Source organism: Moschus berezovskii, chromosome 4, assembly GCF_049115385.1.
Source record: "Moschus berezovskii isolate FMDL1 chromosome 4, NW_MosBer_1.0, whole genome shotgun sequence".
NCBI classification, from domain to species: domain Eukaryota; kingdom Metazoa; phylum Chordata; class Mammalia; order Artiodactyla; family Moschidae; genus Moschus; species Moschus berezovskii.
Genome location: NC_142463.1, coordinates 106,628,715 through 106,772,893, shown reverse-complemented (window position 1 = coordinate 106,772,893; position 144,179 = coordinate 106,628,715). Strand labels below are relative to the sequence as shown.

Sequence of the window (144,179 nt, the reverse complement as noted above, 5' to 3'; positions counted from 1 at the left end):
ACATACTGCATGCACTGATCATTTTGGTGGAGTGTAAGTCACAGTCTGGGGTTTCCCTGGTGGCTTAGATGGTAAAGAATCTGTCTGCAATGCAGGAGGCTTGGGTTTGATCCCTGGGTCAGGAAAATCCCCTGGAGAAGGGAATGGCAACCTAGTCCAGTATTTTTACCTTGAGAATTCCATGAATAGAGAAGCCTAGCAGGCTACAGTCCATGGGGTCAAAAAGAGTCATACATGACTGAGCGACTAACACTACTACTACTACTGCTAAGCCATAGTCCTCCGTGTTATGAGAGACTTCCGTGTTTTGAGTTATGAGATGACCAGAAAGGACCTTTTAAAATAATACTATATGTAGCTTATTTTTATGTATGGTGTTAAAGAATGTTTTAATTTCATTCTTTTACATGTAGTTGACCAGTTTTCCCATTATATTGTCTTGCCTCCTTTGTCAAAATCCCCAATGGCTCAGTGGTAAAGAATCTGCATGCAATGCAGGAGACTAGCAGGTGATGTGAGATTGATTCCTGGGCCAGGAAGATCCCCTGGAGTAGGAAATGGTAACCCAGTCCAGTATTTTTGCCTGGGAAATACCATGGACAGAGGAGCCTAGTGGGCTACAGTCCATGGGGTCACAAAGAGTCAGACACAACTGAGCAACTCAACAACAATCTTTGTCATAGATTAACTGATCATACATGTGTGGGTTTATTTCTGGGCTTTCTATCCTGTTCCATTAATATATACTTGTTTTCTGTGCTAGTACCATACTGTTTTGATGATTATAGTTTTGTAGTATAGTTTGAAGTCAGGGAGCCTGATTCCTCCAGCTTCATTTCTCTTTCTCAAGATTGCTTTGGCCATGCAGGGTTTTTTGTGCCTCCACACAAATTTTAAGTTTTTTTTGTTCTAGTTCTGTGAAAAACTGGTGATTTGACAGGGATTTCATTGAATCTGTAGATTGCCTTAGGTGGCATAATCATTTTGACAAAATTGAGTCTTCCAATCCAAGAACATGGATTAAACGTCCAAATGTAATATCAAATACTGTAAAACTCCTAGAGGAAAACATAGGAAGAATATTCTTTCACATAAATCATAGCAATGTATTTTTTTGACCCATCTCCTAAAGTAATGGAAACAAAACCAAAAATAAGCAAATGGGACCTAATTAAACTCAAACACTGTTTGCACACCAAAGGAAACCATAAATAAAATAAAAAGACAACACACAGAATGGGAGAAAATATTTACAAACAATGCGACTAACAAGGGATTAATCTCCAAAATTTACAAACAACTCATGCATCTCAATATCAAAACAAACAAACAATCCAATCAAAAAATGGGTGGAAGACCTTTATAGGCATTTCTCCAAAGAACATATACAGATGGCTGAGAGGCACATAAAAAGATGCTCAACAGCAGTAACTATTAGAGAAACTCAAACAAAACTATAATGAGATATCACCTCACACCAGTCAGAATGACTATCATTAAAAAGTCTATAAACAATAAAAACTGGAGAGGATGTGGAGAAAGGGGGATCCTCCTACACTGCTGGCAGGAATGTAAATTGATATAGCCACTATGGAGAATAGTATGGATGTTACTTGAGAAACTAAAAATAAAACTACCATATGATCCAGCAATCCCACTCCTGGGCATATATCCAGAGAAAACTATGGTTTGAAAGGACACATGCACCACAACATTCATTGCAGTGCTATTTAAAATAACCAAGATGTATAAGCAGCTTCAATGTCCATTACCCAATGAATGGATGGATAAAGATGTGGTATATACAATGGACTATTACTCAGCCATAAAAAAGAATGAAATAATGCCATTTGCAGCAACGTGGATGGATTTAGAGATTATCATACTAAGTTAAATAAGCTAAAGAGAGAAAAACAAAATATTATACAATATTACCTATATGTGGAATCTAAAAATATACAGATAAATTTGTTAACAAAACAGAAACAGACTCACAGACTTTAGAAAGCAAACTTGTGGTTACCAAAGGGAAAAAGTAGGGGGAGACAAAAATTGGGAGTTTGAGATTGACTTACCCACACTACTATATTTAAAATAGATAACCAACAAAGACCTACTGTATAGCACAAGGAACTCTACTCAATATACTGCAATAACCAAAATGGGAAAATAATTTGAAAAAAGAATGTATATATGTATACGCATAATTGAATCACTTTGCTGTATACCTGAAACTAACACAACTTTGTAAATCAACTATAATCCAATATAAAATAAAAATAAATAAAAATACTACGTGCAGTCAAAGGGGAGTATACAAGCTGTGGGGGCAATGAGAAAAAGGAAGTAGAACAAGAAAAAGATGAAGACTGAGGCAATGCTGGATTTGACTGGAAATGAATCCAGCCAATAAACAGAGGTCAGCTTCTTCTCCAATAATAAACCATTTGGCACAATTAAAAGGCCACTAACCCAGACTCTTAAACCTATTCTAAGCAACATTTTACAAGTTTTGGGGAGTATATTAAGTGAAAGTGAGACAAGTTCTACTTACTAAATACATAGAGGTACCAGTAGACATTTGTAAATACTCTCTTTGTATTATGAAGCTATTTGGCACAAGGAAGTATAGAATTTGCAAGGCATTTGTTTAAAAATTATTTAGATATATTAAATTTTCTCTTATATTACCTATTTTGTTCATTTTTCCATGATGATAACTGATGAAAATCTTATGATTTCCTAATGACTACAATAAAGTAATTAGGAAAAAGATGAAATGGAGAATCACTCTCTGTTTCCAAACACTTAGATGTGTTTCTGGCTTTACCAACTTTTTCTAGGATTAAAGTTTCAAAGGTTTACTGGTCTTCAATTCTTCATTAGAACATAGACATGAAGTGTAAGTGAAACAGTCTCCCATAGTGAGGCTATTAGAGAAGAAGAAATATAGACAGAATCTGAAATATACAACTGAGATGATCTGCTGAGGGGGTTGGGAGGACAGGACTTAAGGACTCAATAACTTAGATTCCAGTATTCTAGTATTCCAGGTAAACTAGCCCCTTCTAGAAAACAAAGAGCATGGCATCTGGTCCCATCACTTCATGGGAAATAGATGGGAAAACAGTGGAAACAGTGTCAGACTTTATTTTTTTGGGCTCCAAAATAACTGCAGATGCTGATTGAAGCCATGAAATTAAAAGATGATTACTCCTTGGAAGGAAAGTTATGACGAACCTAGATAGCATATTAAAAAGCAGAGACATTACTTTGCCAACCAAGGTCCGTCTAGTCAAGGCTATGGTTTTTCCCGTGGTCATGTATGGATGTGAGAGTTGGACTGTGAAGAAAGCTGATCGCTGAAGAATTGATGCTTTTGAACTGTGGTGCTGGAGAAGACTCTTGAGAGTCCCTTGGACTGCAAGGAGATCCAACCAGTCCATTCTAAAGGAGATCAATCCTGGGTGTTCATTGGAGGGACTGATGCTAAAGCTGAAACTGCAATACTTTGGCCACCTCATGCGACGAGTTGACTTACTGGAAAAGACTCTGATGCTGGGAAGGATTGGGGGTGGGAGGAGAAGGGGACGACAGAGAATGAGATGGCTGGTTGGCATCACCGACTCGATGAACATGATTTTGAGTGAACTCCAGGAGTTGGTGATGGACAGGGAGGCCTGGCGTGCTGTGATTCATGGGGTCGCAAAGAGTCAGACATGACTGAGAGACTGAACTGAACTGAACTGAACTGAATGATCCAGCTTAGAGTCATTACTTAATTCCACTAGGGCTGAGAGTCAAAAAACTGAGTTCCAGTCTACTTCTATTATGCAAGTTAATACAAATCATGCAATATTTGTGTTATTTATTCCATTGTGGATTAAAGAAAGAAAACAATGTATTGAATGCCTACTTACTGTGCTTCAGATACTTTCCCTACAACTACCTTGCAAATTAAAAGTGCACTATACAGACAAAAATGAGGCTTAGAGAAGTTTAAAAAAACTTACTCAAATCCACATAGCTGGTATACAACTAAGCAGCAAAATCAAGACCCCACTCACTCAAAAGCCCAGTGTCCTCCACTGTATCAGGCTACCCAACACAGAATTCTAACACCTAGAGAACATTCATCAAACGTTGCTTTCCCTTACTTTCTTTGCTCTAAAAGTTGGCTCATGTCTCTTAGATAGATAGGTTGATGATAGATAACTAGATTTTTAATATTTGTTCAGTTCAGTTCAGTCGCTCAGTCATGTCCAACTCTTTGCGACCCCATGAATCAGCACGCCAGGCCTCCCTATCCATCACCAACTCCTGGAGTTCACTCAAACTCATGTCCATCGAGTCAGTGATGCCATCCAGCCATCTCATTCTCTGTCGTCCCCTTCTCCTCCCACCACCAATCCCTCCCAGCATCAGAGTCTTTTCCAGTGAGTCAACTCGACGCATGAGGTGGCCAAAGTATTGCAGTTTCAGCTTTAGCATCAGTCCCTCCAATGAACATCCAGGATTGATCTCCTTTAGAATGGACTGGTTGGATCTCCTTGCAGTCCAAGGGACTCTCAAGAATATTCGCCAGCACCACAGTTCAAAAGCATCAATTCTTCGGCAATCAGCTTTCTTCACAGTCCAACTCTCATATCCATGCATGACCACGGGAAAAACCATAGCCTTGACTAGACGGACCTTGGTTGGCAAAGTAATGTCTCTGCTTTTTAATATGCCATCTAGGCTGGTCATAACTTTCCTTCCAAGGAGTAAGCGTCTTTTAATTTCATGGCTGCAATCAGCATCTGCAGTGATTTTGGAGCCCCAAAAAATAAAGTCTGACACTGTTTCCACTGTTTTTCCATTTCCCATGAAGTAATGGGACCAGATGCCATGATCTTCGTTTTCTGAATGTTGAGCTTCAAGCCAACCTTTTCACTCTCCTCTTTCACTTTCATCAAGAGGCTTTTGAGTTCCTCTTCACTTTCTGCCATAAGGGTGGTGTAATCTGCATATCTGAGGTTATTGATATTTCTCCCGCCAATCTTGATTCCAGCTTGTGCTTCTTCCAGCCCAGCGTTCCTCATGATGTACTCTGCATAGAAGTTCAATAAGCAGGATGACAATATACAACCTTGACGTACTCCTTTTCCTATTTGGAACCAGTCTGTTGTTCCATATTAATAGATATTAAAGTCTTTGTCATACCTCACAAAGCACTGTCTTTCCCTTTTGTCGAGAGGGCTTTGATAAGACAGTAATTCAACTCTTCTTCTTCCTCAAATTCTCAAGATGAACTTTGTCAACTCTGATGTTTTTGTTGAATTGCTGGGCTAGCTAGGTTTCTTAAAACCCAATCAACCAATACAGAAACAAAATCACATCTCATTCACACTAATTTATTCCAAGTAGCATTTAAAATACATTTGAGACAGGAAGGAACAAGATGGCGGAAGAATAGGATGGTGAGACCACTCTCTCCCCAACAAATTCATCAAAAGAACATTTGAACACGGAGTAAAGTCCACAAAACAATTTCTGAATGCTGGCAGAGGACAGCAGGCACCCAGAAAAGCAGCCCATTGTCTTTGAAAGGAGGTAGGAAAAAACATAAAACATAAAAAAAGAGACAAAAGAGGTAAGGATGGAGCTCCATCCTGGGAAGGGAGGCTTTCAAAAGAGAGAAGTTTCCAAACACCAGGAAACACTCTCACTGGTGAATCTGTGGCTAGCCTTGGAAGCTCAGAGGGCCACATAACTGGGAGGAAAAAGAAAGAAATAATTAAAACCCACAGATTACCCACCAAACGGTAACTCCCAGTGGAGAAGCAGCACATCCGCCTGCATCCGCAGGGGCTGGGCAGGGAGGAGCCGGCTGAACTGCTTAGAGAGGACTGGGCTTGAATGCCGCGAGGGCAATCTGAGAGAACTGGGGATAGCAAAGCAGACTGGGATAACTTCCACACGAAAAGGCAGAAAGCTCTAACCTAAGACTCCGCCAGCCCCGCTCACAGAGCAAAGGGCTGAGCAGAGCCAGCTGGCTGCAGTCGGCCCATCCCCCATTCCCCACCGAGACTGACAGGGAGGTCAGCCAGAGCCAGAGGGGGCAACCACGGCCCCAGAAAGGCATCCGATACAAACTGCAGGCAGGCTTGTTGCTAATCAAGACTTCTTGGGCTCGGGCTGGTCGATATCTGCCTGAGAAAGTGAGCTGGTTGTACACCCAGAAAACCGAGTGGCAGGGACTGGGGAGGCGATAAGTCGCAGTGACCGCGCTCGCCAAACACCTGGTCACCTGAGATGCTCGGACCAGGGAAGGCACAAAACGCAGGCCCAACCAAGTCTGCGCCTTTGTGGAGTACCCGAGGACCTGAACCTAAGCTGCTCAGACCCGGGAAGTGCATGCAACCCAGCGCCGGCCTCGGACAGTTCCTGGCAGAGCAACCTAGAGCCTGTGCAGTGTAGACTGGGACAGCACACGCGCTGGGAGCGGGGGCAAACCCAGTGTGGCCGAGACACTGCGAGCACTCCCCACAGACCCCAGAGATATTTGTCTGCAGTGTTCCTCCCTTCCCAGAACAGGACTGAACAACTGAGCCTGAAAAAAATTTCCACCCACCCCCTAGTATCAGAGCGGAAATTAGACACTGAAGAGACCACCAAACAGAAGTTAAAACAGAGGGAACCACCTTGGAAATGACAGATAGAGAAGTCTAGAGGCTACTCCAAGAACAAGACCAAAAACCAGAGGCAAGATGCTTAAGCCCAAATCCTGAGAACACCAGAGAACTCCTGAGTTCAGGGAACATTAATTGATAGGAGCTCATCAAACGCCTCCATACATACACTAAAACCAAGCACCACCCAAGGGTCAACAAGTTCCAGAGCAAGACATACCACGCAAATTCTCCAGCAACACAGGAAAATAGCCCTGAGCTTCAATATATAGGCTGCCCAAAGTCACTCCAAACCCACTGACATCTAATAACTCATTACTGGACACTTCACTGCACTCCAGAAAGAAGAAATCCAGCTCCACCCACCAGAACACCAACACAAGCTTCCCTAAACAGGGAACCTTGACAAGTCACCCGTCCAACCCCACACACAGCGAAGAAACTACATAATAAAGAGAACTCCACAAATGGCCAGAAGAGGGAAAGGCCACCCCAAGCAAAGCAATATAAGCAAGATGAAGAGGCAGAGAAATACCCAGCAAGTAAAGGAACAAGATAATTGCCCACCACACAAACAAAAGAGGATGATATAGGGAATCTACCTGATAAAGAATTTCGAATTTTGATAGTGAAAATGATTCAAAATCTTGAAAGCAAAATGGAGTTACAGATAATCTGGAGAAAAGGATTGAGAAGATGGAAGAAAGGTTTAATAAGGACTTAGAGGAAACAAAAAAGAGTCAATATACAATGAATAATGCAATAGATGAGATCAGAAACACTCTGGAGGGAACAAACAGTAGAATAACAGAGGCAGAAGACAGGATAAGTGAGCTAGAAGATAGAATTGTAGAAATAAATGAAACAGAGAGGAAACAAGAAAAACGAATTAAAAGAAATGAGGACAATATTAGAGACCTCTGGGACAATGTTAAATGCCCCAACATTCGAATCATAGGAGTCCCAGAAGAAGAAGACAAAAAGAAAGACCATGAGAGAATACTTGAGGAGATAATAGTTGAAAACTTCCCTAAAATGGGGAAAGAAATAATCACCCAAGTCCAAGAAACCCAGAGAGTCCCCAACAGGATAAACCCAAGGCGAAATACTCCAAGACACATATTAATCAAATTAACAAAGATCAAACACAAAGAACAAATATTAAAAGCAGCAAGGGAAAAGCAGCAAATAACACACAAGGGGATTCCCATAAGGATAACAGCTGATCTTTCAACAGAAACTCTTCAGGCCAGGAGGGAATGGCAAGACATACTTAAAGGGATGAAAGAAAATACCCTACAGCCCAGATTACTGTACCCAGCAAGGATCTCATTCAAATATGAAGGAGAAATCAAAAGCTTTACAGACAAGCAAAAGCTTAGAGAATTCAGCATCACCAAACCAGCTCTCCAACAAATACTAAAGGATCTTCCCTAGACAGGAAACACAGAAAGGGTGTATAAACTCGAACCCAAAGCAATAAAGAAAATGGCAACTGGATCATACTTATCAATAATCACCTTAAACGTAAATGGGTTGAATGCCCCAACCAAAAGACAAAGGCTGGCTGAATGGATACAAAAACAAGACCCCCATATATGTTGTCTACATGAGACCCACCTCAAAACGAGGGACACATACAGACTGTAGGTGAAGGGCTGGAAAAAGATATTCCATGTAAATAGAGACCAAAAGAAAGCAGGAGTAGCAATACTCATATCAGATAAAATAGACTTTAAAACAAAGGCTGTGAAAAGAGACAAAGAAGGAAACTACGTAATGATCAAAGGATCAAACCAAGAAGAAGATATAAAAATTATAAATATTTTGAGATGCGAGAGACGCCTGGCTCCAGCGGCGCAGACACGAGAGACGCCCAGCTCCGGCGGCGCAGACGCGAGAGACGCCCGGCCCCGGCGCAACCGACCACGTGCGGAATCGTGGCTGAGAGGAGCTGCCCCGCGCCCAGGGTTAGGGCGGTGGCCGAGAGGAGCTGTACCACATCCAAGAGGCGGTGGCTGCTTGGGGACCGGAGGGCCGAGAGGAGCTGACCCACATTCAAAGCAGGAGGGGCGGCCTTGAGGAGATACCCCTCGCCCAAGGTAAGGTACAGCGGCTGCACCTTGCTGGAGCAGCTGGGATGAGATATTCCATGACCAAGTGGAATATAAGAATCCAGTGTTCTGGGGAGGAAGGAACAAGATGGCGGAGGGATAAGACAGCGAGACCACTTTCTCCCCCACAAATTCATCAAAAGAACATTTGAACGTGGAGTAAAGTCCACAAAACAACTTCTGAATACTGGCAGAGGACATCAGGCTCCCAGAAAAGCAGCCCATTGTCTTCTAAAGGAGAGAGAAGAAATCCAGCTCCACCCACCAAAACACCGACACATGCTTCCCTAACCAGGGAACCCGGACAAGTCACCCGTTCAACCCCACACACAGCGAAGAAACTACATAATAAAGAGAACTCCACAAACTGCAAGAAGAGGGAAAGGCCACCCCAAGCAAAGCAATATAAGCAAGATGAAGAGGCAGAGAAATACCCAGCAAGTAAAGGAACAAGATAATTGCCCACCAACACAAACAAAAGAAGAAGATATAGGGAATTTACCTGATAAAGAATTTCAAATTTTGATGGTGAAAATGATTCAAAATCTTGAAAGCAAAATGGAGTTACAGATAAATAACCTGGAGAAAAGGATTGAGAAGATGGAAGAAAGATTTAATAAGGACTTAGAAGAAATAAAAAAGAGTCAATATACAATGAATAATGCAATAGATGAGATCAGAAACACTCTGGAGGGAACAAACAGTAGAATAACAGAGGCAGAAGACAGGATAAGTGAACTAGAAGATAGAATGGTAGAAATAAATGAAACAAAGAGGAAACAAGAAAAATGAATTAAAAGAAATGAGGACAATATTAGAGACCTCTGGGACAATGTTAAACTCTCCATCATTCGAATCATAGGAGTCCCAGAAGAAGAAGACAAAATGAAAGACCATGAGAGAATACTTGAGGAGATAATAGTTGAAAACTTCCCTAAAATGGGGAAAGAAATAATCACCCAAGTCCAAGAAACCCAGAGAGTCCCCAACAGGATAAACCCAAGGCGAAATACTCCAAGACACATATTAATCAAATTAACAAAGATCAAACACAAAGAACAAATATTAAAAGCAGCAAGGGAAAAGCAGCAAATAACACATAAGGGGATTCCCATAAGGATAACAGCTGATCTTTCAACAGAAACTCTTCAGGCCAGAAGGGAGTGGCAAGACATACTTAAAGTGATGAAAGAAAATACCCTACAGCCCAAATTACTATACCCAGCAAGGATCTCATTCAAATATGAAGGAGAAATCAAAAGCTTTACAGACAAGCAAAAGCTGAGGGAATTCAGCATCACAAAACCAGCTCTCCAACAAATGCTAAAGGATCTTCTATAGACAGGAAACACAGAAAGAGTGTATAAACTTGAACCCAAAGCAATAAAGAAAATAGCTACGGGATCGTACTTATCAATAATTACCTTAAACATAAATGGGTTGAAATTTTCAAAAAGGCTAGGAAACAATTCTCATAGCCATCAATAGTTCAGTGTTGAGTTCATGAATAGTTTTTAAAGTTTGGAACAAACTGTAGTATTTGCTATTTGAAGTACTATTTCTAATTGGCATATTACGATGTAACATTGGTCTTCATTTCCAACTTAAAACGCCTAAAAATGCCTAACAGGTTTGTAGATTTGTGAATTTTAGTTGAAATGTATTTTACGATGTTACTAAACCTGCAGAAATATTGAAATATTTCAGAGAACTTATTCACTGTACATTTAATTTATTTTATTTATAAAAGTTATGAACTGTAGAAAGTTTTACTTGTTGGGTCAAATGCTTGTTGCATTTGAAGTGCTAGTTACAAGAAAATCAAATACCTTCAATGTATAAATGCTATTAAGTTTTTTAAGGACTCTGGAGTATAAGTAAGTTTGTTTAAAGAAATTTAGTCTGTTCAACTTGAATCAGCTCTGTCAAACATTAATTAAAAGCCTCATTTAAAAAAATAAAATAAAGATTCAGATGCTCAGGGGAAAAAAAATGAAAGTTTTAGACCTGAGGTTTATATTTAAAAATAAAGATGATAATTTTTGCTAAAAAAAAAAAATTATAAATATTTATGCACCCAACAAAGGAGCACCACAATATGTAAGACAATTACTAACAAGTATGAAAGGGGAAATTAACAACAATGCAATAATAGTGGGAAATTTTAATACCCCACTCACATCTATGTATAGATCAACTAAACAGAAAATTAACAAGGAAACACAAACTTTAAATGATACAATAGACCAGTTAGACCTAATAGATATCTATAGGACATTTCACCCCAAAACAATGAATTTCACCTTTTTCTCAAGCGCACACGGAACCTTTTCCAGGATAGATCACATCCTGGGCCATAAATCTAGCCTTGGTAAATTCAAAAAAATTGAAATCATTCCAAGCATCTTTTCTGACCACAATGCAATAAGATTAGATCTCAATTATGGGAGAAAAACTATTAAAAATGCCAACATATGGAGGCTGAACAACACGCTGCTGAATAATGAACAAATCATAAAAGAAATCAAAAGAGAAATCAAAATATGCATAGAAATGAATGAAAATAAAAACATAACAACCCAAAACCTCTGGGACACTGTAAAAGCAGTGCTAAGGGGGAAGTTCATAGCAATACAGGCACACCTCAAGAAACAAGAAAAAAGTCAACTAAATAACCTAACTCTACATCTAAAGAAACTAGAAAAGGAAGAAATGAAGAACCCCAGGGTTAGTAGAAGGAAAGAAATCGTAAAAATTAGGGCAGAGATAAATGCAAAAGAAATAAAAGAGACCATAGCAAAAATCAACAAAGCCAAAAGCTGGTTCTGTGCGAAGGTAAATAAAATTGACAAACCACTAGCCAGACTCATCAAGAAACAAAGGGAGAAGAACCAAATCAATAAAATTAGAAATGAAAAGGGAGAGATCACAACCGACATCACAGAAATACAAAGGATTATTAGAGAATACTATCAGCAATTATATGGCAATAAAATGAATAACCTGGAAGAAAAGGACACATTCCTAGAAAGGTACACCTTTCCAAAACTGAACCAGGAAGAAATAGAAAATCTGAACAGACCCATCACAAGCACAGAACTAGAGGCTGTAATCAGAAATCTTCCAGAAAACAAAAGCCCAGGTCCAGAAGGTTTCGCAGCTGAATTCTACCAAAAATTTAGAGAAGAGCTAATACCTATTCTACTCAAACTCTTCCAGAAAATTGCTGAGGAAGGGAAACTCCCAAACTCATTCTATGAGGCCACCATCACACTAATCCCAAAACCTGGTAAAGATCCCATAAAAAAAGAAAACTACAGGCCAATATCACTGATGAACATAGATGCAAAAACCCTTAACAAAATTCTAGCAATCAGAATCCAACAACACATTAAGAAGATCATACATCATGACCAAGTGGGCTTTATCCCAGGAATGCAAGGATTCTTTAATATGCGCAAATCAATCAACGTAATACACCACATTAACAAACTGAAAAATTAATGTCATATGATTATCTCAATAGATGCAGAGAAAGCCTTCGACAAAATTCAGCATCCATTTATGATAAAAACCCTCCAGAAAGTGGGAATAGAAGGGACATATCTCAACATAATAAAAGCTATATATGACAAACCCACAGCAAACATTATCCTCAATGGTAAAAAACTGAAAGCATTTCCCCTAAAGTCAGGAACAAGACAAGGGTGCCCACTCTCACCACTACTATTCAACATAGTTCTGGAAGTTTTGGCTACAGCAGTCAGAGCAGAAAAGGACATAAAAGGAATACAAATTGGAAAAGAAGATGTAATACTTTCACTGTTCGCTGATGACATGATCCTCTACACAGAAAACCCTAAAGACTCTACCAGAAAACTACTAGAGCTAATCAATGAATACAGTAAAGTTGCAGGATATAAAATCAACACACAGAAATCCCTTGCATTCCTATACACTAATAATGAGAAAATAGAGAAATTAAGGAAACTATTCCATTCACTGTTGCAACGAAAAGAATTAAATACTTAGGAATATATCTACCTAAGGAAAAAAAAGACTTGTACATAGAAAACTATAAGACACTAGTGAAAGTAATCAAAGAGGACGCTCATAGATGGAGAAATATACCGTGTTTATGGATTGGAAGAATAAATATTGTAAAAATGAGTATACTACCCAAAGTAATTTATACATTCAATGCAATCCCTATCAAGCTACCAACGATATTTTTCACAGAACTAGAACAAATAATCTCACAATTTGTATGGAAATACAAAAAACCTCGAATAGCCAAAGCAATCTTGAGGAGAAAAATGGAACTGGGGGAATTAACCTGCCGGACTTCAGGCTCTACTACAAAGCCACAGTCATCAAGACAGTATGGTACTGGCATAAAGACAGAAATATAGATCAATGGAACAAAATAGAAAGCCCAGAGATAAAACCACGCTCTTATGGACACCTTATCTTTGACAAAGGAGGCAAGAATATAAAATGGAGAAAAGACAGTCTCTTTAACAAGTGGTGCTTGGAAAACTGGTCAGCCACTTGTAAAAGAATGAAACTAGAACACTCCCTAACACCATACACAAAAATAAACTCAAAATGGATTAGAGAGCTAAATGTAAGACCAGAAACTATAAAACTCCTAGAGGAGAACATAGGCAAAACACTCTCTGACATAAATCACAGCAGGATCCTCCAAGACCCACCTCCCAGAATATTGGAAATAAAAGCAAAAATAAACAAATGGGACCTAATTAAAATCAAAAGCTTCTGCACAGCAAAGGAAACTATAAGCAAGGTGAAAAGACAGTCTTCAGAATGGGAGAAAATAATAGCAAATGAAGCAACTGATAAAGGATTAATCTCCAAAATATACAAGCAGCTCCTGCAGCTCAATTCCAGAAAAATAAATGACCCAATCAAAAAATGGGCCAAAGAACTAAACAGACATTTCTCCAAAGAAGACATAAAGATGGCTAACAAACACATGAAAAAATGCTCAACATCCCTCATAATCAGAGAAATGCAAATCAAAACCACAATGAGATACCATTTCATACCAGTCAGAATGGCTGCTATCCAAAAGTCCACATGCAATTAATGCTGGAGAGGGTGTGGAGAGAAGGGAATCCTCTTACACTGTTGGTGGGAATGCAAACTAGTACAGCCACTATGGAGAACAGTGTGGAGATTCCTCAAAAAACTGGCAATAGAACTGCCATATGATCCAGCAATCACACTCCTGGGCATACACACTGAGGAAACCAGAATTGAAAGAGACACATGTACTCCAATGTTCATTGCAGCATTGTTTATAATAGCCAGGACATGGAAGCAACCTAGATGTCCATATACAGATGAATGGATAAGAAAGTTTTGGTACATATACACAATGGAGTATTACTCAGCCATTAAAAAGAACACATTTGAACCAGTTCTAATGAAACTAGAGCCTATTATACAGAGTGAAGTAAGCCAGAAAGGAAAACACCAATACAATATACTAATTACATATATATGGAATTTAGAAAGATGCAAACGATAACCCTGTATATGAAATAGCAAAAGAGACACAGATGTATAGAACAGTCTTTGGGATTCTGTGGGAGAGGGTGAGGGTGGGATGGTTTGGGAGAATGGCACTGAAACATGTATATTATCATATGTGAAACAAATCGCCAGTTCAGGGTTGATGCGTGTTACAGGATGCTCGGGGCTGGTATGCGGGGATGACCCAGAGGGAGGATAAGGGGAGGAGGGAGGTGGGAGGGGGTTTCGGGAGGGGGAACTCATGTACACCCGGGGCGGATTCATGTCAATGTATGGTAAAACCAACCAATATAATATTGTAAAATAATTAGCCTCCAATAAAAATAAAATAAAATGCATGAGAAAAAAGATTACATTTGAGAAATTATTTCCAACTGGTACAATTTCAGAGGCTGGACAAGGCTTATGTTGCCTCCCAAAGTGTACCACATAAGCCCTAGATTTGAATATTTGGGGGATAGGGAAATACCCAATAGCATTTGTTTTCCAGTAATAATACTGTCTAGTTCCTATTGTTTTTTTTTCTTCCAAATTCTTGCCTCACTCTTCTATTCTAATAGTTTTCTTGACAAGTTTTGTCAGACTCAGCTAGCCAAGCCTGGAAGAATAAATGTTTTATCTAGCTCCACCTATGTGTGACGAAATACATTTCTACACCTCTCCAACAAGTAATCCAAGAATGTGAGATAGGCTGATGTGCAATCCCTCTCTGATCAGTTCGATGAAACAATCCAGATGATCCAGATAACGTAGGTGTTGTCAATGCAGCATTACCATCATTCATTCACTCATTCTTTCATTGGAGGGAAGTTCATAACTTCTTGGTTGACAGAGGCTATATTTCACACTGAAGTTACAAATATCAGAAAGACACTGTCCCTGTCCTTTAGGAGTTTACATATTCATCAGGGAGACCAACATATGAGAAAGCAACAGATGAATACTGTGGCAAATGCTGTAATAGATATGATGAAGAGACTGTGTTTACAATGAAGTGATTGACTGATTTTAACTCTGATCAAAAGTGAAGAAACAAGAGTCAAAGAAATCTTAAGAGAAGAATTTGCAATAAGTCTCTAGAAGTAGCCAGGAGTCATCCAGGTTCATCTGGGGAGATTATCCCAGGAATATATGTTTTTAGGTCTTAAAATAAGAAAGACCATAATGAGCTAAAGGAATGCAAAAATAATTCAGTATAGGTAAGACACAATCACAGAAAATTAACCATACTGATCACATGGACCACAGCCTTGTATAACTCAATGAAACTATGAGCCGTGCTATGTAGGGCCACCCAAGACGGATGGGTCATGGTGAAGAGTTCTGACAAAATGTGGTCCACTGCAGAACAGAATGGCAAACCACTTCAGTATTCTTGCCTTGAGAACCCCATGAGCAGTATGAGAAGACAAAAAGATAGGACACTGAAAGATGAAATGCTCAGGTTGGTAGGTGCCCAATATGATACTGGAGATCACTGAAGAAATAACTCCAGAAACAATGAAGAGATGGAACCAAAGCGAAAACAATGCCCAATTGTGGATGGGACTGCTGATAGAAGTAAAATCTGATGCTGTAAAGAACAATATTGCATAGGAACCTGGAATATTAGGTCCATGAATGAAGGAAAATTGGAAGTGGTCAAACAGGAGATGGCAAAAGTGAACATCAGCATTTTAGGAATTAGTGAACTGGACTGGAATGGACTGGAATGGGCAAATTTAATCCAGATGACCATTATATCTACTACTGTGGGCAAAAATCCCTTAGAAGAAATGGAGTAGCCCTCACAGTCAACAAGAGTCTGAAATGCACTACTTGGGTGCAATCTCAAAAACAACAGAATGATCTGTGTTCATTTCTAAGTCAAACCATTCAATATCATAGTAATTCAAGTCTATGCCCAAACCACTACTGCCGAAGCTGAAGTTGAACGGTTCTATGAGGATCTATAGGACCTTCTAGAAGTAACACACACACAAAAAAAATGTCCTTTTCATCATAGGGGACTGGAATGCAAAAGTAGGAAGTCAAGAGATACCTGGAGTAAGAGGCAAGTTTGGCCTTGGAGCACAAAATGAAGCAGGTCAAAGGCTAACGGCGTTTTGCCAAGAGAACACACTGGTCATAGCAAGCACCCTCTTCCAACAACACAAGAGAAGACTCTACACATGGACATCACCAGATGGTCAACACTGAAATCAGAATGATTACATTCTTTGCAGCCGAAGATGGAGAAGCTCTATACGTCAGCAAAAACAAGACTGGGAGCTGACTGTGGATCAGATCATGAACACCTTATTGCTAAATTCAGACTTAAATTGAAGAAAGCAGGGAAAACCACTAGATCATTCAGGTATGACCTAAATCAAATCCCTTACTATTATACAGTGGAAGTGACAAATAGATTTAAGGGATTAGATCTGATAGACAGAGTGCCTGAAGAACAATGGACAGAGGTTCATGACATTGTACACAAGGCAGTGATCAAGACTATCTCCAAGAAAAAGAAATGCAAAAAGGCAAAATGGTTGTCGAAGAGGCCTTACAAATAGCTGAGAAAAGAAGAGAAGCTAAAGGCAAAAAAAGAAAAGGAAAGATATACCCATCTGAATACAGAGTTCCAAAGAATAACTAGGAGTGATAAGAAAGCCTTCCTCAGTGATCAATGAAAAGAAATAGAGGAAAACAACAGAATGGGGATGACTAGAGATCTCTTCAAGAAAATTAGAGATATCAAGGGAATATTTCATGCAAAGATGGGCACAATAAGGACAGAAATGTTATGGACCTAACAGAAGCAGAAGATATTCAGAAAAGGTGGCAAGAATACACAGAAGAACTGTACAAAAAAGATCTCAATGACCCAGATAATCATGATGGTGTGATCACTCACCTAGAGTCAGATATCCTGGAGTCTGAAGTCAAGTGAGCCTTAGGAAGCATCACTACAAACAAAACTAGTGGAGGTTATGGAATTTCAGGTGCACTCAATATGCCAGCAAATTTGGAAAACTCAGCAGTGGCCACAGGACTAGTTAAGGTCAGCTTTCACTCCAATCCCAAAGAAAGGCATCGCTAAAGAATGTTCAAACTACTGCACAATTGCACTTATCTCACACAATAGCAAAGTAATGCTCAAAATTCTCCAAGTGAGGCTTCAACAGTACGTGAACCCAGAACTTCCAGCTGTTCAAGCTGGATTTAGAAAAGGCAGAGGAATCAGAGAACAAATTTTCAACATCCATCGGATAATAGAAAAAGCAAGAGAGTCCCAGAAATACATCTACTACTGCTTTATTGATTACGCCAAAGCCTTTGACTGTGTAGATCACAGCAAACTGTGGAAAATTCTTCAAGAGATGGAAATACCAGACTACCTTACCTGCCGCCTGAGAAACCTGTATGTAGGTCAAGAAGCAACAGTTGGAACCGGACATGGAACAACGGACTGGTTCCAAATTGGGAAAGGAGTACATCAAGGCTGTATATTGTTACTGTTTATTTAATTTATATACAGAGTACATCATGAGAAATTCCTGGGTGGATGAAGCACAAGCTGGAATCAAGATTGCCAGGAGAAATATCAATAACCTCAGATATGCAGATAACACCACCCTTATAGCAGAAAGCAAAGAGGAACTGAAAATCTTCTTGATGAAAGCGAAAGAGGGAGTGAAAAAGTTGGCTTAAAGCTCAACTTGCAAACAACTAAGATCATGGCATCCAGTCCCATCATTTCATGACAAATAGATGGGGAAACAATGGAAGCAGTGACAGATTTTGTTTTGGGGGCTCAAAAATCACTGCAGATCATGACTGCAGCCATGAAACTAAAAGACACTTGCTCCTTGGAAGAAAAGCTATGACCAACCTAGATAGCATATTAAAAAGCAGAGACATTACTTTGCCAACAAAAGTCCATCTAGTCAAAACTATGGTTTTTCCAGTAGTCATGTATGGATGTGAGAGTTGGACCATAAAGAAGGCTGAGCATTGAAGAACTGATGCTTTTGAAATGTGGTGTTGAAGATTATTGGGTGTCCCTTGGACTGCAAAGAGATCCAACCAGTCCATCCTAAAGGAAATCAGTCCTTAATATTCATTGGAAGGACTGATGCTAAAGCTGAAGCTCCAATACTTTGGCCACCTGATATGAAGAGCCAACTCATTAGAAAAGACTTTAATACTGGGAAAGATTGAAGATAGGATGAGAAGGGGATAACAGAGGACAAGATGGTTAGAGGTCATCACCAACTCAATGGACATGAGTTTGAGCAAGCTCCGGGAGATGGTGAAGGACAGGGAAGCTTCGCATGGTGCAGTCCATGGGGTCACAAAGAGTCAGACACAACTGAACAACTGAACAGCAACAAATAAACATATAAGCGTACTAGGACAATGAGTCAATCTACTACTGTAAATAAATAAAACTTATGCCAAAATTATCCTTGCCTCTATTCATCATATAAATAAAAATGACTATGCACATCATTATCAGTTCATACAATGCATTCTTTCAACAAAAAAATACCAGAGTAATTGAAAGTGTTTTTTTTTTTAATTTTCATTATGAAATAATCCATGAATATATTTTTCCTTTTAAAATTAGAATATTTGTAGATAAAGCTATAGTCCTTTCTGATTGTCATCCCAAATTCAATCCCTTTCCTCCTACCCAAGAGATAACCACTGGGAAGATGAGCTTTATTTCTTCCAGACACCTTCCATTCCATTCCATTCCGTTCAGTCCCTCAGTAGTGTCTGACTCCTTGCGACCCCATGAATCACACCACGCCAGGCCTCCCTGTCCATCACCAATTCCTGGAGTTCACCCAAACTCATGACCACAGAGGCGGTGATGCCATCCAGCCACTTCATGGGAAATAGATGGGGAAACAGTGGAAACAGTGTCAGACTTTATTTTGGGGGGCTCCAAAATCACTGTGGATGCTGACTGCAGCCATGAAATTAAATTACTCCTTGGAAGGAAGGTTGTGACCAACCTAGATAGCATATTAAAAAGCAGAGACATTACTTTGTCAACAAAAGTCAGTCTAGTCAAGGCTATAGTTTTTCCTGTGGTCATGTATGGATGTGAGAGTTGGACTGTGAAGAAAGCTGATCACCGAAGAATTGATGCTTTTGAACTGTGGTGCTGGAGAAGATTCTTGAGAGTCCCTTGGACTGCAAGGAGATCCAACCAGTCCATTCTAAAGGAGATCAATCCTGGGTGTTCATTGGAAGGACTGATGCTAAAGCTGAAACTCCAATACTTTGGCCAGACACCTTACAGATATTTTTACATACATAAACTGGTACACAGAGAAAATATGCTTATATTCATTTTTATGTAAAAGATGTCATAATGCACTTATTTTTCTCATTACACATCTTCACTGAATAATATTTGGAGATGTTGATTTATATAAATCCAGTTCTTTCTTTTTGCTATAGAATTCTGTGATATAGATATACTGAATTTTATTTAGCCACCCATCTATTGGTTGGTATTTAGGTTGTTTTCAGTTTTTCAGTATTGTAAACAATGCTGCGATTAGTATCTTGCACTTGTCTTCTTGTTCACATATATGTTTCTCTAGGGTGGATACCTAGAATGGAATTACTGGCAGATAGGTTGTGTGCAATTTTAAATTTAACAGATATTCCCAAAGTATCCTCAAAAGTAATTGTATCAAATTACTCTCCCATCATTAGTATATGAAAGTTCGCTTCCCTCAACACTGGGCCAAAAGTTAATATTACCAGCTTTCGAAGTTTTGTTAATCTTACAGGTAAATAATAGCATCTATCATCATTTTGGGCTTTCCTGGTGGCACAGAGGTTAAAGCGTCTGCCTGCAATGAGGGAGACCTGGGTTCGATTTGTATCTTCCTGAATACCAGCAAGTTGTGTTTTCTCTAAATCGTATTGCTTTGTTGAGTTTTCTTTTATTTTTCTTTCTTTTTTTTTTCCTTGCCATTACCATCCAATCTTGAGTATAAATAAGGAAAGCAAGTCATTCGAAACATAGGGTAGTACTGAAAAGCTACTATTCACTTCGTTTGAGCACAGATAAACATTTTTTTAAACTTTTTTTATTTTTGACCCCCTTCATCCATTTCTCCCATCCACATCCCAACTGCCTCCACTTCTGGGAAACACCAATCTGTTATTTGAATCTGTGAGCTTGTTTTGTGCCTGTGTGTATTATTGTTGTTGATGATGATGATGGTTTAGATATGACATGTAAGAGAAATCATCCTGTATTTGTCCACTCCAGTATTCTTGCCTAGAAAATCCCAGGGACAGAGGAGCCTGGGAGGCTACAGTCCATGGGGTCACAAACAGTCAGACATGACTGAGCACACATCTGACATTTCACTTAGCACAATGCCTTCGAAGTCCATCCATATTGTCATAAGTGTCATTTTCTTTTTTTTTTTTTTCCTGAAAATACTACATCGTGTGTGTGTGTGTGTGTATATATATATCACAATTTCTTTATTCATTAATTCATCTGTTTCTAAGGTTGTTTTCATATTGTATTGTGATTAATGCTACTATTACATATATCTTTCCAAGTTAAATGTTTTTGGTTTCTTTCTTCTTCTGGTTTACTCAGAAGTGGAATTGCAGGATCATATGGTAGTACTATTCTTAAGTTTTTAAGAAACTTCCATACTGTTTTCTATAGTAGCTGCACCAATTTATATTCCCAACAACAATAGAAAAGGCTTCCCTTTTCTTCACATCCTTGCCAACAATTGTCATTCCTTGTGTTTTTGAAAATAGCCATTCTACAAGGTGAGGTGACATCTTGTTGTGGTTTTTATTTGCATTTTCCTGATCATTAATAATGTTGAGAATCTCTTCATGTACCTGCATACCTTTTCTGGAAAAATGTTCAGATCTTTTGCCCATCTTTTAACTGGATTCCTTTTTCTGGCTATTGAGTTGTATGAGTTTCTATATATTTTGGAAATTAGCCCCATCTCAGATAAATGATTTGCAATTATTTTCTACCATTCAGTAGGTTGCCTTTTTATTTTGTTCATGGTTTCTTTCACTGTGAAGAATTTTTTAGTTTGATGTAGTCCCACCTATATATTTTTTTGTTCATTTTGCTTTTAATGTAAGAGTCAAAAAACCATTGCCATGATCTGTGCTAAGGATCTTACTGCCTATGTTTTCTTCTAGCAGTTTTATGGTTTCAGTTTTTCTGTTCAAGTTTTTAATTCATTTTGAATTAACTTTTGTGTATTGTGTAAGACAGTGTTCAGGTATCATCCTTCTTGATGGGACTGTTCAGTTTCCCCAAAACACTAAACAAACTGTTCTTTCCTCCTTGTATATTCTTGGCTCCTTTGTCATAAATTAATTGACTGCATATGCCTGGGTTATTTCTGAGCTTTCAGTTCAGTTTCATTGATTTACATGTCTGTTTCTATGCCAATATGAGGCTGTTTTAATTAATAAAGCTTTCCAATATAGTTTGAATCATGGTTATCTCCAGCTTTGCTCTTCTTTCTTAAGATTGCTTTGGCTAATTCAGGGTCCTTTGTGATTTTATACAAATTTTAGGATTGTTTATTTTGTTTCTATGAAAAAATGCTATTGGAATTTTGAAAGGGATTGCACTGAATCTGTAGATTGTTTTAGGTAGTATGAACATTTTAACAATATTAATTCTTCCAATCCATGAGCATGGATTATCTTTCCATTTATTTGTGTCTTCTTTAATTTCTTTCATTAATATCTTGTACTTTTCAATATACAGGCTTTTCTTGGTTAAATTTATTCCTAGATATTTTACTCTTTTTGATGCAATTTCAAATGGGATTTTCTTAATTTCTCTTTCTGATAGTTCATTGTTAATGTATAGAAGTGCAACAGACTTTTGTGGATTGATTTTGTATTCAGTTCAGTTCAGTCTCTCAGTCATTCCAGCTCTGTGACCCCATGAACCACAGCACGCCAGGCCTCCCTGTCCATCACCAACTCCCAGTATCCACCCAAACCCATGTCCACTGAGTCGATGATGCTATCCAACCATCTCATCCTCTGTTGTCCCCTTCTCCTCTTGCCCTCAATCTTTCATAGAATCAGGGTCTTTCCAATGAGTCAGCTCTCCATATCAGGTGGCCAAAGTATTGGAGTTTCAGCTTCAAAATCAGTACTTCCAAAGAACACCCAGGACTGATCTCCTTTAGGATGGACTGGTTGGATCTCCTTGCAGTCCAAGGGACTCTCAAGAGTCTTCTCCAACACCACAGTTCAAAAGCATCAATTCTTCAGCGCTCAGCTTTCTTCACAGTCCAACTCTCACATCCATACATGACCACTGGAAAACCATACGCTTGACTAGACGGACCTTTGTTGACAAAGTAATGTCTCTGCTTTTTAATATGCTGTCTAGGTTGGTCACAACCTTCCTTCCAAGGAGTAAGCATCTTTTAATTTCATGGCTGCAATCACCATCTGCTGTGATTTTGGAGCCCAGAAAAATGAAGTCAGCCACTGTTTCCACCATTTCCCCAACTATCTGCCATGAAGTGATGGGATTCAATGCCATGATCTTAGTTTTCTTAATGTTGAACTTTAAGCCAACTTTTTCACTCTCCTCTTTCACTTTCATCAAGAGGCTCTTTAGTTCTTCTTCACTTTCTGCCATAAGGGTGGTGTCAACTGCATATCTAAGGTTATTGATATTTCTCCCGGCAATCTTGATTCCAGCTTGCGCTTCATCCAGCCCAGCATTTCTCATAATGTACTCTGCATATAAGTTAAATAAGCAGGATGACAATATACAGCCTTGACATACTCCTTTTCCTATTTGGAACCAGTCTGCTGTTGCAGGTCCAGTTCTAACTGTTGCTTTCTTACCTGCATACAGGTTTCTCAAGAGGCAGGTCAGGTGGTCTGGCATTCCCATCTCTTGAAGAATTTTCCACAGTTTGTTATGATCTACACAGTCAAAGGCTTTGGCATAGTCAATAAAGCAGAAATAGATGTTTTTCTGGAACTCTCTTGCTTTTTCGATGATCCATCGGATGTGGGCAATTTGATCTCTGGTTCCTCTGCCTTTTCTAAAACCCGCTTAAACATCTGGAATTTCACGGTTCACGTATTGCTGAAGCCTGGCTTGGAGAATTTTGAGCATTACTTTACTAGCATGTGAGATGAGTGCAACTGTGCAGTAGTTTGAGCATTCTTCGGCATTGCCTTTCTTTGGGATTGGAATGAAAACTGACTTTTTCCAGTCCTGTGGCCACTGCTGAGTTTTCCAAATTTTCTAGCATATTGAGTGCAGCACTTTCACAGCATCATCTGTTAGGATTTGAAATAGCTCAACTGGAATTCCATCACCTCCACTAGCTTTGTTCGTAGTGATGCTTCCTGAGGCCCACTTGACTTCACATTCCAGGATGTCTGGCTTTAGGTGAGTGATCACACCATCGTGGTTATCTGGGTCGTGAAGCTCTTTTTTGTATAGTTCTTCTGTGTATTCTTGCTGCCTCTTCTTGATAAATTCTGCTTCTGTTAGGTCCATACCATTTCTGTCCTTTATTGTATACTGGAACTTTACTGAATAGTTTGTTAATTCTAACAGTTTATTACCATGTATCTGCAAATGATGATAATTTTACTTCCTCTATTCCAATTTGGATGCCTTTTTCTTTCCTAACTTCTCTGCCTAGGACTTCCAGTACTATATTGAATAAAAGTGGCAAGAGTGGGCATCCTTATATTTTTTTTATGATCTTAGAGGAAAAGCTTCCAGCTTTCCACCACTGAGTGAGATGTTAGATATGGGCTTGTCATATGTGTCTTTTATTACATTGAGGGACATTTCCTTTACATCCACTTTGTTTTAAAATCATAATAGCATGTTGAATTTTCTCAAATGCCTTTTCTGCGTATATGGAGATGATCATGTGATTATTATCCCTTATTTTATAATGTGGTTTATCATGTGGTCTAATCTGTGGATGTTGAACCATCCTTGTACACCTTGAAAAAAACCCATTTGATCATGGTGTATGATCCTTTTAACGTACCACTGAATTTGGTTTGCTAATATTTTATTGAGGATTTTTGAATCAATGTGCATCAGGGATCAGTTCAGTTCAGTTCAGTTCAGTCGCTCAGTCGTGTCCGACTCTCCGCGACCCCATGAACCACAGCACGCCAGGCCTCCCTGTCCATCACCAATTCCCAGAGTTCACTCAAACTCATGTCCACAGAGTCGGTGATGCCATCCAGCCATCTCATTCTCTGTCGTCCCCTTCTCCTCCCGCCCCCAACCTTTCCCAGCATCAGAGTCTTTTCCAGTGAGTCAACTCGTCGCATGAGGTGGCCAAAGTATTGCAGTTTCAGCTTTAGCATCAGTCCCTCCAATGAATATCCAGGATTGATCTCCTTTAGAATGGACTGGTTGGATCTCCTTGCAGTCCAAGGGACTCTCAAGAGTCTTCTCCAACACCACAGTTCAAAAGCATCGATTCTTCGGCGATCAGCCTTCTTCACAGTCCAACTGTCACATCCATACATGACCATGGGAAAAACCATAGCCTTGACTAGAGGGATCTTGGTTGGCAAAGTAATGTCTCTGCTTTTTAATATACTATCAAGGTTGGTCATAACTTTCCTTCCAAGGAGCAAGCGTCTTTTAATTTCATGGCTGCAATCAGCATCTGCAGTGATTTTGGAGCCCAAAAAAATAAAGTCTGACACTGTTTCCACTGTTTTTCCATCTATTTCCCATGAAGTGATGGGACCAGATGCCATGATCTTTGTTTTCTGAATGTTGAGCTTCAAGCCAACCTTTTCACTCTCCTCTTTCACTTTCATCAAGAGGCTTTTGAGTTCCTCTTCACTTTCTGCCATAAGGGTGGTGTCATCTGCATATCTGAGGTTATTGATATTTCTCCCAGCAATCCTGATTCCAGCTTGTGCTTCTTCCAGCCCAACATTCCTCTTGATGTACTCTGCATATAAGTTAAATAAGCAGGGTGACAATATACAGCCTTGACGTACTCCTTTTCCTATTTGGAACCAGTCTGTTGTTCCATGTACAGTTCTGACTGTTGTTTCCTGACCTGCATACAGGTTTCTCAAGAGGCAGGTCAGGTGGTCTGGTATTCCCATCTCTTTCAGTATTTTCCACAGTTTATTGTGATCCACACAGTCAAAGGCTTTGGCATAGTCAGTAAAGCAGAAATAGATGTTTTTCTGGAACTCTCTTGCTTTCTCCATGATCCAGCAGATGTTGGCAATTTGATCTCTGGTGCCTCTGCCTTTTCTAAAACCTGCTTGAACATCTGGGAGTTCTCGGTTCACATATTGCTGAAGCCTGGCTTGGAGAATTTTCAGCATGACTTTACTAGCATGTGAGATGAATGCAATTGTGTAGTAGTTTAAGCATTCTTTGGCATTGCCTTTCTTTGGGATTGGGATGAAGACTGACCTTTTCCAGTCCTGTGGCCACTGCTGAGTTTTCCAAATTTTCTAGCATATTGAGTGCAGCACTTTCACAGCATCATCTTTCAAGATTTGAAGTAGCTCAACTGGAATTCCATCACCTCCACTAGCTTTGTTCATAGTGATGCTTCCTGAGGCCCACTTGACTTCACATTCCAGGATGTCTAGCTTTAGGTGAGTGATCACACCATCGTAGTTATCTGGGTCGTGAAGCTCTTTTTTGTATAGTTCTTCTGTGTATTCTTGCCACCTCTTCTTAATATCTTCTGCTTCTGTTAGGTCCATACCATTTCTTGTCCTTTATCGAGCCCATTTTGCATGAAATGTTCCCTTGGAATCTCTAATTTTCTTGAAGAGATCTCTTGGTTTTCCTATTCTGTTGTTTTCCTCTATTTCTTTGCATTGATCACTGAGGAAGGCTTTCTTATCTCTCCTTGCTATTCTTTGGAACTCTGCATTCAGATGCTTATATCTTTCCTTTTCTCCTTTTCTTTTCACTTCTCTTCTTTTCACAGCTATTTGTAAGGCCTCCTCAGACAGCCATTTTGCTTTTTTCCATTTCTTTTCCATGGGAATGGTCTTGGTCCCTGTCTCCGGTACAATGTCACGAACCTCTGTCCAGAGTTCATCAGGCACTCTATCTATCAGATCTAGGCCCTTAAATCTATTTCTCACTTCCACTATACTATCATAAGGGATTTGATTTAGGTCATATCTGAATGGTCTAGTGGTTTGCCCTACTTTCTTCAATTTAAGTCTGAATTTGGCAATAAGGAGTTCATGATCTGAGCCACAGTCAGCTCCTGGTCTTGTTTTTGCTGACTGTATAGAGCTTCTCCATCTTTGGCTGCAAAGAATATAATCAATCTGATTTCGGTGTTGACCATCTGGTGATGTCCATGTGTAGAGTCTTCTCTTGTGTTGTTGGAAGAGGGTGTTTGCTATGACCAGTGCGTTCTCTTGACAAAACTCTATTAGCCTTTGCACTGTTTCATTCCGTGCTCCAAGGCCAAATTTGCCTGTTACTCCAGGTGTTTCTTGACTTCCTACTTTTGCATTCCAGTCCCCTATAATGAAAAGGACATCTTTTTTGGGTGTTAGTTCTAAAAGGTCTTTAGGTCTTCATAGAACTGTTCAACTTCGGCTTCTTCGGTGTAACTGGTTGGGGCATAGGCTTGGATTACTGTAATATTGAATGGTTTGCCTTGGAAACGAAAAGAAATCATTCTGTCGTTTTTAAGATTGCATCCAAGAACTTCATTTCGGACTCTTTTGTTGACCATGATGGCTACTCCATTTCTTCTAAGGGATTCCTGCGCACAGTAGTAAATATAATGGTCATCTGAGTTAAATTCACCCATTTCAGTCCATTTTAGTTCACTGATTCATAGGATGTCTATGTTCACTCTTGCCATCTCTTGTTTGACCACTTCCAATTTGCCTTGATTCATGGACCTAACATTCCAGGTTCCTATGCAATATTGCTCTTTACAGCACCAGACCTTTCTTCTATCACCAGTCACATCCACAACTGGGTATTGGTTTTGCTTTTGCTCCACCCCTTCCTTCCTTCTAGAGTTATTTCTCCACTGATCTCCAGTAGCATACTGGGCACCTACTGACCTGGGGAATTCCTCATTCAGTATCCTATCATTTTGCCATTTGATACTGTTCATGGGGTTCTCAAGGCAAGTATACTGAAGTGGTTTGCCATACCCTTCTCCAGTGGACCACATTCGGCTGTGTTCCATGTGATCAAATCGACTAGTTTCCCGTGATTATGATTTCAGTGTGAAGAGTAATAGAAGATCACAAAACTTTCTATGAGAACAGGAAACATCTTGGGAAGAGTGAAGGCACAGGAAAGAATAGAAGACCTAAGGAAAAAAATGGTTTCTGCATTTCTGACTTCAGAAGATAAAAATAAAGTTAGAAAAGGGAAAATTAAATAATTTTTAAAATAGGAACCAGGCTTAGACTCTAGGTAGCTTCCAGTGTTGAACAGGGCAGGAGCCACAGACGCACTCCTCTTTATGTAGAGGTTTCAGGCCAGCCTCTACTCTTGTTCACAAAAGAATTCATTCTTTCAAAAAATGTATAATGTGACAAGTGTTGGTTCAGTCTTTGGATTGGAGGGAAAGGGAAGCCATGAAAGAATTTGCAGGGAGAACTTGTTTTTCCTCTTCTTTCCCTTCCTCTACTATCATTCTTCCTTAACATGTCCTAGTTAACTTGCTATGTTTTTATATTTATTATAAATGCAGAACAAAATAAAAAGCAAATGGCAATTACAGTAATTAGTTCTATTTCTACTTGAAGTAACAGAAAAACTCAACTCAAACTTTATTAAATAAAAATGAGAATTTATTGGTTCATGTAATCAAAAAATTCTGCATGGATCCTGCACTCAATCCAAGGCTCAAAGTGTGTAATCAGGATTGAGGGGGTTTCTGAATTTCTAACTCTGCTTTCCTCTCTGCAGACTTCATTTTCAGCAGACTACTGACATACAGTTTCAGGGTGGCTGCAGTAGCTCAGCACACATGCTTCCAAGTTCAAATCTCAAGGTGTAGCAGACGGGGGTGGGGGGCATGAAATGATGTCTCTTTACTGGTGGTTCCCACAACCATCCTGAGATTCTTCCTGAATTGGCCCACGTTACATGCCCACCTACTGCTGACAGCTCTTTTCAAGAGACATTCTTCACCTCAGAGTCAAAGCTAGATCTTTTACCGTACCCCCCTAATCACATGGAATAAGAATGGGAATAGATGAATTCCCACATGGGACTCTTACAAAAGGCAGAATATACACAAGGGAGACAATGAATGTACCTAGAGTAATTTTCACTAAGTATTTTCTTTTAGTATTTTCATTTATCATTCACTTTTCTCTTAAACTTACTCTTTTCCTAAAGCAGGTGAAAATCTTCTCTCTGATCTCCCAGAGTTACTAAAGGAATTGAAAGGGTGATAACCTTACACCCTTCAATAAGGATCAAATATTGAAGAAAAAGATATGTATATTTCTTGCTCTTCTCTCTTGATGAAAACACATATAGAATTGAATCAAAATAAGAATGTGTCACAGTTAGTTATCAATTCTGTTAAGATTTCATAATAACATAATACTGAAGTGAAGTGAAGGTCACTCAGTCATGTCTGACTCTGTGACCCCATGGACTATATACAGTTCATGGAATTCTCCAGGCCAGAATACTGTAGTAAGTATATGTTCCCTTCTCCAGGGGATCTTCCCAACTCAGGGATCGAACCCAGGTCTCCCACATTGCAGGCAGGTTCTTTACTGTCTGAGCCACCAGGAAAACATAATACTAGTAACTTCCATTTATTGAACATCTCACCTGTTATAATGTCAGCCAAAGTGCAGACCACTGACGTATAATTCATTTAGCACCCTCAACAAGCATGAAATTATGTATTATTATCTCTACTTTAAAGATGAGGAAACAGTCAGAGAGGTTAAGAAATCTGCTCAAAGAGAGCTAGTAACTGAGGAGCCAATGGTCAAAGGCAATCAGTAGGACTTATGAGACTGGGCTCTCAACCCTAAACCAAGAACTCTGGAATCCGGGCACCCATTAGGCACAGTGTTATTTGAATTCAATCCTTTCATGTGCCTCATCTGAAAAGTTCTAATAATTAAGAATTTCATGAGGAAAATGAAATAATTTGTTGAGGATTACTAAATCTATACTACAAAAAGAACTGCAAATAGTTTTCTATAGACTGCTTTAAGCACAGATAGATATGAAATGCTGCCAGAATATACTTTGCAAGTGTAACTAATGGCCTGGATGTCAAGAAAAGATGTCTCATCCAACCCTGGGGGACTCCGCCCCAAGCTGTCGGGATATCCTAAAATAAGAAAAATCCCTTGAAATGAATGCTTTTAGAAGTTGAGAAAATCTGGTAATACTTTAGGCAACACTGGTAAAACAAGTAGAAATGCTGGTGGGCCAAGAATCTACCTCAACTTCAACAAGATCATCATTGATGAAGAAATCTTTGAGGTTAAAAATGCACTATTCACCTCATGAAGTCACACTTTAAGGACTTTGCAGCCTTCAGTCTCAGTGATTCTTTTAGACCTATGGTAGTTTAGAGTCCTAAATAACTGTTTTTAATTTTTTCTATAAGCAGAAATTATAAACAATATGCCAGAATGGTTCATCTTCTAAACCCATCACTCCCCAGACTATTAGACTATGCAAACATTCTGACCCCATGTGTGTGTGTTAGTCACTCAGTCGTGTCCCTCTTTGTGACCCCAGGAACTGTAGTCCGCCAGGCTTCTCTCTCCACGGAATTATCCAGGCAAGAATACTGGAGTGGATTGCCGTTTCCTTCTCCAGAGGAACTTCCCAACCCAGGGATCAAACCCTGGTCTCCAGCCTTGCAGACAGATTCTTTACCGTTTGAGCTACAGGGAAGTCTCTGACCCCATACCCTATTCTGGGCCCTCCCCCACCTGCACCTGGTGAGAGGGGTGTGGTGTAGTCAGTACTGAAGCTACTTGACAGTAATAATCACGGAGATTATCAGCCAAACATCTGCCTTATCTACAGGGTGTAGGTGGTGAATTAAGATGGATGAGTAATTAGGAGATTTGCAAGTGAAGTGAAGTTGCTCAGTCACGTCCAACTCTTTGTGACCCCATGGACTGTAGCTTACCAGGCTCCTCTGTCCATGGGATTTTCCAAGCAATAGTACTGGAGTGGATTGCCATTTCTTTCTCCAGTGGATCTTCCCAACCCAGGGATCAAACTCCAGTTTCCCGCATTGTAGACAGACACTTTACCCTCTGAGCCACCAGGGAAGTCCTGGAGATTTGCAAGGGAGGAGTCTAAAGTCCAAGTTGCTAAAAAGTGGGTACAGAGTAGATAAAGGGGTCTTCACATACTGGAAGTTCAGTGAGACCCTTTATCACCCAGAACAAGTACTGACCTTCAGCAGGAGAAATTTAAGAACAGAAGTTCCCCAAAGTTCAGGAATCAGCACCAGGTCACCTGTTCTGCTGGTCCGGTTTTGATCCTCTCAGTGGTGATAACTAGGTTTCTGCCTTGTTCCTGGTCCTTGAATGTCCCAGGTTAGGAGCTCTTCTTTGCCTTTCTGCCTTATTCTGTTGCCAAAATTAAAATTCCAGCCTGAAAGTTGAACCCCCAATCCTGCTACCTGCTAACTGATGTTGCTGATCATCAGTTAAATCTTCCATCACCTGCTAAATCTCCGATTCCTGGTTTCTCCATCACTGAGTTCTGTCTGCCTTTCAGACACTACTGAGGCTGCCTCTCCCTAACCTGTCTGCCTACACCAACTATTGCCAAAACTCTAACCTATTGCCTCTTGTTTCTTTTCCTCCCTCAACCACCATTTCCAATGCATTGTTAAGCTCTAGCTCTGAAATATATCCTCCCTTCGATCCTAGTGCAACACCTTATTTTGAAACCTCATTATTGCCCCACTTTTCTCAAATTTCCTGCATCCTAGCCTGTATCAAACTCAATTTACCATCCATATTCTTAGTAGAGGCATTTTTACTAAATAAAAACCTGATTCTGTCACTTTTCCACTTAAAAATTATTCAGTTGGTCTCCAATGTAAATAAGATAACATTATACGACCTAGCATGGTTTTTTAAACCTTTCAGGTCAATCTTTCCATGTTCTGTCCCATGAAATCCAATAAATGCATTCTTTAAAGCTCAGCTCAAATATCATCTTTTAAACTCTCTAAAAGAGAATAAGCTAAAATAAACAAGAGGGACTATATTAAACTAGAGCTTCAAATAAAATATTGAAAGGGCAGCCTACAAGCAGGGAGAAAATATTTACAAACCAAATATTTGATAATGGGTGAAGATAAAAATACATAAGGAACTCACAAAACTCAACAGCCAAAAAGCAAATAATCCAAGTTATTATAAAAATGGTCAAAATATCTGAATAGATGTTTTCCCCAAAAAACATACAAATATCCAATAGGTATATGAAAAGATCCTCAGCATCACTAAACAGAGACTCTAATCAGAACTACTCAGAGAAATTAAAGCTAATCAGAGAAATGCAAAGCAAAACCATGATAAGATATCACCTCACACCTGTTAGGATGGCTGCTATGAAAAAGACAAGAGATAAGTTTTAAGACTGTGTAGAAAAGGAAACCCTTATACACCAGTTCCTAGGGATTAAAAATTGATGGAACCATTGTGAAAAACAGTATGGAAGTTCCTCAAAAAACTAAAAATAGAACTATCAACTACCATATAATCCAGCAATCCCACTCCTGAGTATTTAGTTAAAGTATCAGTATTTCAAAAAGATAGTCCTGTATTCATTTCAGGATAATTCACAATATCAAGATATAAAAATAATTTAAATTTTCTTCAACATGTGAATGGATAAAGAAAACTTTATATATTATATATTGCATATCAATTAGTTAGCTCAGTTGCTCACTCGTGTTTGACTCTTTGCGACCCCATGGACAGAAGCACACCAGGCCTCCCTATCCGTCACCAACTCCTGGAGCTAGCTCAAACTCATGTCCATCGAGTCGGTGATGCCATCCAACCATCTCGTCCTCTGTCATCCCCTTCTCCTCCCGCCTTCAATCTTTCCCACCATCAGGGTCTTTTCAAATGAGTCAGCTCTTCACATCAGGTGGCCAAAGGATTGGAGTTTCAGTTTAAGCATCAGTCCTTCCAATGAATATTCAGGACTGATTTCCTTTAGGATGGACTGGTTGGATCTCCTTGCAGCCCAAAGAACTCTCAGGAGTCTTCTCCAACACCACAGTTCAAAAGCATCAATTCTTCAGTGCTCAGCTTTCTTTATGGTCCAACTCTCACATCCATACATGACTACCGGAAAAACCATAGCCTTGACTAGATGGATCTTTGTTGGCAAAGTAATGTTTCTGCTTTTTAATATGGTTTCTAGGTTGGTCATAACTTTTCTTCCAAGGAGCAAGTGTCTTTTAATTTCATGGCTGCAGTCACCATCTGTGATGATTTTGTAACCAAAAAAAATAAAGTCTGTCACTGTTTCCATTGTTGTCCCATTTTTTGCCATGAAGTAGACTGGATGCCATGATCTTAGTTTTCTGAATGTTGAGTTTTAAACCAACTTTTTCATTCTCCACTTTAGTTCTTCTTCACTTTCTGCTGTAAGGGTGGTGTCATCTGCATATCTGAGGTTACTGAGATTTCTCCTGGCAATGTTAGGGGATACATGAGTTGATTATCTTGATCTTGGTATTCATTCCACAGTGCATATTTACATCAGATCAACACACTGCACACTGAATATATACAAGTATCAGTTCAGTTCAGTTCAGTTCAGTCGTTCAGTCATGTCTGACTCTTTGTGACCCCATGAATCACAGCACGCCAGGCCTCCCTGTCCATCACCAAATCCCGGAGTTCACTCAAACTCATGTCCATCGAGTCGGTGATGCCATCCAGCCATCTCATTCTCTGTCGTCCCCTTCTCCTCCCGCCCCCAATCCTTCCCAGCATCAGAGTCTTTTCCAGTGAGTCAACTCGACGCATGAGGTGGCCAAAGTATTGGAGTTTCGGCTTTAGCATCAGTCCTTCCAACGAACACCCAGGATTGATCTCCTTTAGAATAGACTGGTTGGATCTCCTTGCAGTCCAAGGGACTCTCAAGCACCAAAGCTCAAAAGCATCAATTCTTCAGCGATCAGCTTTCTTCACAGAAAGAAAGTATATTTATTAATTATTCCTCAATAAAGTTTGGGGAAAAGTTAAGAAGTGGAAGAAAATGAGTTGCTCCCTCATCTGTCTTTTCATAATTATTTATAAATATCTATACCAACATATATCACATTGTTTATATGTCAGCTTTCTTCATTATATTATGAATGCTTTGAGGACAGGGAGCATAACTTCTTCATTGATGGCCCTATGGTAGGCATGATGATTGGTGAGTAGTCAGCTAGTAACTGGTGTTTGTTGAATGAATGATGATCCCTGAATACTGTGACCTGTTCTTCATCTGAACTTTACTCTGACACCTGCAAAACATTTCCCTCCAGAATGCACTCTATCTTCTGTCTATAATATCCTTACATATAAATGGAGCAGGTAGGAAAGGAAGTAGGAGGTTATTCCAAGTTCTAGCCCTTCCCAATCTTCCACAGTCTCCTGTAATCAATGGAGTATGCTAGTCCCTGTCTAAATAAGTAACACTGGTGCATCTGGTCATAATGGCTATAAAGTCTCTGTCCTAGCTTGATCCTAGATCCTTCTTTTCCAGTTTCCTAATTCTGCACCCCTCTGTCACCAAAACTCACTGTTTCTATGGAACATAGAATGGAGACTGGTCATTGGCAATGTGGCCACTCTAAAGATCTCATAATCCCTCTGTTCATAACCATTTGAAAGTTAAGTCATGAAGGCTTTCCCTTAACTACAATGAGGTGATCAGTTACATTTCTATCATCCCTTCTATTATTTTTTATCTTCTTACTTTTGTTTCTAATTGTTAGAAAAAACTTTCAAAAACCACAGTACTGAATAGATGCCATTCCCTTCTCATCCTAGAAAGCCTCTGACAATCTTTTCAGTTGTGCTTGAGGGGTTTAATAAACCACCATGGTTTTTAGAAAACTAAAGTCTTTGGGCTGGAGGAAGCACAAGCTGGAATCAAGACTGCCAGAAGAAATATCAATAACCTCAGATATGCATATGACACCACCCTACGGAAGAAAGTGAAGAAGAACTAAAAAGCATCTTGATGAAAGTGAAAGAGGAGAGTGAAAAAGTTGGCTTAAAACTCAACATTCAGAAACCTAAGATCATGGCATCCGGTCCCATCACTTCATGGCAAACAGATGGGGAAACAGTGGAAACAGTGGCTGACACTATTTTTCTGGGCTCCAAAACCACAGCAGATGGTGATTGCAGCCATGACATTAAAAGATGCTTACTCCTTGGAAGGAAAGTTATGACCAACCTAGATAGCAGATTAAAAAGCAGAGACATTACTTTGCCAACAAAGGTCCATCTAGTCAAGGCTATGGTTTTTCCAGTAGTCATGTATGGATGTGCGAGTTGGACCATAAAGAAAGCTGAGCACTGAAGAATTGATGCTTTTGAACTGTGGTGTTGGAAAAGACTCTTGAGAGTTCCTTGGACTGCAAGGAGATCCAACCTGTCAATCCTAAAGGAGATCAGTCCTGGGTGTTCATTGGAGGGACTGATGTTGAAGCTGAAACTCCAATACTTTGGTCACCTGATGCAGAGAGCTGACTCATTTGAAAACACCCTGATGCTGGGAAAGATTGGAAGCAAGAGGAGAAGGGGACAACAGAGGATGAGATGGTTGGATGGCATCACCAACACAATGGACATGGGTTTGGGTAAACTCTGGGAGTTGGTGACAGACAGGGAGGCCTGGCGTGCTGCAGTTCATGGGGTCACAAAGAGTCGGACATGACTGAGCAACTGAACTAAACTGAACTGAATTGATAAAAATACTTCTGGAAATAGTTCCCCATTATTCAAAAGACATGTCTTTTAATTTTTGTTTTCTCTGAACCTCTCTTTCATTCTCATCTGGGGGGTGTGTGTGTGACTCTTGCATCTGTAGTAGCTGAAATAACATGTTACACATGTACACACACACCCCCTCAAAACCACATGTCTGCTCCATGTTCCATCAATTCTATTCTCAATTTCCAACACTGAGGCCATTTCAACTTTTCTCCATACCTAAATAAAACTGTCAGTGAGTACCTAGGAATTATTACGTTCAGTTCAGTTTATGCTAACTGTCACGTCTGACTCTGCGACCCCATGGACTGCAGCACGCCAGGCCTTCCTGTCCATCACCAACTCCCAGAGTTTACTCAAACTCATGTCCATTGAGTTGGTGATGCCATCCAACCATCTCATCCTCTGTCGTCCCCTTCTCCTCCCACCTTCAATCTTTCCCAACATCAAGGTCTTTTCAAATGAATCAGTTCTTCGCATCAGGAGGCCAAAGTATTGAAGTTTCAGCTTCAGCATCAGTCCTTCCAATGAATATTCAGTTCTAATTTCCTTTAGGATGGACAGATTGGATCTTGCAGTCCAAAGGACTCTCAAGACTCTTCTCCAACACCACAGTTCAAAAGCATCAATTCTTCGGCGCTCGGCTTTCTTTATGGTCCATCCCACATCCACACATGACTACTGAAAAACCATAACTTTGACTAGACAGACATTTGTTGGCAAAGTAATATTTCTGCTTTTTAATATGCTGTCTAGGTTGGTCATAACTTTCCTTCCAAGGAGCAAGCATCTTTTAATTTCATGGCTGCAGTCACCATCTGCAGTGATTTTGGAGCCCCCCAAAATAAAGTCCGTAACTGTTTCCATTGTTTCCTCATCTATTTTCCATGAAGAGATGGAACCAGATGCCATGATCTTAGTTTTCTGAATGTTGAGTTTTAAGCCAACTTTTTCACTCTCCTCTTTCACTTTCATCAAGAGGTGCCTTAGTTCTTCGCTTTCTGCCATAAGGGTGGTGTCATCTGCATATCTGGGGTTATTGATATTTCTCCTGGCAATCTTGATTCCAGCTTGTGCTTCATCCGGCCCAGCATTTCTCATGAATATGAGAAATATAAGTTAAACCTGCATATAAGTTAAATAATCAGGGTGACAATATACAGCCTTGGCGTACTCCTTTCCTGATTTGGAACCAGTCTGTTGCTCCATGTTCAGTTCTAACTGTTGTTTCCTGACCTGCATACAGATCTCTCAGGAGGCAGGTCAGGTGGTCTGGTATTCCCATCTCTTGAAGAATTTTCCACAGTTTGTTGTCATCCACACAGTCAAAGGCTTTGACATAGTTAATAAAGCAGAAGTAGATGTTTTTCTGGAACTCTCTTGCCCAATTATTATGTTGGGTATTTAAAAAACTGAGTGACAATCCAGATTGGAATAAAATAGCATGCGTATATATGGAATAAGCTCCTCCTTACTGTCACTCCACCTACAACATTTCTCTCTCCCCCTCTCTTTATCTTTCCTTTACACACACACATGCACACAAGATTAAAGTAAGAAAAAGCTGAAATCACTGAGGACAACTTGAAATCTTTCCTTGGAATCAACACTACTTTTCTTCACTATTGTCCTGGTAAATACCAGCTATAGGTAGAGGTGTTCCTACCAGATATTGCTCCACCACCAGATAGCTAAGCAGGAACATCACCTACAATATGCCAAGGAACCCAAGAGAATATTCAACCAGGAAAAATTCCATCCCCAAAATAGCACCTCCCAGGAGATGACTACCACTCCAATAGGAAATCATTTAACCACAAATCCCAGCTCCCCTTCACTCCTACAGCCTCAGTCACATCTCAAAGGCCTGCTCCCTTGAATCATGACAGCTTGACCCACATCAGCAGCCCACAGGCCATATGGCAGCATAATGCCCTTCTAGCCCATTGGATAGGAAAAGGGAGGGACAAGCACAAATGAATGACTGCAACTGAAATCCTATAATTTCTGATTTGTCAATAACTTCTAACATTTGGAGATTGTCTTCATACCTTAATAAATCTTGGTAGCCAGAAGATATAACTGTGGACACCTAAAATGCCTCTGAAAGCATTTCATTGTCTGGGAACAATCAGGCAAAGAGTTAAGTTCTGTCTGAGGATAGAGAAGATGCCCTACATCTCAGACTGCATTATTCCTTGGTCATTCATTTTAAAGCTTTAGGGGGTAAAGGTTATTTGGCATTCTAAAGATAAAAAGCTAAGATGCAAGAGGGATCAGGCATGTTGGCAGGAAGTAGAATATGGAAACATATACCATATACATAGGATTTAGTGGGAATTCCACATAAAGTGGAATTGATAGTCCTATTATGCCTGCGGTTAGTAAACTGCACTGACCAAAGAGGCATCTGAGCTGAGTTGAATCAAGTCAGGCAAAGAAATTCACATGAATAACAGAATCATAGCTCTCACATGGAAAGAGGAATTTATCAGACACCCTCCAAATGTTCCTTTACTTAATGACCCTCCAAAATATCCTTGTCTGATGCTCATCTCCCAGTAATAGATGCAACTGTGCAATATGAAGTGCATTTTGAGGGAAAAATCTGAGTTGCAGGCCTGAGTCCTGACTTGTTGATTTATCAGCCATGCAGCATTGGACCTCCTGATTATCAATCACAATATGAGGAGCCTAGACTAACTGACTGCCAACAAATCATTCAATTCAACATTCTCTAGGCAGTGATAGGGAATTATCTCCAGAGATAATTCTTTTCACGACTGGACAGTTCTATCAAAATGTTCTTACTTATTCAAAGTCAAAGTACACTTGCCCGTGCTTTCTATCAGTCTGAGTTTTTATACAACCCATTACAAGAGATTCTCATAATCACTGAAAACAGATCATCCTCTCCCACCAGCTGTTTCTCCCTTTGTTCCCTTTATCGTTGTTGTTGTTTAGTTGCTAAGTCGTGTCCAACTCTTTTGTGACCCCCTGGGCCATAGCCCCACCAGGCTCCTCTGTCCATGGAATTTCCCAGGAAAGAATACTTGAGTGGACTGCCATTTCCTTCTCCAGGGTTTCTTTCTGACCCAGGGATCAAACCTGAGGCTCCTTCATTGGCAGGTGGATTCTTTCCCACTAAGATACCTGGAAAGCCCTTGTTCCCTTTACCATCCATCTGCCAATCACCTACTTACTTGATTCAGAACACATAACAAGTTGTCCACATCCATATTGAGAAGTGAGTATCAGAACTGAATGAAAAGCTAAAGAAACCATCTAACAAGGGCCAACTGAAGGACACCACCACTTATTTTGTTCTAGTTAATATACTTTTCTTAATGCATTCTGAAATAGCATTACCTTTTGGGCTACTACATCACACCACCACTGCCACAATACCCCTTCTTTTATTCATGGCTTCTACCCTGTACTTGCGAAGTTGAATTTAGAACCAAAGTCAGAATTTTACTTTTAACTCAGTAAGATTCAATTTTATTAGATTTAAGCTACTTGTGTGATATGCTAAAATCTCCTTGGGTCTTTAGTCTCTCCTAAAAATACTTGCCATCTTCTACATTTTCTTTTCTTTTTCTTTTTTTGGCTGTACCATGCAGCATGGGGATCTTAATTCTGAAACCAAGGATCAAATCATGCCCCCTGCAATGGAAGCACAGAATCCTAACCACTGCACCACCAGGGAAATCCCTCTGCCAAAATTTTCATTCAAGTTACTGATAAGAATATAATGATCATAACATGGTCAAGGAAACAGTCCTGGAGCCAAGTACTAGGACTGTCCTCTATATGGACAGGAAACTGTAAGATTTGTGTCCTCTGATCATTAAAACATTGCAGCCTAGATTGCCCAGCCTTGCCACTCTCTGGACTCCACTTTTCTCAGCTCACTCACTGCTGCCCCTGCAATGATTTCCACCATTAAGGTCACCCAGGACATAGGATACTTTGAAAGAAACCACTGTTTCAAATGCCAAAACTATAAAAATGTCTTTTTTAAAAGGAGGAAAGTTCACTCCTAGAGTAATGTGGTGTATGGGAAATAATGTGGACGTTGGAGTCAGAATTACCTGGAATTGAATCCTGGTTCTGTAACTGACACGCTGGGCAATCTTCTCCTTATCACTATCAGCTCCCTCATCTCAAAAATAGGGATGATAATAATGACCTCACAGAATTGTTTCTGAGGATTAGAAGAAATATGTGCAAAATCCTAGCACATTCTTGGCACATACTGAATATGCATACAGTAAAGATTATAACTATTGTTATATCCTGGTGAGAGAGAGACAGTAGCTCCTGGCACAAAAAGATAAACCTAAGAAGAAAGGAGAAGAAAAGGAAGATCTATGTTCTGTGGATGTTAACTACTAATGTTCCACAAAAAGAAAGAAAATGAGGACATTAAACAAAGATTTTAAAGCTCAGACATATGCATACCTCACCAACTCTAAACAAGATCTTCTCCTCACCCGATACCCCCAACCCTGCCAACCATCGCACCCATGCATTTATTTGATCATGTCTCAGGAACTATTACAGGATCCAAGAATACAAAAGATGATTCAAGACTCAGTCAATACCAGAATGAGAAGAAATACAAAATGGGGCACTGGGCACTACAGATACATAAGTAATTAAAGTATCATCAGTGCTGTAAGGGAGATTAATATAGAGTATATGAGAGGACAGTGATCTACCTGGAGATGTAAGGTGAGGCTTTATGAAGGAGGTGGTGATTCTGGAGAAGCTTAAAGAATGAGAAGAAGCTACGACTGAGGGACTCCCCAGTAGTAAGGACAGCATATAGAGAATCTGAATAGCAGTAGACCATTAAAAGGTTATGCAAGGAACGTGGATCAGTATAGAGTGACTTTCCCATAAAATGCAGGTGATAAGAGAAGTAGCTAAAAGGATACAGATTCATTACTACTGTGAAGGGGCTTATATGTCTGGTAAAGAAATTTGGAATTCTCCAGCCAAGTAGGAGCCACCAGGAGGAATAATAAGAGTAAAAGATGAATCAAGCAGGCTAACAGTGGAAGGGTTGGTTATGACACTTTTTACTAATGTTCAGTCAAAAGATGGTGAGGTCTAGAACTAAGATTGCCATGCTAGAGATAAAGGAAGGTCTGCATAATAGACTTTCATATAGAAGTGACACATCATGACATGACATGAGGGCTAAAGAGAGAAATGGAAAATGACTTTGTGGGGCTTTAGACACTCAGAGGATAGAGGTTTCAGGTAAGTTCTCTCAGGATTCAGAGATGGAATTTATTAATAAAAAGGGACCTGTGGTAGGAGCTTGTAACGTTGACATGCAACGTGGTCCATGATCCCAGACTTCAGCACCCAGCAAGCTCCTCCAGGCTACAATCTCCTTACTCTTCTGGTGAAGGAAGGAAGTCAGAGGGAATACATTTCAACTTGGCTACTTGTTCCTAAGCAAGGTGGAGATCTAGATGTACATGTGGTCTCATCCTCCTCAACCTGGTATATTTTGGTCCAAGGCATGATAATTAGTTCAGTTTGAATAGTATGGACTGAGATACAAGGGGACATCCAAATGGATGTCAATATATTGTTTGGGAATATAGAGAGAGGCCAAGGATAGGCGTCTCCTGTATATTTACGAGGTCAATGAGAAAAGCCACAGCTTATTCCACAGGAAGAGTAGGTAGAACATGTCTCTGATACTCCAATTAACAACCTTGAAAACAAGACTAATGATTCTTGTCCAATAAGTTCATGCCACCTCCTAGTGACCACTGCTTCTAAATCAAGAGCCCACTTTCTTGTTCTTTTTTGAAAAATCAAAATTAAATTTGCCTACCTTCTCTGAATTCATTACACTTTGTAGAAGATCAACATTCATCATGACAAATTCTCTCAGGATTCAGAGAAGGAATTTATTAATAAAAACGGACCTGTAGGTAGATGCATGTAATGTTGGCTTAAATATAAGCCAAATTTAATTTTTTAAAAAATGTATACTCTACTACTCCTCTAGAGACAAGGATAAGGAAGCACACTAATCAGTAGATATTTATCAAGCATCTACCTTTCAAAGTGGGGGTAATAATAACAACAACAAAACCCAGAAGGTGTGGACCCTGCACACAAAGAGCAGCCAAAGGGAATCTTCCATGAAATCTACAGTATACATGGGAATGTTGCAAACCTAAATTGTAACTTGGTAAAACAAGTACAGATGAGTACGTGAGCAAGTTGGGAAGTAAACAGGTCACTAGAGAAATAGAGGTGGAGATATGGGTGGATCTGAGTTTGGTTAGGAATGAATCAGACCATCCTACAGAGGATGGCTCCTCCCTGGATGGACCTGCTATAAAAAGGCCATGATCCCAGACTTCAGCACCCAGCAAGCTCCTCCAGGCTACAATCTCCTTGCTCTTCTGGTGAAGGAAGGAAGTAAGTAAGAGGGACTACATCTTACCTTGTCTACTTGTTCTTAAGCAAGGTGGAGATCTAGATGTACATGTGGTCTCAGGTCAAAAGTTCTGGATGTTTGGGGTCCTTTATTTTTAGTTGCTATGTTACTAAAAGTTTACTTTGACACAGAAGGAAAATGAGGGCATAAATTTGCTTTCCACCTGGCTACTCTCTTAATATTGTTTGTTTATCTATTTACCCATTCACTGAACAAATATATATTAACTACTTGCCATATTTGCCATATGCTGCTCTTGGCTGATTATGCAGCAATGAACAACATAAACTTAATAGCAGAAGAAGACATTCAGTAAACAAGAAATGAGTAAAAATTTAAACAGTGATAAGAACAGTGAAGAAAATAAGACAGTGATATAGTAAAGTAATAGGATAGTACTTGAGATTGAAGGGTTAGGAAAGGACTCTTCGGGGAATTATCTTTTGAGCAGAGATCTTAATGACAGAAGAAACTAGTCAAGGCAAACAAGAGGATTCTAAAGCTGTAGTAAGCCCTTTAAAGGATAAAAAGATGCTTGGGTGCCTAGAGCATGTTTAACATGAGGAATAGTGGTATATAGTGAGTCACAGAACTATATAGACCATGTAAAGAGGGGCATAGTAGAGTTTTACATTATTTGAAGTAGATGATAAGCCATTGGAGAGTATTAAGCAGGAAGAGTAACAAGATCACTCTGAGCTGCTCTATGGAAAATAGGATCATAGGCAATGGTGGGAGAAAGGAGACGGACTGCAGGTTAGATGAGAAATGACAGGGTAATAGAGTGAGAAATAACTCTTTGTTCAAACACAAATCTAGAAACTATGCATGTCTCCATTCTCTCCTTTGCACCACACTTCCGCTCTGACCAACCAAATCTGACTGTAAGACATGCCAATCCATCTGTCTTCCTATCCACACTACCATCTTAATCTAGGCTATCCCTTCATTCCCACCTCTATTATATGAAAATACCACAAATTAATTATTCATTTTTATTGATAGGTATTTGGGTTGTTTTCCTTTGGGGAGATGTTTTAAATAATGGAGCTATGAACATTTTTGTTCATGATTTTTGGTTACAAATGTGTATATATATATCTATTGGGGATATTCCTAGGAGTAAATCGCTGGTCTAGGTATTATCAAACAATTCTTGAAAGTATTTCTGCCAGCTTATGCGCCTTCTAGGAGTATATGAAACACCCAGTTTCTCCATATCTTCACCAATATGTGGAATTAGTATTCTTTTTCCTTTTTGTCTTTTTAGTCATTTTGGTGGGGGTGTTATAGTCTCACACTATTAATTTGTAGCTCCCTGATGAATAACAAAATTGAGAACTTTTTGTGTTTATTAGCCATTTGTATACCCTATTTTGCAAAGCTCTTGTACTGTCTATTTTGCAATGGGGCCATCCACATTTCTTGTATTGATTTATAGGAGTTATTTTTATAATCAGGAGAGAGCCTTTTATTGGTTAAATGTGTTACATATATTCTTCCACTCAATGGCTTTCTTTCTCTCCTTAATAAATTCTTTGAATAAACAGACATTCCTATTTTTAATGCACTCCAATTTATCAATCTTGTTCTTTATCATTAATATTTTTAAAGTTCTCTTTAAGAAGTATGTCTCTACCCCAAGTTCTTGAAAATATTCTCCTTCACCTTTTTTTTTTAAGACTATGTTAGACTTTGTAGGCAAATAATCCCTCTCTTTTAAAAAATATTCTCTTATTTATTTGGCTGTGATGGGTCTTAGTTGCAGCACATGGGATCTTTGATCTTCATTGTGGCATGTGGGATCTTTTAGTTGCAGCATGTGGGATCCAGTTCCCTGACCAGAGATTGAACCTGGGCCCCCTGAATTGGGAGTGTGGAGCCTTAGCCGCTGAAGTTCAGTCTCCTTTATCTTTCACATGTAAAATCCACCTGGGAATAAATTCATTTTTCCATATGGGAATTCAATTAATCCAGCACCATTTATTCAAAAGATTATATTTTCCCTGCCAACTGCCATCACAACCTTTTTCATAAATTAAATGTACATAATGATTATCTGATTTTTCACCTATCTGTTTAATGTTGCATCAGTGTCATGCTGTCTTCTTTTATAATACACTTAACATCCAATATGTCCACAAAATGGTCTTCTTCAGTGTTGTTCTGGCTAATCCTGGACCCCCACATTTTAATATAAATTTCAGACACTGCCTTATCAATCTTTAAAAAATTTCACAGATTCTGAATGAAATTTTAATGCATGTAAAAATGAGTTTGGGGAGATCTGACATCTTGACAACATTGACACTTTCAACACAAGAACAAGGCACAATCTTTTATTTATCCATATCTTTTAAAATTAGCCTCAATAAGGTTTAAAATTTTCTGAGTACATATATTTCATATCTTTTGTTAGATTTCAGTTCAGTTCAGTCACTCCGTTGTGTCTGACTCTTTGCAACCCCATGGACTGCAGCACACCAGGCCTCCCTGTCCATCACCAACTCCCAGAGTTTACTCAAACTCATGTCCTTTGTGTCAGTGATGCCATCCAACCATCTCACCCTCTGTTGTCCCCTTCTCCTTCCGCCTTCAATCTTTCCCAGCGTCTTTTCAAATGAATCAGTTCTTCGCATCAGGTGGCCCAAGTATTGAAGTTTGTTTCAGCATCAGTCTTTGCAATGAAGGGACTCTCAACAGTCTCCTCCAATACCACAGTTCAAAAGCATCAATTCCTCAATGCTCAGCTTTCTTTATGGTCCAACTCTCACATCCATACATGACTACTAAAAAAACCATAGCTTTGACTTGACAGACCTTTGTTGGCAAAATAATGTTTCTACATTTTAATATGCTGTCTAGGTTGGTCGTAACTTTTCTTCCAAGAAGTAAGTGTCTTTTAATTTCATGGCTGCAGTCATGTTCTGCAGTGATTTTGAAGTGCAAAAAGATAGTCTGTCACTGTTTCCATTGTTTCCCAATCTATTTGCCATGAAGTGATGAGACCAGGTGCCATGATCTTAGTTTTCTGAATGTTGAGTTTTAAGCCAACTTTTTCACTCTCCTCTTTCACCTTCATCAACAGGCTCTTTTGTTCTTCTTCTCTTTCTGCTATAAGGGTGGTGTTATCTGCATATCTGAGGTTATTGATATTTCTCCTGGTAATCTTGATTCCAGCTTGTGCTTCATCCAGTCCAGCATTTCTCATGATGCATTCTGCATATAAGTTAAATAAGCAGAGTGACAATATACAGCCTTGACATATTCCTTTCCCGATTTGGAACCAATCTGTTGTTCCATGTCCATTTCTAACAGTTGCTTCTTGACCTGCATACAGATTTCTCAGGAGGCAGGTCAGGTGGTCTGGCATTCCCATCTCTTGAAGAATTTTCCAGTTTGTTGTGATACACACAGTCGAAGGCTTTGGCATAGTCAATAAAGCAGAAGTAGATGTTTTTCTGGAACTCTCTTGCTTTTTCAATGATCCAACAGATGTTGGCAATTTGATCTCTGGTTCCTCTGCCTTTTCTGAATCCAGCTTGAACATCTGGAGGTTCATGGTTCACGTACTGTTGAAGCCTGGCTTGGAGAATTTTAAGCATTACTTTGTGAATGTGTGAGATGAGTGCAATTGTGCAGTAGTTTGAGCATTCTTTGGCATTGGCTTTCTTTGGGATTAAATCTTTGTTAGATTTAACGTGTAGCAATTTCCTGACTTTTTATACTTTTGTAAATAGCATCATTTCTTATTTCAATTTCTGTTTCTTGATTTTGTATATTTATCTTGTATCCAGCAACATTGTTAATTTTATTTATTCTAGCAGTTTATACATTTAAAAAAAATTTTTTTACAAATGGAAGTCACATCATTCTTCAGTAATGACAGTTTTGTTACTTCATTTCCAATTACTCTGTTTTTTATTCTTTGTCTTAATATTTGCTCTACCTAGGAGCTTCAAAACAATGTTGCATAGTATATTAGCAGGTATACTAATCTCATCCAAAAACTGAGCAAGAAAAGTGTTCAGCATGTAACCATTAAGTATGCTGTTTACTATAGCACCATCAAGGTGAAAGTGAAAGTGAAATGAAAATCATTCAGTCCTGTCCGACTCTTTCCGACCCCATGGACTATACAGTCCATGGAATTCTCCAGGCCAGAATACTGAAGTGGGTATCCTTTCCCTTCTCCAGTGGATCTTTCCAACCCAGTGATTGAACTCAGGTCTCCCGCATTGCAGGCAGATTCTTTACCAGCTGAGCCATAAGGGAAGCCCAAGAATACTGGAGTTGGTAGTCTATTCCTTCTCCAGCAGATCTTCCCGACCCAGGAATCCAACCAGGGTCTCCTGCATTGCAGGCAGATTCTTTACCAACTGAGCTATCAGTTCAGTTCAGTCGCTCAGTCGTGTCTGACTCTTTGTGACCCCATGAATCACAGCACGCCAGGCCTCCCCCTCCATCACCAACTCCCGGAGTTCACTCAAACTCATGTCCATCGAGACGGTGATGCCATCCAGCCATCTCATTCTCTGTCGTCCCCTTCTCCCCCTGCCCCCAATCCTTCCCAGCATCAGAGTCTTTTCCAGTGAGTCAACTCTTCGCATGAGGTGGCCAAAGTATTGGAGTTTCAGCTTTAGCATCAGTCCTTCCAATGAACACCCAGGATTGATCTCCTTTAGAATGGACTGGTTGGATCTCCTTGCAGTCCAAGGGACTCTCAAGAATCTTCTCCAGCACCACAGGGAAGCCCTAATTGTACCATCGTAGGTACAATTCATATTTATAAATAAAAAAATGTTGGATTTTTATGGACAAGAATATATTTTATTATAATTACTTCCTTATAATGCATTTTATTCATTCACTGCCAGAATTTTCAGATTCCATCAGAATGAAAGAAATATTGAGCCAGGAATATGCTAAGCTTTAATATGCATGTCTATTGTAGGGGTTTTATCAAATTTCTTTTGCATCTATTAAGAGGTTCAAAAAAACTGTTTTCCCAGTATTCTATCAGTTCTCATATATTAAAACAAACATGAATTTTGGAGTAAAACTTTCTTAAGTATAATGCATTTTCTTTTTGTACAATACTAGATTCAGTTTATTATTTTCTTTCAGATTCTTGCATCTATATTCATAAAGGAAATTCTCCCGAAAACTTTGTTTCTTGTAATATCCTTGTCAGGTTATGGGTACTGAGGTTATGTTGGATTCATAAAATCAGTGTTCTCCTTTTTTAATTTTCCTGAAACAATCTGTGGTATTAGAGTTATTTATTTCTTACATATTAAACAAAATACACTAGTAAAGCCAACTGATTTGCAGTCACCCCTCCCCTCAATATGCAATACTTCCTGTTGTTTATATTTGCATAGGAAGCATTTTTCTAGAAATATGTCCACTTCATTTAAATTTTCAAAATTTTCTATAAAGTTTATAATATTCACTTATCTTTCTAGTACCTGTAAAATGTAAGGCAATATCCCCTTTTATTGTCTTGATATTGATTACTTATGCCTTTCTCCTTTTTTCTTATTTATTCAGTTTCTCAGTTTTATCAATTTTTCAAAAATCTTGGCTTTTTGATTTTCTAAATTTGATTCCTATTTCATTAATATCAGTTTTTATCTTTATTATACTTTCTTTGGACTGAATTTATTGTTCTTTTCCAAACTTCATAACATATATGGTTCAGTTCAGTTCAGTCACTCAGTTGTGTCCGACTGGTTAGGTTATTGATTTTTCAGCCTTTCTTTTCTAATATATGTAATAAAACTATCAATTTTTCAGTAGGCATGGAATGACTGTATCCCACAAGTTTTGCTATTTCATATTTTTCTCATTTGTGTTTAGCTCAAAATATTTTCTAATTTACACTGCAATGTATTCTATGACCTATTTGTTATTTAGAAGTTACTAATTTCCAAACATTTGTGGAGATTTTTGTATGTTTCTTTCTATCATTGAAATTCAAGAGGGAGGATAAAGGGAGGAGGGAGGTGAGAGGGGGGTTCAGGAGGGGGAACTCATGTACACCTGGGGCGAATTCATGTCAGTGTATGGCAAAACCAACCAATATAATATTGTAAAATAAATAAATAAATAAAGATCAAACAAAATAAATAAAAAGTAAATTAGCTTTTAACACACACACACAAAAAAAGAAATCTAGCTTCATTCCACTGTGGTACAAAACAAATTCTGCATGATTTTAATCCTTTAAAATTTGTTGAAATTTTCTTTATGATTAGCATATAGTAAATTTTCAAAAGTCTCATATTCATTTCAGCAGGATGTGTATGTTATATTTGTTAGACACAGTGTTCAATATATATTAGTTACTGTCTTATGAATTTTATGGAACTCTTCTATAGCCTTATAATATTTTTGTTTACTTGTTCTATCAGTTGCTGAGAGAAGTATGTTACCTACTATAATTATAGATTTGTCAATTTGTCCTTATAATTCTGTCATTTATTTTATTGTACATATTATGAGGCTATATTATTAAGTACATGTCAATTTAAATTCTTATATCTTCCTCATGAACCATTTATTGTTATGAAATATCCTTCTGGTTATACTTTTGTCTTAAAGTCTACTCTACAGATGTTAATATAGCAAAAACACTATCTCTCCTTTAACATTTGAATAACATATCTTTTTCCAACATATATCAGACTTAAGTGTGTCTCTTGTCGATAGTATGTACTTTTTTTTCCATCTAGTCTGCCAATCTTTCTTTCTAAGTTACAGTATTTAGTCCATTCTTATTCAGTATCATTACTGCTTAAATCTATTTGGCTTAAATCTACCACATTACTACTTGGTTTCTAATATCCTACCTGTTTTACATTTCTTTTTCAAAGAGAAAACTTTTGAAACTTTTGAAAACTTTTCTAACTTTTTTGGATGAATTACATATTTGTCAGTTAATTTTTGTCATATCAGCTTACTAAATACACATCCTTTTACTGGTATTTTCATGCTTACCTTAGACATTACAACACAATATCTACCCTTGGACTTATTAGAGTATATTATAAAAAAAAATACTACTAATACTTTACTCCAACAATCCAAGTATCCTATAGTACCTGAACTCTATTTACCCTTTCCAACCTTATTTATGATAGTTATGCACTATCATAAATCTTGAAAGACATTATTATTGCTGTTTTTTCTATCACTATTCATTTAGATTTTCCCCTATACTTACACTTTTGAGTTTTTCGTCATTCTTTCCTACTCTCTGTGCCTCTGACTAGGATTAGTCTTTAATATTTCCTTTAGAGTAAATCTTATGGTATAAGGTAAATCTGCTTTGTTTGCTTGAAAATATCCTTAATTAAGCTTTCTTCTTCATGTATACTTTCACTGGGTATAGAATTCTAGGGTAAAACTTACTTTCCTACAGGAAGATGAGAAAAACATTTCACTGTCCCTTGGCTTCCATTATTTCTTTTGAAAAGTCAGTAGTTGATTTTTTGAAGATAATATGTTTTTTCTCTGGTTGGTTTTAAGATTTCCTCATTGTCTTAAGTGTTCAGACTGTTTTTATTATGTGTCTAGGTATTGTTTTCTTTTATATATCTGCTTGGAGTCGATAATACTTCTTGAATCTGTGGCTTGATATCTTCCACCAGTTTTTAATAATTTCAGTTATTTAACTCCCCAAATTACTGTAGTTCCCTTCCAATCTGAATGTAAGCTTCAACGAATTGTCACAATTTTGATAGTGTTATGATACCTACACACATACACATAAACACTAGCTGTCCTTAAAAGAATCTTACTCTGAAAGAACCCTAATTAGTGATTCTACAAACTGATCCTTTAAAAACTGAATCAGATTACTGTTTAAAAAAAAATTTTTTTTTTAGTGACTTCCCATCACACTTACAATAAAAAGCACAAATGTTACCCTATTTAGAAGATCATTATTTTCTAACCCCTGTCTATAAGTCTGACTTTAAATTGTGTTACTCCTGATTTGTTCTGGAATTTGTATTTTTTCTATATCACTAACCTTCCAAGTTGATTCCCACATTCAGATCACTGAACTGTTCCTTCTACCTAAAATTCTTCAACTAATCAACACGGTTATTTCCTTCTTATTTTTCTATTTTAAGCTCAAATATCCTTTTTTAACACAAAATCTCTTCTGACCAATCTAAAGCACATCCCTCACAACAACTCTATATATTAATAGCACCATTCTTATTTTAACAGTATGCATGTCACTTCTCAATATCTAATTTCTTCATTCAATTGTTTATTGTCTTCAGAAGAATAGGTATTTCATTCATCTTGTTTATTAGTATATCCCCAGAGCATAAAATAGTACTTAATCCTGTAGTAGGTGTTGAATATTTGTTAAATAAATTAAGGTATGAATGAGTGAGTGTAGAAATCAACGGTAAGGTCATGCTTGGAGGTATCAATATGGAAGTAATTAGATAGTATCTGAAGTCAAGAAGTCCAGTGAGATTTCAGTGAATAGATATATTTTAAAAGAGAAGGTCAAGGACATAAGCCATGGGGATTTTCCAACGTTTTGAAATTAAGCGAAAGATGAGAGATTAGTGAAGAATATTGAGAAAGAGCAGCTGATAGATTAGAGGTATATAAGGAGAATGTAGTGTTAAGATCCAAGAAACAAACAACCAAAAATTCCATGAAAAAGGGAATGAGCAATTCTACACCCCTAAGAGGGTGAGTAAGATGAGAAGGATGAACAACCGACCACTGTATTTAGCAACTTATAGACCATAGGTTATTTAACACAAATCAGTTTCAAGTTTGGAGACAAAAAATTGAGAGAACTGCTTTTAAATGAGCAGTAAACATAAAATGAGGGGAAGCACAGGAAATTCTTTGAAGACTCTTTGCTAAGAAAGTAAACCATTCACTAGGAGAGCTAGATGGAGTGGAACATCTTGGTCGTGGGGGAAATATTGTTCAAGGGAAGGTCTTCAAGATGGAACAAACTCCAGCATGTTTTTGCTATGAATCAAAATTAAATACTAGATAAGGCAATAGTATGGAGTGAAGAAAAGTGTCCAATTTAAGGGATATTTTAAAAGTACACTCAATAAAACATGTTGATGAATTAGATACAGGACGTGAGAAAAAGGATAACGAAGACTAAACCCCGGATTTGTGGCTTGAGCAATCAGTGAGATAGGGGTAACTGGGGAGGAGAGGTGGGTGGCATAAAGTAGCTGGAAATTAAGGCTTCTGTCATGAACATGGTAGATTTAAGATCTCTATTAGGTCCAAGCAGAAATATTTGATAGGTACTTAGACATACATATGTCATGCTTAGAGGAGACTTTATGGCTGGATATATAAATTTCAGAGTTGTCAACCTATACATAGGATTTAAAGTTACACAGCCAGTTGAGACCCCTCCACTCCGCCCAAGGGAGCATGAAATACAGAAAAGCAACTAAGGACTCAATCTCAGGCACATCAACATTAGAGCCTGGAATAACAGACTAAGAAAAACAGGCAGTGAGGTCAGAAGGAAAAACTAAAGAGAACGGGGTCTCTGAAGGAGGATGGATCCACCTGCATCAAATGCTGCTGCTATGTCAAGCATATGTGAAATGAAAATGGATAGTTGGACGTAGTAAGATAAAGGGTATTTTTTTAATCACCATGATAGCTTTAGTAGATTTTTGAGACAGAAAGATAATCTGAATAAAAGAAAATAGAGAGTGAAGAAAAGATATAGGTATATCTTGTGAGGGGTTTTGGTAAAGCAGAGAAAAGATAAATCAGGCAGTGCATAAAGGAAGATGTGGGATGAGGGGTGGGATATAAATAAGAGACATTTCAGCATGAACACATACTGTAGTGACTGTTTCAGAAAAAAAAAAAAGAAATTGATGAGGTAGGAGAAAAAGTGAATAACTACAAAAGCAAATTGTTTGAATAGGCAAGAGAGAGTGAGATCCAGTGCAAAAATAAAGACAGAAGAACAATTTATACACAAAACAGTAGTGAAAGTTAAAGTGTGTGGAATGTGCTGGATGAACAGATTCTGGAAAAATGAAATTCTTTCCTAATAGATCACAAGTTTTCAGTGAAATAAAAATCAACGTCATCTTCTGAGATAAAGGAAAGGAAGAATCTATTGCAGCTATTGCCGAAGGCCTGTGAGAGTATCTAAATTCCACTGTGAAAGACACCAATACAGTATACTAACACATATATATGGAATTTAGAAAGATGGTAACAATAACCCTATATGTGAGACAGCAAAAAAGACACAGATGTATAGAACAGTCTTTTGGACTCTGTGGGAGAAGACAAGGGTGGGATGATCTGAGAGAATAGCATTGAAACATATATATTATCATATGTGAAACAGATCACCAGTCCAGGTTCGATGCATGAGATAGGATGCTCAGGGCTGGTGCACTGGGATGACCCAAAGGGATGGGATGGGAAGGGAGGCGGGAGGGGGATTCAGAATGGGGAACACATGTAAACCCGTGGCTGATTCATGTCAATGTATGGCAAAAACCACTACAATATTGTAAAGTAATTAGCCCTCAACTAAAATAAATAAGTTAAAAAAAAATAAAGCTATTGAGTAGAAAGTAAAAAAGAAAAGTGAGTTTTGAGAGATAGTTTTATATTTTGTGACTTATGATATTCTAGGCATGCAAATAAAAGAGTAGTTTGATGTGGGGGAAAAAAAAGAGATCAAGACCAAAATGTTGGCAGTCCAATCAAACTCTGTGTTGATACTAATCATGTAGATAATGGATAGAAGTTTTTTGTGGCCATCTTCCATTTTTAAAGCTGGACTACCTAGGAAAAGATGTAGGTTTATAAATGTGAAAATTTATCATAATAATTGATATGAGTTACAAAAGAAAAGAAATAAATGTACATTTTAACTTCTTTCTAGGTTCACCTATAGTTTCAAAAGATGTCGACTCTCCTGGAAAACATCAATGGCATCATCAAAATATTCCACAAATATTCAAAAACAGATAAGGAGACTGACACATTGAGTGAAAAAGAGCTGAAGGAACTTCTGGAAGTGGAGTTTCGGCCCATCTTGAAGGTAAAAGTTATTTGCCAGATAAAATAGTATATCATTTTTGTTCTGCATCAAAAAATGTCAAAATATTACTGTGAAATCTTTATGAGTTGTTTCTCTTGGAACAGGAACAAATATAATTTTATTTCAAAACAGATATAATCTGTTCAGCTCTCTATAACTCTATCTATATATATTACACACACACATTGTCTATGGAAAAACATAAATGTTTGTTAAAAAGAAGTAAACAAAAGTTAACTTATTATAATATTCCCACTAATTCCAAGAATGTAAAGAGGGTATGTCTAAAAGATAATTCAATGAAAAAATTTATAAAATGCTGACACTTAAAGAATTAAAACAAGAGCACGCCCCATCAAATTTTTTGTGTCACCACACTAGCATTTAAGATTTAGGTCTTTTAGGACAGTACCAACAGCTCTTTACTAAGTCAAGATAAAACAAACATTATTAAAGAAAACATTAGATTCTACTTTAATATAGCAAGAATTCACATTTCCAAAGTTCACTCTAATTATTTAATCTTCCACTTCAGTCACTCTAATGTACTCTCCCTGTCTTCCCTGTTTACAGAATCCAGATGACCCAGACACTGCTGAAGTTTTCATGCATATCCTCGATGTAGATCACAACAAGAAAATAGACTTTACAGAGTTTTTTCTGATGGTATTCAAGTTGGCTCAAGCATATTATGATTACATTCAAAGACAGAATTTACAGACAGCAGGAAAAAAACAGAAAAAGTATACATACCACTACAAAGATGAAGACGATGATACAGAAGAAGACAAAGAAGAAACAAAGAGAAAGTACAGTCATTCAAGAAGTGATGGAAAGAATCAAAATAGATCAAAGAGCCCAAGAGGAAGAGGAAAAAAAAGACATGGGTCTAAATCTGGAAGTAAACAAAGAAGAGGTGACACGCCTACCTCTGGACACAGACATGGAGGTAGCAAAACACATGAGTCAAGAAGGGAAAAGAAGAGGAGATCAAGCTCTACTGAACTAAAAGAAAGAAGGCACATGTCAAGTGTTAGCCCAACCAGGGGATATGTAGAAAAAGAAGAAGAATGTGGTTATGAAAAGAAAGGTAAAGGAAGTACAAAATGCATAGGATCAGAGTATGATGACTCATATCAAGTTTGTGAAGACAAAGTGACTACGAATTTTCAATCCAGTCACAGTACAAACTATGGGTCAAACACCACAAAGGGCAGAGACACAGAAGGACATTCACAAGATCCAGGTAGGAAATCTGTGATCATTCATGGAAGATCAGGGTCCAGTGCAAGCAATCAAAATGGTTCTGTCCAGACTCATACAGGAGACGGTTCTACACACTCAGGAACCCAACAAGAGACACACAGTGAATCTGTCCACAGAAGGTCAAGAAACACTGGGCAAGGACAGGGAAGGCACCGTGAGCAGGCAAGGGACAGCACCAGACACTCTGGAAATCAACATGGACAAACCTCTGCTGTATCCGGAGGAGGTAGACACAGGGAATCCAGTGTTAGTCAGGCCAGTGACAGTGAAGGACATTCAGAAGACTCAGGTAGACAGTCCGGAACAACTCATGGAAGGCCTGGTTCCAGCTCAAGAAACCAAAATGGATCTTCCCAGGGCCAGAAAGGAGAGAGTTCTAGGCACTCAGAGTCCCAACAAGGGAGGCACAGTGATACTGTCCATCAAAGGTCTGGATCAAGCACAGGGCAAAGACAGGGGAACCACTATGAGCAATTAAGAGACAGCTCCAGACACTCTGGAACTGCTCATGGACAAACCTCTACTGGATCCGGAAGTAGTAGGCATAGGGAATCCAGTGTTAGTCAGGCCAGTGACAGTGAAGGACATTCAGAAGACTCAGGTAGACAGTCCGGGACAACTCATGGAAGGCCTGGTTCGAACTCAAGAAACCAACATGGATCTTCCCAGGGCCAGACAGGAGACAGTTCTAGGCACTCAGAGTCTCATCAAGGGAGGCACAGTGATTCTCTTCAAAGAAGGTCAGGATCTAGCACTGGGCAAAGACAGGGGAGCCACCATGAGCAGTCAAGGGACAGCTCCAGACACTCTGGAACTGGACATGAACATAACTCAGCCGAATCTAGAAGTGGCAGATATAGGGAATCCAGTGTTAGTCAGGCCAGTGACAGTGAAGGGCATTCAGAAGACTCAGGTAGACAGTCAGGGACAACTCATGAAAGGCCTGGTTCGAACTCAAGAAACCAACATGGATCTTCCCAGGGCCAGACAGGAGACAGTTCTAGGCACTCAGAGTCTCATCAAGGGAGGCACAATGATTCTCTTCAAAGAAGGTCAGGATCTAGCACTGGGCAAAGACAGGGAAGACACCATGAGCAGTCTAGAGACAGCTCCAGACACTCTGGAACTGGACCTGCACAAGCCTCCACTGGATCCAGAAGCAGTCGACACAGGGAATCCAGTGTTAGTCAGGACAGTGACAGCGCAGGACATTCAGAAGACTCAGGTAGACAGTCCGGGACAACACATGGAAGGCCTGGTTCCAGCTCAAGAAACCAACATGCATCTTCCCAGGGCCAGACAGGAGACAGTCCTAGGCACTCAGAGTCCCATCAAGAGAGGCACAGGGATACTGTCCACCAAAGGTCTGGATCAAGCACAGGGCAAAGACTGGGCAGGAACCATGAGCAATCAAGAGACAGCTCCAGACACTCTGGAACTGGACATGGACAAAACTCCACTGGATCCGGAAGCAGTCGACACAGGGAATCCAGTGTTAGTCAAGCCAGTGACAGAGAAGACTCAGGTAGACAGTCAGGGACAACTCATGGAAGGCCTGATTCGAACTCAAGAAACCAACATGGATCTTCCCAGGGCCAGACAGGAGACAGTTCTAGGCACTCAGAGTCTCATCAAGGGAGGCACAGTGATTCTCTTCAAAGAAGGTCAGGATCTAGCACTGGGCAAAGACTGGGAAGCCACCATGAGCAGTCTAGAGACAGCTCCAGACACTCTGGAACTGGACATGGACAAACCTCCACTGGATCCAGAAGCAGTCGACACAGGGAATCCAGTGTTAGTCAAGCCAGTGACAGTGAAGGACATTCAGAAGACTCAGGTAGACAGTCTGGGACTACTCATGGAAGGCCTGGTTCCAGCTCAGGAAACCAACAGGGATATTCCCATAGCCAGACAGGAGACAGTTCTCGGCACTCAGAGTCCCATCAAGGGAGGCACAGTGATACTGTCCACCAAAGGTCTGGATCAAGCACGGGGCAAAGACAGGTGAGGCACCATGAGCAGTCAAAAGACAGCTCCAGACACTCTGGAACTGGACCTGCACAAGCCTCCACTGGATCCAGAAGCAGTAGGCACAGTGAATCCAGTGATAGTCAGGACAGTGACAGTGCAAGACATTCAGAAGTGTCAGGTAGACAGTCTGGGACAACATATGGAAGGCCTGGTTCCAGCTCAAGAAACCAACATGGATCTTCCCAGGGCCAGACAGGAGACAGTTCTAGGCACTCAGAGTCCCATCAAGGGAGGCACAGTGATTCTCTGCAAAGAAGGTCAGGATCTAGCACTGGGCAAAGACAGGGGAGCCACCATGAGCAGTCAAGGGACAGCTCCAGACAGTCTGGAACTGGACATGGACATAACTCAGCTGGATCTGGAAGCAGCAGACATAGGGAATCCAATGGTAGCAAGTCCAGTGACAGAAAGGGACATGCAAGAGATTCAGGTAGACAGTCCGTGATACTTCACACAAGGTCTCGTTCCAGCTCAAGAAATCAACATGTATCTTCCCAGGGTCAGACAGAAGACAGTTCTAGGCGCTCAGACACCAGTCAAGGGAGCCATAATGAGAGACACACAAGAGATTCAGGTAGGGATTCCGAGACAACTCATGGAAGACCTGGTTCCAGCTCAGGGAGCCAACATGGATCTTCCCATGGTCAGACAAGAGACAGTCCTAGGCACTCAGAGTCCCATCAAGAGAGGCACAGGGATACTGTCCACCAAAGGTCTGGATCAAGCACGGGGCAAAGACTGGGGAGCCACCATGAGCAATTAAGAGACAGCTCCAGACACTCTGGAACTGGACATGGACAAACCTCCACTGGATCCGGAAGTAGGCAGCACAGGGAATCCAGTGTTAGTCAGGACAGTGACAGTGAAGGACATTCAGAAGACTCAGGTAGACAGTCCAGGACTACTCATGGAAGGCCTGGTTCCAGCTCAAGAAACCAACAGGGATATTCCCATAGCCAGACAGGAGACAGTTCTAGGCACTCAGAGTCCCATCAAGGGAGGCACAGTGATACTGTCCACCAGAGGTCTGGATCAAGCACAGGGCAAAGACAGGGGAGCCACCATGAGCAATCAAGAGACAGCTCCAGACACTCTGGAACTGGACCTGCACAAGCCTCCACTGGATCCGGAAGCAGTCGACACAGGGAATCCAGTGTTAGTCAGGACAGTGACAGCGCAGGACATTCAGAAGTGTCAAGTAGACAGTCAGGGACAACTCATGGAAGGCCTGGTTCGAACTCAAGAAACCAACATGGATCTTCCCAGGGCCAGACAGGAGACAGTTCTAGGCACTCAGAGTCTCATCAAGGGAGGCACAGTGATTCTCTTCAAAGAAGGTCAGGATCTAGCACTGGGCAAAGACAGGGAAGACACCATGAGCAGTCTAGAGACAGCTCCAGACACTCTGGAACTGGACCTGCACAAGCCTCCACTGGATCCAGAAGCAGTCGACACAGGGAATCCAGTGTTAGTCAGGACAGTGACAGCGCAGGACATTCAGAAGACTCAGGTAGACAGTCCGGGACAACACATGGAAGGCCTGGTTCCAGCTCAAGAAACCAACATGGATCTTCCCAGGGCCAGACAGGAGACAGTCCTAGGCACTCAGAGTCCCATCAAGAGAGGCACAGGGATACTGTCCACCAAAGGTCTGGATCAAGCACGGGGCAAAGACTGGGGAGCCACCATGAGCAGTCTAGAGACAGCTCCAGACACTCTGGAACTGGACATGGACAAACCTCCACTGGATCCGGAAGCAGTCGACACAGGGAATCCAGTGTTAGTCAAGCCAGTGACAGTGAAGGACATTCAGAAGACTCAGGTAGACAGTCCGGGACAACACATGGAAGGCCTGGTTCCAGCTCAAGAAACCAACATGCATCTTCCCAGGGCCAGACAGGAGACAGTCCTAGGCACTCAGAGTCCCATCAAGAGAGGCACAGGGATACTGTCCACCAAAGGTCTGGATCAAGCACGGGGCAAAGACTGGGGAGCCACCATGAGCAGTCTAGAGACAGCTCCAGACACTCTGGAACTGGACATGGACAAACCTCCACTGGATCCGGAAGCAGTCGACACAGGGAATCCAGTGTTAGTCAAGCCAGTGACAGTGAAGGACATTCAGAAGACTCAGGTAGACAGTCCGGGACTACTCATGGAAGGCCTGGTTCCAGCTCAGGAAACCAACAGGGATATTCCCATAGCCAGACAGGAGATAGTTCTCGGCACTCAGAGTCCCATCAAGGGAGGCACAGTGATACTGTCCACCAAAGGTCTGGATCAAGCACGGGGCAAAGACAGGGGAGCCACCATGAGCAGTCAAGAGACAGCTCCAGACACTCTGGAACTGGACCTGCACAAGCCTCCACTGGATCCAGAAGCAGTCGACACAGGGAATCCAGTGTTAGTCAGGACAGCGACAGCGCAGGACATTCAGAAGAGTCAGGTAGACAGTCTGGGACAACACATGGAAGGCCTGGTTCCAGCTCAAGAAACCAACATGGATCTTCCCAGGGCCAGACAGGAGACAGTTCTAGGCACTCAGAGTCCCATCAAGGGAGCCCCGATGAATCTGTCCACCAAAGGTCTCAATCAAGCACGGGGCAAAGACAATGGAGCCACCATGAGCAGTCAGGGGACAGCTCCACACACTCTGGAACTGGTCATGGAGAAACATCCACTGGATCTGGAAGCAGCAGACATAGGGAATCCAGCGTTAGTCAGTCCAGTGACAGCAAGGGTCATTCAAGACGTTCAGGTAATCAGAGTGTGATCAACCAAGGAATGTCTTCATTCTACTCAAGGATCCAAAATCATGGTGCAGGCCAAGGTTGGAGACATGGTAGCTACGGCAGTTCCAATTATGACTATGGACAGTTAGGGATTGGATATTCTCCAGCTAAACCTTTCAGTCACGATTCCAGTCATTTGGAAAACAGGGACAAACTGAATATAGAGGAGAACCAATGAGATCCAATACAACAGTCTCTAATATACACCCTGGAACTTACGGCCAATCAAATTATATTTCAAAACAGCTGGGCTTTGGACACTCATGTAGACACTATTATTATGAATGAGTATTAATAAAGTATTAGTAAAGTAATTAACCCAAAGTTTAGGATATTACAAAGGCATAACTTTGATTCAAGGAAATTTGCATTACCCCTTCAGGGTATTATTTCTTCTTGTCATTTTTAAAAAATTAGTGACACTATTTCTTTACACTGATGATAATTTATTTTTATTCTATAGGTAACTTTGATCTTTGTGGTTAAGAACTGGTTAATAGAAGAAATAGATATCATGGAGTGTTAAACTTGGAAAACCATGAGTATTTGGGGAGACGTAGTTCAAGGAAGGATTTTTTTTTGAAAGGTACATATCTGGACCTCTCCATATTAGTACAGATTAATATTAATCAAAAATATTAAAGGAACCAATAGGACAAAGTTCCATCAAGCAAAGCTGCTATATCTTATTATCAGTTAGCACACCTGCTTCAAGTATCCTTCTTTGGAATTCTGTATTATTGTGCATTTATTAATCACTTTGGGCATGTAGAATATAAAAGAGTGGCGGGAAAATGGAAAATAAACAATTGATCATATATCATAGTTTGTCTCTTCCATGCTTATTTCTCATAGACCTTAAAAGACTTATCTCCCCATGGTAAAAATTACATCTTTTTCTTCTGTCACTGACAACTGTATGTCCAAATGGAAGACGTATACCATGCAAAGAAATAAGGAGTTCAAGGAAGAAAGAATTTAATCAAACCCTGTATTTTTCTCCAACATAGTCTTTGTTCCATACAGTCACCATCAGGATGAAAAAAGGCTTAGCGCCATCATAGACAGCAGCATAATTATTACCAGAACCTCAATCCAAGTGGCTATTAACCATGTCAAACCAAGATCAGAAAACAGAACACTGACCATAAGTCCTTCTTACAAAGACATAAAGACGAGATCGGGCGCATTCAGGGTGGTATGGCCGTAGACGGGAGGAAGGTGGGAGGGAGGTTCAGGAGGGGGAACTCATGTACACCCGGGGTGGATTCATGTCAATGTATGGCAAAACCAACCAATATAACATTGTAAAATAATTAGCCTCCAATAAAAAATTAAAAAAAACAAAGACATAAAGAGACATTTTCCAAAGGAAACTAATGAGACATGCTGTATTACAGCATGTGAAGATGTGTCCCTTTTTAAGGCCAAATAATATTCCACTGTGTGTATATTCCACCTTTTGTCTATCTATTCGTCTGTTAGAAAGACATTTAGGTTTCTTCCACTTTTGAGCTATTTTGAATAATGTTTCTATGAACATGGTTGTGGATCTATGTCTTCCACACCCTGCTTTCAATTCCTTGGTTGCTGGATCATACAGAAATTTCATACTTAATTGAGGCACTATCATACTTTTTTCCATAGGAGCTATAGCATTTCACATTCCCACCAACAGGGGGAAGGGATTCTTAAAGAATACCCCTGAGGGAAGAGAATTCACCCTGAAATAGTGAAAAAGCCTGGGTTCCACATCAATTCCCTGGTATGCTCACCACCACTGGGGATACCACTAAAAATATCTGATCTAGTGTGAAGGACTTTGTCCTCAGTTGATCAGGAAATCCTAAAATAGAGCTGGGAAACTACAGGAAATGGTAAACACAGTTCAAAACTGAGATGCTGATGAAGGAATTAAAATGCTCATGGAGAGACTGAGCCAGACTTCACCATGAGATCAGCACTGCTTGAGGATGCTATGGCTGCAACATAAAAGGGCATCATTGGTGACACAAGGTCATACTTGAAGGGCTTTTGGAACTGTATCTCAGTGACTATTCTGGTTTTATAGAGGTTCACAGCCCAAGATAATTTTTATACTAATGTTATTATCTGCTACCTTTTGAATAATTTCCCCCAATTTATGGGGGCAGAAACTTGCAAATAATACGCAATGTGGTGTAGAGTCTTGTGCAAAGCTAGGTCAATAATCTTGAAGATAGGGATGCTATTTTATTTCTAAACTCAGATTTTAACATTTATTACATTTATCACTATTAGAATGACCTCTGCTAAATTTTTACACCATTTTTTTCTGAGTCTATATCTTCAGTGGGTTTGAATCTTACATACAACATATTGGCCATCTATTCACATTGTCGTTCAAGTCACTGATTAAAATGGCGACCTACTTACAAATCAGGGAAACAGTTTTTCAACACACCAGCTAACCACCCTACAAACTGTTAACAACCCATGAGTCAACAAGATTCAGATGCCCTTTCATCATAAGGACAGAACCTGCCACCATTCCCCTGAGGGCCTCAGCCACCTCATAAATTTCCAGCAATGTGGCTAGAATCACTAAGTGCCAAAAGCTTCTGAGAAGTGGCTTCCCAGGTGGCTCAATGGTAAAGAATCCACTTGCCAATGCAGAAGACATAGGAGATGTGAGTTCAATTCCTGGGTCAGAGGAGCCCCTGGAGCAGGAAATGGCAACCTACTAAAATATTCTTGCCTGGAAAATTCCAAGGACAGAGGAGCCTGGCAGACCACAGCCCATGGGGTCACAAAAAGTCGACATAACTGAGCGTACACACACACAAATAGAGGAGAAAACAACAACACAACAAACAAAACAAAACAAAAAAAAAAGGATTTCTTTTGTCCTTTTATTATGTTTCAGAGAGTGTTTAACATAGGGCAACATTTCCCTTCCTATCTTCCCTAATAATGCATTCTTTTTCAAAACAAGAATTCCAAAGTAAAAAACATTTGGGAAATCCTGGTTAGACAAGGGTCTTAGGTGCAGCATCTCAGAGTCAGAGCCTTTCATAGTTTACTGCACATGGTGACTCCAAGAGAACAATGTGTGCCTTCCCTAATGGTCCCGAGTACTGTAGCTTAACTAGTGGCTCAGATGATAAAGGATCTGCCTGCAATGCAGGAGACCTGGGTTCAATCCCTGGGTCAGGAAAATCCCCTGGAGAAGGGAATGGCAACACACTTCACTATTATAGCCTTGGAAATCCCAAGGCAAGAGGAGCTTGGTGGGCTACATTCCATAGGATTGTAAAGTCCATGGCCTCAGAGGAAGTCACAGAAAGCATGTAAGTAATGGTATTTCATGCAGATCTTACAGTATATACAGGAGAACTTGTTGGACAGAGAATATAAGCAGCAGAAAAAATAGCTTAGGCAATGACATGAGATCAAGAGTGAGGGTATGATCAAGAATAGTTTTAACATTCAAAAGGACAATCCTGTAAGAGACAGTGGCAGGAGAACAAGCTAAAAAAGTGGATTCCTATCCAATTTCAAGGAGGCTTCTGGGTCCAAATTGCAAATAATTTGAAATTATTCTATAGGCAAAGAGAGACACAAGGAGCTTTAAAGCAGAAAAATGACATGATAAGGTTTGTTTATAGGAAGATGAACTGGGCAGCAATATAGAAGGGGTAGCAGGGAGATATCTGGGTGGCAGAGAAAGATTGATTGCAAAGCTGCTGTAAAGGTCAGGATGCAAGGTGACCAGGGTCAAAAATAAAACTAGCAGTGCTGAAGAGAGAGGAGAGCTGGGTCCAGGAGAAAAGTCTGAGGTAGGACGAACAGGATAGGATGTGGTAGTTATCTGAGGATGCAGGTTTAAAAACAGGTGAGAAATGAAGAATGACTATAGAAGTTCATAGCCTGATGATGATGATAGTACTGATACCACAAGAGACAACAGGAGAAAAGATACTTCTCATTATATATTATAAGGAATCAGTTTGAACCTCTTAGGTTTGAGATAACAGGGACATCTAAGTACCAAGTGGAGAATGAATCATTAGGCAGTGAGAAATAACGGTCTAGAAAAATGAAGGGCAAGGCTGAATGTGTCCCCAAAGAGTTAGTGTTTTTATAGCAGTAAAAACACTATATATGGCCTATGTCTAATATTTCAGGGTAATAACAGTGATAAAAGAGAGAAAAACAGACTCTCCTTCCAAATCAGGATAACTAAATTTTCCCACCTACAATGTCCTCTCTGTCCCACTTACCACAGTACTTCAAAGTGAAAAAAGTGAAAGTCACTCAGTCATTGATGACTCTTTGTGACCCCATGGACTGCAGCCCACCAGGCTCCTCTGTCCATGGAATTCTCTCAGGCAAGAGTACTGGAGTGGGTTGCCATTTCCTTCTCCAGGGGAGCTTTCCAACCCAGGGACTGAACCTAAGTCTCCTGCATTGCAGGCAGATTCTTTACTGTTTGAGCCACTAGGGAAAGAGAGAGAAAGTGAAAGTGAAAGTCACTCAGTCATCTCTGACTCTTTGCAACCCCATGGACTATACAGTCCATGGAATTCTCCAGGCCAGAATACTGGAGTAGGCAGCCTTTCCCTTCTCCAGAGAATCTTCCCAACCCAGGAATCAAACTGGGGTCTCCTGCATTGCAGGCAGATTACCAACTGAGCCATCAGGGTAGCCCCGAGAGAAATAGACCCTCCTCCCAACTCAGGATGACATAATTAAATTTTTCCACCTACAATGACCTTTCTGTCCTATTTACCGTACTGCTTCAAAGACTACTATTGCTGCTGCTGCTGCTAAGTCACTTCAGTCGTGTCCGACTCTGTGTGACCCCATAGACAGAAGCCCACCAGGCTCCCCCGTCCCTGGGATTCTCCAGGCAAGAACACTGGAGTGGGTTGCCATTTCCTTCTCCAATGTGTGAAAGTGAAAAGTGAAAGTGAAGTCGCTCAGTCGTGTCCGACCCTTAGCGACTACTATTAGTGACTCACTAATCTCATAGGCAGGTTTCTTCAATACTCAGAGATGGAATTCACAGTAACCAACCAGGTCACATGGAATCCTAGCTGGGCATACTCTTTTACACTCTTGATCTCTCTTGGACCTCTTCCACACGCATATTCTTTCATTCTCAGTTCAAGGATCACTACTCTTCAGCAAATTATATCAAGCATTTGTTAAGTCACAATGGCAGACACAAGGATGTATAAAGGATGATAGATGTATACAAGGAACGTGTGATTTCCAAAGAAATCTTTGTAAAAATGTCTTGTAGATGGTACTAGTACTAATCTAAATCTGGAAGTTGTGAATATTAGCAGAAATGAGTACTTAAAGAAGCTATGAGGGGCTTCTCTGGTAGTCCAATGGTTAAGAATCTACCTGCCAATGCAAGGGACATGGATTCAATCTCTGGTCTGGGAAGATTCCACATGCCATGAGGCAACTAAGCCCAAATATATATTTCACCATATGAATCAGACCATCTCATAAAGGATAAGTCCTCCTAAGTATGAAGTTTTAGCTGCTATAAAATGGTCACTCTCCTGACCTTCAGCAACGTGCCAACTCCTTCAGGCCATATCCTGCCAACTCCTTTAGCACCTGCCAACTGCTTTGGCAAACTATGTAAGAAAAAATGTATACAACTATTCCTATTTACTATTACCCAAGGTGGAAATCTAGGAATGTGCTCCAAGGCATAATACCACTGGAAGCTTGGCTTTTTTTTTTCCATTATTTTAGGCTCCCTATTAGCATGACATTTTGTACAGAGAGCAAACTGAAGACAGAAATTAGCCTTTTTGAGATTGCCCTTTACTCTCCTTGCAGAGCTGTACTATACAGCCCTAAGACATGCGAGGCCAAAAGAGGGTCAGCATCGCTGATAGTCTCTGTTGCCTTCAGAGTGTGTGTTGGTGCTCAGTTTATGACTCTTTTGTGACCTCATGGAGTTTTCCAGACGAGAATACTGGAGTGGGTTGCCATTTCCTCCTCCAGGGTATCTTCCTGACCCAGAGATTGAACCGACATCTCTTGTGTCTTGTGTATTGGCAGGTGGATTCTTTACCACTGTGCTACCTGGGAAGCCCTGCCTTCCAGGGCTTTATCTAAATATCATACAGCTCGTACTGTGGATCAGATGAGTCAAACTGCCTCCTGCACTGTTGAATCTAAAGATGCAAGAAACTCTTGTGTCCTCCTAAAACCTTTGGGATATATGAAAATTTAGATAAATCCTTAGTAAGATAGAAGCTGGTTTCAGGAGACCAATCCCATGACTCTCTATTATCTACACTAATAATGGCTAAACTCTAATTCAATTCATTTGATTATAATTCAATGACTCATTTATTCAGGTAGTATTTATTGAGTTTTCCCGTGGTCATGTATGGATGTGAGAGTTGGACTGTGAAGAAAGCTGATCGCTGAAGAATTGATGCTTTTGAACTGTGGTGCTGGAGAAGACTCTTGAGAGTCCCTTGGACTGCACGGAGATCCAACCACTCCATTCTAAAGGAGATCAATCCTGGTTGTTCATTGGAAGGATTGATGCTAAAGCTGAAACTCCAATAATTTGACCACCTCATGTGAAGAGTTGACTCACTGGAAAAGAGTCTGATGCTTGGAGGGATTGGGGGCGGGAGGAGACGGGGACGACAGAGAATGAGATGGCTGGATGGCATCACCAACTCAATGGACATGAGTTTGAGTGAACTCCGGGAGTTGGTGATGGACAGGGAGGCCTGGCGTGCTGTGATTCATAGGGTCGCAAAGAGTCGAACACAACTGAGTGACTGAACTGAACTGAACTGAACTAAACCATTGAATAGGTACTTTTATCCATGTTGGAGATACAAAGATGAATAAGCTGTGGAGATACAAAAATCAATAAACTATCCTCACAAAGATCACTTTCCTCATATGAGACAATTCCATAAAATGTTCACTATAATTTAGCACATTACATACTATATGTAGAACAATGTGCTTAGTGTGCAAAGGATGCAGTATGAATATGTGCTGAGGAAACATGAAGGAGGGAGACTCTACATAGATGAATATATTCATGTGTTCATTTTTGCAACAGGTATAAATAAGTGCCTACTCTGATCCAGATTCTATTTTAGGCTCTGGGTTCACTGCAGATGGCAAGACAGATAAAATCACTCTCTCAAAAAGCTTATACATTCTATAGGGGGAGATAGACTACAGGAATTCCAAATAGTACTAAATACTGTAAAGAAAATAAATGTATCAGAGTATCTAGGCAGGAAGGAGAATTACTCTGAGGAGATCTCTTTGAGCAGAGACCAGAATTACAAATAGAAGTCAACTATGTGGAGAATAAAGAATCAATAACCAAGTCAGAGAACACAGTCTTCAGGAAGGTACAGCTGAAAAGACATGATAGTCTTCTGAGATGTAAGCTCAGTGTATCTTTAGCATGATGAAAGAAGGGAGAATAGAGGTTCAAAATGAGAACAGAGAGGCAGATGGGGGTCCAATCACAAAGAGAGTAGTAGTAAGAAGCTGTCAACTAAGTATGACAAAAAAGTTCTTGCAGTATTTTAAACTGGAAAGCAACATTGTGATTTACATTTTTAAACCTTAGGCTATTACTGTGTTGAGAGTAGATCGTGGGATAAAGTAGTAAGAAAGAAGGACATTAATTTCACTGTATAGTTGAAATGGTGGTCTGGGACTAGGCTAGTGGCAGTAAGATGGAAAAAAGGAGATAAGTGGAGGGTATTTTGAAGGGAAAGTCAATCACATTTGCTGAGGTACACCGAAGATGAGGAAAAGATGAATGGAGGATGACTTCTAACAATTTACTCTGACTAAGGTGATGGACAATGGTCCCTTTTATGTCTCCTCTGGTTTGGTCATGGAAGTCTGAAGCCTACAAACACCCTGAAATTCAAAAAGGCACCTGGATAACATACATGTGCCAAACTGAACGTTCATTTTTACAGATTGATGTCTTAGCAGCATTTAGCACAGTTGACCTCTTCCTCCTGAATCCTCCTGGTTTTCATGACACCATAGTCTCATGGGTTTCTCTTGCCTCATCATTAATTCTGGGTCTGCTTGGCTGACTCTGCTTGACCACTAAAAGTCAATTCTACAATTGAATACAGTTCTACCTTTTGCTTTTCTCCATATATCTCTACGCATCTACCAGGGAGTCAAACCCAGTACCTTGGCATGCCATCAATGCATCAGTGGGTACAGCTAGAGTCAGTTCAGTGACAGTAAAGAACAATCAGAAGATTCAGAAGAATAGTCAATATCCATGCATGACCAGTCTAAGTACAGCCACAGGCAACAGGGATCCAGCACAAGAGGAAAACAACAATCTAACCATGGTCAAAGAGGAAACAACTCTAGACAGTCAAGATCTCAACAGGCCCAAAAAATAGTCCTGGATAGATTGGGTCTATGCAAGGAAATCTGGGTCAGCAATAAGAGGATATGTATCCAAGCGTGGCTAGTCAGGAAAGAGGTCCAGACATTCAGGATCATCTCACAGCCAATTATTACCTACAGAGGCTAGAGTCAGTACGAGTACACAATGGTGCCCAGGTATAGTCAATCTAGTTACAGTGAAAGACAATCAGAAAACTGAGATAGACACTCAGCATCAAGTCATGAATAGTCTGAGTATAGTCATAAACAATCAAAACCTGACAAAATAAGAAACAAGGTTCTAGTCACAGACAATCATAAAATAGTGCTAGATCCTCAAGACAAACATCTGTCCATGGGCAGTTTGAATATATACACAGAGAATCTGGGCCCAATACAGGGCCCGATAGAAGAAGACATGGATCCAGCCACAGTCATTTAAGAGAGAACTCCAGACACTTCTCACCTCTGCAATCTAGATTCAGTACAAACAAACAGTAGAGATCAAATTTTACTCAGTCCAGTGACAATGGACAATCAGGAGACTGGATAGACAGTCACTTACTTCCCATAGTCTACCTCAGTGTTACCAAAAAATGAAATGGTTTCAGAGACATTTCAGGTGTCCACAGTTGCATCTCCTCACGGTGTGAAGTGCTCAGTCTAAACTGCCAGGCTCCTCTGTCCATGGGATTTCCCAGGCAAGAATACTGGAGTGGGTTGCCATTTCCTTCTCCATAGCGGTGGGAAAGGAGACTCAAATAGAGAGTCAACATAAACCTATAGACAAAGTGAGTAGGGGTCATGGACAAAGAGAACCCAAAAAATAATCTCCCCAAAAGATCCATTCATAACATTTCTGAAGACAATGTTAGAAATTCAGGGTCTACTCACGAGCAGTCAGAATCCAACACCGAAAGAACAATGTATACAACGAGCTCTTTCCATGAAAAATTTAGGCACAGTAATAATCAGGCAGGAGACAGTACGCTCAGAAGACAGACGAGTCAAACCAAGGTCAGTTTGGGTCTAATCACACACAGACAGTCATTAGTAGAGACAAAGGCAAACGTCTGGGTTGTAACTGCAAACATGGTCATTACAGAAGTGCTAAATATGACTACGGATGCCTGAACAGAATAGAACAGAACATGTAGCCTTGATTCCAGTCACTGAAATTTGGGATTAAAAGTACAAGCCTAGGCTTGATCACTCAGGATCTGCTTCTAATCATTCACAGGTAAGACAGGAAGGCGAGGATTTCATTTTAGGTACTCACAAAATATCAATAACCTCAGATATGCAGACAACACCACCTTTATGGCAGAAAGTGAAGAAGAACTTTAGCCTCTTAATGAAAGTGAAAGAGGGAGTGAAAAAGTTGTCTTAAAGCTCAACATTCAGAAAACTAAGATCATGGCATCCGGTCCCATCACTTCATGGGAAATAGATGGGGAAACAGTGGAAACAGTGGCTGACTTTATTTTGGGGGGGCTCCAAAATCACTGCAGATGGTGGCCGCAGCCATGAAATTAAAAGACACTTACTCCTTGGAAGGAAAGTTATGACCAACCTAGACAGCATATTAAAAAGCAAAGACATTACTTTGTCAACAAAGGTCCGTCCAGTCAAGGCTATGGTTTTTCCAGTAGTCATGTATGGATGTGAGAGTTGGACTATAAAGAAAGCTGAAGGCCAAAGAATTGATGCTTTTGAACTGTGGTGTTGGACAAGACTCTTGAGAGTCCCTTGGACTGCAAGGAGATCCAACCAGTCCATCCTAAAGGAGATCAGTCTTAGGTGTTCATTGGAAGGAATGATGTTGAAGCTGAAACAGCAATACTTTGACCACCTGATGTGGAGAGATGACTCATTTGAAAAGACCCTGACGCTGGGAAAGATTGAGGGCAGGAGGAGAAGGGGATGACAGAGGATGAGATGGTTGGATGGCATCACTGACTCAATGGACATGGGTTTGGGTAGTTGGTGATGGACAGGAAGACCTGGCATGCTGCAGTTCATGGGGTTGCAAAGAGTCAGACACAACTGAGCGACTGAACTGAATTCAAGAATGTTATAAACTTAATTTGATACCAGTGATCAGTCTGGATCTAACAGAGGTGGAAGACCATCAACTGCAGGATTCAATAAGAGTTAAATATGAACACTCAAGTTTTGAAGTTTCTGCCTAGCCTGATATTACATGTGACTCAAAGCTGACCTATTAGGTCTTAGAGCATCATCAGATCACTGTGACTGCAATACCCTGAGTTTATAGACAGAGGTTTCAAGTGTTTGGTTTCAGACTAACTGCATAAAAGTTGCCAATAAAAAGTATAAACACTATGTCTTGCCTCATTCATTATCCATTATCTAACTGTGTAAGTGGTTAAAAAAAAATTGATCCAGACAGGCTGAGAACTAAGGATGGAACTTTGCAGAACAAAAGCATTTACAGGACTGGAAGATGAGCCTTCAAAATATCCTGAAACTTAGGTCATAAAGCGTTGACAAGTAAATAGAAGATAAGGAAGTCAGAGACAGGGAGTGCTCACTGCTCTCTTAGAAAGCAGAGTTATGAAGAGATGGGAAGAATTAGATGATGGAGATATCCTAGATGACAACTCATCATCTGCTATGTCAAGTCCTCCCTTCCTCATGCATTGCTTTTCTCAGTGTGTATGACAACAACACAGTCATCCAAGCCAGAAGACTGGTACTCCCACTCCCTCATCTCTCACCTTACTGACCTTTCTGATTCGACCTCATCTCCCTACTGTCGAATAGCACAGCAGTGAGTCAGACTATGCCTCTCCTCTGCTCAAAACCCTACACAATAAATAAGCCAACCATAGTATGGTAGTTAGACATATGCGCTGCATAGAACAAGCAGGGGAGGCCTTATGAGGTGGTGATATTTCAGCAAAGACTTGAAGGAGGTAAAAGATTAAGCCAAATGGAGGCTGAGGGAAGACATTTTTGAAATAAAATTCCTAACAAAAGAGTGTGCCTGAAGGTTCTGGAGAATAGCAAGGAAGCAGTGGGGCTTCAGATTCTAAGCAGCAGAGTCTATGAGGAGAGGGCAAGTAAGAAGAGAAAAGGTCAGAAAGGAAAGTAAGGCCCAATCAGCTTCACACTCGAAAGAGTCACCACATTTCCTCTGTCCTTCCAGTCCCTCTCCATCTTCCTCTGCCCTTCCCCATCTCCTCGCCCCTCCTCCACCCTCACCAACACACACACACACACACACACACAAAGACAAAGGTTCTGGATCTCACTCCCAACAACCAAGGTCTCAGCTTGCCCCTCCCACACCTGAAGTTCCAACAACCCCTCTGCTGCCTCCCATGCTAGCAGGTCTTTTGTGCCACCTCTGTAACACCTGGAGAATCCCTAGGGAGCACTTCCAATCACCCTCCTTCACCTGCCCACACTGACAGACCAGGTCTACATGCAGAAAGCCTCACATAGTTAGGAACTAAGGGACACAGGCTATAAATGGCCATGTCAATAAGAGAATCAAATAGCAAGTTAAAGAGATGGAAACACACTAGTGAAAGATATCGACAGAAATATAAAAGGATGCAAGTAAGAATGAGCACTGGATTCCCAGTATATGGGGCGTTTGTGAGGAATTCAAGGAGAAAAGGGAGAATCAGTTCAGTCGCTCAGTCATGTCTGACTCTTTGAGACCCCATGGACTGCAGCACACCAGGCTTCCCTGTCCATCATGAACTCCTGGAGCTTGCTCAAACTCATGTCCATCAAGTTGGTGACGCCATCCAACCATCTCATAATCTTTCCCAGCATCAGGGTCTTTTCCAATGAGTCAGGTCTTCACATCAGGTAGGAAAAGGAAGGCCAGTCCTCAAGCAGAGGTATTCCAGGGCCTGGACTGGAGCTTAAAGATAGATCAACATATCATACAAAGCTATAAAATTATATAAGTCCATTTTTTATTCTTTTGAGATAAGAGAACAAATTAACCCCGTACCTAGGGAGAATATGAGGGGAAAGGCTTCTTGGCCAGTTTTATATTACAGCTGACTTCTTTTTATTCCATTTACCCCCTAATCATGACCAGCAACACTTTCTGCTGTTATTCCCCTGTATTTACACAGTCTCCTCATTCAAAGACACTGAACTTTGAAGAATGCTCAGAAATTACTTGAAGATTTGAAGGTAAAAGAAAAGACAAGGAGGCTTTCCCTAGCATTTCCATCAGACTCAGCAGATGGCGCTATAGGAACAGTGTGCCTTGCAGACAAGGGTGACGATGTGACTGAACAGGGGTGGAAAGAAAACTCACTGTTTATCCTCACCGGTCTTATCTGTTTGTTGGTTGCTTTTTTTTTAAGTTAAAATTAGAGTCCTCTTGAACTGTCCTTCACACTCTTTCTTTTCCAAGAAAAGAAAAAAAAGTCCCCCATTCCCCAGCTATTTTTAGGAAGAAACAAATTTGAGTTTGAATCTTCTCCACTTAATAACTGAGTGACTAGAAACAAGCTTTCTTTTGAACTTCAGTTTTTTCATCTGAAAAATGGAGGTAATATTACCCACATCATATGGTTGTTGTGAGGATTGACAGAATGAAGTACATAAGGGCACAGAGCACTGTGCCTGGCATAAAAGGGAATGTAATTTTTTTCTTCTGCCAACACAAGGAACATAAGGAACTGAAAAACCTAGAACATGTCACTTACCTTAAGAAATCTCAAAGGAAACTATAAGCAAGGTGAAAAGACAGCCTTCAGAATGGGAGAAAATAATAGCAAATGAAGCAACGGACAAAGAATTAATCTCAAAAATATACAAGCAACTCCTGCAGCTCAATTCCAGAAAAATAAAAGACTCAATCAAAACATGGGCCAAAGAACTAAACAGACATTTCTCCAAAGACATACAGATGGCTAACAAACACACAAGCAGCCGTTCTTCCAAAGTAGGAAGGAAAAGGGAATCATGAAGCCCTCAGCCAATGGGAAGGTCTCCAGGATGTGTGTAGTGGAAGGGACAATATTGCCTCTTCCACACTCCTTAGGGTCAAGGTGAAGTCAAAGATGCTTCAGTACAGCACCTTGAGGGCATGGAGTTTAGGGTCAGATCCGGATTCTGAGTTTGCCACTTACATGTTGTTTGCCTTCGGAAAAGTGTTAAAACTCCTCAAGTATTTAAGCCTTAGCTTCCTCATCTTTAACATGAGGATAATAATAATATAAACTATTATGTGGAGCATTAAATGAAATAATTTACAAGTGCCTGACACCATAGTGACGTGAAAGTGAAGTCACTCAGTCGTGTCCGACTCTAAGCGACTCCATGGACTGCAGCCTTCCAGGCTCCTCTGCCCATGGGATTCTCCAGGCAAGAGTACTGGAGTGGGGTGCAGTACTCAAAACAATTAACAGCAGTATATGTTAACGCCTATTCCTTATGCTTGTGGAGTGTGTTAAAATTGACCATGTGTTCAAATAATTTTTCAAATAATTTCGTCAGAGCTGGTGCAGCATTTACCATCTCTGTATTTCACATGAGAAAATATAGGCACTGAGACGAGTCACTGATATGCTGAGGTTTGTGGGAGTTAACAGGCCCGCCCAGGATTCAGAGAAGCTTTGATTTGCTGTGTTCCTGCTCCCTCGTTATGCCCTGTATCGGTGTTGCTTCTCTTCCCTCTCAGGCTTTGCCCTCTCAGCGCCTCCCCACAGCAGCAGCCAGGACTCATCCCTGCCAGCTCAGTCACTCCTCCTCCTCATCACACAGCAGAGAGGCCTGAGCTAGAAATCCGGCTCTAAGCCACATTTGCCTGAGTAGGATCATATCAATCTCTTCATGATAGTTTCCAGGTTGCGGTCTGGTCTCTAATAGGGCATCTCAAACTCACCAAGGCTTATGTCTCCTATGCTTCTTATCCTAGGACATATTTTCTAGGACTGACTCATCAGAACAGTGATTAGAGTGCAGAGTTAAATCCCCATAAATCCACACACTTCTTGATCAAATATTTTAACATATGTACTGCATGTTTTTACGCATATTTACATTTAGTTACAAAGCATTGTATTAGACATACTGCATACAATATTATATTCAAATCTAGGATTAGAAAAATACACCTAATAATTTTTTCAAACTACAAGTTATTTTCTTGTGGAACAGCCTTCATATCTTATTTCAAAATAAGTGATGAGTTTGCTGTTGGTTTTGATTGTGGTATATGGGTGATGACAGTATGAGAGGAGAGTCATGGTGCTTTAGACCTCCAGTGGAGTGGTGTGTTCCAGGGTTCATAAAGCTGTGGCTGTCTTTACTCCCTCGATTCGGTTGCCTCCCCTCCAGTTCGGGATGTGGGCATGAATTCTCCAGTTCTGGTCTTCCCCAGCTCCTCTTCTGCGGCTCCTGGCCCAGAAACCACAACCTTCAGTAGGACGAATGGTAAAGAGGGCAACCACAGGACTCAGGGTCTAATGACGGAAAGTTATTAGTACAAGTAACTTTTGGTTCTCTGTATACACATTATCTGAATTTAGAGATTTTTCTCTGCATGTCCCAAGGCCTTTAGCCCTACCATTATACCTCCTGTGGCTGCCTTTTTTGTCACTACTCTTCCTCCTATGATTTTCCTATTGCTCTGGCATTGCTTCACTGTACTGGAATCTCTTCCTTCTTGAAAGTGCTCTCTGTATCCAGCTTAATTTCGTGTCTGTGTCTTCTCAACCCCCAAATTAAAAAAAAAACAAAACATTAATGTCTGTCCAGAAGTTTGTCAGTAAGGATAAAATTTACCTCCTGGCGATTTTATCATTATGAGATGCTGAGAGAAAGACTATAATAATATAGACCCCAGAATATGTATGGACTTCACAGGTGTGCTTTCCAAAACTGTTGATCTTGTTTCTGGCCTCTTTTACTATTTGATGTCCCTTTTGGATTGAACTGAGGGTGACTATGAATAACAGTGGGTTCTTTGTTGTTGTGGTTTTATTCTTCAGAGCTGGGTTTGGAAGCTTCTCCAGTAACGAAGAAGCCTCCCAAGCTGGAGGGTGATGCTACTGATGGCTCCTTTGCCAGTAAGCATGGCTGCCACGTCATTGGCCACATTGATGACTATAGTGCCCTAAGAGAGCAGATTGGGGAAGGCAGCCTGCTGGTCAAGAGGATAGCAGAACTTGTGAGACTGGCCTGCAGCTCCTCTGGTCTTGAAGCCCCAGGCATAGAGGTAATGCCATTTTAGCTCTTAGGTGCACCTTTTCCTTAAGCCCTTTCTTCTTTTGATTTTAGCTCCTTCTCCCACTGTCTTTTTTCCTGCTGAATATCTCTCACCAGCTGAGGATGTATCTTCCATTTCCATCCAGCTAGGCCTTCTGTCTTCACCAGCTTGTTTCACGACAAGCTTTGTTCTGTTCCAGATGTAGCTGACTCTGTATTTCCCCTGAGAACCACAGAAAAGCATGTGCAGCACTGCCATCCTCATCAGCAGAGCATGTTAAGCATCAGCATCCTTGCAGTGCTGTTTGGTAGCTTATTATCTGCTAAAGTCACACTGGGATGTGATCATTTGTGGGCAGGATAAAATCACTTCATCAGTTGCCTGGGAATTGAGAATATTCATCCATAGGGGTCAGATGTGTGGAAGGGGTGAGGAGAGTGGCAGCCTTGGACTTCTCTGCTCAGACCAAGCAGGCGAGGCGAGCAGGCCACAAGGCTTCTCAGGGTCTTTCCCCAGGGAAGACCTAGGTACCAGCCGCTGTGCTGTCTGAGCTCCAGGAGCCCCCACACGTGAGAGGGAGGCCCATACCTGAGTGAACAAATGCAACAAGGGGCTCCAGGCACAGTGCTGGCGGTGCCGTGGGTGTGACGGAGTGAACCCAGAAGTGGCGATTATCCCAGAAGGAAGGTGACAGGCTCATGGGGTTAGGGCGCCCCTGGGGGATGTGCAGTTCTCTGGAAAGAACATGCCAGGTAAAGGGAGCAGCTCTCAGTCCTTCGAGCTACAAATGGTGCAGCCCATTTGAAGCATAAGGCCTGATTTAGGGAAGGGCAATGGGGCTGGGGGTACAGTGCAAAATAGGGACCTTAGAACTCCAGAGCACGAAGCAGGACTAAAAGCTAAAAAGTTGGAATCAAATGAATTCTTACAAAGTGGGAGGCCCTTGCTGAGGTCAGAGAACCTCGGCTTCCAGGTTAGAAAAAAGTCTCACAGGTTCAAGCAAGCCTGTGGCCGTACCTCGCTCACAAAGGAAGCCGAGGCCTGTGCTCTCTCAGCCACAGGGATGCCCATGGCCACCGCCCCCTTTCCCAGGTGATGGGCAGCGAAGGCATCCAGGAGCTGAGGAGCAGCGCCACCGCCCTGCACCACCGGCTGGAGGAGTCGGCCTCCCTCCTCACCATGTTCTCGCGAGCAGTCTTGCCAAGCTCCCCTGGCCCTGCTCTTGTGGACAAAGTGGTAAGAAGCCAGCATCCTCTACCGGTTCTGCCCCCTAACTAGCCTTCTAACTCCTCGGCCTGCAGAGCCTGAAGATCAGGAGCCAAATGGACAGTTGGGAGAAGGGGACATGAGGCGTGTGTCCCTGGAGGGAGACCTCTCCTCCGTGGTGAGCGCTCTCTGTGCAGGTCTGAAAACATCCCTCTCCTCACAGCCTGAGCTCCAGGATAAGGAGCCAAACAGGAGAAAAAAATAACACAGAGGAGGCAGAGACATGAGAACCCTGGTGACCCACAAATGCTTCATCCCTTTAACTTTCTGAAGTTCAGCTGAGCTGAGTTCAGGGCCATTTGAAACAACAACGCCTCCTTTTCCATCCTGAGCCCACTCCCACTCACCCCCAGGTCCACACAGGCAGACAGGATCACAGAATGTCACCAGGGGTGGACCAGCCCTTTTTATCCACCCACTGAAATCCCAGAACAATTTCCAATTAAACCTGTGTCTCTGGGTCAAGCCTGATGAGAGTCAGTCTCCCCCAGGAGCTTTCAGATCTCAGGCCACTGTGGTTGATGATCTTGGATTAGGTAGATTTCAAAATCCCTCCTAAGGTTCTCACTCCAGACTAGTATCAAAGATAACTTTAGGGGATCCAACTTTGCTAATTCCAAGGAGGAAGTATTTTGCCATCCTGAGGTTGGCAGATATATTTACAGACTTGTAGACCGTCTCAGGCCAGCCCTGTCTCCCCAGGCATAATATTCCTAATGACCAAGTTTTGATGCCCAAGTGATATAACTATGTCAGCACTAAATCAGAGCTCTTACTCACAGCTGGGAGTTTCAGTGTGGCCTGGACTCAGGTTCTCTGCAGCAGTTGGAGTGTGGCCTGTGCTCGTTTGCACAGGGGCTTCCAGGTCCTCAGTGTTCCCACCTCATGGCCCATCCTGAGCCATCACCTGCTGGAGGGTTTTATAGGCAGGGAAGTCTGGTCCAGAAATACTTGAGAAGATTGTAGAATCCTATTTGGGGTTGTAAAGAGCCACAAATCATAGGGTGCTTTAGTCCTTCTGACCACTGACAGAACACCTATTTTTCTTCCCAGGGAGAGTCCATGAAAAAGGAGCTTCTGGAACTGAGAACCATACTATCCAAACAGGAGAGTCTCCTTCAGAGTACATCTGAGCACCGGAAGATCGCAAACCAGCAGAAGGAGAGCATGGAGCAGTTCATCTTCAGCCAGTGTGGGTGCCCTGGGACAGGGAATGGGACAGGAAATTGGGGGCCTTCCAGGCTCCCCACTTGTGCTATGAATGGACAGTGATCAGATAGGCTAGGGGATGGGGGAGACTGATGTGACCTCCCTGAACCTTCTTTGCCATCAGTAATCATAGAGGCAGAGGAGGAGATGTGAGGGGTGAAGGGGAGCAGGAGAGCCCAAGCTGAGTGGCCAGAAAGACAAACTTTAGAACACACACACCCAAGACAGATGTGGACCCCGCTGGTAATTTCTGCCTTTGGGAACTGTTTTGGTGTTTCAGTGACCAGGACACACGATGTTTTGAAGAAGGCAAGGACTAATTTGGAGGTAAGGAAACCACTGCACCGATCAGAGCAAACTGTCACTGTCTGTATCAGAATGCACAGGTGACTCCTGACCTGCTCTGACCTTCCAAGAGGAAATTTCTGGTCCACCTGTGACAGCACAGGTTCTCAATGAACATCCCTCTAGATTCCATCCCCATCGGTCCTCCCACCCTAATCAGAAACCTCCCCTGACTTCTCAGTTCACTCTCACTTTGTCATCATCTTCTCTCTTGACCCCACTTCTCTCTCCTTTTTGCCATGTCAGGACTGGGGAGAAATGCAGTTCAGTTGATTCTCAAGGTCAGAGGACATGTGGGGTCTGCCTCTGAATGCGCTTTCCAGTAAAGGAATCCTGAGGCCAGTCATGGGTTCCAGGGTTCCTATGTCACTATATGAAAAAATGATGGAAAGATGCCACCTAACAAGTTGATTTCACTGCATAATATTGGGCTGAAAGCAGCAATTTGATTTTGACATATTTTTCTTTAGGAAACAACATAAAACAAAATCACTGGGTCTTATTGATCTAAAAGAGAACTTGGTAATAAGGGAAAAAATGAAACTTAAAGGGAAAGATTATCCATAATGCAGGCATTCTCTACATTTATTTAAAACACCAATGCATTCTCTAGCAGCCACTTTGAAGAAAAACTTGAGGTGTTAGAAATGGCTTCAAAGTAAAAAACTAAGCCTTTTACCTTGGACTTTAAAGCTTTGCCATAATCAGTTGAGCCCATTCCTAGGAATGTTCCTAAATTGTAACCTAAAATGATGTTGACCCCACAGTGTGAAAATGGGTTGGGCCATAATTTAACCCTGATTTTTTTTTTCCTGCTAATTTCTTCTGATTCCTTTCTTTCCTGAGCCTTTTTAGAAGAACTCTTACAAGACTGCTTCTGTAAAGCCTTATTCCTGTCCCAGCAAAGGTAACCCAACAGCCTTTCATACTCACTGGCTTGGAGGTCTCCTTCCCACTTCTGCTAGGCCACTGGAAATGGACCAGGGCCCAAGTTCTAATCCCAGGCTTGTCACTAACTGGCTGTATGGCTTTGGCTGGCCCCAGTCTCTGTGAGACCACTGACCCTCATCTGGAAGAAGAGGCACTAGACTTAGATGATTTCTGAGGGCCCTGCTGACTTGCCCTCCCCCCACCCCATCTCCTCATCAAGTACACAGAACATAAACTTAACAAGGGGCCTGCCTCTCAAAATATCCTCTCCTTACAACAGGCCACTTCTGTATGTGCCTGGTTCATGCTAAGCATATCTTTTCCTGGGAAATGACAAAAGTCATCCTCTTTCTCCCAAGCAAACTGGAGAGTGAGCTGGCCCCTGAAGAGGGAGTGGTAGGGTCTGGCCACCATGTGTGCAGTGGCTTTGAGCAGAGTTCTGACCACAGGTGGCGTGGGAAGGTTTCACTCTAACCTGGTGGCACCAGTTGCTCCTCCAGACCTCAGCACCTCCCTTCAGCTCATCCTCTTGACAGGCTCTCACCATGATCCTGGCTTCATCCTCAGCCTTCTCTAGCCTCAGTTAGCCACCAGCAGGACCTGATAATGGACTCTTACTTCCATTGTGTTCCTTTGGTCTCCAGGTGAAATCCCTAAGGGCCCTGCCATGCACTCCAGTCCTGTGACCCTTGCCTTCCAGGAGACATGCAAGAGGTGAAGCCACCAGAGATCCTTAAAACAGCAGGAAGGATGGGCCTGCACCCTTTCTTCACAGCTCCCTGTCTGCTGAGGAGGATCTGGGCCCTCCTCCACACCTACTGGAGGGTCTGGAAGGAGTCAGAGATATGGCCTCGTGGGCAGGGTGAAAGGCAGAAGGCCTTTCCTACAGTTGAGGAATAACCAGCCACGGTCCCCTTGGCTCAGCACTAAGGAAAACGTGCCTAGTTAGTAGAGGACCTTGTGACACTGCTTCTGAACACCCTGTGGGCATGGGAGCCAGCCACAGACATTTCTAGACTCATGATCTGTCCTCAGAGGGTCAGCTCAGGGGAAACAGGACCTGCTTCCCCACAATGCACCGTGTGGTCCCCACATTGGAGCTCCTCGGCAGATCTGAAAGCACAAGACTGAGCAGCGGGGCCCTGCAGGACAGTGTGGGCAGGGGCCCAACTACCTGACCCAGGGCCCATGAAACTGGGTCACCGTGAGGCTGGGCGTCAGTCAACACTGCAGCACCTGAGTACTTTGAATCCATGTGGTGGGAGTGGAGACTCCCTTATGCCCTCTCATGCTTAGCCTAGACTTCCTGTATTCTGTTGTGATCTCCAACAGCTGTACTGACTTTACATATGCTGTCCCCTTTTGTCATCCCAACTTCTCTCTGGGAACTAGGGACTAATGGCCACAGCGAGCCCACTGAAAGTCTTGTGTAAAGCAAACGGGTGATCATTTTTAAGTGACGTGCAAGAGGCCCCCAGTTGTGCTCGTGCTGAAGCCTAGTCTGTGTCTTCACAGAAGTGCTTTAGAAAGTGTGTCTGTGTGTATAAATGTATGATATCTATTCATACATGTTGCCAGAGTGACATGTGGAAGGCTGACAAAACTGGTGGACAGGGTCAGTGAGAGGAAATGATACCATCTTTTTGGTGGCTATTAAAGCAAAATATGTATTAAAAATATAGTTTTCTTTGCCTGCTTAGTTTCCAGTTTCTATACCAGCCTGCAGGGTGAGTGTGTAAGAATAGGAAAGACAAACTGTCACTAAAAAGCTCAGCATCTGAAGCAGAATCAAGATGCTGTAGTAGCTGGTATGGAGATCCCCTCCCCCACAAACACATCAAAAACAAATTCACATGTGGGACACTTCTTAATGGAAACGAACTGGAAACTAGCATAACTCCTGAAAACCAAAGCCGCAAGAAGGATCTACACATAACTCGGTAGGATGGGAAAGAAAAGAATCAGGTCGGGCCCTGGGCCCCTGGGAGGGATCCGCAAAGAGAAGGTCCACAAGGGTAGACCCCGGCCCTGGAGTGAGCAGGTCAAGTCACAATTTGGGAATCCCAGTCCCGGGGTCCTGCAAGGAGTGGCCCAGCCCCCTTGCCTCCTGGGAAGTCTGAGACAGAAGGTTTGGAGAAGTCTAGACTCTACTCATCAGGAGCACATCCTGGGTTGTGACAATCAGGGTGGAGAGTCGTGCACTGTGAGCAGCCTCCCTGCTGTATTTCCCAAACCAAAGGGGCCAATGCCCTGGCTCCACTCACTCCACACCACAGTCTGGCACAAGATCTTGGCAGAGACTCGACCTAGCTTTGCAGAGACAGACCAGGACAGCTGGGGGGTAATCCCGGAATAGCCTCAGATGTCACAGTCAGTGTGAGGGCTCAAAGCAACAGGAGCAGATGCAGCAAGCATTAGTGTGTGCACGGGGTGCCACAGCAGGTATGTGCGAGGGCCAAGGGATGATTCCTGAGCAGACAGGCCCCGAGACAGGGCGTCACCTAACTAGGCAGAGACAGCCCAGAGGCCCTGGGGTGTGGTCCAGCTGGGGCTTCAATGGCCATCACGAACACACCACACTATGTATGTAGGGGTTTGTCTTCCAGCTTAGCACTAGATCGGGCAGACACGTCCTGGGTGAGGTCTGCCACAGAGGCAACCCAGATCTCAGGCAGCAGTGCAGCCACCTCAATCCTTGCAGCCACAACCCCCAACCTCCAGCCCCAGCCCACTCCACACCACAGCCTTATACTAGACCTGAGACAAACGATAGGGACATAAGCTTGGGCTGACCCTGAGTGGAGCTGCAGATGTATATCCTGTGTGAGTACATGGCCCTCACTTGCTTCACCACTCACTTCCTTTGGGGCAGGGCATGCACTCAAGGGCAAAAGCCTGATTAAACCCAACCCTCAAGGCTTCTACTCCAACACTGGGGAACACACCCTGCCCTGAGACAGCCACGATACAGATGAGAGAGGAAGACCACCTCACATCCAGCACAGGCTTTCGATACTCCACCACCAGTCACACCCACTATCGAGGGGATAATGATCAGCACAAACTGAGGAAAGACATGACTGGCATCCATCTGAAACCAGCCCTCACACCAGAAACATGAGACTCATGGAGGCTACACAGGGACACTCCCACATAAAAGCAGCCATTCGAGACCACACTGGATAACTGTTGCTCCTAAAATCATATAGACAGAGAAAGTTAAGTAAAATGAAAAGGAAGATCTACTCCCAATTAAAAGAACAAAAGAAATTCCCTGAAAGAACAAATAATGAAACAGATCTCACCAGTCTACTAGACCAGGAGTGCACAAAGGAGGTAATAACTCAAGATGATAAAAGTTATTTATGACAGAATCGCAGCCAATATACAACTCAATGGTGAAACACTGAAAGCCTTCTCACTAAAATCTGGAACAAGACAAGGATGCCCATTCTCACCGCTTCTATTCAACATAGTATTGGAAGTCTTAGCCATAGCAACCACACGTGAAAAAAATAGAAGGTTTTCAAATGGAGGGGAAGATTTAACACTGTCATTATATGCAGATATGATAGCGTATATAGAAAACCCTATGGACTCCACACAGAAACTACTAGAACTGATACACAAATTCAGTAAGTTAGCAGGATACAAGATTAACATACAGAAATTGGTTGCATTTCTTTACTCCAACAATGAAATATCAGAAAGGGAATGTAAATAAACTATACCTTTAAAAATTTCAATCCCAAATGTAATTAGCCTTCAATTAAAATAAATAAAATTTTTTAAAAATTGCAATCCCAAAAATAAATTGCTTAGGAATAAACCTCACCAAGGAAGTCAAAGATTTCTATGCTGAGAACTATACAACATTAATAAAGGACACTGAAGATGATTCAAAGAAATAGAAGGATATCCCAGCTCTTGGATTGGAAGAATTCATATTGTTAAAATGGCCATACTACTCAAAACAATCTACGGATTTAATGCAATCCCTTTAAAAACATCCATGACATTTTTCACATAACTAGAACAAATAATCCTAAAATTCACACGAAACCACAAAAGATTTAGAATTGGGAAAGCAATCATGAGGAAAAATAACAAAGCTGGAAACATAACCCTCTAAGACTTCAGACAATACTGCAAAACAACACTAATCAAAATTATGTGGTATTAGGACAAAAATAGACATGTGGATTAATGGAACAAAATAGAGAGCCCAGAAATAAACCCACACATCTATGGTCAATTTATCTTGGACAAAGGAGGCAAGAACATACATACAATGGGGAAAAGACAGTCTCTTCAGCAAGTGGTGGTGGGAAAGTTGGAGAGCCACATGTAAATCAATGAAGTTAGAACACATCCTCTCACCATACACAAAAATAAACTCAAAATGGCTTAACTAGTTAAACATAAGACATGACACCATAAAACTAGAAGAGAACATAGGCAGAACATTCTCTGACATAACCATGCCAACATTTTCTTAGGTCAGTCTCCCAATAAAAATAAAAACAAACAAATGGTCATGTCATAACCAGTATAATATTATAAAATAATTAGCCTCCAATAAAAAATTAAAAAAATAAACAAACAAATGGAACCTAATCAAACTTACACACTTTTGCATAGCAAAGTAAACCATATAGAAAATGAAAAGACAACCTATAGAATGGGAGAAAATATTTTCAAATAATGCATTCAGTAAGGGCTTAATTTTCAAAATACACAAACACCTCATTCAACTCAATAAGAAACAAACAAAAACAGCCCAACCCAAAAGTGGGCAGAAGACCTAAACAGGCATTTCTCCAAAGAAATACAGATGGCCAATGAGGACACACAAAAAAATGCTCCACATGGCTAATTATTAGAGACATGCAAATCAAAACTAAAATAAGGTACCACCTCACACCACTCAGAATGGCCATCACTAAAATGTCCTCCAGTAAAAAAGGTTGGAGAGGGTGTGGAGAAAAGGAAACTCTTCTGCACTCTTGGCAGAAATATAAGCTGGTGCAGCCACTGTGGAAAATAGCATGGAAGTGCCTCAGAAAACCAAAAATAGAATTACCATATGATCCAGCAATCCACTCCTGGGTATATATCTGGACAAAACTATAATTCAAAAAGATAAATGTACCCCTATGTTCATAGCAGCACTAGTCACAATACCCAAGACACGGAAAGAACCTAAATGTCCATTGACGGATGAATGGATAAAGAAGATGTGATACACACACACACACACACACACACACACACACAGAGGAATACTGCTCAGCCATAAAAAAAGAACAAAATTAAGCCATTTGCAGCAACATGGATGCAACTAGAGATGATCATACCAAGTGGGGTAAGTCAGAAAGAGAAAGTCAAATACCATATGATGTCACTTATATGTGGAATCTAAAATATAACATAAATGAACCTATCCATGGAACAGATTCACGGACATAGAGAACAGGCTAGCGTTGCCAAAGAGGAGAGGGCTGAGGGAGGTATGGAATGGAAGGCGGGGGTTAGGAGATGTAAGCTTTTATATGCAGAATGGATAAACAACAAAGTCCTACTCTGTAGTCCGGAGAACTATACTCAGTATCCTATGATAAACCATAATGCAAAAAGAAAAAATATATATGTATGTAAAACTAAGTGACTTTGTTATAGAGCAGTAATTTATACAACATTGTAAATCAACTACACTCCAATAAAAGAGGAGGTAATAAAATGCTAACTGAATGAAGATAAAGTCTCAACAGAAACGTACGTCACTGTAACCAGGACCTAGAAACCATAAACATGAACCAATGAAAAATAGATAATTCAACTGCCGAGACAGAAATATAATCTAGAAGCAATAAATAGCAGATTAAATGACACAGAAGAATGAATAAGTGATCCTGAAGATAGCATAATGGAAATCAAATCCAAAGAGGAGACAGAAAGACAAATTAAAAAAAAAAAAAGCACAACTTACAAGACTTATGAGACAACAGAAATCACGCCAGCCTTCACATAATAGGGATTCCAGAAGGAAAAGAAAGAGAAAGGGGGATTGAAAATATATTCGAAGAAATTATGGCTTAAAACTTTTCAAATCTAAGAAGGAAATAGAAATCCAGATACAGGAAACACTGAGGGTCCGTCCCAAACAAGATGAACACAAACAGATTTATACCAAGACATACCATACTTCAAATGGCAAAAATGAAAGGTAACAAGCGGATTCTAAATGCAGCAAGAGAAAAACAAGGAATCAATTAAAATATAATTTCTATAAAGCTATAGCTGATTTCTCTGAAGGAACTTTGCAGGCCAGAAGAAGTGGCATAATATATTCGAAGTCCAGGAAGGGAAAAACCTTCAACCATGGATCCTATACCCAGTAAAATGATCATTTAGTATAGAAGAGAGATAAAGAGTTTCTCAGCCAAGTAAAAACTAAAAGAATTCAGCGAGATTAAACCTACCCCCAAAAGAAATATTAAAGGGTCTTCTCTAAAGAGAAAAGAAACAAGAATCTATAGAAAAGGAACATCTCAGTTGGAAAGGTATACATAAAAGGACTGAAGATCACTTACATAAGCCAGCAGAGATTTTAAAAAACAGTAAAAAAATTGTCAAAGCAATTATAAATACAAATAGCAGTAAGAAGATAAGCATGAAGATGTAAAATAGGACAAAGTCACAAAATGTGGGGAAGGGGATTATAAAAATGTAGATCTTTTAGAATGTGTTTGCACTAGTATGACTTCCAATTTAAAGCAAGCAGATATAAATTATGAGTCAACATACTTGAAAACAAGGGTCAGTGCTTGTTAATGCATATATATGGAATCTAGAAAAATGGTGCTGATGAACCTATTTTCAGAGCAGGAAGAGAGATGCAGATGTAAAGAAAGGACTGTGGACACAGTGGGAGAAGGAGAGGGTGGGCCAAACTGAGAAAGTAGTATTGACATATATACACTGCTATACGTAAAACAGCTAGTGGGAAGCTGCTGTATAACACAGGGAGCCCAGCCTGGTAATCTGGGACAACCTAGATGGATAGGATGAGTGGGGTGGGAGGGAGGTTCAAGAGGGAGAGTATATATGTAGTTATAGCTGATCCACGTTGCTGTATGACAGAAACTAACACAACACTGTAAAGCAGTTATCGTCCAGTTAAAAATAAATTTTTAAAATAAAATTTAAAAAATAAATGATGAAAACCCTATTTTAAAAAGATAGCTGTACCACAATGTTTACCTGAATGTTCACAGAAGCACTATTTACAACAGACAAGACATGAAAACAACCTAAGTGTCCATGGACAGATGAACGGATAAGGAAGATGTGAACTATGTATGTATACAATGGAATATTAGCTGGCCATGAGAAAGAATGAAATATTGCCATTCGCAGCAACAGAGATGAACCTAGAGATTATCATACTGAATGAAGCAGAGAAAGACAATTTTATGATATCATTTACATGTGCAATCTAAAAAATAATACAAGGAATTTATTCACAAAATAGAAACAGTCTTCCATAGGAACAAATTTATGGTTACCAAAGGAGAAATAAGGAGAGAGGTATAAATTAGGAGCTTGGGATTAACAGGCACACAATACTATGTATAAAATAGATAAACAACAAGGATTTACTGTATAGCACAGGGAGCTATATTCAATACTTTGTGGCTTCCCTGGTGGCTCAGAGGTTAAAGCGTCTGCCTCCAATGCGGGAGACCCGGGTTTGATCCCTGGGTCGGGAAGATCCCCTGGAGAAGGAAACGGTAACCCACTCCAGTATTCTTGCCTGGAGAATCCCATGGACAGAGAAGCCTGGTAGGCTACAGTCCAGGGGGTCGCAAAGAGTCGGACAAGACTGAGCGACGGAACGGAACGGAATAATCCATAATGGAAAAGAACCTGAAAAAATATATATATATATATAACTGAATAACTTTGCTGTATACCTGAAACACAATATTGTTTTTCAAAAAAACTGTTAAAATTTAAAAAATATATAAAGAGGTCAGGTGACAAAGAGGTCCTATCCAAACATGGCAGCACAAAGGCAGCTCCTAAAGGAAGAGTCAACCCTAGGGAGTGATTCAGATAACTGCTTTCTTGGTCATCTGGGCTTGGAACCATCTGTGGGTGTGAGGACAAGAAGAGATAACAGCCACGAGGAGGAAATGAAGGACCTGGAAGTGTGTGAGAAGAGAAACGAGCAACAGTGAATGTCTCTAAGGAAAGCAAAGGTGTTTTGAATTATGCTGGAGACAAGAAGGCTGTGATTCTTATCTTCTGGTTTAAATGCAGTCCCTGGAAACACCTTGTAAGCCAGGAAGCCTTATCAGACACCCACATCACATTCGAGTGCTAGCCACAGAGAACAGAATTCAGTAAGTCAGAGTAAATGCTATTTAACTCCTCTCTGAAGGTCTCTGATGAAGGAGACCATCATTCCCAACAGCCCCTTGCAATTTCAGGCTTCCCTGCTCTGATCCTGCAAACACTGTTTCTCAAATCTGAGAATTTCTCCATGCGCAGTGTTGTGTACACAGGAAAAAACATCAAGGCGGCAATATTCCCAGTAACTTTCATTTATGCAGGACTCTATTGAGGTCATTCATCAATCTGTTTCTATTTGAACTGTCCTTGGTGCTTTTCCTCATGGAAAAATGTAAAATTTTACACATTCTTCTTTTAGACTTTACCAATCTTTCACACCCTTTTAAGTGTGAAGACAATTTGAGAATAATACTTTACTTAGCTTCAACTCACTTCCCTGGTGGCTCAGACGGTAAAGAATCTGCCTGCAATGCAGAAGACCCAGGTTTGACCCCTGGGTTGGGAAGATCCCCTGGAGAAGGGAAAGGCAACCCACTCCAGTATTCTTGCCTGAAGAATTCCTTGGACAGAGGAGCCTGGCAGGTTACAGTTCATGGGGTCGCGAAGAGTGGGATATGACTGAGGGACTAACACTTTCACTTTGCTTCAGCTTAAGCTTATGACTAGTCAATTTAGCAAAGGTTTCTTTTTCCCAACTTTATTATTCCTGATATGTCCCATTATAATGTTGACTCAAATTCCCCCCTTGGCAACACACTGGGTTTTATGTAACCTGCAGCCAGTTTGGGCATGCCTATTTCCCTATTTCATCCTCTGCTAACTGTAGTTTTTAAGTTTCTATGAGAATTAGACTCTGTATGTGTAACTAATGAATTTTATTACAATTCCATAGGATCTCTTTCCTACTTGTCAGAGGCATCTTAATATTTCATATGTATCTCCTTAAGTACAAGTAGTAAACCTGACGTTACTTTTATCTAACTTGGGAAAATCAGTATATTCAGTGGAGAGGATGCGAGGGCAGTTTCTATGCAACATTGCTGGATCTACCTGGGTTGGCACATACCAGGAACCTGTGGCTGTGTTTCTCAGATGTACATGGGGAAATGTAAGCCAGGATCAGAGGTGAAAAGGATATATATCACACAGGCACAAGAATGTTTAGAGCCACAGCAGCTTGAGTCAGGAAGAGAGATGTGGGCAAAAAAAAACAGAGTCATCTTCTAACCTACATTATCCCATGATTTGTGAGCCCAAAATATGGGAAGTTCTCTGATATATGTGTGTCACTATAACTCTGCTGGGATTGGCTAGGCTGGTGGTTTCACAAGGGTGACAATGGCCACAATATCCAAGCGTTCCACTAAGCACTTATGACTAGTGAAGTGAAGGAAGGAGTGAGCAAATTGCTCTCAATGCTGGGACCCCACGTCTGATTACATTTCAATTCAGTTCATTCAGTTCAGTCGCTCAGTCATGGCTGACTCTTTGTGACCCCATGGACTGCAGCACGCCAGGCCTCCCTGTCCATCACCAGCTCCCGGCGTTGACTCAAACTCAAGTCCATTGAGTTGGTGATGCCATCCAACCATCTCAACTTCTATCGTCCTATTCTCCTCCCACCTTCAGTCTCTCCCAGCATCAGCATCATTTCAAATGAGTCTAGGGGGTACATCAAAGGTTGTATCTTGTCAGCCTGCTTATTTACGTGCAGAGGACAGCATATAAAATACAAAACTGGGTATGCAGATGACACCATCCTTATGGCAGGAAGCAGAAAAAGTGAGAGTGAAAAAAGTTGGCTTAAAACTCAACATGCAAAAGACAAAAATCATGGTATCTGGTCCCCAAACTTTCTGACAGATAGATGGTGGAAACAAGGGAAACAGTGACAGACTTTCTTTACTTGGGCACCAAAGTCACTACAGATGGTGACTACAGCCATGCACTTAAAAGACTCTTGCTCCTTGGAAGAAAAGCTACTACAAAGCTAGACAGCATATTAGAAAGCAGAGACATTAATTTGCCAACAAACATCCCTCTAGTCAAAGCTATAGTTTTGGGTCATGTATGGATGTGAGTTGAATCATAAAGAAGAACAGTTGCTCAGTACTGTGCAACTCTGCGATGCCATGGACTGTAGCCTACCAGGCTCCTCCTCCTCCAGGCAAGGGTACTGGAGTGGGTTGCCATTTCCTTCTCCAGAGGATCTTCCTGACTTGGGGAATCAAACCCAGGTCTCCTGCATTGCAGGCAGACACTTTACCCTCTGAGCCACCAGGGAAGCCCAAAGAAGGCTGAGCGCCAAAGAATTGATGCTTTTCGAACTGTAGTGTTGGAGAAGACTCTTGAGAGTCTCTTGGACTGCAAGATCCAACCAGTCAATCCGAAAGGAAATCAGTCCTGAATATTCATTGGAAGGACTGATGGTGAAGCTGAATCTCCAATACTTTGGCCACCTGATGCGAAGAGCCAACTCACTAGAAAAGACCCTGATGCTGGGAAAGGTTGAAGGCAAGAGAAGAGGACGAGGTGGTTGGATGGCATTACCAATTCGGTGGACATAACTTTGAGTAAGGTCTGGGAGATGGTGAAGGGCGGGGAAGCCTGGCGTTCTGCAGTCCATGGGGTCGAAAAGAGTCGGACATGACAGAGCGGCTGAACAGCAAAACAAAGCCATACTTTCCACCGCTCAACGCTTACAGAATTTGGCACCTTTGAACAGTCCTGTTATTGCTGTAAACCGTTCTTTGTGCCTAACTTACTTGGGCGCGCAGTTCCTCCACCGGCATGGTGCAATGGTTTGGGAAGGCGGATCCCTGGCTTCTGGTCGCGCTCCGACCAGAGCAAACGCCGCGTCCCCCGCCACGAAGCCGGCGGTGGCCCGCAATTCTACCCTTGGACCTGGGGTACCAGGCATGGGACAGCCCACGAAGTCCCAAGGGCTCTGCTGAGGAAGTTCAGAGTTCCCAGGGCAGCGGGAAGAGGACAGTTACAAACAGGGAAGGGACCTTTTTTTTTTTTTTCCTGTTGGGAATTTTACCTCAGGGCAGAAAACTAGAGATACAAGCAGAAAAGGAGCACTTGGGAGAGGCCTGAAAGCCCCCACCCGTCGCTCACCGGAATGGGTCTCCTCTGTGTCCAAGGCTGGAGAGACCGCCGCCGGCGGCCAGTCAGGCGCCCCCTGGCGTCGCGAGGACGCAGCTCGCGGCGGAGGGACGAGCGCGGGGAGGGAGGGAGGTCCTGGGCCCGCGCGGCTGCGAGCCACAAGGCTCAGCTGCAGGAGAGCGAGCCGGCCGTGCGCTGAATCGTGATCCGAGTTAGCGTCTCGGTGGGACCTTTCCCTCTCGGCCGCGCGCAGGGTGTTTTGCTGGCGCAGCCGGAACTCAGCCTCCTCCTGAAAGCGAGCTGCGCCCCAGATGCGCGCTGAGTGGACCTACTCTCCCGCCCGGCGCCCAACCCGGCCTGCTCTCGGGACCAGAACGTCTGGGTCCCGCGAACTAGGCCCTGGGCCCGCGTGCTCGGCAGCCTCCCCCTCAGCAGGCGAGGTCCGAAGCATGCTGCTCTGAGAGGCGCAGGTCCGTGGACCAAGGGGAGGTGGGGGCCGAGCCCGGGCGTCCCCGCAGGACCCTGCGGCTCTGCCGCTCACTGGGCATCGGAGGCCCGGCCCCGCCGCCAAAGGGCGCAGCTACCGAAGCGCTGCCATCCCCTGTCGGGTCGCCCTGGGTCTCGGGGTAAAAGGCAGCAGCTGCGCCCACTGAGTCCTGCCCCACGAGGGGGCTTCGGACCGCGTGTCTTGTCCCTGTGAATAATGGTCCGGGGCTGTGATGTCACTGACCAGCCAGGGTTACAGCTTTCCGGGCGGGGTTCCAGACCTGAATAGGGAGTACTATATTTTATTCAGGTGCCCTATTATTCGCAGTTTTGAATGACCCTATTTCCGTTTATTTCAGAACTTCTCGCTCCTAAGTCTCCTTTGGACACGAAAAGCCGCTGTTAGGCTAAGACTTGAACCTTGACTCCAGGAAATCTTGACCTTTGAACCCAAACTCAGCCAGAAAGAGGAGTCTGGGCCGTGTATTCCAGCGTCTGAGATCAGGGGTCGGTCACCCATGCCTTTGAGACACTTGCAGATCTTTTAGTCGGGGCCAGAATAGTGAATATAGTCTATTTAGTTGATTTGAGTTGGAAACAGCATTCACTTTTTTATCATTATAAAAATGATTTTTTTAATGTCACTTCTAGACGTTGGAAACACAATGTAACTTTTGTGGAACAACCATATGGATGAGAACTATTAAACAGAATAATTTGTATGTACCCTGGAACAGTGACAAAATTAAAAAGAAACTGTTTTCCTTAATTGTGTTATTATTGGCATTGTTGGTATTTATTCTTATTCCAAATGATGTGGGGGAAAGCAAAGGAGATTGTATGAAATCTTGTATTTCTATTACTCTCAGTGTCCTTACAAACAAAAATACTGGTATATGGAAAAGAGTCAGATGAAAGATAAACATTCAATAAAGCCTGAATTTCTGGATTTGAATATATACATTCATACAAAGATGAGTATGCATTTCCTAGCTCTGTCCACTGGAAACACCTAGAAATACACCAAATCCAGTAAGCATCTTAAGGTTACAATTTGATTTGGGAATAACATTTTGCACAAAAGGAAACCAGGGATCCTTAGAAAAATGACTGAGTCCAGGTCAGGGCAGCAAATATTCAGGATCAAAGAGAGCACTTTGTCATAGTGTTATCAAGAAAGTTCTCAAATACAATCAGAAACTTTTCAAAAGAACTGAGGAGCCAGCTTACAGTCACTTTCACTGCCAAGAGAGAGAATTTGAGTATTGGTAAGAGCTATACTGCAATGAATTGAAATACTGCACTGTGTTTGAAATTTTGAACTCATATGAGCACATGGGGAAAAAAAGAAACAAACGAATTGGTGACCACAGAGGATGCTTGGGGCATTGCTCACTAAGCTGCAGTTCTCTTTACAGAGGGTACCACTGAGTAACTAAACAGTATTTAGTATTTAGGAGAAGTTTCTTTTTATGCAAGTATTGCAGTTAAATACTACATGATGATGCAATATCACCATTTAGTGCCACATAATCAGTAAATGGATTGAGAGGTCTTGAACTAAAAGGACTGGTAATACAATTTGAAGCAACACTCAGGACTTGATGTCCTCCTCATCAGAGAGTGCACACCACCTCTGAAGGGTCTGCCAGGACTGCAAGCTTGACTCTCATCAGTCTCCGTATCTACAGGTCCAGAGCAGGGACCACTAGACCTATGACTGCTGAATAGTTACAAAGGAACGGGACTGAGGACCTGGATTTTCATGTATAATTCATGTGATTGTAACCTTAAAAGTTGGAGACATGCACAATATTTTCCTATTAAACACAACTTTAAAACATTGCTGGGATTATATTTCCTTTGTGTGTGTGCTCAGTCGCTCAGTTTTATCCAATTCTTTTGGGTCCATGGATCATATCCCGCCGGGCTCCTCTGTCCATGGCATTTCTCAGGTTAGAATACTGTAGTGGGTTGCCATTTCCTATTCCAGAGGATCTTCTTGACCCAGGGATCGAATCCGCATTTCTTGTGTCTCCTGCATTGGCAGGCGAGTTCTTGGGAAGCCCCATGTTTCCTTTAAGGTGTATATAGCTTTATCAGCTATGTAGAAGATTATATTTGCATTATCGTGCTCTTATACTTTTTAGTTGTCAATGTGGTTACTAGAAAATTTTAAACTACATGTGACTTGCATTTTCCTTACATTACAGCACTGCTGTATATTCTACCACCGAAAAGGAAGTATGAAGGACAGAAACACAATTAAAGTACACCCTAGTATACAGTTTAGACTGTGGGAATGCTACAGAAAAACCAACTCAGTTTCTCCAACAAGTGAATGATTTAAAGGGAAAAAGAAGGACAGCAATAGACCAAGAGAGATGGAGAGCGAGGGAGAGAGAATGCAAGGAAGGAAGGAAGGAAGAAGAAATTGAAGGAAAGCATACATGTAAGAGTCCTTTTACTGTGTGGATCACAATAAACTGTGGAACATTCTGAAAGAGATGGGAATCCCAGACCACCTGACCTGCCTCTTGAGAAACCTGTGTGCAGGTCAGGAAGCAACAGTCAGAACTGGACATGGAACAACAGACTGGTTCCAAATAGGAAAAGGAGTACGTCAAGGCTGTATACTGTCACCCTGCTTATTTTACTTATATGCAGAGTACATCATGAGGAATCCTGGCTGGAAGAAGCACAAGCTGGAATCAAGATTACTGGGAGAAATATCAATAACCTCAGATATGCAGATGACACCACCCTTATGGCAGAAAGTGAAGAGGAACTCAAAAGCCTCTTGATGAAAGTGAAAGAGGAGAGTGAAAAGGTTGGCTTGAAGCTCAACATTCAGAAAAACGAAGATCATGGCATCTGGTCCCATCACTTCATGGGAAATAGATGGGGAAACTGTCAGACTTTATTTTTTCGGCTCCAAAATCACTGTGGATGCTGACTGCAGCCATGAAATTAAAAGACGCTTACTCCTTGGAAGGAAAGTTATGACCAACCTAGATAGCATATTTGCCAACAAAGGTCCGTCTAGTCAAGGCTATGGTTTTTCCAGTGGTCATGTATGGATGTGAGAGTTGGACTGTGAAGAAAGCTGATCACCGAAGAATTGATCCTTTAGAACTGTGGTGCTGGAGAAGACTCTTGAGAGTCCCTTGGACTGCAAGGAGATCCAACCAGTCCATTCTAAAGGAGATCAATCCTGGGTGTTCATTGGAAGGATTGATGCTAAAGTTGAAACTCCAATACTTTGGCCACCTCATGCAATGAGTTGACTTACTGGAAAAGACTCTGATGCTTGGAGGGATTGGGGGCGGGAGGAGACGGGGACGACAGAGAATGAGATGGCTGGATGGCATCCCAGACTCGATGGACATGAGTTTGAGTGAACTCCGGGAGTTGGTGATGGACAGGGAGCCTGGCGTGCTGTGATTCACGGGGTCGCAAAGAGTCGAACACGACTGAGCAACTGAACTGAACTGATAATGTAAGAGACTTAAATGCATTACCTTAGCGATTACAGTTCGTGGATTCTATTTGGATCCAAAAGAGAAGACTAACTTAGAAACGATAATGGCGGAGGGGGAGGGGGCTTCCCAGGTTAGCAATTTGCCTAGCAATTCAGAGGACACAGGTTTGATCCCTGGTCCAGGAAGGTCCCACATGCTGTGCGGCAACTAAGCCCACAAGCCGCAACCGCTGAGTGCATGGGCAGCAACTACTGACGCCGAGAAACCAGCAAACCACAGGAGAGGAGCTCCCGGTCTCCACAACTGGAGAAGCCCTGTGCGAAGCTGCGAAGGCCCAGGGCAGCCATAAATAAATCAATTAATTAAAAAAAACAAACCCTATGTGATCAAAAGAGCTGAAAAAAATGCTGCAATTTTAAAAATGGAAAATTTGAATAGTCTTTTATGATAGTAAAGATTTTGAATTAATTTATGATTATAATGCTGTGATGATAATACTTTCAAAGAGTTCTCATTGAGGGGAAACATGCTGACATAATTATAAATGAAACATGATATCTGAGATTTTGTTTAAAAAAAATAGCAAAAGGTAAGTGCATGGATTGTAGTAAGACAAGTTCAACCATAAGCTGGTAATTGTAGACCATGCCTGACAAGATGGGAGTGTTCTGTTCTGTCTACTTTTGTGTACTATTGAAATCTCGGATTTGAAAAAGAATGATAGGAGAACACAGGTCCACCTAGAATAAGAGCAGCTGAACCTCTCAAACAATTCTGAGGGCTAGGAGAACAGAGAGAGTCAAGGACACCATTCAAAACCCAAACAACCAGGGATCGGAGAACACTGTGGAAGTGACTTGGTTAGTATTCAGCTAGGTCTGGGAGCCACACCGCAGCAGAGGGATCAACAAAGGCCCTGCCTATAGAGGAGCGCACAGCAGGGAGGGAGTACTCCAGACAGAACTCAGGTAGAATAACTCACGGAAAGAGCGTGTGGATAAACTCAGAGGATGTCTGAGACATGGCTGGCTCTAGCTCTGGTGACTGGGGAATTGACAGGAAGGGGTTCAGTGCAGAGCACCGAGGGTGACAATCTTGAGGAGGCACAGTTACTGGGATCAGGTGAGACCGAGCTGAAGGGAGCATCCTTTGGACACTTGTGGTGACGAAAAAGAATGGTGCAACTGGCAGAAATTAAAGGTCCTACTGGAAGAAATAGAATCCCCAACTCAAGAGACACACCATGCCTTTCCCCCAAGTCTTAGCTCTGCTACAGTAATTGCACAAAACAGACCTAGAATAAAGAAATCAAGTAAGCCACTCAAAGCACTAATCCCTTCTGACCTGGGACAACTGACTCTCATTCAGGTAAACCTAGTCATGTGAAAATGAAAACTATATAGCAGACATTTCTTCCAAGGTGACAGAAGAAAAAAGTGTAAATTGAGAGTCAACAATTGCAGCAAATGAAAAGATTGCCTCAGAATTAATCAAAAAACATTGGGGAATGTAAAATGGCATCCATATTTTGAATTGTTCTGAACAAAGCAGTTGTAGATACATACACATGGAAAAAACTTCAATATTTTACATAAGAAATACACAACACGAGATAGAAGTAGACAGGAAAGAAGAAATGAGAAATTGGAATTGACAGAGATAAAAAAAAGTTGAGGCTAAAGAAGATTCTCTGGAAAAGAAAATGCTAAATGACAAGGTACATAGAGAACATATTTATCCAAACTTATAAGGGATGTTGCATTAAAAATGAAAGCATCGAACAGAATAGAAATGAACAAAAGACAGTGAGAAAGGATCAGAAAGAAAGTCATAGAGGCCTAGGGGAAGTAGACCTGGAATGGTCAGCTCTAAGACTATTCAAGGCGAGCCGAAAGCCATTTTTTAAAAAAGAAAAAATGTCCTGAAGCTCCAGACCACCCTTTGCCTCAGTGAAGAAAAATCAATTTACATTCTACATCTCAATAGAACATACAAAGTAACACATTATTTTTTAAAAAAATAATCAATAGAACTCATTGTGGACAAGTTCTATATATTTAGCCAAGGTGTCTGTACTGTATGAAAGCAACATAAAACAAGATCAAATATATCAAACTTAAGGAGTCCTCAGTCCATCATGAGAAATCTTTAAAGATGAACTCTGCTCATCAAGAATTGACAGGAAACTATGAGTTATGTACATCTGGTCATCACTGAATATATGGGATTGTAGATTTAAACCACTGTGTCGTGGGCCCTGCTCTGGGGGCAGCCTAGGAACACCCTCAAACTTCTGCAGGGAGGCTGCTAGTACTCCCAGAGTGGGACAGCCATCCTGTGCCACCAGGGGGTCAAAAGGACCCAGTGGGCCCCTCCTCTAGCTCCTACATCTACCCTACCATGTAGCACATTAACAAAAATAGGTAAGAAAAATATAGTATATAAAGGGTATACATTTGATTGGGTTGAAATAATACAATAAGGTAGGTAAAGACAAAAGAAAAAGCAGAATAATGTCCTCCAGCATCACAGTAGTAAAAAGTTGAAGTTGATAGATAACATTTGAAACATATACTTCGAATATTAGAATTGTGACAAAATACTAAAGGACTAACTAAAAGACTAACGTGTCAAAACTTTTAGTGCACTAACTAGCTATCCAGGCCTTCCAAAATACCCAGCAAAAGACACACACACACAAATATGCATACACAAAGAAAATAAAATAACAGAGAAAGAAACCCAGAAGATACAATCTACTACAAATGGGAAACATAGATAAAAAGATGTGAGAGGAGTTTAAGATACAAACTGAACAGGAGAAACAAAGGGGCTTCCCTGGTAGCTCCGCTGGTAAAGAATCTGCCTGCGATTCAGGAGACCCCGGATCGATTCCTGGTTTTGTAGGATTCCCTGGAGAAGGGATAGGATACCCACTCCAGTATTCTTGGGCTTCCCTGGTGGAATCCACCTGCAATGGTGACACCTGGGTTCGATCCCTGGGTTGGAAAGATCCTCTGAAGTACAGCATGGCAACCCATTCCAGTATTCTTCCCTGGAGAATCCCCATGGACACAGGAGTCTGGTGGGCTGCAGTCCATGGGGTTGAAAAGAGTCAGACACAACTGGCAACTAAGCACAGCACAGCACATGAGAAACAAGAGTATTTATGTTATAAAAAATCATGTTAATAATGGATTGTGGATGGGGGAGGGGTGGGAAGGTTGTTCAAGAAGGAGGGGACATAGTTATATTTATGTTTGATTCCCACTGTAGTGTGGCAGAAACCAGCACTACCTTGGAAAACAGTTATCCTCCAACTAAAAATAAATGCAAGAAAATCATGGATTATAACACTGAATTTTAAAAAAGCACAAGTCTGCAGTGAAACACAAAAATAGTTTTAATTATATGTTAGGGGTATGGATTGTCTTTTCCACAGCACAAAGCTGGCAATACCACACATATAATTGACACACATCAGGGATCAATAAAGGGTGGTAACATTTTTACAGAAAGAGCACCATAGAATACAATATTGATACACCCTCAAATACCACTAATCAAATTGCTCATTACACACACAAAAGCCTGTCTTTTCAAGAACAGATCTTATAAGCCTCTGCATAACAGTGTTCAATGCTGAAATAATAACAGTGGGGACAGGTAAAGTGGACACTCTTAGCCTCCAAACAGGCTGCACTCGGAATCACACAGCATTCACTAGACGGTGTTCTTGGCAAAAAGGGTTCACCGGAATTTAATCATGAGGCAATGATCAGACGGCTGCAAAATGGAGACCTTTCAGTAGACAACTGACCTGTCCTCTGCAAAGAAGTCAATGTCACGACCGTCAAAGACAACTACAAGAAGGTGAGGAGATGTTTGATGTTCCGAAGGACTAAAGAGATAAAGCAACATGATCTTTTTAGTCCTTTGGGACCTAAAACATCTCTTCTCCTTTTTGTTGTCTTTTTGGTGCAAACATCAACCGTTTGAAGAAAGACAGGCCAGTTGTCTAGTTCAAAGGTCTCAATTCTGCAGTTATCTGATATCTACCTCAATATTAAACACAGGATAAACACTTTCAGCAAGAACAATGCGCAGTAAATGCTGTCTGCTTTGAGCACAGTCCATCTGGTGGCAAAGAATGACCGGGTTGATATGCTGTCTTCTTCCAATTGTTCCCATGCTGGTGTGTGGAGGACGACTATTTAGAGGAGCAGCATTAAGGTCTTTCCAAACTGTGTGTCCATCAAAGCACTGATCACCTTACTGAGGATTACATTCGGAGGCTGATGACCGGGATTACTCGCATCAATTCTGTCCCTTGGAGTGTGGACAGTGGTTGTTGGTTGGGATGTTCATTCTCAGGAAAGGATCCCTCCAGTGTTGCTGAGGTTTAAATTGAGTTGCTGTTGTAGATTCTTTTTCATCAAATGGAAAAGGTAATTTTATAGTGTGGTTTCTTAAATCGACAATATCTTATTTTAGTTCCTAAAGTAATTGATATCTGTGAAAGAGAGAGAGAAGAAACGTGAGTCTTCGTTAGGCCCTGCTGAGCCTGAAGGGATGGCCACATGGTGACTGGGGCCAGGGGCAGACAGAGCTCCTGTTGACAGGACGAGCTGAAGGGAGAGCCACAGGTTGGCTGAAGAGGAAAGTGAGATCCATGATTGAGAAGGAATACCTCCTTAAACTTTCATCGAGCCTGTGGTGCAGCATCTGAGGAACCCTGTCCTCACCCCACCTGTGCTTGGTGATATCTCAGCTCAGAGCTGCTTCAGAGTCTTAACTGGATCCCCACCACTCAATCCTCAACAGTCATTGGACTCTTGAATCCCCTTCATCTGTATGCTTTCCCACACATTCAGGGATGGACGTGCTGGGCATCCCTCATACACAGTTAGAAACAGACAGCTATGGGAGCAGAGGATCCTCAATTGAGAAAGACACCCTCTTCTACCTCTTCATCCCTGCCTTCTCAGGAGAAGCAGGGTCCTGGAGAGTCCTGGATATGAGCACCAATAGGGACCTCAGAATGTATCTAAGTCCACTTCCATAATTTACAGAGGAGGAGCTATGTTTTCAAGGGTCTAAGACCACATGACTTGTTACTGAGAGCCCGAGCCACAGGCCCTTCCTATATATTTGCAGGAAGGGAGAGGAGGAGAGGAAAGCTCCAATCTGGAGGAGTCAACAGTTAATAGAGGCTGTTCGGTCATCCTCCTGAACAGGAATAAGGCATTCCAGGGAAATCCTGCTCCGAAGAGACTGAGGGATGAATGGAAAGAGGGGAAACTCAAAATAAAATTCGCAAAAAGAGAGTAGGGAGTTTAACTTTGTGTCAAGCCATTTGCATCCCATGGACACCAAAATGTTATGAAGGTTATTTCATGCTGAATCCGCCTTAAGGCATTTCGAGGAATATCGTTGACATCTCAACAAATAAAACTCTGAAGTGAAAGAGCGTTCAGTTTAGTTATATTAAAATCTCATCACCTTTTTCTCAAACTTTTCTCAAAGTAAGATTCTCTACTAGTATTTTAAGCTACTGTATAGAAAAAAATCCACAACAACATTTATTTCTGCTTTCTTGACTAGGCCAAAGCGTTTGACTGTGTGGATCACAACAAACTATGGAAAATTCTTAAAGAGATGGAAATAACAGACCACCTTTCCTGCCTCATGAAAAACCTGTATGCAGATCAAGAAGCAGCATTAGAACTGGACATGGAACACGGACTGGTTCCAAATTGAGAAAGGAGTATGTCAAGGCTTTATATTGTCACCTTGATTCTTTAACTTTTATCCACAGTACATCATGCGAAATGCTGGGCTGGATGAAGCACAGCTGGAATCAAGATTGCCAAGGGAAATATCAATAAGCTGAGATATGCAGATGACACCACCCTTACAGCAGAAAGCGAAGAGGAACTAATGAGCCTCTTGATGAAAGTGAAGGAAGACGGAAAAGGGTGACTTATAACTATGCATTCAAAAGAACGAAGATCATGGCATCCGGTCCCATCACTTCATGGCGAATAGATGGGGAAACAGTGGCTGACTTTATTTTTCTGGGCTCCAAAATCACTGCAGATGGTGACAGCAGCCATGAAATTAAAAGATGCTTACTCCTTGGAAGAAAAGTTATGATAAACTGAGACAGCAGTTTTCTTCTGGTCATCTTCTGTTTCAGGACACTTAAGCCTTTAATCTTGTTACAGACTGGACGCTCATGTGTGCTTGCTGTGGAGCCCTCACCTTCCAGCTTGGGAGGGTTCTTCACTCTGATGGAAGCATCCAGCTCTGAAGATAAAACCACAGCCAACAGGATCCATTGTTATTCATGATTTACAAAGACTCACTCCTTCACCCAAGAAGGACATCAGGTACAGAAAGTGTCCAGGAACCAGAAAGGCCATCTGAAAGCCCATGGGTAGGTGAAGACAATGGAGATATTTTTATATTTTCTTTTCTGCTGATCTTCCTTATACTTCCCAGTATTGTTAAGTGTGCCACAGGGCAAACAAGTTTCCAAGTGCCATAAATGAGCAAGAAAAATAAAATGGCTGACAACAAAAAATTCCTAGGTAGAAAAGACAAAGGCAAGAAACTCCTACAAGATGCAGTTTGTACTGGTGGGAGGGAAGAGATGAAGCAAAGTCAAAGCTGAAGGAAAACCTCATGACAGAAAAGAAATGGGGAAGTCTAAATTGGAAAACTTTTAAATGTGCATCAATATGCACTTCATATATATCTAAACAGGCTACATATGATATTTATACATAATTTAAATCAGGCATACACGATATGATAAAAATGGAAGAAACCTCACAAGTGAGTGTGTTTGTGATGGAATAAATGAATGAAGGATTTGAGCTATTGAATGGATCGTTCTATTGGTTTCCTGATGAGCTGAATTTGGACAAGAAAATAGAAAAATAAGAATGAGCAAGAAGCTCATTTGGTGACAGGAACTAGGAGACAAGGGGTGGGGGCCAGGGGGAGTCACAGTGTGACGGGGTGTGAACATAAAGGGCATTAAAACTACCCTTTGCTGCAAAATCCGCCGTGAGGCCTGGATTTATGTTCAGGTCTCCATGGAAGGTGAGCAGGAAACAGAGCGACTGAGCCAGTGGAGTTCAGTCTTGGCTGAGAATGTGGGAGGCCGAGCACAAGAAAAGGAGAGACAAGAGGGAAGAGAAGACAATAAACACAAGACCTGGTGGCTCTTGTCCCGCTCCGCATCCCTGCCCTCCCTGAGCACTTTCCATGAGACTCTCCACGCTGCCACAGGGGCTCCTTCTCATCTCAGCGCCACCTGAGGACCTGGGTCTCTCCTCATTCCTCAGATGAGGCCACGGCCTGAGGGAAGAGCGCCAGGCAGCGCCAGGCTCCAGAGGAGGATGTTGAGAGCAAAGGAGGGAAGGCTGAACACGTCCCAGATGAAATGGATGTGAGGGTCTGAAAGCTCTTTTAAGGAAATTTGAGCAGAGGTGGACTCGGAGGAGATGAAAACTAGGAGACAGACATGGAGATGAGTGGAGAGAATGAATTTAATGGAGGGTCATAAAAGAGACTGGCGGGTGCGCTTCAAGAATGAGGGTAGCGCGTTCTTTTAAAATGAGGGGAAACTGAGGAAAGGAAACTGGATGTGAAGAGCAAACATGAGACTGAGTTGCAGGGCCAGTGTTGACACTCCTATGGAATGTTGCGGATACCCGCTAACTGAGAGCACCCAACGGGAGTAAATTGCCTTGATGACAGACGGTGAAAGGAGAGGAAAATACTGGCCAAGCTACTTTCTGAGGAAGCAGGGGAAGATGGGGTCCAGAGAAAGTGGAGACCATAGAGCTTATGCTGCCGTAGAGGAAACAACCATTGTGCAATCATTTGGTAAGTGTTAAAGCACCAGAAAGACACAGTGCTTAGATATTATATATTCCTAGTGGGGATCAAACAAATTTTAGTGAATCAGAGGCCCTGGACGTTATATTGTTTAAGATTCCCACCAATATGCAAAGGAGATAGAATTTTTCAAGAGTTCGGATGAGGCACGAGAGAGGCAAATACCTAGGAAGATAAATAACTCGGCTCAGGTAAACAGGCAGGAATTTGCAGAACCAGAGCCTGAGGATGAGCTGGTCCTAAGTCCCAGGCTCTTGGTCACCTCACTCTGTCAGAGTGCCACAGGTTTCAACTGGGCTGACCGCGGGCGTGGGAAAGGCACTCTGCCTCCTCCACCCACAGCTTTGTGATGACCAGCACATGGACCAGAGCTTTCTAATCCCCTTTTCTTTCTTACCTAGAAAGAGTGGTCCTTGGTTTCCAGAATCAGGGTTGGAGGTAAAGCCCCAGTTGGTGGAGGAAAGACCCAGCATGGCTTTGCTGTCACCACAGTCGAAATGCTGGTCCAGCTGCCACTGCAGACAATCGGTCACGTGGGTGCTTTTCTGAAGCTGTGCCTGTGAAGTTGGCACCTCTGACCCTGGGAAACTCACAGGTCCCTGGTGACAGTCCTCCCAGGTGTCACCTGAAAGTAAAGTGGGCTCAGTGGGACTAATGGAAGCTTTTTCTTGCTAAGCCCTCCCAGACACCCATTTCTGCTGTCCTAGCCCAAGAGTGAAACCGACCAATAACCCAGACAGCAAAGGCAGAGATCATTGTGAAGATGTCATATTTATGGCTGTGACTGGGGCGCTGAGAAGGCAGGTGCTGGGCTGCAATTTCTTGAAATGAGAGTTCACCCACTTGAGTCTAGAGGGTTTGGGTGACACAGGAGGTCAAGCCTCTTATTCTGTTCTTAGCCTTAGTCTTGGAGCCTAGAGAGAAGGTTCTCGACAAGCCTCTAGGCATGGGGGAGAAAGAGTTCTTGATATCTACCCACAGGAATAAAGAACAGGAAGAGGTATATGGCCTGAAGGCTTCAGGTACCACCAGATTTGAGCTGAGAAAATACAGTACATTCCAGACCCTTCTCAACTTCCTTGCTTGAAATTTTGTCTATCCTTCCGCTCACCCGTGCCAAAAGCACTTCTCTCAGTCTGGTGTACCCTTCATATTTCCATCAAGCGAAGTTCATTAATCGTTAATCATCATATTTTAGGACACTTAATCAGATATGATGATAATTCACATTGGGCTGAAGGGAAAATCCCTGTACAATATTTGGTGGTTGAAAGAACTGTCAAAACTATGTATCCCCTTATTCTCCAATGTTATTTTGAATCAATGTCTAGCATTGTTTTTCATTATCGCTGTGTAATTTCATCATCTAATTTTATTTGTCTTTTCTTGAGAATGGGTTTTATTAAACCTATGCTTTGAATATTCTTTGCAGTGACAGAATATAAAATAACCAAACATTGTATCAAACATCAACAATACTGCCAAATATTGTTAGTGTGGGGAAAAGCCTCCAATGGAAGATCAAGTTGTAATTTAAAAATCAAGTGTTTCTTTTGTTTCTGCAGGGTTTCTCCTTGTACAGAGAGGATGGGGTAGACCTGACTACCTTACCCACATGGCTGCATAACAGCTATCCACACTGTCCTCAGGTTATCATGAGAATCAGGACACAGGATGGATCCCTGTATACTTTAGATATTCTATTCATTCATCTCAATCCATCTGTGGGGATTTGGCCTTTCCTGGCCCATTGTGAACAATGGACTCCCACGACTGGGCCAAATCACACACGCAAACCATCTCAGAAACATATCTGAGACACATGGCTGAGCCTCACTCATCCTCTTCACAGGAACCCACACCCGGCTGTCAGTGTTTCTGAGATAGAGCTCCAAAGTTTTAATGGCTTCAGCACAGCCAAACTCAAGGTCTACCTGGACCTGTCGGGATAGCAGGTGACCTGAGGGCAGGAGATGGGGAGAGGCGTGAACTCTCACCCTGGCTGATTCTCCAGAGAGAGCCCCGTGGAGCTGTGGCTCCACCTGGAGGGGCTGGAGGAGCCGCTGGCTCTGTTCTCAGGACAGAGTGCACAGAGGCATCTGGAGCTGGCAGATCTGAGTGAGGGACAAAGGGGTTCTCCGCAGCCCTCTGGCAACTTTCTGCTGAAGATTAAGATAGTTGCAAATCATTTGGTTCAGGGCAAAGAGGAAAAGGTGGGCAACGTCTTCTCTCAGTCACTGATGGTCCGACCGCTGAGAGGAGACGCCACAGCCTGAGCCAGGGAGTCAGGCCCAGGAGAGGCCAGTGTCCCACTTGCTGGTGGCCAGGAGTCTGGGGAAGTGAAGGGACCCGCTGAGCCTCAGTGCCCTGGGCTCCACTGTGAGACACCACACTACCTGAGAGGGCGTTTGGAGGGCTGAAGGACTTACAGTGCACTTGAAGCTCGCCTAGGAAGGAGCACGGCACACAAACAAGAGTTCCCTTCCAGGTAGGTGATCTACAGTGATCCAGAGAAAGCCTCTGCTTTTTGATCCTCAGGGAAGAATGGGAAACAACAAAGAAACCGCTTCCAATGTAAAAGGTACCAATTGACTGACGGTCAACATTTATATGCCCAATATCATTTAAAAAGACGACAGATATACTCTGATACATAATGAGATTTCTTTTCGTTTATCAAGATGATCTTATGAATCAAATTCCTAACAATAAAATGCTTCTGCTAAAGAAAAAGTAAAAAAAAATAATAGTCCAAAAGGATTTCATAATAGATTTTAATCTCCAAAACAACCTATCACTGCTACCAAAGGGGACCTGCCTCATAAAGTACTTCCATACCACAATCAGATACACAGGTTATCGATAGTTTCCATGAAATTATACCACTGAGATTCCAAAAAACATTAAAACTACAACCCACACATGGAAGACTCCTTTCTGCTGCATTAAGGATGAGGCACAAGGGTGTTTCTAGACGATGGAAAAACAAGAGACTGATATTTGGCTTCATGGAAATTACAGGGCATAGGCAGATTTTATGTTCAGGATCTAGTACCTAAATGCTTCAGAGGGAGGTAGGCAGCCCACGGGCAAGAGTCCGGAGCTGGGGAACAATATAACATGCCTTACAAACATGCAGCAGATTGCAATCATGAATGCAACGCCAGAGAGCTTGCCAGAGACTACTCAAAGAATAAAATTAGCAACAAAATTTCACGAATATAAGGATTCTTTTCTTCATAAAAAGAGCTCTGTTACACTAACTCCTGCAGGTGAGACACTGGTCACTGAGATTCTGCCCTTATCCCTCCCCTGTCCCTCTCTGGTCTGATTTGATACCACAAGTCTGTGCTGATGAGATGAGTTCAGGTGACAGAGGGCAGCCTGGAGCAAGAAGAATGCAAAGGCTCGTGATGCCTTCCAAAAATTAAAACTGAGAACATACTTCTAATCAACCTGAGCCTAGGTCCTGTCTGGGAGTACTCACCGTTTACGTTGAGAGTCCAGAAAACATCTGTACTCTCTGTTGGGAAGGAGGCACTTCTATAAGGATGACAGGAGCCTGCCAGATGATGGCCAATGGAAGCAGCCAGATAACATGCATCCACTGAGTCCGGCTGGACTTCAATCTCTTCTACCACCAGCTGCTCCACGCTGAGATTTGTGGGGTTGGGAGGGCAAATGGTTAAACAAGAGGCATGAGTCAACCTGGAGCCATAGCTGGTTTTGATGGGAGGGGTAAGGGACAAGTTGTAAAAAACAAATGGGGAGACCCCTTAAAGGGATGTAAAAAAATCTCCGCTGGCCACAACCCAATCTGGGACCTGAGGGCACTTGCAAAGGGAAAGGGAGGGCGAGTGAGGGAGAGTGAGCATCAGATGCTCTGAGCACAGAGAAGAAATGAGTTCGAGAGGAAGGAGATGGGCCAGCCCAGGACACATAGTCATGTCACACTCGTCCTCAGAACACAGGGTGACTTCTAATACACCATAAATTTTGTTGAAATTTACATGCTTCATCCAAATGAACACCAACTCTGGCAGCATAATGGACTCCTAGAAATCCTGTGTCTGCAAGACCCAGTTTACTGATATTGCGATGTGACCTGAGTTTTTGTTCCTAGTTAATTTCCTTGCCATGAAATACCTGCCAAGGTCGTAACCCAGAGTGACAGAGGCAGATAAGTACTGCATGCTGGTTTTAACACAAAGGAGAAAACAGAGGAGTACAAGAAATCCTGTGGCTGATCAGTAGCCCTGCTTCAACTGACCGCAAGTTACTATAACTGAGAGCGATTCATAAAGGGTGAAAACAGACAACCTTGGGACAGGGACAATTTGTGGTTGTCTGAATGGAAGAGACAGGCATGTTCAGCACTTTCCGATTCCCCTGCACGTGAGATGACCAGATGTCACCACTGAGGTCAGACCCATGTTTCTCCATACTTACCGGGAAGAGATGATGTCTTGATCTTCCTCATCCTCAAGAGCAGCAAGATTTTCTATGGATAAATTCAGACAAGTCAAGAAACACTTAGCAGATCTCACCGTGTAAATTAATAATCCAGGGTCCAATACTGCCACGGGGACAACAATATCGGCAGTGAGACGATAGGCTCTTTAAGAAGGATATTCCAGAAGCCTCTAGGTGGGTCTCTCAGGTTCTCCTTGGTTTGCTTTCCTGAGCCATCAGGAAAGATATCCCTGCCCTGGTAGAACCTCACCACAGTATTCTCTTCCAAGTCTGAGTAAAAAGGTAAAGATGAAATTCATCTTCCCCACAGAGCCTGGGGAATAGCCCAAATGCATTCTAGCAGAATACTGTAATACTCAGGCTTTTCTCACCATATGCTGACTGCTTTATCAGAATGATGAGTGGAATGAACAAAACCTCGGATCACATGAATCCTAGTTGTTCCCCGGAAACTTCAGTCAAGATGATCTTATGAATCAAATTCCTAACAATAAAATGCTTCTGCTAAAGAAAAAGTAAAAAAATATATATATATATATATCCCAAAAGGATCTCATACTAGCTTGAAATCTCCACACCCTATGAACTGCTACCCAAGGGGACCTGGCTCATAAAGTAGGTCCATACCACTATCAGATACACAGGTTATCGATAGTTTCCATGAGATTGTACCACTGAGATCACATAAAACTTTGAAAGTATAGCCCAGACATGGAAGACTCCTTCTTGCTGCACAAAGGATGAGGCACAAGGGTGTTTCTAGACGATGGAAAAACAAGAGACTGATATTTGGCTTCATGGAAATTACAGGGCATAGGCAGATTTTATGTTCAGGATCTAGTACCTAAATGCTTCAGAGGGAGGTAGGCAGCCCACGGGCAAGAGTCCGGAGCTGGGGAACAATATAACATGCCTTACAAACATGCAGCAGATTGCAATCATGAATGCAACGCCAGAGAGCTTGCCAGAGACTACTCAAAGAATAAAATTAGCAACAAAATTTCACGAATATAAGGATTCTTTTCTTCATAAAAAGAGCTCTGTTACACTAACTCCTGCAGGTGAGACACTGGTCACTGAGATTCTGCCCTTATCCCTCCCCTGTCCCTCTCTGGTCTGATTTGATACCACAAGTCTGTGCTGATGAGATGAGTTCAGGTGACAGAGGGCAGCCTGGAGCAAGAAGAATGCAAAGGCTCGTGATGCCTTCCAAAAATTAAAACTGAGAACATACTTCTAATCAACCTGAGCCTAGGTCCTGTCTGGGAGTACTCACCGTTTACGTTGAGAGTCCAGAAAACATCTGTACTCTCTGTTGGGAAGGAGGCACTTCTGTAAGGATGACAGGAGCCTGCCAGATGATGGCCAATAGAAGCAGCCAGATAACATGCATCCACTGAGTCCGGCTGGACTTCAATCTCTTCTACCACCAGCTGCTCCACGCTGAGATTTGTGGGGTTGGGAGGGCAGATGGTTAAACAAGAGGCATGAGTCAACCTGGAGCCATAGCTGGTTTTGATGGGAGGGGTAAGGGACAAGTTGCAAAAAACAAATGGGGAGACCCCTTAAAGGGATGTAAAAAAATCTCCGCTGGCCACAACCCAATCTGGGACCTGAGGGCACTTGCAAAGGGAAAGGGAGGGCGAGTGAGGGAGAGTGAGCATCAGATGCTCTGAGCACAGAGAAGAAATGAGTTCGAGAGGAAGGAGATGGGCCAGCCCAGGACACATAGTCATGTCACACTCGTCCTCAGAACACAGGGTGACTTCTAATACACCATAAATTTTGTTGAAATTTACATGCTTCATCCAAATGAACACCAACTCTGGCAGCATAATGGACTCCTAGAAATCCTGTGTCTGCAAGACCCAGTTTACTGATATTGCGATGTGACCTGAGTTTTTGTTCCTAGTTAATTTCCTTGCCATGAAATACCTGCCAAGGTCGTAACCCAGAGTGACAGAGGCAGATAAGTACTGCATGCTGGTTTTAACAAAAAGGAGAAAACAGAGGAGTACAAGAAATCCTGTGGCTGATCAGTAGCCCTGCTTCAACTGACCGCAAGTTACTATAACTGAGAGCGATTCATAAAGGGTGAAAACAGACAACGTTGGGACAGGGACAATTTGTGGTTGTCTGAATGGAAGAGACAGGCATGTTCAGCACTTTCCGATTCCCCTGCACGTGAGATGACCAGATGTCACCACTGAGGTCAGACCCATGTTTCTCCATACTTACCGGGAAGAGATGATGTCTTGATCTTCCTCATCCTCAAGATCAGCAAGATTTTCTATGGATAAATTCAGACAAGTCAAGAAACACTTAGCAGATCTCACCGTGTAAATTAATAATCCAGGGTCCAATACTGCCACGGGGACAACAATATCGGCAGTGAGACGATAGGCTCTTTAAGAAGGATATTCCAGAAGCCTCTAGGTGGGTCTCTCAGGTTCTCCTTGGTTTGCTTTCCTGAGCCATCAGGAAAGATATCCCTGCCCTGGTAGAACCTCACCACAGTATTCTCTTCCAAGTCTGAGTAAAAAGGTAAAGATGAAATTCATCTTCCCCACAGAGCCTGGGGAATAGCCCAAATGCATTCTAGCAGAATACTGTAATACTCAGGCTTTTCTCACCATATGCTGACTGCTTTAGCATGATGAGTGGAATGAACAAAACCTCGGATCACATGAATCCTAGTTGTTCCCTGGAAACTTCAGTCAAGATGATCTTATGAATCAAATTCCTAACAATAAAATGCTTCTGCTAAAGAAAAATTAAAAAAATATATATATATATATCCCAAAAGGATCTCATACTAGCTTGAAATCTCCACACCCTATGAACTGCTACCCAAGGGGACCTGGCTCATAAAGTAGGTCCATACCACTATCAGATACACAGGTTATCGATAGTTTCCATGAGATTGTACCACTGAGATCACATAAAACTTTGAAAGTATAGCCCAGACATGGAAGACTCCTTCTTGCTGCACAAAGGATGAGGCACAAGGGTGTTTCTAGACGATGGAAAAACAAGAGACTGATATTTGGCTTCATGGAAATTACAGGGCATAGGCAGATTTTATGTTCAGGATCTAGTACCTAAATGCTTCAGAGGGAGGTAGGCAGCCCACGGGCAAGAGTCCGGAGCTGGGGAACAATATAACATGCCTTACAAACATGCAGCAGATTGCAATCATGAATGCAACGCCAGAGAGCTTGCCAGAGACTACTCAAAGAATAAAATTAGCAACAAAATTTCACGAATATAAGGATTCTTTTCTTCATAAAAAGAGCTCTGTTACACTAACTCCTGCAGGTGAGACACTGGTCACTGAGATTCTGCCCTTATCCCTCCCCTGTCCCTCTCTGGTCTGATTTGATACCACAAGTCTGTGCTGATGAGATGAGTTCAGGTGACAGAGGGCAGCCTGGAGCAAGAAGAATGCAAAGGCTCGTGATGCCTTCCAAAAATTAAAACTGAGAACATACTTCTAATCAACCTGAGCCTAGGTCCTGTCTGGGAGTACTCACCGTTTACGTTGAGAGTCCAGAAAACATCTGTACTCTCTGTTGGGAAGGAGGCACTTCTGTAAGGATGACAGGAGCCTGCCAGATGATGGCCAATAGAAGCAGCCAGATAACATGCATCCACTGAGTCCGGCTGGACTTCAATCTCTTCTACCACCAGCTGCTCCACGCTGAGATTTGTGGGGTTGGGAGGGCAGATGGTTAAACAAGAGGCATGAGTCAACCTGGAGCCATAGCTGGTTTTGATGGGAGGGGTAAGGGACAAGTTGCAAAAAACAAATGGGGAGACCCCTTAAAGGGATGTAAAAAAATCTCCGCTGGCCACAACCCAATCTGGGACCTGAGGGCACTTGCAAAGGGAAAGGGAGGGCGAGTGAGGGAGAGTGAGCATCAGATGCTCTGAGCACAGAGAAGAAATGAGTTCGAGAGGAAGGAGATGGGCCAGCCCAGGACACATAGTCATGTCACACTCGTCCTCAGAACACAGGGTGACTTCTAATACACCATAAATTTTGTTGAAATTTACATGCTTCATCCAAATGAACACCAACTCTGGCAGCATAATGGACTCCTAGAAATCCTGTGTCTGCAAGACCCAGTTTACTGATATTGCGATGTGACCTGAGTTTTTGTTCCTAGTTAATTTCCTTGCCATGAAATACCTGCCAAGGTCGTAACCCAGAGTGACAGAGGCAGATAAGTACTGCATGCTGGTTTTAACAAAAAGGAGAAAACAGAGGAGTACAAGAAATCCTGTGGCTGATCAGTAGCCCTGCTTCAACTGACCGCAAGTTACTATAACTGAGCGATTCATAAAGGGTGAAAACAGACAACGTTGGGACAGGGACAATTTGTGGTTGTCTGAATGGAAGAGACAGGCATGTTCAGCACTTTCCGATTCCCCTGCACGTGAGATGACCAGATGTCACCACTGAGGTCAGACCCATGTTTCTCCATACTTACCGGGAAGAGATGATGTCTTGATCTTCCTCATCCTCAAGATCAGCAAGATTTTCTATGGATAAATTCAGACAAGTCAAGAAACACTTAGCAGATCTCACTGTGTAAATTAATAATCCAGGGTCCAATACTGCCACGGGGACAACAATATCGGCAGTGAGACGATAGGCTCTTTAAGAAGGATATTCCAGAAGCCTCTAGGTGGGTCTCTCAGATTCTCCTTGGTTTGCTTTCCTGAGCCATCAGGAAAGATATCCCTGCCCTGGTAGAACCTCACCACAGTATTCTCTTCCAAGTCTGAGTAAAAAGGTAAAGATGAAATTCATCTTCCCCACAGAGCCTGGGGAATAGCCCAAATGCATTCTAGCAGAATACTGTAATACTCAGGCTTTTCTCACCATATGCTGACTGCTTTATCAGAATGATGAGTGGAATGAACAAAACCTCGGATCACATGAATCCTAGTTGTTCCCTGGAAACTTCAGTCAAGATGATCTTATGAATCAAATTCCTAACAATAAAATGCTTCTGCTAAAGAAAAATTAAAAAAATATATATATATATATATCCCAAAAGGATCTCATACTAGCTTGAAATCTCCACACCCTATGAACTGCTACCCAAGGGGACCTGGCTCATAAAGTAGGTCCATACCACTATCAGATACACAGGTTATCGATAGTTTCCATGAGATTGTACCACTGAGATCACATAAAACTTTGAAAGTATAGCCCAGACATGGAAGACTCCTTCTTGCTGCACAAAGGATGAGGCACAAGGGTGTTTCTAGACGATGGAAAAACAAGAGACTGATATTTGGCTTCATGGAAATTACAGGGCATAGGCAGATTTTATGTTCAGGATCTAGTACCTAAATGCTTCAGAGGGAGGTAGGCAGCCCACGGGCAAGAGTCCGGAGCTGGGGAACAATATAACATGCCTTACAAACATGCAGCAGATTGCAATCATGAATGCAACGCCAGAGAGCTTGCCAGAGACTACTCAAAGAATAAAATTAGCAACAAAATTTCACGAATATAAGGATTCTTTTCTTCATAAAAAGAGCTCTGTTACACTAACTGCTGCAGGTTAGACACTGGTCACTGAGATTCTGCCCTTATCCCTCCCCTGTCCCTCTCTGGTCTGATTTGATACCACAAGTCTGTGCTGATGAGATGAGTTCAGGTGACAGAGGGCAGCCTGGAGCAAGAAGAATGCAAAGGCTCGTGATGCCTTCTAAAAATTAAAACTGAGAACATACTTCTAATCAACCTGAGCCTAGGTCCTGTCTGGGAGTACTCACCGTTTACGTTGAGAGTCCAGAAAACATCTGTACTCTCTGTTGGGAAGGAGGCACTTCTATAAGGATGACAGGAGCCTGCCAGATGATGGCCAATAGAAGCAGCCAGATAACATGCATCCACTGAGTCCGGCTGGACTTCAATCTCTTCTACCACCAGCTGCTCCACGCTGAGATTTGTGGGGTTGGGAGGGCAGATGGTTAAACAAGAGGCATGAGTCAACCTGGAGCCATAGCTGGTTTTGATGGGAGGGGTAAGGGACAAGTTGCAAAAAACAAATGGGGAGACCCCTTAAAGGGATGTAAAAAAATCTCCGCTGGCCACAACCCAATCTGGGACCTGAGGGCACTTGCAAAGGGAAAGGGAGAGCGAGTGAGGGAGAGTGAGCGTCAGATGCTCTGAGCACAGAGAAGAAATGAGTTCGAGAGGAAGGAGATGGGCCAGCCCAGGACACATAGTCATGTCACACTCGTCCTCAGAACACAGGGTGACTTCTAATACACCATAAATTTTGTTGAAATTTACATGCTTCATCCAAATGAACACCAACTCTGGCAGCATAATGGACTCCTAGAAATCCTGTGTCTGCAAGACCCAGTTTACTGATATTGCGATGTGACCTGAGTTTTTGTTCCTAGTTAATTTCCTTGCCATGAAATACCTGCCAAGGTCGTAACCCAGAGTGACAGAGGCAGATAAGTACTGCATGCTGGTTTTAACAAAAAGGAGAAAACAGAGGAGTACAAGAAATCCTGTGGCTGATCAGTAGCCCTGCTTCAACTGACCGCAAGTTACTATAACTGAGAGCGATTCATAAAGGGTGAAAACAGACAACCTTGGGACAGGGACAATTTGTGGTTGTCTGAATGGAAGAGACAGGCATGTTCAGCACTTTCCGATTCCCCTGCACGTGAGATGACCAGATGTCACCACTGAGGTCAGACCCATGTTTCTCCATACTTACCGGGAAGAGATGATGTCTTGATCTTCCTCATCCTCAAGATCAGCAAGATTTTCTATGGATAAATTCAGACAAGTCAAGAAACACTTAGCAGATCTCACCGTGTAAATTAATAATCCAGGGTCCAATACTGCCACGGGGACAACAATATCGGCAGTGAGACGATAGGCTCTTTAAGAAGGATATTCCAGAAGCTTCTAGGTGGGTCTCTCAGATTCTCCTTGGTTTGCTTTCCTGAGCCATCAGGAAAGATATCCCTGCCCTGGTAGAACCTCACCACAGTATTCTCTTCCAAGTCTGAGTAAAAAGGTAAAGATGAAATTCATCTTCCCCACAGAGCCTGGGGAATAGCCCAAATGCATTCTAGCAGAATACTGTAATACTCAGGCTTTTCTCACCATATGCTGACTGCTTTATCAGAATGATGAGTGGAATGAACAAAACCTCGGATCACATGAATCCTAGTTGTTCCCCGGAAACTTCAGTCAAGATGATCTTATGAATCAAATTCCTAACAATAAAATGCTTCTGCTAAAGAAAAAGTAAAAAAAAATATATATATATATCCCAAAAGGATCTCATACTAGCTTGAAATCTCCACACCCTATGAACTGCTACCCAAGGGGACCTGGCTCATAAAGTAGGTCCATACCACTATCAGATACACAGGTTATCGATAGTTTCCATGAGATTGTACCACTGAGATCACATAAAACTTTGAAAGTATAGCCCAGACATGGAAGACTCCTTCTTGCTGCACAAAGGATGAGGCACAAGGGTGTTTCTAGACGATGGAAAAACAAGAGACTGATATTTGGCTTCATGGAAATTACAGGGCATAGGCAGATTTTATGTTCAGGATCTAGTACCTAAATGCTTCAGAGGGAGGTAGGCAGCCCACGGGCAAGAGTCCGGAGCTGGGGAACAATATAACATCCCTTACAAACATGCAGCAGATTGCAATCATGAATGCAACGCCAGAGAGCTTGCCAGAGACTACTCAAAGAATAAAATTAGCAACAAAATTTCACGAATATAAGGATTCTTTTCTTCATAAAAAGAGCTCTGTTACACTAACTGCTGCAGGTGAGACACTGGTCACTGAGATTCTGCCCTTATCCCTCCCCTGTCCCTCTCTGGTCTGATTTGATACCACAAGTCTGTGCTGATGAGATGAGTTCAGGTGACAGAGGGCAGCCTGGAGCAAGAAGAATGCAAAGGCTCGTGATGCCTTCTAAAAATTAAAACTGAGAACATACTTCTAATCAACCTGAGCCTAGGTCCTGTCTGGGAGTACTCACCGTTTACGTTGAGAGTCCAGAAAACATCTGTACTCTCTGTTGGGAAGGAGGCACTTCTATAAGGATGACAGGAGCCTGCCAGATGATGGCCAATAGAAGCAGCCAGATAACATGCATCCACTGAGTCCGGCTGGACTTCAATCTCTTCTACCACCTGCTGCTCCACGCTGAGATTTGTGGGGTTGGGAGGGCAGATGGTTAAACAAGAGGCATGAGTCAACCTGGAGCCATAGCTGGTTTTGATGGGAGGGGTAAGGGACAAGTTGCAAAAAACAAATGGGGAGACCCCTTAAAGGGATGTAAAAAAATCTCCGCTGGCCACAACCCAATCTGGGACCTGAGGGCACTTGCAAAGGGAAAGGGAGAGCGAGTGAGGGAGAGTGAGCGTCAGATGCTCTGAGCACAGAGAAGAAATGAGTTCGAGAGGAAGGAGATGGGCCAGCCCAGGACACATAGTCATATCACACTCGTCCTCAGAACACAGGGTGACTTCTAATACACCATAAATTTTGTTGAAATTTACATGCTTCATCCAAATGAACACCAACTCTGGCAGCATAATGGACTCCTAGAAATCCTGTGTCTGCAAGACCCAGTTTACTGATATTGCGATGTGACCTGAGTTTTTGTTCCTAGTTAATTTCCTTGCCATGAAATACCTGCCAAGGTCGTAACCCAGAGTGACAGAGGCAGATAAGTACTGCATGCTGGTTTTAACAAAAAGGAGAAAACAGAGGAGTACAAGAAATCCTGTGGCTGATCAGTAGCCCTGCTTCAACTGACCGCAAGTTACTATAACTGAGAGCGATTCATAAAGGGTGAAAACAGACAACGTTGGGACAGGGACAATTTGTGGTTGTCTGAATGGAAGAGACAGGCATGTTCAGCACTTTCCGATTCCCCTGCACGTGAGATGACCAGATGTCACCACTGATGTCAGACCCATGTTTCTCCATACTTACCGGGAAGAGATGATGTCTTGATCTTCCTCATCCTCAAGATCAGCAAGATTTTCTATGGATAAATTCAGACAAGTCAAGAAACACTTAGCAGATCTCACCGTGTAAATTAATAATCCAGGGTCCAATACTGCCACGGGGACAACAATATCGGCAGTGAGACGATAGGCTCTTTAAGAAGGATATTCCAGAAGCCTCTAGGTGGGTCTCTCAGATTCTCCTTGGTTTGCTTTCCTGAGCCATCAGGAAAGATATCCCTGCCCTGGTAGAACCTCACCACAGTATTCTCTTCCAAGTCTGAGTAAAAAGGTAAAGATTCATCTTCCCCATAGAGCCTGGGGAATAGCCCAAATGCATTCTAGCAGAATACTGTAATACTCAGGCTTTTCTCACCATATGCACTGCTTTATCAGAATGATGAGTGGAATGAACAAAACCTGGGATCACATGAATCCTAGCTGTTCCACGGAAACTTCAGTCAAGATGATCTTATGAATCAAACTCCTAACAATAAAATGCTTCTGCTAAAGAAAATGTAAAAAAAACAAAAATAGCCCAAAAGGATCTCATACTAGCTTGAAATCTCCACACCCTATGAACTGCTACCCAAGGGGACCTGGCTCATAAAGTAGGTCCATACCACTATCAGATACACAGGTTATCGATAGTTTCCATGAGATTGTACCACTGAGATCACATAAAACTTTGAAAGTATAGCCCAGACATGGAAGACTCCTTCTTGCTGCACAAAGGATGAGGCACAAGGGTGTTTCTAGACGATGGAAAAACAAGAGACTGATATTTGGCTTCATGGAAATTACAGGGCATAGGCAGATTTTATGTTCAGGATCTAGTACCTAAATGCTTCAGAGGGAGGTAGGCAGCCCACGGGCAAGAGTCCGGAGCTGGGGAACAATATAACATGCCTTACAAACATGCAGCAGATTGCAATCATGAATGCAACGCCAGAGAGCTTGCCAGAGACTACTCAAAGAATAAAATTAGCAACAAAATTTCACGAATATAAGGATTCTTTTCTTGATAAAAAGAGCTCTGTTACACTAACTCCTGCAGGTGAGACACTGGTCACTGAGATTCTGCCCTTATCCCTCCCCTGTCCCTCTCTGGTCTGATTTGATACCACAAGTCTGTGCTGATGAGATGAGTTCAGGTGACAGAGGGCAGCCTGGAGCAAGAAGAATGCAAAGGCTCGTGATGCCTTCTAAAAATTAAAACTGAGAACATACTTCTAATCAACCTGAGCCTAGGTCCTGTCTGGGAGTACTCACCGTTTACGTTGAGAGTCCAGAAAACATCTGTACTCTCTGTTGGGAAGGAGGCACTTCTATAAGGATGACAGGAGCCTGCCAGATGATGGCCAATAGAAGCAGCCAGATAACACGCATCCACTGAGTCCGGCTGGACTTCAATCTCTTCTACCACCTGCTGCTCCACGCTGAGATTTGTGGGGTTGGGAGGGCAGATGGTTAAACAAGAGGCATGAGTCAACCTGGAGCCATAGCTGGTTTTGATGGGAGGGGTAAGGGACAAGTTGCAAAAAACAAATGGGGAGACCCCTTAAAGGGATGTAAAAAAATCTCCGCTGGCCACAACCCAATCTGGGACCTGAGGGCACTTGCAAAGGGAAAGGGAGGGCGAGTGAGGGAGAGTGAGCATCAGATGCTCTGAGCACAGAGAAGAAATGATTTCGAGAGGAAGGAGATGGGCCAGCCCAGGACACATAGTCATGTCACACTCGTCCTCAGAACACAGGGTGACTTCTAATACACCATAAATTTTGTTGAAATTTACATGCTTCATCCAAATGAACACCAACTCTGGCAGCATAATGGACTCCTAGAAATCCTGTGTCTGCAAGACCCAGTTTACTGATATTGCGATGTGACCTGAGTTTTTGTTCCTAGTTAATTTCCTTGCCATGAAATACCTGCCAAGGTCGTAACCCAGAGTGACAGAGGCAGATAAGTACTGCATGCTGGTTTTAACAAAAAGGAGAAAACAGAGGAGTACAAGAAATCCTGTGGCTGATCAGTAGCCCTGCTTCAACTGACCGCAAGTTACTATAACTGAGAGCGATTCATAAAGGGTGAAAACAGACAACCTTGGGACAGGGACAATTTGTGGTTGTCTGAATGGAAGAGACAGGCATGTTCAGCACTTTCCGATTCCCCTGCACGTGAGATGACCAGATGTCACCACTGATGTCAGACCCATGTTTCTCCATACTTACCGGGAAGAGATGATGTCTTGATCTTCCTCATCCTCAAGATCAGCAAGATTTTCTATGGATAAATTCAGACAAGTCAAGAAACACTTAGCAGATCTCACTGTGTAAATTAATAATCCAGGGTCCAATACTGCCACGGGGACAACAATATCGGCAGTGAGACGATAGGCTCTTTAAGAAGGATATTCCAGAAGCCTCTAGGTGGGTCTCTCAGATTCTCCTTGGTTTGCTTTCCTGAGCCATCAGGAAAGATCTCCCTGCCCTGGTAGAACCTCACCACAGTATTCTCTTCCAAGTCTGAGTAAAAAGGTAAAGATTCATCTTCCCCACAGAGCCTGGGGAATAGCCCAAATGCATTCTAGCAGAATACTGTAATACTCAGGCTTTTCTCACCATATGCTGACTGCTTTATCAGAATGATGAGTGGAATGAAGAAAACCTCGGATCACATGAATCCTAGTTGTTCCACGGAAACTTCAGTCATTCATCATGTGCCAAAATGCCAGGGCTCTACCTTGCTTCATGGAAACATACAAGCAAGGTGATCGGAGGGGTCTTTGCATCCTTGGCCCAATTTATTGGTTTGCTAAGAATGCAATTTAGACGAGACAAACACTGGGGATGACAGCAGTGAAACCAGGGAAGCAACAGATTATTAAGGCTGTTAGCACCCCTAGAAAGGCACAGAAATTCCAGGGACACTTTGGGTATGAAAATGGGAGTTATGTAGGCAAGAAGAGACTTTTCATGGGAATCAGGAAAAATCCAGTCATCTCCAGACACCTGCATTCATACAAGTGAGTGAATGTGTCATACCAGTCTTGTGTCCGTGATCGAACTTGGAGCCTGGCCCACAGGCTTTACCTGAATGAAGAAGAAAGCACAGTTCCCAGACTCACCTGAGGTCTGTACTTAAAACTCTACCACAGAGTCTGATTTAAATCACCGTCTACAGAGCTTCCAACAGGGAGGACAAATCTCAACACCCCAGAGCGGAGGAGTACAGAGTCCAGAGTCTACCTGGGCGTCCAGGTGGAGTTCCATCACAAGAAAATACTCACTGGTTACATCCCGGGCATGAGAGACATCCAAGCCCTCAAGTGAGAAGACAGCAGCGCTCCTATAAGGCCAGATGGAGTCTGAGAGGCTAGGAAGAACCGAGTAAGTCAGAGCAGATTCATGCAGAGAGTCCCCTGGGACACCGTTCTCTCTCAGCTGTGGCAGCTGTCTGCTGAACCTGGTGGGGGAGGGAGGGCAGACGATTAAGACAAGATGATGAGAAACTGTGCAGTCCTATCTGGTTCTGATGGAATGTTTGCGTGGTGAAGCACGCCGAGGGTCCGATCCATTAGAGAGAAAACTCTGTGTGAGACACAGCGAGGCTGACAGGGCAGAAGAAAGGAAGAACAGCAGGTGCTCAGTGCTCCGGCCAAATAACAGGCTGATGAACAGACTGAATTCCCTCTGATGGTGCAGTCCCGCCGCACACACAGGGACACAGAACAGTGGCTTTCACACTTCCATTCACATTGCATTCACACTACTGTGACACACATGCCAGCACGCTAACACAAACAGAAAGCAGATACGCTTCTCACTCTAAAACCACCCCTGCGGCAAAAACTGATGCAAAACACCACTCTGACTTAGGTCACCTGGGTCAACTGACTTGGGTTTTAAATGTGACAAGTAAATAAGAAATGGGAAACAATAGAAGTACCACAGTGAAAGCAGAGAATGCTATGAAAAAGGATAATAGTGGTGGGCAAAACTGACGACACAGTATATTCAGCACTTCCTGTTTTTCCCTGGGTCAGAGGTCTGCAGAGGTCATCACTGTGCAAAGAGCCCACAGAGATTCAGAATTACCTTGGGGCAACCACCTCTGGTCCTTTCAGGTCATCGAGATCATTCCTGTTTTCTGTAAATAAATTAACAATAGAGTTATATCAGGCAAATTCCCTTCACAAATGCCCAAACCTGTACCTATCTTCACATGTGGTAACAGGCTATTCAGAGAGAAATAATCCAGGAGGCCCTAGAAATAGCCTCATAAGGTGGCACTGGGTTTCCTTCTTGAGCTATTGGACAAATTTCCTTGATATGATATGTCATTCGCAGAGTATCCTGGTCCTGAGTCTGTGCAAATAGCTAAATGCATTCTTTTACTCACAGTTCCTGGGGAACAACTAAGCTACATCCTCAGCCTGCTATAATACTCAGGCTTTTTTCATCTGAAATGCTGAAGTGATTACACACTGAGATTAAATGGGAGTGGAATCCACACACCCTCAAGTCAAATGAAACTCAAAGCTGAAAACAGTGGCCATTCATCAGGTTGGGAAGTTCCAGGGCCCTGCCTTACCTCAGAGAATCATACCAAAAGATGACGGTGTGGCTTATTTCTGGTTTCAGAAGACTTCGAACAAGGTGAGTCAAAGGAAGAGAGAGAGACTATGGGTGACAGAAGTGAACCAAAGTGGTGGCGTCTCCAAAGATATAAACAAGACTGCCAAAAGCCTTGGACAGGTGTAGGAACTCAGGGACATTACCCAGAAATGAAAATTCAAGCATTTCATGTGAGATGAGAGGTCCATTCAAAGTTAGGAAGCCTGAAAGGGACCTCCTGTGCCACAACTGCTGAGGGACACGTGAGTCTGGCAGGACCGCCTTGGGTAGAGTGGTTCCCCACGGGGACAACTGTGACTGGGAACTGAGCAAAGTTCGTTCACAGAAAGTCTCACTGTAAATGCAGTGAGAGTCTGGTTCAAATCAGGCTTCAGTATGGAAGCACAGGGTCTCTCAAAGGGGGTTAATTCTCCCAGAGTAGACTAACAGATATATTGAAGACTACCTGGGAGACCAGTTGGAATTTCATCCTCTTCAGCATGAGAGCAACCACAGGCTCCGTCCACGGCAGACGCCACATTCTCTTCATCAAATGCAAATTTTCCATCACTGTAAGGCTGGTTGCAGGCAGAACCTTCCTGGAGAGTTGAAGGTACTGAAACACATTCATCTTGGGGTTGCTGGAACACCACCTTCTTTTCATCATCTTGCAAGTTCACGCTGTGTCAGATGGAGAAGGGATGACAGAAGATTAAGAGGATTTCACCCCAAGCCATCTGACTGGTTTTGCTGACAGGCATTGAGAGTGGTCACAGAAAGCAAAAGGGCAGGCCCCTTAAGGAGGGAAGTAACTCCTCCTGATGTGGATTGGAAGGTGGCTGACATGGGGTGGGAGACAGACAGCAGGTTCTCTGGGCACTGGGCACACAACCAGCAGTTGAAGAAGGAGACACAATTTTCCCTACACGCTAACGTCATGGTCCCCAGCACACACAGAGGACTGGGACAGTGGTTCAGACTTTTCTGCACACACTATGTTGACTGGATAGCCTGTGTCCAAGTGAACACAGCTTTTAAGAAGTTAAAGATTTGTTTGACTTTGGACTCTATTTCATTTAATTTTAAAATTTTTATTTGCACAATTATGACTTCAAAATCAGTTTTTCAGAGTTGGAGAAAAAAGTGTTGTTGACTAGATATTCTGCTTAAAAGAACTAATTTTCAATATTCTGTTGTAGTATGAATATTGTTCTATTTTCTTCCCTTGAAATCCAATATTTACCTACATGCTGATGCCAAACCAGTGCAAGACCCATAGGATCTCACCCTACTTTAGCCACTCAGGGGAAAACACATGAATATGGGAACGCCCAGGTTTAGTTATTTCACCTGGGTCAACTCACTATACATTACTCAACTTGAAGGATTAAAAAGTGGAAATGCACAAACTTGTGAAGCATAAATAGACAACACAGTTAGAGATAATTGCTGTTGAATGAATGGATGAAAGAGTTCCATAGAGTACTTTCTCTTTTTCTCTGGATCTGAGGTCTCCTGCTGTCACCACTGACATTCACAGCCCACAGATCTTCAAATTACCTGGGAAATGTGAGCTCTTGTCCACTCACTTGCTTCTGATAATTTTCATTGTCTGGTAGGAAATTCAGAGACAGAAAGTCATAATAAGCAAATCAGACCTCGCATATATCTACTCAGTAAATACATGTACAACAAGGACATTAAAATTCTCATTGGAAGAACATAATTCTTCAGCAAGGATATTCTAGGACACTTAAGTCTTATGAGAATGAGACTGGACTGCTTCCAGACCCATCGAGGAAATTTGCTGCTTGATGTGGTATCTCTCCCAACATCCTTTGTTCTGAGTCTGTATAAGCAGTAAAAATGTATTTTCCACAGAGATGCTAGAACATGAGCTGTTATGTTCTAGAATTATTTCTATAGTACTGCTTAATCCCATCAGATTGCGTGGTTGTTGATGGTTTAGAGCAATTTATACTTGAGACTAGAGTGATGGGTGAATTGTGAAAGGGTTAGCCGCTCAGTAGTGTCTGTCTCTTTGTGATTGTATGGACTACAGCCCACCAGGCTCCTCTGTCCATGGAATTCTCCACACAAGAATACTAGAGTGTGTGCCATTCTCTTCTCCAGAGGATCTTCATGATTCAGGGATTGAACCTGGGTTTCCTGCATTGAGGACAGATTCTTTACCATCTGAGCCACCAGGGAAGCCCAGTGAATTGTATTAACCCCCAAATCAAGAAGAATCATTGGTGCCACACAGCCGTCGCCGTTCAAGGCTGGAGGAACTGCCAGAGCCCAGCCTTGCTTCATGGAAACTTCCAAGCAAGGCAATGGTACAAGTGTATCTGTCTTGGTGTTCAGATGACATGTTAGCTAAGACCTGCCAACATCGAGAAAAGGGGGACTGGGGCTGAGAGCAATCAAACAAAACCTGGAAATCAGCTCTCCTTATAAAGAGGCGAGTCTGTCATCATTTCTGGAGAGCCCAGGAACATTTACCAAAATCAGATCATTGCAGCTAACAACATGCTGGCTCCAAACAAGTTCTGACAGACACCTCCTGTGGATTTGCAGCTGAGGTGGGTGAGCGCTGTCACAAGTGATTTGGGTCGAATGCCTGACACTGGGGTCAGGGTGACAGAGACAAGCCTGGAGCCAAAAAAAGAATGAAAGCTCCCTGACCCACCTGATGTCTGTGCTCCATAACAGACCCTTGTCCCTGGTTTCAATGAAGATGTGTCTATGCAACCTGTCCTCAGAGATGACCTTCCTTGGTCTACAGAGCATGTGAGGACAAATAATACGGGGGCTACCTGAGATATTGGTTGGCATTTCATCTTCTTTAGCATGAGAGCAACCACAGGCTCCATCCGGACCAAGGTCTACTTCCAGTTCATTAAATTGAAGTTTGTCATTACTGTAAGGCTGGTGGCTGTCAGAACTTCCTTGGAGAATTGAAGGCATCAAAACACATTCATCCTTGCATTCTTCAGGCACTTCCTTCTTTTCAACCTCCTGCAGCTCCATGCTGTGCCAGATGGGAAAGGAATGACAGAAAATTAAATGAAGATCTGACTGCAAGCCATTCTGGCTGGTTTTGACAGGAGGCATGGGGCGTGGTCACAGAGGGTAAAAGAGCAGGCCCCTTAAAGAGAGAAGGAACTATCCTCTCTTATATGAAGTGGAGTGTGTCTGTCTGGGGATGGGAGAGGGGGAGAAGCAGGTACCCTACAAACCGGCCACAAACCTCTGATGAGGAAGGAGACTCAACCATCCCAGGAAGATCTTTTCAGGAACAGGAAGCACAAAGGAACTTCCACAACAAGTGCTTCCACTGGGTCCTAAGTCATGTTGAATTGAAGACAAAGTAGGCAAGTGAATAAGGGCTTCCCCAGTGGCTCAGTGGTAAAGAATCTGCCTGCCCATGCAGGATATGCAGCTTCGTCCGTGGGCCAGGAAGATCCCTTGGAGAAGGAAATGGCAACCTACCCCAGGATTCTTGGTGGGAAAATGCCATGGACAGAGGAGCCTGGTATACTCCAGTCCATGGGGGTCACAAAGATTCAGCGATGACTGAGCAACTGAGCATGCACAGTGAAGTGAATACAGATATTAAAGCTTTATAAACTCTCTGAGATCCTCTACCTTCTCTTTAGTAATTGAAAGGCCTCCAAGGCCTCTTTCACTTACTATTGTCACAGACAACCAATTGTTGGAGGGACAGTTGTCCTGGGGTTTATTTTTCCTAGTTGATTCTCTACTAATCCCTTTGCTAGTTACCTTCCTTCCAAGGATCTAAAACAACTGTGTAGAAATAGATATTTACCTCACTTGGACTTACTTTAGAAGAGAACAGATGCTCTCTTTGTGTACAGGAAATCCTAAGGGTGTGCATTCACCTTGGGTCATACGTACAAGTAGCCAGAGAGACAGCAATCAAGTTACACTGTCATTTCCATGTGGGTTGAGTGAAGTAAATTAATACCATGTGCAGTTGTACTTATACTTACATCTGGCATGTCACTCTCTTGAGTTACTTAGTGTTCTTTTGTGACCCTGTCCATATTTTCCCTACACATTACCGGCTCCTGATAGACAGCCTGAAAACCACAATCACAGAAAACTAACCAATCTAATCACATGGACCACAGCCTTGTCTAACTCAACCAAACTATGAACCATGCCGTGTCGGGTCATGGTGGAGAGTTCTGACAAAATGTGTTCCACTGGAGAAGGAAATGGCAGACCACTTCAGTATTCTTGCCTTGAGGACCCCATGAACAATATGCAAAGGCAAAAAGATAGGACACTGAAAGATGAACTCCCCAGGTGGGTAGGTGCCCAATATGCTCCTGGAGATCAGTGGAGAAATCACTCCAGAAAGAATGAAGAGATGAGCCAAAGCAAAAACAACACCCAGCTGTGGATGTGACTGGTGATGGGAAGCAAGGTCTGATGCTGTAAGGAACAATACTGCATAGGAACCTGGAATGTTAGGTCCATGTTTCAAGACACATTGGAAATGGTCAAACAGGAGATGGCAAGAGTGAACGTCAACATTTTAGGAATCAGAGACCTAAAATAGACTGGAATGGGTGAATTTAACTCAGATGATTATTATATCTACTACTGTGGGCAAGAATCCCTTAAAAGAAATGGAATAGCCATCATAGTTAACAAAAGAGTCCGAAATGCAGTACTTGGATGCAAGCTCAGAAACGACAGAATGATCTCTGTTCATTTCCAAGGAAAATGATTCACTATCACGGTAATCCAAGCCTATGCCCCGGCCAATAATGCTCAAGAAGCTGAAGTAGAACGGTTCTGTGAAGACCTACAAGAACTTTTAGAACTAAAACCCATAAAATATGTCCTTTTCATTATAGGGGACTGGAATGCAAAAGTAGGAAGTCAAGAAACACCTGGAGTAACAGGCAAATTTGACCTTGGAGTACAGAATAAAGCAGGGCAAAGGCTAATAGAGTTTTGTCAAGAGAACGCACTGGTCATAGCAACACGCTCTTCCAACAACTCAAGTGAAGACTTTACACATGGACATCACCAGATGGTCGACACCAAAATCAGATCGATTATACTCTTTGCAGCCAGAATAGGAGAAGTTCTATATAGTCAGCAAAAAGAAGACCGGGAGCTGACTGTGGCTCAGACCATGAAGCCCTTATTGCAAAATTCAGACTTAAATTGAAGCAAGTAAGGAAAACCACTAGACCATTCAGGTATGACCCAAATCATATCCCTTATGATTATACAGTGGAGGTGAGAAATAGGTTTAAGGGACTAGATCTGATAGAGTGCCTGATGAACTATGGATGGAGGTTGGTGACATTGTTCAGAGACAAGGATCAATACTATCCCCAAGAAAAAGAAATGCAAAAACAGCAAAATGGCTGTCTCAGGAGGTATTACAAATTGCTGTGAAAAGAAGAGAAAGGAAAGCAAAGGAGAAAAGGAAAGATATACCCATTTGAATGCAGAGTTCCAAAGAATAGCAAGGAGAGATAAGAAAGCCTTCCTCAGCGATCAATGCAAAGAAATAGAGGAAAACAATAGAATGGGAAAGACTGGAGATCTCTTCAAGAAAATTAGAGATACCAAGGGAACATTTCATGCAAAGATGGGCTCGATAAAGGACAGAAATGGTATGGACCTAACAGAAGCAGAAGATATTAAGAGGTGGCAACAATACACAGAGGAACTATACAAAAATTATTTTCACAATCCAGATAACCACGACTGTGTATTCACTCACCTAGAGCCAGACATCCTGGAATGGGAAGTCAACTGGGCCTTAGCAAGCATCACTACAAACAAAACTGGTGGAGGTGATGGGATTCCAGTTGAGCTATTTCAAATCCTAAAAGATAATGCTGTGAAAGTGCTGCACTCATATGCCAGCAAATTTGGAAAACTCAGCAGTGGCCACAGGACTGGAAAAGGTCGTTTTTCATTCCAATCCCAAAGAAAGGCAATGCCAGAGAATGCTCAAACTACTGCACAATTGCACTCATTTCACACGCTAGTAAAGAAACGCTCAAAATTCTCCTAGCCAGGCTGCAACAATATGTGAACCATCAACTTCCGGATGTGCAAGCTGGGATTAGAAAAGGCAAAGGAACCAGGGATCAAATTGCCAACATCCGTTGGATCATCAAAAACGCAAGAGAGTTCCAGAAAAACATCTATTATGCTTTACAGACTATGCCTTTGACTGTGTGCATCACCACAAACTGGAAAATTTTGAAAGAGATGGGAATACCAGACCACATGACCTGCCTCTTGAGAAATCAATATGCAGGTCGGGAAGCAACAGTTAGAAATGGACATAAAGCAACAGACTATTTCCAAATAGGAAAAGGAGTATATCAAGGCTGTATATTGTCACCCTGTTTATTTAACTTACATGCAGAGTACATCATGAGAAACGCTGGGCTGGATGAAGCACAAGCTGGAATCAAGATTGCCAAGAGAAATATCAATCACCTCGGATATGCAGATGACACCACCCTTATGGCAGAAAGCAAAGAAGAACTGAAGTACCTCTTGATGAACGTGAAAGGGGAGAGTGAAAAGGCTGGCTAAAGCTCAACATTCAGAAAACTAAGACCATGGTGATTGGTCCCTTCGTTTCATGGCAAATAGATTAGGAGACAGTGGAACCACTGGCAGACTTCTTTTGGGGGGCTCCAAAATCACTGCAGATGGTGATTGCAGCCATGAAATTAAAAAATGCTTACTCCTTGGAAGAAAAGTTATGACCAACCTAGACAGCATACTTTGCCAACAAAGGTCCATGTAGTCAAAGCTATGGTTTTTCCAGTAGTCACGTATGGATGTAGGAGTTGGACTATAAAGAGATCTGAATGCCAAAGAACTGATACTTTTGAGCTGTGGTGTTGGAGAAGACCCTTGAGAGTCCCTTGGACTGCAAGGAGATCCAACCAGTCCATCCCAAAGGGAATCAGTCCTGAATATTCACTGGAAGGACCTATGTTGAGGCTGAAACTCCAATACTTTGGCCATCTGATGCGAACATCTGACTCATTTGAAAAGACCCTGATGCTGTGAAAGATTGAAGGCTGGAGAAGGGGATGAGATGGTTGGATAGTATCACCAACTCAATGGACATGAGTTTGAGTAAACTCTGGGAGTTGGTGATGGACAGGGAGGCCTGGTGTGCCATGGGGTCACAAACAGTCGGACATGACTGAGTGACTGAGCTGAATGGATAGTGAATTGTCACCTGGGGGTTAGTGTTTCTTGTACTTGTTCATCGTCTTCATCTTCATAAATTTCTGCAAACAAAATCAAAAATATCCAGTCAGCCTCTAGTCACTTCTCCCACTGCAAACACAGGGACTCATATGGTCACAGAGTCATAAATATCTATGTGTGAGTTAACACTGTATGGAAGTTTTAATGTATTGTCTTTAAACAACTGCCCGAGCATGGATTTCTGATCCAACAGGCAGTCTGTTTCTAAACTGGTAGATGATCCTCAGGACGCCTTCTGCTCGAAATTGGGCAAACATTTGAATTGTCTTTTCTTCCTTATATCACCTCACATTGTCCACCTTCCATCTCCACTCCCGCAAATGTTTCGTCCATCCTGCCACAAATTCCGCCAAAGACACAGCCTCTATAAACCTTCTCAGGTCTCACAAGATGCCCTCCTTTCTCTAAGCAGAACAACCACGTCCCACATCCCTCCATCTGGGAACATCCTGGCTCTTCAAGGGGGCTTTTGTGTGTTCTCTGGGAAAGTCTCTCCATGGAAAGTGACTGCTCCAGTTTAAATCATTTTCCCAGCACCACGTCCAATTCTATCAAGTACCTAACCAACACGACAAAGTGAACGGTTTTCTTTTTTCTGCAGTATATTTGTAAATATTCCCAAATTTAATCATTATAGCTACCATCAACAGATTATTCATCCATTTTACAGATGAGAAAACAGTTACTAACATAAGAAAAATCAATCATTCTCACATAGTTAAACACACAGCACTCAGCCTGGAACCTGGGAACTTCCAAGCTTCATCTAGGGCTCTGTTCACTCTCACAAGCGGCCTCCTGTCACCTCCTCCTTTCTGGGCTTTAATGCTGGCTGGATGTGGCCTCCTGCCCCAGTGGCCATGGTCCATCAGGGAGGAAGCAGACCATTGGGATACAGTGACCTCCACCCTGTGCATTTCTCCTCTGTCCTCTTAAGACAATCCTGCTCCTGCTGCTGCTGCTGCTGCTAAGTCACTTCAGTCGTGTCCGACTCTGTGTGACCCCATAGACGGCAGCCCATCAGGCTCCCCTGTCCCTGGGATTCTCCAGGCAAGAACACTGGAGTGGGTTGCCATTTCCTTCTCCAATGTGTGAAAGTGAAAAGGGAAAGTGAAGTCGCTCAGTCATGTCTGACTCGTAGCGACCGCATGGACTGCAGCCTACCAGGCTCCTCCGTCCATGGGATTTTCTAGGCAAGAGTACTGGAGTGGCTTGCCGTTGCCTTCTCCAATCCTGCTCCTACATAGCCCCAAATAGGACACGAAACAGGAAAGCTGATAAACATTCCTAGTGGAGGTGTTCATCTTATCTACTGGGGACCTAGGAAAGGATCAGTGCTATCAGGGCCCGTGGCCCCCTCACCTGGACTGAACTTGCAGGCAAGGCGCTCTGCCAGTCGGTATCCCTCAGACAGGCTATCTCGGAAGCCCTGCCCCTGGTGGTTGTCCAGGTCATTGTGGGTGAGGAGGTCCTTGAGGCGCTGCTTGAGCAGGACAGAGTCATCTTTCCCATCCCGTAGTGTCTGCCGTAACTGGGTCAGCTCTCGTGCCTGACTTCGAATTAGGACATCACACGTCCTAGGTGGAACAGAAGACACAATTGTAAAAGGCAAAGAGTTAGATGAAAGACAGGGATTTCTGTGAGAACATCCCCAAGGAGACCTCGAAACAGAATTCTGGCACATATCTGATGACCGGCTCAGTCACTCAGTTGGGTCCGATTCTTGCGACCCCATGGACTATAGTGCACCAGTCTCCTCTGCCCATCGGGTCATCTTGGTAAGAATACTGGAGTGGGTTGCCATTTCCTACTCCATATCTGATGACTGGCCTATGTCAAAGAGAAAGAAGGTAAACAAAGGTTTCCTCTGTATCAGAAAGTACTCCTGTAAGATTCCGTGACATTCCAGTCATCTTGTCTTTCTATAAAGATAACCTAATGTCTTCCCTGGTGGCTCAGCTGGTAAAGAACCTGACTGACAGTTCAGAAAACACAAGAGATGCAGGTTTGATCCCTGAGTCAGGAACATTGCCTGGAGAAGGAAATGGCAACTCATTCCAGTATTCTTGCCTGGAAACTTCATGGACAGGGGAGCCTGGTGGGCTACAGTCCATGGGGTCATGAAGAGTCAGACACTATCGAGTTACACGCATGCATCAGTGGCTTCCTAAATCTGCATCACAAAGATGTCTCTTCGGGTCCTCACTCGGCCATGCCCATTTCAGGAAAAAAATACACAGAGTATTATCTGTATTTCTAATGTGGCAACACAAAGTACTGTCCAGTGAATGACACACAGCCAGTCACAGAGTTTGAAATGTGAATTGGAAAGAACATAAGAATGACAGGGTCAAGAAAGCATTACACGATGTAGTCAGTCAGGAGAGGGTTGTGATTAAAGGCAAATAAGGTGCCAATGGCACAACATTGTGAATGAGCCACGTGCCACTGGTTCACTTGAACGCAGTGAATCTCATGATGTGATTCAAGTCATTTGTTTATTTAAAAGCAAGGTAAATCACTTCCTGAAGAATAACTGGAGTCCATAATTCACCAATCGGGGTTCTCCACCTCGTTTATAGTATTGTGCCCTGTGCTTGCCATGAACATTCCTGCCCTCCTTACCTCAGCCTTTCATCCAGCGTTGGCTTCTCTGCCAGCTTCTGTGCTGGCCTCTGCACCTCAAACATCAGCTTCTCTCCCAGCACGGATTCAACGATGTCCTTACATGCTTCACACTCTGAGGAAAGAGACACACTGCCTCAGGGAAAGCTGACCTTGCTGCTGTGGTCACTGCCTTCAAGGGAACAGGATGGGCCACCTCAGTGGTGGCTGTAACTCCTCCATTCTCTGTGGAGAGATTTCCACATCTGATTCCCCAGAGACTGAACCGAGGGGATCCCCATTTTAGAGCTGAGGAAAGAGCTCCTTGGCACAGAACCTAACTAGACAAGATGAACTGCCATTTCTCAAAGTCAGAATGCACACCCCGAGACTGACCCTGAATCCTGGGCCACAAAACCAAGACCTGCAGCCTCTTAGATGAGACACTGAGCAGGGGCCTGGGGTGGCGATTCCGGTGTGGTTGGGAAGGCTCCTAGGACTACAGGACTGCTGGTTCTTTCATGCTGGCTTTTCAGTAACAAACAAGGGTCTCAAGGCATAAACCTCACCTGGACACGCTTTGTGAAATAGAATACATGAAACTCTAAGGACCTGAAAGAGAGATGCCCAAACACTGAGAAAGCTGTGCTATTAGGAACAGTAGAACTATGAACTAAGTGTACTGACACTGAGCCAGGCACGACCGTCAGGGCTTTGTCAGATTCACTCAGTATTCACTACAACTCAAACAACAGTTACTATTACAGCAACAGACAGACAGAGGAGGAAACAGAGGCACAGAAAGGTTCCCAACAGGCATGTGAGCCCAGGAGACCTGGCCAGAGTCCATGTCTGTCACACTGTGCTGTGGGGACCTCCACGCCAGGGTGCTGGTGAGACATTTCTTCTTCACCAGCCTCACAATTTCTTTCTTAGAATTTTGCTACTATCATAAGGAGCGGTGTAAATGAAACTTAGTTTCTCCTTTCCCCAAAGCTCATCCTTTCACTTTCTTAAATAGTAGGCTTTACTTCTTACTTGTCTCTGTGTCAGTCATTTTGTAATAACTCCCTCATTGCTTCATTGGAAATGACTGTAGGAAAGTGACACAGACACAAGTGGTCAAGATTCCTCTCATCCCCTTGTTATGCATGTACCCTGGTCATGACTTCTTTCCTTACTCCAGGCCCCTCTTACTGAACAGGCAAAAATGATTCCAACTGCCAGGCTGCCTATGCGTGCAAAGGGCTCCTCACACTCTGCCTGGGTTTTTACGGGGGCTGGTTATCCCTCCCACTTAGCATCATCCTCATGTTGGTCACACATCTTATGGCACAGACTCAGGGTCCCCCGGACTACTGGTCAACCTGTATCACTGAAGTTTCACCAGCTCAAGTGGGGAGAGAGGGGAAAGTGAAGATTGTCTGATTTCACCAGACACACCTTCATTATTGCCACAGAGTGTCAAATGGCTTTCTTGGACTCAGGAAGGAGAACCTGCTCACTCAGAAAGCACGGCTTCCTTCTCACCAGGGAGTCTCTGTCTTGATGGCATCCCAGAGACCATGGTTTCAATGAGAAGCAGACTCATCCTTAAGCTCCTTTAAATCATATTCCCTGCTTCTCACAGTGTCTAACCACACGTTCCCCCGGTGTAACTAGCACAGGGCTTTGCCAACGGAACCTCAGGGAACCTCAAACTGATGGAGTTCATTAGTACCGGAGGTTTAGCCAAGAGGCATGCAGGATCAGATACAGAACAGAAAAGATTCCAGTCAACACAGCTTAGTTTGCGCCCGAGAGACACAAGAACTCCTGTGCCTGCACCAGGAATCACTGTCTGGAATTTTAACTTTAGTCTCACCCTACACATCACTAAAAACTTGGAAAAGTGCCTCCACTCCTTGTGCCTCAGTTTTCCCAGCCTCAGGAAACTGAAGGCAAAAGAGCCACTACTACCTTTCCTGGCTTGTCCTCAGAATGGAATTCAAAACGACAAAGGGAAAAGGAGACCAATCCTGGAGACTTATAGTTTCTTAGAGGAAAGACAATGATCATTCATTGCTTGGGTGACCATGACCCCAGAAACTTACTGTTTTTCTGCAGCTGGTTGGCCAGGGAGTAAGCAGTAGCTTCGGATATGAGGAGTTTCTCTTTGACGTCTCTGAAGTCCTGCTTGTACTTTGCCAGCTCCAACAAAAGCTCCTGGTGGACTTCCGTGAGGTTACGTTCTGCCCTCAGATCCGATAAAGAGGGAAGACATACTGCCATGGTGACATGTGGTAGAAGGGGTAGAAGCCAGGGGTGGGGAGGACACCCCCAGTATATGGGGGATTAAAGACAAGCAAAATCACGTCGGTTTAATCAGCACTGAGGGATGACAAAAACTGGAATTCCTGACTTGCTATTGGGAACAACTAGAGGGTTCTCTACTACAAGAAGAAGTTGAAGATGCTAGAGCTCAGAGCCAAAGGTGCTGTGTGCGGCTCAGACTCAGACAGGAGTGAAGGAGGGGGACCCAGCCTGCTAGGTGACCATCTGGAGTTGCCATAACAGAACTGGCGGGGGAGGGGTTCATGGAATCTTGGGGGCCCCTGCCTTCCAGGTGCCTAGGCCTTGACCGTTTGTGGCCATCACCGCTGATAGCACCCAAGCCCTCAGCAGCCACTCTTAGGTTGTCTACACACGTCCCGATACCACTGACCTATCTCCTTCCAAAAACTATCTAAGCTGAATTCCCATTGTTCATTCTTCTGTGTATAAAAAGATTCGAGGGAGAAATACTTGGCCAGCAGGTCTTCATTTCTGTCGGGCTATCATAAAGTCACCTCAGTTCAGTACATTTCAGTCGCTCAGTCATGTCCGACTCTTTGCAACCCCATGGACTGCAGCACACCAGGCCTCCCTGTCCATCATCGACTCCTGGAGTCCACTCAAACTCAAGTCCATTGAGTTGGGGATGCCATCCAACCATTTCATCCTCTGTCTTCCCCTTCTCCTCCCACCTTCAATCTTTCCCAGCATCAGGGTCTTTTCCAGTGAGTCAGTTCTTTCCCTCAGGTGACCAAAGTATTGGAGTTTCAGCCTCAGCATCAGTCCTTCCAAGGAATATTCAGGATTGATTTCCTTTAGGATGGACTGGTTTGATCTCCTTGTAATCCAAGGGACTCTCAAGAGTCTTCTCCAATACCACATTTCCAAAGCACCAATTCTTTAGCACTCGCTTTCTTTATAGTCCAACTCTCACATGCATACATGACCACTGGAAAAACTATATCACCTCATCTCTTAACAGATCTTAAGGCTTTTCCACAAGTGAAGGATGTCAAACTTGTAGCCTGTCATGAACTTCTTCTATAGGTATTCTCCAGTTTAGTCTGTGTCCTAAAAACTGCAGGATAAAAATCAGAGTACAATACTAAGTGATGAAATAATCTTTAAACATATATTCTGTCCCATCTCAGAATTCTTTTGCTGCATCCTGTTGTTACGCCAATTTCTTCCTTTACTGGGCAACATGTTGGCTTCAGAATAAACTTAAATATGACATCCCTACCTTCTAAATTCTTCCTCTGCGTCTGGGTTGTTCTATTTTTTTTTAAATGTTACTAAACACTGCACTTCATACTTTCATTTATGTATTTCATTGAGCCTCACAAGAGCTCTTTCCAAGCTGTCAAAGTGACTAAAAGAGTTTCTGTGGATGTCCTTGAAAACATGGTGTGCTTGTGCTCAGTCACTTCATTCGTGTCTGACTCTTTGCGATCCCAGGACTGCAGCCCGTCAGGCTCCTCTGTCTATGGGGATTCCCTAGGCAAACATACTGGAGTGGGTTGCTATGCCCTCTTCCAGGGGATCTTCCTGACCCAGGGATCGAACCCACATCTCCTGTGTCTCCTGCATTGCAGACTGATTCTTTACCATGAGCCACTGAATACATGGGCTGCCTATCTGTTTAGGAAAAGTTTGACTGCCTCGTGCTATTGTTCTCTGCTCATTCAGCTCACCCACATATTGAACAGACCAGGGTTCCAGAGCAGTGTTTGTGGCACACAGTTTGATCCAACTCTTGGAGTTTTCCTCATGCCACTGACCTGTGGTTATATTCCAAAAACAGAGCATGGTGAAGTTCAAGTCGTAGGGCAGGGATCATGATGATCCAAAGGGAACATAAGCATTGTGTTCAGTGATACAGAAGCTGAGTTTGAGGAGAGACAGGCAGGCCCTCGGATAGTGATGGCCTGAACCAACTCCTCACTTCCTCAGCATCTCGTCCTACCCGGGTCTTGTGAGTCAGAGACTTGGGGAACCCGTACAGCATCCGTCTCTTCAGTTGAGCTGTTGGTCTACCTGGATGGAGGGTGAAATGGGGATGACAACAGGCCACTGGGCATTTGTTCATGTTAAGGTAAGAGATGCAAAACTCGAACAACTATTTATGAAAGCTAATCTTCCCCACACCCCACGCGGTCCTCCCACTACAGTGATTCATGATACTTGGGGCGTGAGACTCAGCAAAGGCTTTAGGGAAATCTATTTTCCCGTTGCTGTGGGGCCTGACATTCTGTGGGGGAAAGAAAAACGTGCCAAGTTTCTTCATTTAAATGTGATGAAACCAAAAAAGCTCACAAAAGATATCTGACTTGAGGTCAAACAGGGATGAATTTTGCCATGCTACAGAAGTATATAACAGGTATAGTTCATTGACTGACACCGCGCCAGGCATTTCACACATATTATGATACTTTCTTTCATCATAATCATTCAAGGTAACACCACTGTTGGAGAGTTACATAAAATAATTTATTAGACAAAAAATTAAAAAAAAAACACTTTATCAAGGCAAGTTAGCTATTGCTTTGCATATTGTCGGTCAGTTCAGTTCAGTTCAGTCACTCAGTTGTGTCCGACTCTCCGCGACCCCATGAATCACAGCACGCCAGGCCTCCCTGTCCATCACCAACTCCCGGACTACACTCAAACTCATGTCCACAGAGTCGGTGATGCCATCCAACCATCTCATTCTCCGTCGTCCCCTTCTCCTCCCGCCCCCAACCTTTCCCAGCATCAGAGTCTTTTCCAGTGAGTCAACTCGTCGCATGAGGTGGCCAAAGTATTGCAACTTCAGCTTTAGCATCAGTCCCTCCAATGAACATCCAGGATTGATCTCCTCTAGAATGGACTGGTTGGATCTCCTTGCAGTATAAGGGACTCTCAAGAGTCTTCTCCAGCACCACAGTTCAAAAGCATCAATTCTTCGGCGATCAGCTTTCTTCACAGTCCAACTCTCACATCCATACATGACCACGGGAAAAACCATTGCCTTGACTAGATGGACTTTCGTTGGCAAAGTAATGTCTCTGCTTTTTAATATGCTATCAAGGTTGGTCATAACTTTCCTTCCAAGGAGCAAGCGTCTTTTCATTTCATGGCTGCAATCAGCGTCTGCAGTGATTTTGGAGCCCCAAAAAACAAAGTCTGACACTGTTTCCACTGTTTCCCCATCTATTTCCCATGAAGTGATGGGACCAGATGCCATGATCTTCGTTTTCTGAATGTTGAGCTTCAAGCCAACCTTTTCACTCTCCTCTTTCACTTTCATCAAGAGGCTTTTGAGTTCCTCTTCACTTTCTGCCATAAGGGTAGTGTCATCTGCATATCTGAGGTTATTCATATTTCTCCCAGCAATCTTGATTCCAGCTTGTGCTTCTTCCAGCCCAGCGTTCCTCATGATGTACTCTGCATATAAGTTAAATAAGCAGTGTGACAATATACAACCTTGACGTACACCTTTTCTTATTTGGAACCAGTCTGTTGTTCCATGTCTAGTTCTAACTGTTGCTTCCTAACCTGCATACAGGTTTCTCAAGAGGCAGGTCAAGTGGTCTGGGATTCCCATCTCTTTCAGAATGTTCCACAGTTTATTGTGATCCACACAGTCAAAGGCTTTGGCATAGTCAATGAAGCAGAAATAGATGTTTTTCTGAAATTCTCTTGCTTTCTCCATGAGCCAGCGGATGTTGGCAATTTGATCTCTGGTGCCTCTGCCTTTTCTAAAACCTGCTTGAACATCTGGGAGTTCACGGTTTACATACTGCTGAAGCCTGGCTTGGAGAATTTTGAGCATGACTTTACTAGCGTGTGAGATGAGGGCAATTGTGCGGTAGTTTGAGCATTCTTTGACATTGCCTTTCTTTGGGATTGGAATGAAGACTGACCTCTTCCAGTCCTGTGGCCACTGCTGAGTTTTCCAAATCTGCTGGCATATTGAGTGCAGCACTTTCACAGCATCATCTTTCAAGACTTGAAATAGCTCAACTGGAATTCCATCACCTCCACTAGCTTTGTTCGTAGTGATGCTTTCTAAGGCCCACTTGACTTCACATTCCAAGATGTCTGGCTCTAGGTCAGTGATCACGTTATCGTGACTATCTTGGTCGTGAAGATCTTTTTTGTACAGTTCTTCTGTGTATTCCTGCCACCTCTTCTTAATATCTTCTGCTTCTGTTAGGTCCATACCATTTCTGTCCTTTATCGAGCCCATCTTTGCATGAAATGTTCCCTTGGAATCTCTAATTTTCTTGAAGAGGTCTCTTGTTTTTCCTATTCTGTTGTTTTTCTCTATTTCTTTGCATTGATCACTGAGGAAGTCTTTCTTATCTCTCCTTGCTATTTTTGGAACTCTGCATTCAGATGCTTATATCTTTCCTTTTCTCCTTTGCTTTTCGCCTCTCTTCTTTTCAGCTATTTGTAAGGCCTCCTCAGACAGCCATTTCGCTCTTTTGCATTTCTTTTCCATGGGGATGGTCTTGGTCCCTGTCTCCTCTACAATGTCACGAACCTCCGTCCAGAGTTCATCAGGCACTCTGTCAATCAGATCTAGTCCCTTGTCGGTAGGACAAACCTATTGTTTTTATCCTGCCTTGACCCCATTTCATACTCCTCTTTTTCTCTGTGACCTGACTTTATTCCTAGAGCCCTTCCTTTTTTCAACTAAACCATTTCTATGCACTGAGCAAAAGCAGAAGTGAAGGCTGGGCCCTTCTAAATGCTTCCTGAGTGCTTATGTCTTTCAGGACACCAGACACCATCTGGAGGAAAGAGCAGCCTGTCAGTTAGAATGTGTGCTGAGCTATGCTGCTTGAGTCGTGTCTGACTCTGTGATCCTCTAGCCCTCCAGCCTCCTCTGTTCATGGAATTTCCCAGGCAAGAATAGTGGAGTGGGTTGCCATTTCTTCCTGCAGGGAATCTTCCTGACCCAGGGATCAAAACCGTGTCTCTTTAAAAAAAAAAAAAAAAGTGTCTCTTGCGTGTCCTACATTAGCAGGCGGGTTCTTTACCACTAGCGCCCCTGAGAATCCATCTGTTAGAATGGGCAGCTGCTTTCCCAGCCCACTGAAGTTAGCAGGATGTCCCAGGACAGGAAGGGACCACTTCCCTTCTACTCAAGGATCTTTTCTCTCAGTGACTGTGCTCTATTGGGCCAAACTCTCCTGAAATGGAATGTTCTTGCTAACTTTCTGGTTTCTTGTTAGGTTGAGTATTTATAAAATTTTCTAACAAATATCTTTGTTGAAGTTTGCATTTATAGCAATACGAGTTATTTTTCAAAAAGTGGTAGCATGGAGAAGACTGATCCCATCAATGAGCAAATAGGGTGAATTTAGCTTGCACTCAAAACCAGACTTGAATTTAAAATTAGGGCTCTCACTTTCCTCAGGGTGGATAGTCAGGTGCCACAGGCATGTGTCCCAGGGAATGTGTCTCTGCTGTAAACTAGAGAAGAGTTAAATGGGCTCAGATGGGCCTAGTCCTTCAATTCGAGAGTCTTCCCATAGTTCTCTGCTTTAGTCACTGGAGTGGAAACACCCTTCTTCTGCTGCTCTGTCCTACTTCTGTGTTTGGGGTAAAAGGTATACAGCTCAGTGTGTTCTGTCCCCAAGCTGATCATTGTAAGAATCACCTGGGAGAGTTAGTCCCAAACAAGTGCACAGTCCTCACCTGTAGCAAGTGTGACTCAGCGAGTTGAGGTGGGACCTGGAGTCTCTGTTAAAGGTGCTCAGGTGTGCACTTAGCTTTACCCGCTGGTTTCACTGACCTCCCTCATGATTCGAGGGGATGATTATTTCATTTATGGTACTTCTAGTGTTCAAAATTGACTGGTGCCAAAAAGATAACTCTCTGCTGCTTTGCAGATGAGGAAACTGAGGCACACAGAGGGTCTCTAACAGGCCGAGATCCCCTTGCTGTAAGTGCTGGAGCCACATCCGGGTAAGGACCCTTCTACTCCGAAACCCCATCCCACATTTTCCAGTTCACTCTTGTCTCAGATTCTTCCAAGTAGCTGTTTCCTTCACCTATACTGCATTTCTACCAAAAACTTCCCAAATGTATTAATAATCTCTCACTTGATACTGTTTTTCACAACAGGTATTTTGCAGAAAAGTCTATCATCACCCCGTGATGCATACTGGTGACTTATTAAGAAACTGAATATGGGTGTGGGTAACTTTGTTACTCTTCCCTCTTTCCTTCAGCAGTTTGTGTTCTGTTTACTTACACCAGTATAGTGTCTTAATTGCTGCAGTTTTAACCTGAGTTTTGAAATCTAGTAGAGTAAATCCTCCAGCTTAATTATCCTTCAGTGTGTCTTGGCTGAGATACTTTGATTTCCACTTACATATTATAATTAGCCTGCAAAATATACCTCCCTCCAAATGCCAGCTGCAATACTATTCAGAATAACAAGGATTTGACATTCTAAAAATATTGTCTTCCAATCTATGCTGCTGCTGCTGCTGCTAAGTCACTTCAGTCGTGTCCGACTCTGTGTGACCCCAAAGACGGAAGCCCACCAGGCTCCCCTGTCCCTGGGATTCTCCAGGCAAGAACACTGGAGTGGGTTGCCATTTCCTTCTCCAATCTATGACTATAACGTATATTCTATTTATGTTCAGTTCAGTTCAGTTCAGTCGCTCAGTTGTGTCCGACTCTCTGCGACCCCATGAATTACAGCACGTCAGGCCTCCCTGTCCATCACCAACTCCCGGAGTTCACTCAAACTCATGTCCACAGAGTCGGTGATGTCATCCAGCCATCTCATTCTCCGTCGTCCCCTTTATGTAGGTCTTCTTTAATTTCTCGCAGCAATAGTTTTCAGGAGTCATCACTATCTGTATTCTTAAGCATTAAATGATCATGGATGTTTATCTCTATTATGTTTTATTGAATTTCATTTCCTAACACTGCTGGTATAGAGAAATGTGGTAGATTTTTATATGAATCCTCTTGACTGCACCATTTAAAAATACGCAACTAAATGCATTTTGATAGATGTACACACTATGGAAGCCACAGCCACAATCAAGATGCAGGGTGTTTCCATTGGTCACAACTATCCTTCTTCCCCTTTGCAGTCCATCACTCCTTCAACTCTTAGCCCCAAGCAACCACTGCCAGTTTAGATGAATTTGCCTTTTTAACAAATTTATAAAATGGAACAGCATACATACTCTTTCTTGTCTGCAAATTAAGCACTCAACAAGTGGTGATGTGTATAAAACCTCAAAATTGTAAATGCAGGAGAATATTATGACCATCTCTGCTTCAGAAATGAGCCCCATTATCCTGGCCCCCGATAAGAATGAAGATCTTAATTCTTCTCCAAACACCATTTATGCACCTTATGGCACACTTACTTGGAGGACATCCACGTGTGGGCACTTCCAAGTGGCAGGCTGGGGGTCTAGGGCAGAGCCTCAAGGTCCCATTGTCGTCCTCCTGGGATTGGTGCTCCCAGCAGTATAAACCTCCTCCTCCTCCTGGGATTGGTGCTCCCAGAGTATAAACCTCCTCCTCCTCCCGGGATTGGTGCTCCCTGCAGTATAATCCTAATCCTCCTCCTGTGATTGGTGCTCCCAGCAGTATAAACCTCCTCCTCCTCCAGGGATTGGTGCTCCCAGCATATAAACTTCCTCCTCCTCCAGGGATTGGTGCTCCCAGCATATAAACCTCCTCCTCCTCCAAGGATTGGTGCTCCCAGCATATAAACTTCCTCCTCCTCCTGGGATTGGTGCTCCCTGCAGTATAAACCTCCGCCTCCTCCTGGGATTGGTGCTCCCAGCAGTATAAACCTCCGCCTCCTCCTGGGATTGGTGCTCCCAGCAGTATAAACCTCCTTCTCCTCCTGGGATTGGTGCTTCCAGTGTATATACCTCCTCCGCCCCCGAGATTGGTGCTCCCAGCAGTATAAACCTCATCCTCCTCCTGGCATACGTGCTCCCAGCAGTATAAACCGACTGGATCCATCGTGTGGATCTCCTTGGCAGGTGCGCAAGTTCACTGTGGACCAAGTTACTCAGCTGGTCCTTCCTGCTCAGCTCAGGTTGCTCCTTAGAACTTAGGTGATGCTTTTCATTCCTTACTTCTGATTGAATTTTCCAAACTCAACTTGTCCTTATGCTCACCTCCCTTGGCAAACAGCTCCTCGACCATTACCTTGCTTTTCTTTGGGTTGTCTCATCCGCTGAACCTGTTGCTTCCTTTCTTCCATCCCCTCTCTCCTTTCTGTGTTTCCAGTGTGTGGGCCCAGTTGAGGCTCCTATAGGAGACACACAGAGAAGGAACCAAGGTCAGGTCTTGGCTGCAGATCCCAAGGAACATTTAACATGCATCTCAGTCTCTCATGCACTCAGAAAAAACTCAGCAGGAAAGGAATTTGGAGAATTTGAATAACCTTATCTTACAGATGGGGATACTGAGGCCCAGAGAGAGATGGAGATTTCGCCTAAATTCCCACACCCTGATGCAGCATAGCTGCCACACAAACCTTGACCACAAGTTTTTGTATCCAAAAGCACCAGGAACCCATGGCTAAAGTTCAGGGGACATTTGATCAAACATACTTATTTCCCTTCTTAAAATAAAAATACCTGACGGACGTTTCCCCAAAAGAATTTCATCTCTTTTCAATAGTCCTATATTTATACTTGGCATTCCTTTCTTTCTCCAGGGTATCTTCCTGACCCAGGGATTGAACTCAGGTCTCCTGCATAGCAGGCGGATCCTTTACCATCTGAGTCACCAGGGAAGCCCAATCTCTTTCCAATAGTCCTAAATTGATACTGTTTTCCACCTTGGTGGACACAATGGGACCAAGGAATGCATGAATATTAAATACATCACAGTCTTTATTTAAAAATTAGATGTGATTCTCTAAAACATCTGGCTCCTGTGCTAGAGGCCATATTTTTGAGAGCCAGGTACTCTCTGTGCCTTAGTCAACCTGCCTCCCCAGAGCCTCTTCAAAGCCTGCCACAGAGAACATTCAGTAAATGCTTGTCAAGCAGACCAATACCAGTTACCAGGAATCACTAACTCTTACTGATGTCTTCTACTCCCTACCCTATTTCCATCAATCCTGCCCTGTGTCTACGTGAAAACAATGAAAGCACAGCCCTGGCCACAGAAGTCCAAGATGCAAATTCCAGCTCCACCAAAATACCAAGTCTGCTTTACATGATGATTTCATTGCCCTCTTTGAGCACATGGATCTCATGTATAGTGGAGAAGGATGGATCATGTAAAATCGAGAAAGTGGTACTAACCTTGGATGATTGACTGTGATATCATACAGGAGACAGGCCCCAATCCCTGGGTGCTGGCTGCACAGTATAGAAAATCTACAGCAGAGACACTACAGGGCATGTTAGAAACTTGGGGATAAGGCTTGAGAAACTGCATTTCAGACAAAACTTCCAGGGAGATTCTCATGAAGGAAAAGCCCCAACATTAAACGAATGGCCCAGAATGAAGACCTTGAAATCCTAGCAGCAACAAGCATGACCCAGCTTAAGTAAAGCAAGTCCCTTGTCAAGGTGGCTTCTCAAGGAGAAATGTCTCCTTTGCAGGATGGTGCCCGACCCTGCCCAGTCCCACTCTCTTCCAGGACAGAACTGGGCAGCAGTGGCCAGTGGTACGTGATGAGACCTCAGGAAGTGAGCATGACTGGGGACCTATCCCTCCAAGTCCACAGGTAAACACAAAGCTGGTAGGTCAGCCTGTGAGATGAAATCTCGTTTAGGATCCACCCCTTTCCCACCAGGGCATCCTCTCCCATTCCTCCTCTAGTCCCTGCTCACAGAGTGAGGTAAAGCAAAGGCCCTGGCAGTGCCACGTCCTTCCCAGTGCACCCCTCATGCTCCCCACCCTGGGCCTCGGGGCGGAGCAGGGGTGTGAAAGTCAGTGACTACCTCTGTGCTCTCAAGGTCACATCCTTCTCAGTCCCTCACTCTGGTCCCCTTGCAGCCCACTCTCAGACCCTTCCAGAATGCCAGGTGCCAACATCTGCAGAACATTCTTCCATCATCAAGAGTTATTACAGAAAGGGGGGTTTGTTTCTGCACAGAAATTAGCAAGGAAAAAAAATCAGGGTGAAATTATGGCCCAACCCCTTTTCACACTGTGGGGTCAACATCTTTTTAGGTTACAATTTGGGAACATTCCTAGGAATGGGCTCAACTGATTATGGCAAAGCTTTAAAGTCCAAGGTAAAAGGCTTGGTTTTTACTTTGAAGCCATTTCTAACACCTCACGTTTTTCTTCAAAGTGGCTGCTAGAGAATGCATTGGTGTTTTAAATAAATGTAGAGAATGCCTGCCTTATGGATAATCTTTCCCTTTAAGTTTCATTTTTTTCCTTATTACCAAGTTCTCTTTTAGATCAATAAGACCCAATGATTTTGTTTTATGTTGTTTACTAAAGAAAAATATGTCGGAATCAAATTGCTGCTTTCAGCCCAATGTTATACAGTGAAATCAACTTGTTAGGTGGCATCTTTCCATCATTTTTTCATATTGTGACATAGGAACCCTGGAACCCATGACTGGCCTCAGGATTCCTTTACTGGAAAGCGCATTCAGAGGCAGACCCCACATGTCCTCTGACCTTGAGAATCAACTGAACTGCATTTCTCCCCAGTCCTGACATGGCATAAAGGAGAGAGAATCGGGGTCAAGAGAGAAGATGATGACAAAGTGAGAGTGAACTGAGAAGTCAGGGGAGGTTTCTGATTAGGGTGGGAGGACCGATGGGGATGGAATCTAGAAGGATGTTCATTGAGAACCTGTGCTCTCACAGGTGGACCAGAAATTTCCTCTTGGAAGGTCAGCACAGGTCAAGAGTCACCTGTGCATTCTGATACAGACAGCGACAGTGTGCTCTGATCGGTGGAGAGGTTTCCTTACCTCCAAATTAGTCCTTGCCTTCTTCAAAACATCGTGTGTCCTGGTCACTGAAACACCAAAACAGTTCCCAAAGGCAGAAATTACCAGCGGGGTCCACATCTGTCTTGGGTGTGTGTGTTCTAAAGTTTGTCTTTCTGGCCACTCAGCCTGGGCTCTCCTGCTCCCCTTCACCCCTCACATCTCCTCCTCTGCCTCTATGATTACTGATGGCACAGGAGGTTCAGGGAGGTCACATCAGTCTCCCCCATCCCCTAGCCTATCTGATCACTGTCCATTCACAGCACAAGTGGGGAGCCTAGAAGGCCCCCAATTTCCTGTCCCATTCCCTGTCCCAGGGCACCCACACTGGCTGAAGATGAACTGCTCCATGCTCCTCTTCTGCTGGTTGGCAGTCTTCAGGCGCTCAGATGTACTCTGAAGGAGACTCTCCTGTTTGGATAGTATGGTTCTCAGTTCCAGAAGCTCCTTCATCATGGACTCTCCCTGGGAAGAAAGATAGGTGTTCTGTCAGTGGTCAGAAGGACTAAAGCACCCTGTGATTTGTGGCTCTTTACAACCACAAATAGGATTCTACAATCTTCTCAAGTATTTCTGGACCAGACTTCCCTGCCTCTAAAACCCTCCAGCAGGTGATGGCTCAGGATGGGCCATGAGGTGGGAACACTGAGGACCTGGAAGCCCCTGTGCAATAGAGCACAGGCCACACTCCAACTGCTGCAGAGAACCTGAGTCCAGGCCACACTGAAACTCCCAGCTGTGAGTAAGAGCTCTGATTTAGTGCTGACATAGTTATATCACTTGGGCGTCAAAACTCGGTCATTAGGAATATTATGCCTGGGGAGCCAGAGCTGGCTTGAGACAGTCTACAAGTCTGTAAATATATCTGCCAACTTCAGGATGGCAAAATACTTCCTCCTTGGAATTAGCAAAGTTGGATCCCCTAAAGTTATCATTGATACTAGTCTGGAGTGAGAAGCCTAGGAGGGATTTTGAAATCTACCTAATCCAAGATCATCAACCACAGTGGCCTGAGATCTGAAAGCGCCTGGGGGAGACTGACTCTCATCAGGCTTGACCCAGAGACACAGGTTTAAGTGGAAATTGTTCTGGGATTTCAGTGGGCGGGTAAAAAGGGCTGGTCCACTCCTGGTGACAGTCTGTGAT

At 42.4% G+C, this 144,179-nt stretch overlaps 2 protein-coding genes and 2 long non-coding RNA genes across 4 annotated transcripts; 2 read left to right on the top strand and 2 right to left on the bottom strand.

The window, feature by feature from the left end:
* Positions 1-73,795: 73,795 nt before the first annotated feature.
* LOC148778183 (myomegalin-like) lies at positions 73,796-75,930 on the top strand. Its single transcript, XM_088835013.1, has 3 exons — positions 73,796-73,877; positions 74,435-74,661; positions 75,745-75,930. The coding sequence occupies exons 1-3, from the start codon at positions 73,796-73,798 to the stop codon at positions 75,928-75,930; spliced, it is 495 nt and encodes a 164-aa protein (XP_088691139.1).
* Positions 75,931-77,069: 1,139 nt separating this feature from the next.
* On the top strand, positions 77,070-79,114 carry LOC148778182 (uncharacterized). The gene is made up of 4 exons (XR_016037132.1): positions 77,070-77,110; positions 77,408-77,454; positions 78,319-78,379; positions 79,047-79,114. It is a non-coding gene; the product is annotated as an uncharacterized LOC148778182 (long non-coding RNA).
* A 1,646-nt stretch (positions 79,115-80,760) lies between these two features.
* LOC148778181 (NBPF family member NBPF4-like) lies at positions 80,761-132,918 on the bottom strand. The gene is made up of 17 exons (XM_088835012.1): positions 131,865-132,918; positions 129,793-129,907; positions 128,530-128,744; positions 127,136-127,187; positions 122,688-122,902; positions 121,429-121,480; positions 120,335-120,549; positions 119,350-119,401; positions 118,542-118,717; positions 117,484-117,535; positions 112,014-112,180; positions 102,145-102,372; positions 99,972-100,145; positions 90,366-90,562; positions 89,881-90,157; positions 89,526-89,710; positions 80,761-80,907 (listed from the first exon to the last, which is right to left on the bottom strand). The coding sequence occupies exons 1-17, from the start codon at positions 132,040-132,042 to the stop codon at positions 80,761-80,763; spliced, it is 2,697 nt and encodes an 898-aa protein (XP_088691138.1). The 5' UTR covers positions 132,043-132,918.
* Positions 132,919-133,996: 1,078 nt separating this feature from the next.
* Positions 133,997-141,599, bottom strand: LOC148778180 (uncharacterized). The gene is made up of 3 exons (XR_016037131.1): positions 141,378-141,599; positions 140,269-140,371; positions 133,997-134,121 (listed from the first exon to the last, which is right to left on the bottom strand). It is a non-coding gene; the product is annotated as an uncharacterized LOC148778180 (long non-coding RNA).
* Positions 141,600-144,179: the final 2,580 nt, after the last annotated feature.

Coding starts and splice junctions, on each gene's coding strand:
- LOC148778183 (XM_088835013.1), top strand. CDS start 73,796: ATGAATTCTCCAGTTCTGGTCTTCCCCAGCTCCTCTTCTGCGGCTCCT. Junction 73,878..74,434: donor AACCTTCAGTAGGACGAATG/GTAAAGAGGGCA, acceptor TTTATTCTTCAG/AGCTGGGTTTGGAAGCTTCT. Junction 74,662..75,744: donor TTGAAGCCCCAGGCATAGAG/GTAATGCCATTT, acceptor CCCCTTTCCCAG/GTGATGGGCAGCGAAGGCAT.
- LOC148778181 (XM_088835012.1), bottom strand. CDS start 132,042: ATGGCAGTATGTCTTCCCTCTTTATCGGATCTGAGGGCAGAACGTAAC. Junction 127,188..128,529: donor TGCCTGCAAGTTCAGTCCAG/GTGAGGGGGCCA, acceptor TTTTGTTTGCAG/AAATTTATGAAGATGAAGAC. Junction 119,402..120,334: donor AATTCCAACTGGTCTCCCAG/GTAGTCTTCAAT, acceptor ATTTATTTACAG/AAAACAGGAATGATCTCGAT.